The sequence below is a fragment of the Tachypleus tridentatus genome, chromosome 9, assembly GCF_004210375.1.
Source record: "Tachypleus tridentatus isolate NWPU-2018 chromosome 9, ASM421037v1, whole genome shotgun sequence".
Lineage (NCBI taxonomy): Eukaryota > Metazoa > Arthropoda > Merostomata > Xiphosura > Limulidae > Tachypleus > Tachypleus tridentatus.
Genome location: NC_134833.1, coordinates 67,770,868 through 67,915,046, shown reverse-complemented (window position 1 = coordinate 67,915,046; position 144,179 = coordinate 67,770,868). Strand labels below are relative to the sequence as shown.

The following is a 144,179-nucleotide window of genomic DNA, read 5'->3' as shown; positions in this document are numbered from 1 at the left end:
ATATAGATTACCATGAATTCAAATTGTTAACATCAACAGGATACATTGGCATAAACAAAGCTGTTAACATAAACAGAATATATTACCCATAATTCATGTGATAAATTGTGTGGTTATAATGTTAATCTTTGTCACAGCTTTTAAACTAAACTGTCCAACGCTCTTTCTTAATCCAGTTCACACCATAAAACACTTCCAACACTCTTTCTTAATCCATCATAACGCTATTCCCATTCTATTGCTTAATCTCGTTCACACCATAACACTTCTCATACTCATGTTTAATCCAGTTTACAGGGTAACAGCATTTAGACCACTACTACATCTGTCGAATCACAATCGGCCGTTGAGTTCTGGTGTTAACGAAAGACCTCGTTGGCACTAAATACAGTAGGTATAGTTCAGGCTGTAGCTGATATCATAAATTATTATTTACTCTCGTTCATCTCTTTTTATAAGTAAATAATGTTTCTAACCCTAACTTTTGATGACAAGGAAGTTTTATTAACCCTTTCTGCACATTATAATGTATCGCTAAAAAGCTGTCATTTATAAGTACTTCATTTCTGTAGGTGAAAGCTGTTACTTTCAGGTAACGTTTTAAATAAACCATGGGATTGTTTTTGTTGGCTCCTGAACTGAACAATGTTATTCATATTTGTATCTCAGGACGGCCTGTATGGATATTAACACTTTTACTAATCAAGCAGAGAACAACGTTTCGATCTTCCTAGGTCATCTTCAGGTTAACAAAGAGAAAATTTGAAACTTATAATCAACGTACTCACTTATAACTTATCAAATATTTTTCACAAAGCATTTCTGTGGAATATAGACTTACTTATATAAATTTAAAACAATATCTTCCATCGTATTTTAATAATGTGTGCAATACAGGATTCGTAGTTACTCCATCTAAAGTTTTAAACTTTCGTGAGAAAGTAGCCACTAAACCTAAAACAAAATATCTAATAAATTATTAGGACTACCAAAACAACAAAAACAATCTGAATATTTGATATCTTTCAATTTCTTCAGTAGAGGATTTATGAAAAAATTGAATTTTTCTATTTTCGTTGTTCTCACGATTTCGGTTATGTTTTAATTCTCATTTTCCATGACGTATTGTTTGATTTTTGAATTTCGCGCAAAGCTGCACGAGGGCCATCTGCGCTATCCGTCCATAATTTAGCAGTGTAAGACTAAAGGAACGGCAGCTAGTCATCACCACCAACCGCCAACTCTTGGGCCACTCTTTTACAAAAGAATAGTAGGATTGACTGTCACATTATAACGTTCCCACGGCTGAAAGGGCGAGCATGTTTGATGTGATGGGGATTTGAACTCGCAACCCTCAGATGACGAGTCAAGCACCTTATCTACCTGACCATGCTGGACTGTCCATGATGTAAAGAAATATATTTTGCAAACAGTTAATGTTAATTCGTTTTGTTTGTTTGTTATGTACAAAAATTATAATACGCCCGGCATGGCCATGTGGGTTAAGGCGTTCGACTCGTAATCTGAGGGTCTCGGGTTCGAATTCCCGTCACACCAAACATGCTAGACCTTTCAGCTGTGGGGGCGTTATAATATGACGGTCAATCCAACTATTCGTTGATAAAAGAGTAGCTCAAGAGTTGGCGGTGGGTGGTGATGAGTAGTTGCCTTCCCTCTAGTCTTACACTGCTAAATTAGAGACGGCTAGCTCAGATAGCCCTTGTGTAGCTTTGCGCGAAATTCAAAAACAAACAAATTTTAATATTTCAGTGTCTAAAACGCACATTTTTTATGTGTTGGCTGGGAGTGGTCGGCATGCATGGATTAAATTCAAGGGTTTATGGTTCGTGCCCTGTTCCCACAATAACTCTCTTCGACTTTGGGATGAGCTATAAAAGAAATAGTAACTGCTACTATTTGGTTAGACGACAGCTCAAGAGTAGGAGGTGGGTGATATTAATTATAACCTTCCCTCTAGTCCATGAATAGACAATTATTTGTATAACGTATCTTGAAAACAACAAAACTGTTTACACGTAGTGTGTATCAAACTGTAAACATTTTTATTGTTTCCGCAAGCAGTGACTAGCTAGTGTGTCTGTCATTACATACAACTAGCTGGAGTACTCCTTCTGTTGTGGACAGAAGTTATGTAAATTAATTATTAAAGAAGGGTTGTCTTAGGACATAAAAAGTTTCTTCCCTTGTATGTAATTGTGAAAAACTCCCATAAAAAACTGCGAAACTCAAAATATGAAACCGAAAGTTTGCATTTATCTCCGCACGAACCCAATGAACCTTCGTGCCAAATTTGGTGAAGTTCCATAAACAAGAAAGAATTACTCGTAAACAAATGTTTGTTTGTTTTGAATTTCGCACAAAGCTACTCGAGGACTATCTGTGCTAGCCGTCCCTAATTTAGCAGTGTAAGACTAGAGGGAAGGCAGCTAGTCATCACTACCCACCGCCAACTCTTGGGCTACTCTTTTACCAACAAATAATGGGATTGACCGTCACATTATAATGCTCGCATGGCTGAAAGGGCGAGCATGTTTGGCGCAACCGGGATTAGAACCCGCGACCCTCGGATTACGAGTCGAACGCCTTAACACGCTTGGTCATGCCGGGCCCGTAAACAAATGACCGTAAAACCACAAGACTGAGATTTGGACCCAATAGCCTCCATGCCAATATTGATGAAGACCCATCCACAGGAGGTGAGGTAGTGGTAAAAAGTGCAAAAAAATCATATATAAAAACCGCAAACTGCAAAACTGAAAATTTCGTGATGGAAACACGAAATTGACGTAAAAATGAATCTGAAGACGACTGGTATGGGCATCAAAATAAAGTAGATAACTTTGTTTTAATATCAATACCAGCTGTATTGACAAAAAAAACAACATTAAAACTAAAAAATTTGAAACTCCCCTTGAACCAAAAAATCATCTATACCACTTATGGTGAAAATACACTGCAAAGTTGTTACACAGACGTACAATAGCCAGAACTATTATATTTCCCTGAACATGTAAATACATAGACATAAAACAGCCACCACCATTATGTTTATATAGATATGTAGATACATGGATATACAACAAACAGTACTATTGTAATTATGTGAACATGCAGATATATGGACACACAATAGACAGTGATTTTATACTTATATAGTTAAGTAGCTATACGGACATACAACAGACAGTACTGTTGTATTTATATAGATAATTTGTTACACGGACATACAACAGTCAGTACTATTGTATTTATATAGATAATTTGTTACAGTGACATACAACAGACAGTGCTATTATATTAACATAGTTAAGTAGTTACAAAGACATACAACAGACAGTACTATTATATTTATATAGATAAGCTGTTACATGGCCGTAAAACAGACACTACTATTATATCTATATACTCATGTAAATACATGGACATGTAACAGACAGTACTGTTATATTTATATACATGACTAGATATTTGGATATACAACAAATATTGCTATTATATTTGATATAATATAAATATAACAGTACTATTATGCCTACATACTCATATAAATACATGAACATATAACAGACAGTACTGTTATATTTATATAGATGACTAGATACATGGATATTCAACAGACAGTGCTATTATATTTGTATGGATAAGTAGTTACACCGACATACAACAGACTTTAGTATTTTTAGATTTATATAATTAAGTAGGTATATGGATACAGAAGAGACAGTGTTATTATGTTTATATAGATAAGTTGTTACACGGCCGTACAATAGACAGTACTATTATATTTATATAGATAATTTGTTATACGGCCTTAATTAGACAGTATTATTATATTTATATATATATGTAAATACATAGACATATAACAGGCAGTACTGTTATATTCATATAGACATCTAGATACATCTTTTATTGATGTAACAATAAAAGACAGTGCTCTTATATTTATATATTTAAGTAGTTATAGGGACATACAACAGACAGTACTGTTGTATTTATATAGACATGTAGTTAGATGGACATACAACAGACAGTACTATTATATTTATAGAAATAAGTAGTTACATGGACGTATCATAGACAGTACTATTATATTTATCTGGATTAGTAGCTACACGCACATGCAACAAACAATACTATTATATTTATATAGACATGTAGATACATGGACATACAACAGACAGTGCTGTTACATTTATATAGATAAGTAGTTACATTGACCTACAACAGACAGTATTACTATTAGATTTACATAATTAAGTAGCTATATTGACTTAACAGACAATGCTATTATATTTATATAGACATGTAAATACATGGACATACAACAGGCAGTACTATTATATTTATATGGATATACAACAGACAGTAGCATTAAACTTATATAGATAAGTAGTTACACGGACGTACAACATACAGTACTATTAGATTTATATAATTAAATAGCTATATGGACATAGAACAGACAGTATTGTTATATTTATGTAGATGCTACTTAGATGTATGGAGTGTCCCCAAGGCCTTATTTTGGCAAAACGTTATCTTCTGTAGGTTTGCTGTAATCTGGAGTTACAACGCTAAAATCTAGGGTTTGATTTCCCACAATGAATACAGAAGATAATCCAGTACGTCTTTGCGTTAATGCAAACATGGAAACAAAATGTTAAATAAAACGAGGGACAGGTTTCAAACATTAAAACAATGTGTTTCAGTGTTACATTACTTCCGTGTACAACTTCAAAGAGATTCTTCTACATAAATGTTAAAAACTAGAAAAATATACTTGCGTGTAACACACTTCATAAACATTATAAATTTTGATCCTTGAATTCTTAAAATAATTCAGGACAATGAAAAGTTACAAAAAGTAAACTTGATGTTAGATATATTTGTAATTACCTAGTATCCTTGGAAAAGTTTCGCTGTAAAGTTATTGCCCGGTTTTGTCCTTGGTAGTGTAGCATGTACAGACAATCTATGTGCCCTATAAAATCACATCACCTGATGGGTGTCATCTTTTTAACAATGAGAATGAACTAAATACTGAAGTTAAACAACTATGGTTGTGTTTGATGGACTGTTCCCTTGGTTACAAATATTGGTATGTGAGCTTCTGTTTACGCAGACCTACATGTTTGCATATACATATTGATTGTTTGCACATGATGTATTTTAGGGATGAGTTTCCCACTCAAAATAACATGAGATTGCAGTGCCATCTGCTAAACGTAAATAAAAGCTATTAGTGGGCTTGCTGACGCCAGCGCTTTACGTTGTTGGTACGTGTGTAAAAGTTTGAACTTAATTGCCACAGGATAATCGATACAAACATAAGCTGTACTTGTGAGTTTTTACTATTTAATGTATTTCCTAATAATGTTAATAAAACATTTGGAAATTTGATCTAAAAAATTAAAGCTTAGTAAATGCATCTAATAGTATTGGAGTACAAATATTGGTTAGTAAATCGCTACTTCCTTTTTAGTCTGGTTCACTAGTGAGGCGTTCATCACGATAAATTAAAGATTAAATTATTGAGGTGTCTTGGAAACTATGGCTAGCTTCGACTTTAATTTACTTCTGCAGAAAAAACAAATAACTTCCAGAAATAACAATTTAACATCTAAATTTCCACTTTATATGTTCATTATGACCTGTTTCCTGGTGAAATCAGGCCTTAAATTTGTTTTTACTTTCGATGATTGAAAACTCAAATTTCAACCTTTAGAAGCAATAAAACTTTTTATTAAACTCGTAACCGTACAGCCTTTGGTGTTTCTCTAAGAAATCAAAGCATAATGAAAATCTTACTTATATGTGTGATACTTTTTTATTACGCGATGTGCAACCCCCAACTTCGAGAAATTTTTGTGTGCATGTAGATTTGTAATAAGTGTCACTATTTTCCCGTTTTGTTTCCTGTCACGGAAAACTTTATGTTTCTCCGTTCGAATGTACAACTGAATTTGTTGCACATGAGCATAACGAAGATGAAAAGGTCACATGCGAATTCAACGTTTACTGAATATTTGGCTTTTTTGTCTTTGGATAAGGAAAGAATTCCACAAAGATTACCATACAAGGCTGAAAATCGCTCATAGCTACCATTTAATGTCATCCCTCTATTTGCTGGCACTCAAAGTGAGCACTGGTGCCACGGGTAATCGGCTAGTATACATAATCGAAGACTTCAGAGTTAAGCTTACATTACCTAGTTGTTTATGGTTTTTTCGTTTTTCAAAAAATAATTTCATAAAAATTAGGAAAGCATTATTGGTATTATTCTAAAATTCGGTTCAAAATCCTTTTTCGTGTTATTTCACCAGAAAGATTCACTTGATGTACCAATTTCAAAATATAACCGTTTTAATAATAAATCTCATCATTAAGGCCGTGATATATCTTTCAAATTCTGGATAACCTCGAATTTTCTTTACTTTCTAAAAATGAAAAACAACAGAAGAGTTTGAAGAAAGTGGAACGTTAAATCCCATTTTCCAAATCCAAATTTAGAAGTAATATAATATTTTTTCTTTAAAATACTGATTTCAGTCTTACTATTTTCGAATAACTATTCACAACTGTAGATTTCAAAGTTACTTTTACATTAAAATACACATTCTATTTGTTGTTGTTTTTTCATTAAACCTAGCAAGGTTTAACCTTTTGTATCATTATAAGGTTTTGTTCAGTTTTAATCATATTCTTTCACAAGAAAGATCCATTTAATACACATTTTTCAAAGCATAACATTTTCATTTAAAAGAAAATTCCCTCATTAAATCCTGAACGTCATTTTGAAATTTTGAGTAACCTAAATTTTACTTTTGAAGAAATAACGAACAACAGAATAACTTCAAAAAATTAAACGAAAATTACAAACCTAGAATTTCATTACCGTTTGTTACCAGACTGAATTTACCTTCAATTTCGTCTTTATTCTGGATAAAAATAATTTTTTTTGACTTCGGTGACCATATGTTTTACTCTCGTTGGACTCAGAATATTTTTAGTTTACTGTTTTTATATTAAATTTACACAATCGTGCATTTTACTGTTAATTTTACTTTAAAATGTGCATTTTTCTCGTTTCATTTCTAAAAATATTTCTCCGAAAGTAATAAGGCTTAACCCTTAGTATTTTTCAGAAATTTTATTCAAAAATATCATAAATTTTAGTACGTTAATCCCTAAATTAAACTTTGACGTTCCTTGAGACTTACCCTACTTCTGAGAACTTTCAATCTGTTAGCTCGTTAGTTTCTAAGTAAAATTTTCTTATGTTATCTCATGGAAATATAATGGCTTATACGTGTAGTCTTATTAACTGAGTTTGCTTATTTTTATTTAACGTCTATTTTATATTTGTTCTCTACATGATACCTCATGAACTCTCACTGGTGCTTGTAATTTATCCGCCAGATATCAGTGTATGTCAGTACCACATATGTACGATTATTAATAATTTTGAGGAGGGAGGTATGGTTCTAGTTTTAGATATATTAATAAGTTATTGGGGCTTTCGTATAGAGATCTCATTTTTAGGAGACTTAGTGATTGTAGGTAACAATCTACAATGGATGTTCATATACTTGCTTGACCCTGTGTCTTTGTCCTCTATTAAGGCCATTTAAAGAACACTTAACATTATTAAGGTAGGAACCCCCTATATTTAATTTAAAATTACATTTAGTTACACCTGAACAACTTCCATCTTTAAACAAACTTTTATTCTGTTTCTAAGTTTAAAACCTGATACCTGGAAATAGTTTAAACCTATATAATATGCAATCTTAAATAGTACAACAACCGAATGTTGAGTACAACGTATATATGTCATAAAGAGTGAGCCAGCTACTGTTTCTCACTTTTCAAACAGTTCACAGAGTTTGATATTAACATGACAAAACTATAAGCATTAAACTTACTCCATTTTAAACTAGCTCTTTTTGGAATCAAATTTTCTTTTCTGTAGCTACTATCGCTGTTGGAGATACTGTTTACAAGATGCATTCACTAACTTCTGTGCACGTTTAGACGAAACTTTCTTCTCTTCAGGTGAATTTTAACACCTGTATCACTGGTGCTGCTATTTCATAATGCTTCTGTCTGTGGGTTCCAGTAGTCTACTGCTGTACTGTCAGAATATCATCCTCGTCTGATATACTTAATGGCCACTTTCCATTACTTTGAGGTTTACTAGGGATATTACCGACTTCTTTGCACATGTGAGCCTTCAGGAATATTAGTATTGCCGAATCTCTGTTTTAAGAACTAGATGCTTATTGTTTTTTATTATCTTCTATCTTAATCTTTTCGAAAAATCTAAATTTATTTATTTTGTATGGCTTAGAAGCCTCTGTGTCAACATGTAAAACACTTAAATAACTGGAAAATCCATCCGTAGCTAAAAGTGAAGTTCCCTGCTTCTTTTAATATGCGTGTGTCTAGTTGGCTATTTTGAAATGTTTGGCGATTTCCAAGCCCTTTACATCCCGACTGGCCTTCATCTTGCTGGCTACAGTTACAGGGCCTGTAGCCAAAACGTCCAAACTGGCTTCCACAGAACCATATGTGTTGTTTGGTAAGGATGTGTCATCTTCTGAAAGGTAGCCTTAATTAGTATTAAGAGAGTAATCAGTAAACGTTGAGAGTTTCGTCAATGAACAATCTGAATGCGGTGAGCTAGAGCCGAGACTGACGTAAAATGTATCACTACGATCCATCTCGACAGGACCTTCTGAGACAGCAGCATTGTGTCTACTTAAGTCCGACTGTTCCGAAGAATTCTTAAATTTAGAGTTATTGATGGAATCACTGCTATGAACTATAGATGTGTTGAAGTTATCGTACAAATAAGATGCTTCTGTTAGTTCTTCATTGTTTTCTTCTGATGGCTCTGTCATGAAGTTATTAGTTGTAAAGTAATTAGATACTTCTGTTGGTTCTTCACTGTTTTCTTGTAGCACTGTCATGAAGTTAACAGTTGTAAAGAAACCAGATACTTCTGTTGATTCTTCTGTGTTTTCTTCTAGTGGCTCTGTCATGAACTTATCAGTACTAAAGAAACTAGATACTTCTGGTGGTTCTTCAGTGTTTCCTTCTGGTGGCTCTGTTATGAAATTATCAGTTGTAAAGAAACTAGATACTTCTGGTAGTTCTTCAGTGTTTCCTTCTGGTGGCTCTGTTATGAACTTATCAGTACTAAAGAAACTAGATACTTCTGTTGATTTTTCACTGTTTTCTTGTAGCACTGTCACGAAGTTTTCAGTTGTATAGAAACCAGATACTTCTGGTGGTTCTTCAGTATTTTCTTCTGGTGGCTCTGTCATGAACTTATCAGTACTAAAGAAACTAGATACTTCTGGTGGTTCTTCAGTGTTTCCTTCTGGTGGCTCTGTTATGAAGTTATCAGTTGTAAAGAAACTAGATACTTCTGGTGGTTCTTCACTGTTTTCTTTTGGTAGCTCTGCCATGAAGTTATCAGTTGTAAAGAAACCAGATACTTCTGTTGATTCTTCTGTGTTTTCTTCTAGTGGCTCTGTTATGAAATTATCAGTTGTAAAGAAACTAGATACTTCTGGTGGTTCTGTCATGAACTTATCAGTTGTAAAGAAATCAGATACTTCTAGTGGTTCTTCAGTGTTTTCTTCTGGTGGTTCTGTCATTAACTTATCAGTTGTAAAGAAACCAGATACTTCTGGTAGTTCTTCACTATTTTCTTCTGTTGGTTCTGTCATGAAGTTATCAGTTGTAAATAAACGAGGATCTTTATTTTTGTCTTTTAAGTTATCTTTTAGTGTTATGTGTTTAGTTTCGTAGCTCATCACTCCAACTTCGGCACAATGTATGAAAGGACTGGAAGACTGTAACGCACAGTATTGTGTGTTAACGTTTCTAGCTGGATAGAAGAAGGTGGAAATCTTATCATCGTCTGTAGTTTTAGCTCTTCTACCCAGACTATTGAAGCTAGAAATATGTTTGGTGTTGGTTGACTGCCCTTTCTTTGCTTGACGAGATCCATCCTCTCTCTTTAAGGTCCAGTTTTCTGAAACTAAAGGTCCTATATATACTTTTCTCTCGTGTTTCAACTTAAATTGTTTATTTAATTTTTGTATAGAAAATCTGAAATTTTGTATCAACTGTGATAAGGTTGATATGGTCCTATATCGACGTGACCTTTTTAAAAAGTCACAAGATATACCTGGTAACCTTGTTTCTGACAATGTTTTTACTTCTCTCTCAGAAATCTCTATGTAATCCTGTATGGATGGATGGTCACTATTTAGTGCACTTTCTTTTGTACGTTTTGTGTGTTTATTAGAAGTAGAACAAACGTTTTCATTCAAATGTTTTATTCGATGTTTGATTATGAATCTTTGAAAGGAGCAAGATGTCTCTAAGTCACGATCGTTCAACTTGGAAAGTAACAAATCACCTTTCCGTTCATAGACCAGATCCATTCTGGAAAGTGATCTTAATCTTGCTTTATTTGCATCCATATCTTCACTTTCTGTTAAACTTTGTTTACTTGGTAACTTCACGTTAAAGGCAGGTAATGATTCGTTATTCATTTCTCCGTTTTTCAAGAAGTTACTTCGTACATCATCAAACTTGTTACTAGGAGGAAGTGAATCCTCACTACCTTCAATATATAAACTACATACAACAGAGTTTCCTCCCCTTGATGCTGTACTCGTGTTTAGACTTTCATCTTGACGCAACTCCATAGCAGTGACCAACTTCTCGTCTGTCATTTCACTCTTCGTGATATCCTTCTCCAACTCTGAATTTTTGACCATATGGAAATCACTGTTGGCTTTAAGGACTTCAAAATTTACTTCACTTTCTGCTGGGTATTCTTTGGAGGAAAGCCTTTGTGGAAACAGCTGTTTGAATAAGCCCGAGTTAGTACAAGTGGAAGAACATTCTGTGGGACCTGCCTGTTTTGTTACAAAAGTTGTCACCTCATCTTCTACATTTTTTGTAGATTTGATATCATACCTACTTTTAACATCCAAATCTGACATGACACTTTCTCTTCCGCGAATATCTTGAGAGTTCTTGGCCCCTAGTAGTTTACCAAATTTCTCAAGAAGATCAAATCTACACATGTTTAATTTGGAAATGTTTTCCACGCAACCAGAGTTAGTGGGGAGAATAGAATGCAACTCTTTTCGAGATTGTTGAGTTGAATCACTTGGAGTGTGTACGGAAGTGTGTAAGTATTCTCCATTTTGTGTCTCAAGATGGTTGTTATTGAACTTGTTACATCCTGGAGGAGGTTGAGGTAAATGGAGTTCTTTTTCCAGAGAAAGAGCTCCAAGTATGTCATCATGGTAACGTTCTACAATTCCTTTCGGTCTTAACATTATTTCATGCCCTTTCCTTTGTCTCTGAAATCTACCAGAAATGTTTAGCTGTTCGTTGTTTTGTCTGGGGAAAGGTATGAGGTAGTCGTCCTCGGGAATCATCTGTAATGTGGGCTTGTAACCCTGGAGACGTTGTTTGACTGAGTTCATCATCTCTTGATTTCTAGCAAAACATTTTTCTGCAGAACCCGGAGATGACAGGGACAAGTGAGATTCAATTAAACCGGATCTCAATATAGGGAGAGATGAAGTCTTCTCCGTTCCTTGGCACTGTTGTAGAGTGAGACCTTGTGACACTATCACAGATTCTAAAGCTTGTCTTCCAGAGGGAAAGTTTTCTCTGTAAGACACTTGATGGTCTGGAAGAGATGGCCCTAGATGGTTACCAGACTTTGGGGGCAATAAAATCTATAGAACAAAAAGTAAAGAGAAATATTTAATATGTTAATTACACATGTCCAAAATGCGTTTTATAATAAGTGGGTTTTAAAAAGATTGGCTTAATTCCAATTATAAATAACTATTATCAATAGTTAAGTTATTGTAATATTGGTTTTATTCGGGTTAGTTCTTAAAGATTGTTGAACGATTAGTTTTCTGATAACAAAACTACTGTTAAAACTTCTATAACATTTTTATGCGAGTTATGACAAACAATAAGAGTTTCTTCAATAATTACGCTTGTGTCTGGTCACCTGATCTTACATTGTCTTGTTGCAGAAGAAATTGTGACATCTGTACAGAAGTAAATTTTTAAAATAACCAAACATTTAAACATTTTTAACTATCCGATATATATTCTACTGTTACTTTTTAATCATATGCTACTTATTACAAATGAATTATTAGTTGATAACCATTTCATTCTTAACAATGATGTATGTATTATGTAATCAAAAACAAAAATCATTGCAATTTACTAAAAATATTAAACATAACTTAGACATTTTTAACATTTTTATCTTAGGGGTATGGCATCATACTAAAAAATACACGTCCTCTTTATTATGTGATGAAACAGTCTAACTACAGTGAATAAAATCCATTACACATACCTAAACAACGATCTTAGGCTTCTTATCAAAGTGTAAAAGGTGGCGTAAATGTAATGTTATACTTTTAAGATAGATAGACTTCATGGATAAACGTGATCCTTCACGTTCAGTAAGTTTAAATGTGTAGCATTATTCCTTTAAATTGCAAACATTGGACTGATTTTAAAACTATGAGTTCTTTACAGCCACACTCACAGTATTGTTAGAACTGTTAAGTGTAGGAAGTAATAATTATTTTGTGAATTATTATCTTACAATTGTATAGTTTTATTTACAATATTAGAGTTCAAAGCAAAACATTATTGAAATTTCTGTTTGTAAGTTGTCGAGGCTATGGAAATTTCTAGAACGCCTCGGTGAGACTTAAATAACGGCGACCAGACGAGAAACCAGAGAGCCGAGAGTAAAAAAGTAGAGTCACGTAAAAGAGACGTTCGGTCAGAAAAAGTTATAAGACATAAATTAATTAACCATCATGGGAGTGAATAACCCAATGATTGATGCGTGAAAGTGAGATTAACAGTTTCCTGGCATTTTAGGGAAAATTTTATATTGTGTGGAGCATGATGAAGAGCACACAAATATTAGAAGTAGGCCTATATATACCAAAAAAAGAGATGATTATTGGAAATAGGCCTATATAGGAAAAGCAGATGAGTACCGAAAGTTCAGGATACAACTGCGGTAAGTCACGAGGCAGCGTAAGTCAGTTATGCAACGATAGTTGTGTGATAAAAACAGAGAAAAGTAATTTAATTGGCCTAAGTGGACTTTTGACAAAATGAAGAGAACTGTGTAGTATTTAAGATACAACTATGGCACACATAGTGTAATGAAGTTGTGTATATACGTATAATTTGTTTGGAACATATTATTTCAAAACAAGCATAGTGCATACTACTCATTTATCGTCGAATTTACCGCCAATAAGTCAAAAACACCTAACTTGAATAATCCTCAACCCAACAGCACATCCATATATGTAATTTCGTATATACTATTATTTCAAAGGTACGTTTTCTGACACAGTTGATCTAATTTTTTGTCTATTTTTTATATAATTTAGTCTACAAAACTTATCTCTAATCATTCCTTAATACTTATCACAAAGGAACGTTATATTCTACAAATTATAACGTACATTAATTAACCTAACATTGAAGAAAATCCAAAAGATACATCTTGGTGAAGAACCAAAATACGTAAAGTATACTGAAGTAAAGTCCCACAAAACCAAGTCTACAAAGTTACGTATTACATTTGTAAAATGGTTTATGGACCAGAAAAACGTAAGGTTATTTAGTCTAAAATATAACTAACCAATAAACATACACACACACAAAACTAACAGTTGACTTAACCACGAGATTACTGCTCGAGACTTTTTTAAAACTTTTATTTTTTTGTAAAATAATACACAAACCTGAACCCCTTCTTCAACGTTAAGTTCTTTACCTCTTGTGGTTTTACCACAGGAAGTCAATAGTTCCCATTCTTTAAGCTTGTTTTTAAGGGCTTTTATGTAGATTAGGACATAGACTAGGCTAAGAATACCCACACAAACACCGATAATGGCAAATCCGAAGTTGGCTTGAAGTGAAAGGATACTCTCTTTTACCGGAACTTTGAACCCTAATTGGAATATATTTCATAATTATGAACTTGTCTCTCCATTAGTTGAAACTGTAAACACAAAATATTAGGTAAAGTAATTTTTCTAATATTACTTATCAGCGTTAAGAATTTGATTCGTGTATTTTACAAGTGCAAATTTATACAATTTGCTGTGCTCTGCACGGGTATAGAACCATGAATTTTAGTATTGTAAACCCTCAAGAGATAAAAATATTATTTAAATATGCTTATATGCTGCTTTGAAGTGTATTGTAGTGCCTATTTTAAATGCCCTATGTATTTTTAATTAAAACCTTATTTTCACCTCTCGAATTTCCATTATACTTCAAGGTATTACAGCTTCGTATGTTAAATGTATAGTTCAGGGTATTACAACTACTTATGTTAAATGTATACTTCAAGGTATTACAACTACGTATATTAAATGTATACTTCAGGGTATCACAACTATCTGGACGGTAAAATAAAAAGTTGTTTGTAACAAACGACAGTAAATGGTGCTTTCTTCTTTTCTTAACAAAATACACATTAAAAGTGTAATAAAAATATATAAAGGTATCAATACTGAAAAGAAAGACGTACTATTTTCAAGATTTCACTCAGTGTGAAATTAGATGAGGGGTACAACCCTCGCTCATGTCATTCTGTATCATTATCATGTTTAGTACTGATTGATAAAGAAACGTATATAAAACAGTAGTGAGGAACCCACTTGTAAGACAATAAAGGTTTTGAGACAACGTGACTGGTAGTAAAAACTTTATCATAAATGTACTCGACAAGGTTTGGTTATCTTCAGATAGAACAGTTCACAGAAACACGTGACTAATATATACAGTATATAATTAATAGATCTTGTGACCGGATATTGCTTCACAGTCTAATATAAGTATCTTGGTACCTCAGGGTGTTGATTTACAGTAGCTCTGTTTTCTTCAATAAAGATAGCATCTCTTATTTTGCGTTTATTGATGATAGGTTCTTTGTTGTGTATAAATATACTGTGTTTCTAGTTATAGTAATTGTAAATATGGAAGTTTTTTTTATTGTGTTCAATAAATCTGGTCTCTAATTATCTAACTGTTTCTCCAATGTAAAATTCTGGACATTAATAATAAGGAGAAACCAACTTGCGTAAAAATGTATTCTAAAAACAGCTGGTATATATATTAAAACTTAAATTAAAATAAAGTGCAGTTGTTCTCTACGTTTGGACCTTCTTAGGTCATCTTCAGGTTAACAAGGCTGTATTTTATTTTAATTAAAGTTTTAATAACCCTAACAGCTGTCTTAAGAATGCAAAATTCTGGATATTTATTGCATGTTATTTCATAATGACGTTGGACACAGAATCACACAATTCCCACGTTAATAAGACCAACAATGATCAAATTAAGATGACATCAACTAACACTGAAAACTACTGAGTTTATTTTGTTTTGTCCAAATTTATATAATTGAGGATATTCAAATTGAAATCTTCTTTTTTGTTGTCATTCAAGATACCCAAACTGCAATAATTGAGGATATCCAAGCTGGAATCTTCTACACTATGGTGATCGAGGATATCCAAACTGGAATGTTGTACTTTGTAGTTATTAAGGATATCCAAACTGAAATCTCTACACTGTGATCATTTAGGATATTCAAACTGGAATGTTGTATACTGTATTTACTGAGGATATCCAAACTGGAATGTTGTACACTGTGGTCATTGAGGATATCCAAACTGGAATGTTGTATACTGTAGTTACTGAGGATATCCAAACTGGAACGTTGTACACTGTAATCATTGAGGATATCCAAACTGGAATCTTCTACACTGTGGTCATTGAGGATATTCAAACTGGAATCTTCTACATTGTGGTCATTGAGGATATCCAAACTGGAATGTTGTATACTGTATTTACTGAGGATATCCAAACTGGAATGTTGTACACTGTGGTCATTGAGGATATCCAAACTGGAATGTTGTATACTGTAGTTACTGAGGATATCCAAACTGGAACGTTGTACACTGTAATCATTGAGGATATCCAAACTGGAATCTTCTACACTGTGGTCATTGAGGATATTCAAACTGGAATCTTCTACATTGTGGTCATTGAGGATATCCAAACTGGAATGTTGTATACTGCAGTTACTGAGGATATCCAAATTGGAATCTTCTTCACTGTGGTAATTGAGGATATCAAAGCTGGAATCTTCTATACTGTGTTCATTGAGAATATACAAACTGGAATCTTCTACATTGTGGTCATTGAGGATATCCAAACTGGAATGTTGTATACTGTAGTTACTGAGAATATCCAAACTGGAATGTTGTATACTGCAGTTACTGAGGATATCCAAATTGGAATCTTCTTCACTGTGGTAATTGAGGATATCAAAGCTGGAATCTTCTATACTGTGTTCATTGAGAATATACAAACTGGAATCTTCTACATTGTGGTCATTGAGGATATCCAAACTGGAATGTTGTATACTGTAGTTACTGAGAATATCCAAACTGGAATCTTCTACACTGTGAAAATTGAGGATATCCAAAATGGAATCTTCTACACTGTGGTAAATGAGGATATCCAAATTGGAATATTCTTATTGTTGTCATTGAAGATACCCAAACTGTAATAGTTGAGGATATCTAAACTGAATCTCTACACTGTGGTTATTGAGGATATCGAAACTGAAATGTTGTGCACTGTAGTTATTGGCGATATCCAAACTGGAATCTTCTACACTGTGGTCATTGAGTATATCTAAGCTGGAATGTTGTACACTGTGGTCATTGAAGATACCCAAACTGTAATATTCTACACTGTGGTCATTGAGGATATCCAAACTGGAATCTTCTACACTGTGGTGACTGAGGATATCCACAGTGATATAAATTTGAACAAAACAAAATAAACTCAATAGCTTTTAATCTCAGTTGATGACATCTTAATTTGATCACCGTAGGAAGTGGGAACTCTGTTACCCCTGTGGCTGACTTTTTATCAATGTTTAAGACTTGCTACAATCTTTAAAATGGTTCTAATGTTCACGAACAGTAAACTGCTTTCCAAAGAAGAAAAGGCAAGCAACTAAATGGAAAGCTTGCAAAATTTAAAACAACATCGCAAACACGATGGACTTGTCCGTAGCAAGGTCTTATTAAATTTCTGTAACATATTGACATAAGTGACTAAGTGACAACAATCGAGACCATGCATTATATGCCTGATCCATTTTGGCGCAACAGTATACTCTTTCAGCCCATGAAGTAAAAGTCTGATATGCTACAAATTAGATCAGTTGGAAGCGACAGGTGTCATCGGAATTATTCTAGTAGAATTGTAAACCAACAGACACGATAAGAAATGAGCACTTTATTTTTAAAGCTCTTGTAACATCACTACCAAAACTGAACGTCGGCCTCAGTTACAAATCCTCACGTCCTCAAATATGGATACCTTCGTAGTCTTAACCACATTTCGGATGTTGGACGTCATACGAGATTCATCTGATATGAAAGAATACGTTTTGTTCCAACCGTTTATATCTTTTTTAAAGAACTAAACAAACGATTCTGTGGGGAAAAATCTCCTACTGTTTCCCTCCTTCTCAACAATCAACCCCAAATTTGAAAAAACAACAACAAAATTATTTGATTTTGATAAGATTAAATTTCTTGCAGTCCATTAAAGGCTGAATGTTGAAGACATAGAAATGGAAATGACACAAGCTAAGAGAAAGAGTGAACGTTCAGGTGCGACGTCTGGTGCAGTCGAATAATTTGTAGAAGATATCCAACCCTTACTTACTGAACATTAAAAAGGTAGAAGTAACTATCGCAGTTAGCATGGCTAAAACTGATAAAAAAATATCCTTATAACTAACATGGCAGATAAGAGACTAATTAGTATAACAGAAATTAACGAGTACATACAACGTGATATTGTTGACAACTTCGTTACTAAATTTCCAAGTAGAAGGTTAGCGTTGGTTTGAAGTCTAAGAAAAGAATCACCTGGTTCGTGTCTTGGTAAGTTCATGCTTGACCATTATTCATCATTCTACTCTTAAAATTACTAGTTATTCCCTTTAAAGAAATGAGAGATACTTCTGATTCTTTCCAAGGTCAGTGAGTACTGTAAGGTTTCCACACTCAACATAAAGTACTTTTTGAAACCAAAAGATGGATCAGTGTATATTTGAGAGGCTTTTGTTTTGTTATATAATTTTGCGCAAAGCTACACGAAAGCAATATACGCTAGCCATCCCTAATTTAACAGTGTAAGACTGGATGGAAGACAGCTAGTCATCACCACCCACCGCCAACTCTTGAGCTACTCTTTTACCAACGAATAGGAGGATTAACCGTGACTTTACAACGCCCCCATAACTGAAAGGGCTAATATGTTTGGTGTGATAGGGATTTGAACCGTGGCCCTCAGATTACGAGTCAAATGCCTTAACCCACCTGGCCATGACGGGCCTCATATTTGAGAGGAATAACGAGTCCCTTTAAAATTACATGTAAGTATAATATGCATTTTTTGCCCCACAATTTTTTTTTATTTACCCCTTCAAACAAACAAACAATTTCGTGCTGTCACTACTTTACGTCACTAAATACGTTTTCTATAGTTAGCATTTTTCATCTTGAAAATAATTGAAAATTCTAACATTTTAACGACTTTGTAGGATGTAGAAAATATGGTTTATTCATCACTAATATTTATAAATTACAAATAATTGTTGTCAAATACAACGTGAGACAAACAATTCACATTATGTAGATTTCTAAAGTAAGTATAGAATATAGTAAAAGTGACTAATAAATATCTAAGTTTGTTACTTGTATGTGAAACAAACTAACTGGTTATTCTCGACTATTCAAAAAAACTAATTTATTCATCAACATATTTATTATCTTCAAACTTCCATGTGCTATACGATTGATGATACAACTGGTATTCTGGTGGTACAGTTGATATTTTTAAAGATAATGACTGGTGGTACAAATGATACTTCTAAAGATAATTACTGGTGCTACAACTGGTATTTTTAAAAGTTATGTCTGGCTGTACAATTGGCATTTTAAAGGTAATGTCTGGCTGTAAACTTGTATTTTTAAGGTAATGTCTGGCTGTACTGTATCTTACAACACTACTCTTACCTTAAGTATTTTCAATACTTCTCAACAATTTCAGTTTATGTTATTCTATTCTTTTCTAAGAGCAGTATTGTTTTTTTCTTACCCATAATTCCTTTCCACTCTAAGTTATGTCTTTTACTGTCTTAACCAAACAATTAGGAAAGTAACTTCCACTAACCTGGAGTCCAACCAACTCTAAGTGCAACACATGGCTCGAACGCGCCATCTTGTGTGTCATTCTCGCACTTCATTCTAATTAGAACCAAGCATTGCTGAAGGGTTTGTCGATCTTCGTTAGTCCCAAGCCACTGTAAAAAAGAGTATAGGTCAGTAAACTTATTAAGAACAGCTAGAAACACACACACACACATCTGTGATTAATACTGAATGTAACATTTTTTTGTATTTTATTCTCTTAACAAACTTCATTCATGGTACAACCTATTTTTTTTAGTTTCATCACTGTACAAAAACATTTTTAGTGCAGGCTGTTACTATTGTTTTAGACTATAAATGTTGACGGAGATTACCTGGAGAAACGTTTTTGATCTGTCTTGATATACCCCAAACACGTGACCTGTATTACTTCCAAGCACGTGTTTCCACCCATTGTACTTCAGTTTTAACACCTTCATAACTTTGCAAGACAAGACATCACTAGGGATTGCCACAGCAATGCCTACAGAAAAGAAAATATCAAAATAATGTGATAAGCTTTAAAACTAGTTGAAACGAGATAAATGTTTTGTACAGTTAATGTTACACAGTTTTACCTAACACAACCAGAAGTGTCCAGGATACACTAGTTTATACGAGATAACTGTATTGTGTGATTGATATTATATAGTCCTATCTAAAACAAGCAGAAGTGTCCAAGATACACTAATTTATACGAGATCATTCTGTTGCATGGTTGATGTTATACAGTCCTACCTAAAACAACCAGAAGTGTCCAGGATACACTGGTTTATACGAGATAACTGTATTGTATGATTGATGTTATACAGTCCTATCTAAAACAACCAGAAGTGTCCAGGATACACTAGTTTATACAAGATAACTGTATTGTATGGTTGATGTTACGCAGTTCTACCTAAAACAAACAAATGTAACCCCTGGGATACACTAGTTTAAACAAGTTAAGTGTATTGAAAGGTTGATGTTGCTTACCTGAAAGAACCACATGTGCTCCAGGGTACACTAGTTGACCTGTCATCGGCAGTGTCACAACAGGAAACTTCTCCATTGTATATGGACGAAAGAACATTGCCACAGGGCATTCTAAAATACAGATATTCGATATCAGTGAATAATAGTAACACACTACAGAAATACGCTTGAATCATCAAGTCGCTGTCAAGTTGCACATGAAAAACAAAAATGTTACATAAACATCGCGAGGGATAACAGAAGACACATGAGAGTATGTGTTACTACAAGGTTCTATATGAGAAAACAAAGTGTATGGGAGTTAACATAGTAACAAGCTCTATAGAGATATACAGTAACCAAGTTTTACGCACATTATTTATTTGCCCCCCCCCCTAGTGGCACAGCGTTACGTCTGCGGACTCATTCCTCTAAAATTCGGGTTTGACGCCGTGGTGGACAGAACACATATGGTCCATTGTGTAGATTTGTGCTTAATTCAAACCAAATTTTTGCAAACCAAAAATTACTTATTTAAAAACTTACCAAAAAAAACGGCATCAGTTCTTCTCCAAAAAGTAGGAAATGACTAAAGAAATGAAATGTTCAGATATCTTTATCTTATCTTAATTTTGGAAAATAAGCATCCTTCAGAATCATATGGTACCCACCCTCTTATAGGTTTTCTAGTCTTCCTCTTTTTGTGTTTTGCCTTTAGAAAAAGAAACATTTATGTATGATGACATCCCATGAGTTTTCCACAACCCCCACTGTGTGTGTGAAGTTTTCCTTTAGAAAAGAAAACATTTACTACATATAACATAATATCCTTCATGAGTTTTCCATTGTCTCATTCTGCCTGTAAAGTATTTCCTTAGGAATTGAAACTTTTATCACACGACAAACGGTATTCCCAATACACCCACCATTTGTTTTCCACTTTCAGTGAAATATATCCTTGAGTTGTGGAGTGACACATGGATTTAAGCTTTAAAATCTATCGTTCAGTATGGTTGTGTTTGTTGTTATTAACACCCTTTTTATCAAGATCTATGAACAAAGCTAAGTGACTTTAATCCCCTAACCTAGCATGGCCTATAGCACTACCCTAGAAGTAGAAAATAACGGATAATTTGAGCAGATCACAATATCCTTACATTAACTTAGAAGTAGAAACAGCTGATAACTTGAATGGACCACATTATCCTCACATTAACTTAGAAATATAAAACATCAGATAAAATAAATCAATCATAATAACCTCACATTTCCTAGAAGTAGAAAACAATAGATAACTGGAATGGATCACAATATCCTCACATTAACCTAGAAGTAGAAGACAATGGATAATTTGAATGAATCACAATATTCTCACATTAACCTAGAAATGTAAAACAACAGATAATTTGAACGGATCACTATAACCTCACATTAACCTGGAAGTGGAAGACAATGGATAACTTGAATGGATCTCAATATCCCCACATTAACTTAGAAATATAAAACAACAGACAAACTGAATCAATCACAATAATCTCACATTAACCTAGAAATGTAAAACAACAGATAAATTAAATCAATCACAACACCCTCACATTCACCAAGAAGTAGAAAACAACAGATTACAATTTCCTTACTGAAACATACAGAACGTTAACATACAACATATCAGTATCTTCGCTTTTCCTTCAACCATGAAACAAGCAGTTTAATTATTGAGTTCTTTAAACCTATGAACCTAGAATAGAAAACTATAAAGAAAGTGGCAATGTGAGGGTTATGTGTCTATAAACCTGGCACTAAGAGGATTATTTATCTACAAACCAGGTACTAGGAGGGTTATTTATCTAAAACCTAGCTCTAGGAGGGTTATTTATCTAGAAAACTGAAAACTAGCTCTAGCAGGGTTATTTATCAACAAACCTGGCACTAGCAATATTATTTATCTAGAACCCTAACACTAGGAGGGTTGATTATCTATAAATTTTACACAAGGAGGGTTATTTATCTAGAAAACTAGCAAAAGGACGTTACTTATCTTGACACCAGGAGGGTTATTTACCTAGAAACCTAGTTCTAGAAGGATTATTTATCAATAAACCAGACACTAGAACGGTTATTTATCTAGCAACCTGATAATAAGGGGGTTGTTTACATATAAACCCGGCACAAGGAGGGTTATTTATCAAGACATCTGGCACTATTAGGGATATTTATTTAGAAACCTGGCACTAGAAGTTTTAGTTTTCTATAAACCTGGCACTAGGATGGTTATTTATCTACAACCTGAACCTAGGAGAGTTATTTATATACAAACGTGTCACTAGAATGGTTGTTTACCTACAAACCTGACTCTAGAAGAGTTGTTTATCTACAAACCTCTCACTAGGAAGCTTATTTATCGAGAAACCTAGCAAAAGGATGGTTACTTATCTAGACGCCTGACATTAGGAGGGTTGTTTGTCTAAAAACTTAGCTCTATAAGGGTTATTGATCAACAAACCTGACATTAGGAGTGTTATTTATCTAGCAACCTGACACTAGGAAGGTAATTTATCTAAAAAACTAGTTTTAGAAGGGTTATTTATCAACAAACCTGACACTAGGAAGGTTATTTATCTACAAACCTGACACTAAGAGCGTTGTTTACCTACAAACCTGGCACTAGGAAAGTCATTTATATACAAATCTGGCACTAGGAGGGTCATTTACCTGAAAACCTAGCACTAGGAGGATCATTTATCTACAAACTTGGCACTATAAGGGTCATTTATCTACAAACCTGATATTAAGAGAGTTACCTATCTACAAACATGGCACTAGGAAGGTTATTTATGTTGAAAGCTGGCACTAGGAGAGTTATTTATGTAGAAACCTGGCACTAGGAGGATTTTATCCACAAACCTGACACAAGGAGGGTTATTTATCTAAAAACTTGGCAATAGGAAGGTTATTTATCTAGAAGACTGACACTAGGAAGGTTATTTATCTAGAAACCTGATACTAGTGGGGTTATTTATCCTGAAACCTGACAGTAGGAGGGTTATCTACAAATTTGACACTAGGAGGGTTATTTGTCTTTAATCCTGGTACTAGAAATGTCATTTATGTACAAACCTTGCAGTAGGAGGGTTATTTGTCTAGAAAGCTGGCACTAGAAAGGTTATTTAACTCGGATCAAACTTGGCACTAGGAGGAATGTTATCTAGAAACCTGACACTAGGAGGATTATTTATGTACACACTTGACACTAGGAGGGTTATTTATCTACAGACCTGGCACTAGGAGGATTATTTATATAGAAACCAGTCAATGATAGAGTTATGGTTTTTACAACATAGTCTCTCACAAGTCATCATATAAAAATGTCACTCCAAACAAACCTCCTCACTTGATTTACTTAGTTTTTCAAGTAACAAAGTGAAGCGATTTTGTTTCCGCACATTAATATTAATTTTGAAATATTAATTTTTATAATACTCTGTAGCACCTTAGGTGTTGAGTGAACCTTCAATAGGAACGCTATATCAATCACTACCTACACAGTGTAGTTAGAAACTTCGAAGACACTTTTCCAGTTTTATGGGATCGTTTTCTTCTATTTCAATATACAAACAGAAGACTGGTCTGGAGAAAGCTTACAGTCACGTTCTACCCTCGTTACCGAACGAACTCGTGTATTTTTACAGACACTATGTGAGTGGTTTTACCGCCTTTTTTCCTTTTCGTTTTCTTAAGTTACGTGATCTTAGTTTAGGAAGAAGAGACTCACCTGTCAGGTCTTTTACACACTCACGGATATCTTCACGGAAGGTAGGATGGGTGATGGCACACTGACATCTACAGGTATGTCCAACTACGGTTATGGCCTTCCGACTGAGCTGGTCACAGGAAGTGGTGGTACATTCCTTTCTGGACAAAGTAAAGATGTCTCCAGAATAATCTCTAATTACTTGGAAGTTCTCTGTTTCTGGTCTGGCACTTGATAAACTCCGTACCAGGACTGAAAACAAAAACAGACGTTCCATCGTGTTTTTACATGTCTTTTGTAGATGTCAAATGTACTTTATAAGGGCTAGTCTCAAAAACGGCAACAAGAAATACACACACACACAAATTTTGAGGTATTCGAGTATTTATTTCCCACCAACATTCTTTTAATGTCACATTTTTATTTAGTTTACAAAAACCTCGGTGGCTACTTAATGTCAGAATAATACCAAGACCGTAAACTTTCAACAAGGTTTAGGTAAACATCCAGCGCTCACTAGACCAAAGTATGACATCCCATTTTGAAATAAGAACTTTTTTTCAGAAAAGAAGTTAATAAAGTACTAGAGGAAGAAAAGCTCACTTGAGAACATGCCGTCATATTCATGGCTGCTCTTCCACATGGAGGGGTTTGAAACCAATCAAAGCATGAAATATATAATTATCCTGGAACAAGTTTAAAAAATTAAAATCATATTTTTAATGAGAGGTTACGTTTTTCATTTCGGTCACAAAGAGTGAATCATATACATATATCAGGTTTTGAACTTGCCTAACTATCCAACCATTGAACTACTGAAACAAACTCCCGCATTTAACTTAAGGTAAATTTCACCGACCCGTGTTTGTTTTTGTCATAAAGTTCAAACACATCAAAAATCAACACTAATTACAGCTGAAAGAAGCTGATGTGTAACTATCATACATTATTCCATACTTACACATAAGACATACAGCAGCCATAAAATATATATATAAATAAATAAAATACATTTCGTTCTTTGAGGGACTGTCGAAGACGTTTTTATTACACGTTTCTATATATAAACTATCGAAACGTAAAATTACAGATAATAAATAACACAAAACAGAAAATACATAACTCTATCAATTGTATAATCCCCCAGTGGATCAACGGTAATTCTAAACCCTTATAATGTTAAAAACTTGTTTTCGATACCGTAATGGGCAAATAACAAACAGCCCGTGATATAGCTTTGCGCTTAACACCTAAGAAACACACAATAAATGTTTTCTTTTAATTCCTATAAATAGATGAATCGCTAAAATAACGAGTTAATAATTTGAACTGTATAGTCATGCGTAATAATTAACTTGAATGTTCAATAAACATTTCAATAAATATTTCTACAGCTATTAGCAGCTGTTCGATCAGTTATACTAACTTTCTTAGAATTTCTTCTTATCAAAATGATTACCCAAAATATTTTATTAAAATGTTATGTTCATCTGCCTCCATGCTTTTCACAAACCTTGTATATGCTCAACTTCAGTTAATAATTCAAAAAATATTTCTTAAACTGAAAAGAACGATTTTAGGCTTAAACTCAACATATGACATTATTGAATAATAATATGTTGTTCCTTCACACAATAATCCTGTACAATGGTAAATATACAGATTTATAACGCTAAAACCAGGGGTTCGATTCCCCTCGGTGGACGCAGCAGATAGCCCGATGTGGCTTTGTTACAAGAAAACACACACGATTATCCTTTATAATACACAGTAAAATTCACGCCGTGATTATTTCAAGTTTTTGTTTACTTTCTGTTACTCTTAACAATGTCACTTTGATTTACATTCGCTATAAAACAACCCAGATTAAAATTAATTAACAGGTTGAGCAATCGCCAAGGTTTTTATATTTATTTATTCTAAGAAAGATGACGTTTTCTTCGTCATATTGTACAATTTACGACAAAGAAGGTTTTAACTATAATACAACCTATATGTCAGTCAAACAGCAACAATGTGTAAACCAAGTAAATCCTGTTAGTCACATGGTAACAATAAAAATATTGCAACTTAACTTTCCAAAATGCTTTCGCTGCCAGTAATAATTTCATATGCATCATAAGAGTCCCCAGTCAAGGCCTCAAAAAAAAACATAGTAGATAGAAACATCGTTTGAAAAGTAAATTAATAATTGTTGTTTATATTAGCTTAAAATATGTGAAAATAACCAAAGAGAGTATCACAATACTTTTAGAGCTTATGTAAAAATCTAAGTGAAAGATATATTTTGATTTCTTTCTATAATTTACATTGGTATGGTTTAAATTTCGCGCAAAGCTACACGAGGGCTATCTGCACTGGTCGTCCCTAATTTAGTAGTGTAAGAAAAGGCAGCTAGTCATCATCATCCACCGCCGACTCTTGGGCTACTCTTTTACCAACGAATAGTGGTACTGACCGTAACATTATAACGTCCCCACGGCTGAAAGGGCGAGCATGTTTGGTACGATCGGGATTCGAACCCGCGACCCTCGGATTAGGTGTCGAACGCCTTAACACGCTTGGCCATGCCAGGCCTTGAAAATGCTAGGCGAGAAATTTGTCAATAAAATAAAATGCAAGTTTAGTCTGCAAATTAAAAAATAAAGAATAAAATAATCACATTATGTCATTATCACATTTGATTTATTTTATACTAATAAAAAGAAGGGTTAGAAAACCTCAATAGTAAATGTTTTATAAACGCCACTTTAAACTGTTTCTAATAAGTAAGGCGCGGCTTGGCCAGGTGGATAAGGCACTCGACTCGTAATTCGAGAGTCGCGGGATCGAATCCCCGTTACACCAAACATGCTTCCTCTTTCAGTCGTGGTAGCATTATAATAAGACAATCAATCTCACTCTTCGTTGGTAAAAGAGTAGCCCAAGAGTTGACGGTTGGTGGTGATGACTAGCTGCCGTCCCTCTAGTCTTACACTGCTAAATTAAGGACGGCTAAAGCAAATAGCCCTCGAGTAGCTTTGCGTGAAATTCAAAAACAAAAACAAACAAACTAATAAGTAAAGTGGTTCATAGAGAGAGGGTTACTGGACTTGTCGAACATAATACAGTAAAACCTGTCTAAGACGGAATCGCACGGAACTGAATAAAATTTCCAGCTTAGAGATAGTGAACATGCAGTTCCTTAATTATATATAATTTTTGAGCGGAACGTTATACTTGCTTGACTTAAAGGAAGTAAGACGTTTGTGAATTTGGTTATTATACTGTTGTTTATGCTATATTTATTAGAATAAGAACAAAAAATATGCATTCAAAATATACATAAGTACACAAAATCTTAATAACATTTATTTGAAGAAAGTGTCCAATTTCAACTGTTTCATTATTTTTAATGGGCTTTCTCATGAGGTTAAAAAAGAACGCCAATTCTACGGCCTTTTCATGAAATTCATTTTCTCCCTTCATTTCTGCATACAATTTGATAGTGTTAATATAACTTAACACTTGCGATGAAGTATGAATTTCTCTTTCTTCACTATATTTTCCATTTTGTTCATCTTCTGAATCTCTTACACTGTTACCTAGCACAGATAGCCCTCGAGTAGCTTTGTGCGAAACCCAAAAACAAACAAACTTACACTGTTACCATTTTGCGATTCCCTCATAGATTTTAAATCAATTTCATCAGTTTCTGTTAAAACATTCTTGTCAACGTTCCAAAATTTCCGCGTTCACAGAATCATCTGCATTAATCTTCTCAATCAGAGTTTGGATTTCACTAGAATCGCCATAATGAACAACTTTAAAAAAATGTATTTAATAGTTGTTATTTTTTAAATGAGGGTATTAAGTAAATTTTCCCTAAATTTTAAAATTAGGGAACATAGGAATTTATTTTTTTCGTTAAAATTATTTAAAGAGTAGAATTTTGCACTTGAAAGACAAAGATATTTCTACAAATCATGAATCTACTTTAACTGCAAAAATAATGGCGGCAGAAAAAAGAACAGAATATATATAACCAATACTTACTGTAACAAAATGTCCGAGAAATATTAATTTCTTATTTAATTAATAATTTGTTTAAATTATTAGACGTACCGCAGTACCAGCGGGGGAACCTTTTATAAGAGAAATCTTAAAATAATGCTGCAAAAGTTTGATATTTCCGGCTTTTACAGGCTTTACTGTACTATAAAATAATGGAGTAGTCAGTTTTTAAATTTTCTGATCAGTTAAACGTTGGATTATAGAATATCGACGTTTCTTTTAATACAACACGACTCAATGGACTATGTGTTCATAAAGAGACTTAATATCGTATTTAAGCTTGTTAAGTCTGTTTCACAATTTAATGTAGTGTCTAAAGAACATAATAAATATAACCGGTAATGTTTATGTGCAACATGCGAGCTGTACGTTTGAACTATTAACATCCGTACAGAAATACTAACACTCTTAATATCTCACAACTGGTGCTGATAGCCTAGTTGCTTTGCGCCATAAAACACCAAACCAATCTCGCAACTACCGATCAGCACAACAAGTTTCGTTGACCTCGTTGTTAAACTGAAAGAGAATATATATATTTAGTTGAATTGTACTTTCGGGTATATTATCAGATGATTAAGGTTACTTATACCTTATATCACGAAACTTCCAGCGATAGTTTTTGCCTCTAGATTAATTTCCCAGACTAAACTCACACAGATAACTACTTCCTAAAAACTTATTTCTTTGGAGGATTTTAAAACACGTCAAGGTCTTCTAAAGTTGATTTATTATCTCATCCGTGCAGTGAGCTGACAGCAACTATTTCAGCCTAAATGAAATTTGTGAATTATAAAAAAATTGGCAGCATCACCCCTGTGCTATTTTTTTTGCTTTTTGTCTTCCGGATATACAAAAAAGTAATTATTTCACTTGCCTGACCATACAATAAAACATTTATAAATACAACACGTGGCCTTGCAGTGTGAATCTGCTCTATTTAATCTACCAACCACATTAGTTGACGGTAGGTGGCGGTTGTAGTGCGCGTATAAGCAGTTTTTTGTTTCACACTATCCGAAATTAGCACACTTACGTACATGTTCAGTTTGTGGCTCTCGAGATAGGAAGTCAATACCCAATTTCTAATCATATGTTCAACAGTATGTTGCAAATAACACTACGTTAATGTCCACAGACCAGTGGCCTTTGATCCCTGGACACATAACTCCAGAGTCCAGAGGACAAAAATATGAGCGAAGAGTGATGTCAATTGGATCTCTTACATACACTACAATATGGTGCATCTCCTACATACACTACAATATGGTGCATCTCTTACATACACTACAATGTGGTGCATCTCTTACATACACTACAATGTGGTGCATCTCTTACATACACTACAATATGATGCATCTCCTACATACACTACAATATGATGCATCTCCTACATACACTACAATATGGTGCATCTCTTACATACACTACAATATGGTGCATCTCTTACATACACTACAATATGATGCATCTTCTACATACACTACAATATGGTGCATCTTTGTCTCTTACATACACTAAAATATGACGCAACTCTTACATACATTAAAATATGGCGGAGTGTGTGTGTGTTTTTTTCGTATAGCAAAGCCACAAAGGGCTATCCTCTCAGCCCACCGAGGGGAATCGAACCCCTGATTTTAGCGTTGTAAATCCGGACACATACCGCTGTACTAGCGGGGGTCAAAATATGGCGGATCTTTTATATACACTACAGTATGGTGGATATTTTACATACACTCTACGATATGGTGGATGTCTTACATACACTACAATATTGCGGATATCTTACATACACAATATGGTGGATCTCTTACATCACAATAATAGGGTGGATCTCTTTCATACACTACAATATCGTGGATTCCTTACATACACAATAATATTGAGGATATCTTACATACATTACAATACGGTGGACGTCTTACACACACCACAATATGGTGGATATCTTATGCACACTACGATATGGTGGATATCTTATGTACACTACGATATGGTGGATTTCTTACATATACTATAATAATCTGATCTCTTACACACACTACAATATGGCGGATATAGTTACTTGTTAAATAAACAGTCAGATCAGAGAACCATGGATAAGTCATAACATTTTATTTTTAATTAATGACCTTAAGAATCGTAACCAGTCATCAACACCTTCTACAATGCAAACGTCTTTATGAAATGGTAAAAACTGACTATTACGATTATAACTTTAGACATTCCAAGCCACAGAACAGGCACTACTAACTTTAGACATTCCAAGCCACAGAACAGGCACTACTAACTTTAGACATTCCAAGCCACAGAACAGGCACTACTAACTTTAGACATTCCAAACCACAGAACAGGCACTACCAACCAGTAAGCTACGCCTGACCCACAAACCAGTTTAAAATACTTACTTTCACAGTATTATTTTATACATACCTTTAAATTTTCTAAAATATTTTACTTTTTCGATAAATATCGTATTTCAGTAAATATAACATCCATTCTCATGTTTCACTTTCAAACTCACAAAATATTACTTAAAGTAATTATTGTGATCTCAGTGACATTTTGTGTCACGTTTGTTTGTTTCTTTGTCCCCCGCTAGTACAGCGGTATGTCTCTTGATTTACAACGCTAAAATAAGGGGTTCGATTCCCCTCGGTGAGCTCAGCAGATAGCCCGATGTGGCTTTGCTATAAAAAAACACACAAACACACTTTATTTCTTTAGATTAAACACAAAGCTACATAATGGGATATTGGTGCTCTGCCCATCACGGGTATCGAAACCTGGATTCTGGCACTGCTAGAACGCAGACATACCGCTGATCGAGTGATGGATTGTGTTTTCTGTCAAAACTGTTTTTAAAAAAGTATATAAATAATTTAAAATACACGAGTTCTCTGAATCACCTAACCGTGATTGTAAATAAACCACAGGACATCTTTATAACGATGTTCTAACCTAACTTGTTGTAAATAAACTATAGGACATCTTTCTAACGATGTTCTAAGCTAACTTGTAAATAAACAATAGGACATCTTTATAACGATGTTCTAAGCTAACTTGTTGTAAATAAACTAAAGGACACCTTTAAACGACGTTGTAATCTAACTTGTTGCAACTGAACTAAATGACATCTTTATAATTATGTTGTAACCTAACCTGCTGCAAATAAACTAAAGAACATCTTAATAACGATGTTGTAATCTAATTTGTTGCTACTACCTATAAAGATTCATAAAGAAAAATATTTTGAACAGTGTAGAACCAGAGAATAAAAAAGCCTTCAAGGCTTTTCCAGTATCACAGAAACTATTATAACCTAATGTTTAGAACATCAATCCAAACAGGAGTTATGTCCTTTATTGAAAATAATATTTATTGTTAAAGAAATCCATTGAAACTATTGGTATATCCCCTAGACTGTTAGCAACAATAGGAGGTTGTTGTTTGTTATTAAACACAGAGTTACACAAAGTGCTACCTGATCTCACCTCACAAAGAGTATCGAAATCCAGTTTCTAACGGTCGAAATTCGCGGACATATCGCTGTGCCACTGAAAGAGGGAGGGGTATCTCAATAGGGGGTTTAATACTGATAAAATTTCCAAACCTCAAGTCCCAAAGCCAACTGTTGCTTTAATAAGAAAAATGAAATCCCATGGACCACATTCCTTGACCACTCGTTACAATGAAAAACTCTTGCATCGAGCAACATTAAGTGTCATGGCGCCCATTATAACCAGCACTTCCAATGTATAGAAACAGTTCGATGTGCAACAAGGGGTCGTTTTTATTGTTTTCTTTTAAGTGCCAGGTAGCCTCAACAGTCTTTTCGTTATCGCTATAAGAAAAGCAGTATGGTGTCAGTCAGGTACTGATGCAGAACATGGTATGTCAGCAAGTGATTGCCCTTATGTTGGACTCATAAACACGCACCAATGACCACTGACTATCAGAGTTATTGGTTTCTTAATCCCTCTCATCAAAACGTGCTTACAAAGACACAGGTTCGTTGTGAATTTTTCCATCTCAATTTAGGAAATAAAATATGCCAGAGTTAGTCACACTTAAAAAATATTATATTCTACGTTAGGCTTAACTTAATGCATAAAGTGAGAAAAATAATTTTTGAGTTTTAGTCACCGTTTTATACACTGTATAGAAATGATTTGTTTAAAAGTTGGCTCTTCTACAAAGGTCTTCTATTATTTCAAATTTGCCTATCTAATTTACACAAACTGTGTTCGTTTACATGTCTCACTCTAAAAATGATCAATTGTGAGTGTGTGTTAGCATCGGTTACGTTAAATTTGGCTGGCTTGATAACCGTCAGTTTTTATATGATAACTGGAAACTCTACGACGTGTGCAGGGGTTATTTTGTTTTAGGTTTTTGCCCAAAATGGGGGAAAGAAAAGCCTTTCAAATAGTACATATTTCCACTTTTTTTTTATAGACGTGTGGGTATGAATTTAAAGATAAGACTATTTATTGGTTAAGTAAGTCACTGGTTACCTTCTACAGATGGCGCAGATAACTTAGTTGTTTTGCACCATAAAACACCAAACATATCCACCCACCTTCTACAGAGCAGTGAATGTAATTAAGTCTTCAGGGATTTAGTAAGGAAGAAGGGGAATATTACTTAATATTAACTTGTATACAATTGCTATTTTCTCAGACAATATCTCATCTATGACGCTGTTTATGAAATTAAAGTTTCTTACTTACAACTATTATTATATTGTAACTTCTGTATGACTGGTAGCACTTACAACTATTATTATGTCGTAACTTCTGTATGACTTCTAACACTTATAACTATTAGTATATTGTAACTCCAAGCTGTATAACTGGTAGCATTTAACACCTATTACAAGCTATTACAATAATAATTGGATTTGTCCGGCTGGAAAACACCAGAATTTTTTAATTGCTCAAGTGAAATCGATAGCTGTTGTTAATTGTTCTACATTTATATTTTGGTCTTTCTTTACGCTGTTTATTTCGTATATTACACAGTCACATAAGAATTCTTTACTCAAGTTGTCACTAAACTAAAATCAGCTACTCTAATCTTATCATGCATTCATGACCCCGAAATGCAGAGACCTATTATTTATTTATTTATTATTTATTTTTTGCAAGAAGGAGCTGGAGCTTCACAAAGACAACCGTAAATTTTTGCTTTCCGAGTTTGTTTTCTCCATTTTTACCAGGTTTGATTTCTGTAGATTGTAGGCTCACTTGAAAGCATCGTGAAGATGAGTATTGACGCTATCCCACAGATCTTATGATCCTTTTACTGCAGAAGATCGGGTTCATCTTCGAAAATTTGCATTTTATCAAGAAGTCGAGGAAACTAAAAAAAATAGTTAACCAGATTGACAGTTTAGAAACCTGCTTTACAAATATTTGACGTTCACAAGTTTTAAAATAATGTATTTGGGTTTGTGTGGCCTCAGTTATTCCTGACAAGAAATCCTCTGATTAAAACTTGTGGCGCATTACGGTTTTATCTACATGATATATCGATTAACGTAATAGCTTTCTGTTTTTGTATTTGAAGCAACCCCTCCCCTTCGCCAAAGATAACAGGATCAAACTTAGCAGACGGGCTCGTACCACTGTTATCGAGGGGAAGCTAAAACGCCCATTCAGGCATAATAAGGTCTAGGAGGGCGCTATGCCCGAATCTGGCATCGGATTATGTGTTACTGCCTTCTATTTTCCTACCTACAAAGGCAGGTATGGACGACTGTGGAGTATCTGTAAAAACTACTGAAGTCATGGAGACGTTTGATCAGTATGTTATGAATCGTGTGGAGCCGTAAGCCTCCAACGAGATGTTTTATACTAGCATATAGACTAAAAGGTAATTAATAAGGGATGAAATGGTTAAAACAGACGTGGTGGAACTGTACTACGGTAATACAGTGTCAGCTTAAACAGATGAGGTTTTCCGATTTACAACATAAACATTTAATATTGATCGACTAATAACTGTTTGTTTGTTTACTTGAAGTTAAGTACAAAGCCACATAATTAGCTATCTGTGGTCTACCTACCCGGATCCTAGTGTTGTAAGTCCGCAAACATCCGCTGTGCCATAGGGGGAATAATAATAAGTTATTTTTCATAAATATCTCATCGTGCCTTGCTCTAGCACATCTATTAGTAATTTTTAGACTATTAGTTTGAACTATCACACATATTTAAATCACATTATTATGTCATTTAACATAATAAAATGCAATCAAATGCACCTTACATTTGATTGTAAAAACAAATACAAGTCATGTTCTTAAAGATAAAGCCACAGGAAACTAGCTGAAAAACAAACAAACCAGAATATGTTACAAATACATTGATAAAAATCTGACAAGTGTCTACAAATTTAAATCAATATTTCAAAAATCACTGTTTCTCTCACCTCAAACATTGTCAGGTTGCATCATTCAGCATCACTAAGGCAGTAAACGTAACAGTTAAAGTCCATCTTTTATGACTTGAAACTCCAATGGGCAAAAATCTCGAAGGTTCGTATTGTCAATTTAAATATAGTAAAATATAAAAATATTAATCATAATTTGTAGTTAATTCTATGTTTACGTGAAGCGGGTTACTAAATTAATTGAAAATTGTTAACCTAATTTAAACCTTGCTGGAACAAACTCGTTCTTAAAAATGTTCCTTAATGTAGTGCTTGTCCAACCTACCATAACCAGCAAAGAAAGATTGGGGACGACAGGAATTCTGAGAAGGCAAAGATACAGAAAACAAGCCCGTGAATGATTCGGTTAAAGACATGTTTCTTCTTACCCCTGGTGGAGATAATCGAGTGTGAATGGACTTCCATGAACCACAGAATTAATAGTTATTCTGAAAACGTTTACTGTTTAAAGAAATATTATATAAGCTTGGTATGTTTCACAACTATTTGGCTTGGTATCTTTCAAAACTATTCAGCTTAACATGTTTCAGGACTAGTCAGAATGGTATGTTTCAAAATTATTCAGCTTGATATGTTTCAGAAATATTCAGCTTGGTATGTTTCAGAACTACTCAGATTTGGTATGTTTCAGAACTATTCATCTTGGTATGTTTCACAACTATTCAGCTTGGTATGTTTCAAAACTATTCAGCTTGATATGTTTCAGAACTATTTAGCTTGGTGTGTTTCAGAACTATTACCGAAAAAAAAAGCTGGCATATATATGACTTAAATACTACTTAATATATTTATAACCACACGATAATCTGTTGTTTATAAATAAGATAAAATCTACTGTATGAAAATTGGAAGATTTATAAACTTAAAATAAATCAAAGCATTTCCTTACCAGTAACAATACAAATAACACAAAAGAATGTTCATTACTACCTTTGATAATATTCCACATGTAACATTAAGGTTGACAATACAACATATGATAATATAAAATCTACCATTGGAGGTATTCCACATCTAACATTAACGTTGGTAAGATAAGAGATGATAACATAAAATCTACCAGTGAAAATATTCCACAGCTAACATTAATGTTGTTATCATAACAAATGATAACATAAAATCTACCACTGAAGATATTACACAGCTAACGTTAATGTTAATAATAACAGGTGTTAATATAAAACATACCACTGAAATTATTCCACAGCTAGCATTAATGTTGATAGTATAAAAGATGATAACACAAAATCTACGACTGAAAGTATTCCACATGTAACATTAATGTTGATAATATAACAGGTAATAACACAAAATTTACCATTGAAGATATTCCACAGATAATATTAATGTTGATAATATAACAGGTGATAATATAAATTTACCATTGAATGTATTCCAACCTAATATTAATGTTGGTAATATAAAAGATGATAACATAAAATATACCACTGATGGTACTTCACAGATAATGTTAATGTTGGTAATATAAAAGATGATAACATAAAATATACCACTGATGGTACTTCACAGATAATGTTAATGTTGATGATATAATACATCATAACATTGAAGGTGTTCCATAGATAACATTAATGATGATGATATAACAGATCATAACATAAAATTAACCACTGAAGATATTCCACAGATAACATTAATGTTGTTAATATAACAGATGACAAAATAAAATCTACCACTGAAGGTATTCCACATGTAATATAAATGTTTATTATACAGCAGATAATAACATAAAATCTACCACTGAAGGTATTCAACATGTAATAATAACGTTGATAATATAATAGTTGATAGAATGAAATCTACAATTGAAGGTATTCTAAATCTAACATTAAGTTTCATAATATAACAAGTGATAACATAAAAGTTACAATTCATTGTATTCCACAACTAACATTATTATTAATAATATAACAGATAATAACATAAAATTTACCATTGAAGATATTAAATGGATGACATTAATGTTGATGATATAACAGACTAACATAAAACCTACCATTGAAGGCATCCCACATGTAACATTAATGTTGATAATATAACAGATGATAACCTGAAATCTATCACTAAAGGTATTCCATAGCTAACATTAATATTGATAATGTAACATATGTTAACATAAAATCTACCATTAAGGGTATTCCACACATAACACTAATGTACATTATATAACAGAAGATAGCATAAAATCTACCACTAAAGGTATTCCACAGATAACCTCAATATTGGTAATATAACAGATGATAACATAGAATCTACCATTCCAGTTATTCCAGATGTAATATCGATGGTGATAATATAACAGATGATAACTTAAAATCTACCACTGAAGGTATTACACAGTTAACAATAAGATTGTTATAATAATGTATGACGACATAAAATCTACCATTGGAGGTATTCAACAGCTATCATTAATGTCGACAATATGACAGATGATAATGTAAAATCTGCCATTCAAGGTATTATTCCACAGCTAGTATTAATGTTGATAATATAACAGATGATAACATAAAATCTACCACTAAAGGTATTCCACAGCTAACATTAATATTGGTAATATAATAGATGATATCGTACAATCTACCACTGAAGGTATTAAACATGTAACATTAAAGTTGATAATATAGAAGATTATAACATAAAATCTACCATATAAGGTATTCCACAACTTAATGTTGATTATAAAACAGATGATGACATAAAATACACCACTGAAGGTTTTTCACATGTAAAATTACTTTTCATAATAAAACAGATGATATCATAAGATCTACCATTGGATGTATTTTATATGTAACATTAATGTAGATAACATAACAGATGATAACATAAAATTTACCATTCAAGGCATTCCACATGTAACATTAATATTGATTATATAACAGATGATAACATAAAAATTTACCATTGAATGTATTTCACGGATAACATTAATGTTGATAATATAACAGATTATAACAAAAAATCTACCATTGAAGGTATTCCACAGATAACATTAATGTTGATAATATAACAGATGATAACATAAAAATTTACCATTGAATGTATTTCACGGATAACATTAATGTTGATAATATAACAGATTATAACAAAAAATCTACCATTGAAGGTATTCCACAGATAACATTAATGTTGATAATATAACAGATGATAACATAAAATCTACCATTGAAGGTGTTCCACAGCTAACAATTATGTTCATCATATAACAGATGATAACATACAATCTATCATAGAAGGTATTTCATAGCTAACATGAATGTTGGTAATATAATAGATGGTAACATATAATTTACCTATGAAAGTCTTCCTCACGTAACATTAATGTTTGTAATATAACAGATGAAAACATAAAATCTACGACTGAAAGTATTCCATAGCTAACATTAATGTTGTAATGTAACAGATAATATAAAATCTACCATTGGAGGTATTCCACAGCTAACAATAAAGTTGGTAATATAACAGACGATAACATAAAATCTACCATTGAAGGTATTTCTCTGCAAACATTAATACTGATAACACTATGTAACAAAATTTTTACTTTTTCCTGTTCCTGGGCAGAAAGTGTCATTATCCAATTGCTTGCCTAAAGTAAACGGAAAAAGATCGATTTTTCACTTCAAACTTTCTTTTTGTGACCTAGGTAATGAAATTTTCAAATTTACCCATTTTTCAGAACATTCCAAATAGATTCAGTGCTGAGTATCTGACAGAGAATTTTCTCGAGCTTACAAGAATTTCAAAGAACTTTGAAGAATGTTGGACGACTTACGAGGATTTTCAAGAACCTTTTAGAATTTTCTGGAACTTTACATAGTAATATATCTATATATACATGGGCTCACCACTTCAGTTTAATTCCAGCTGCCTAAGTGTACATAAACCTATCTAATTTTATCAGAGATGGTATCAAGAAGCCCCAAGCATTCTTCAGACGCATTCTGCTATGTAAGTGGCCAATTTATCAAGACAAGGGCGAAAAAGTAATATGTTACAGCATCTGCTAAAATGTGTGAAACCTACAAGGCATATTTCAGCATGTCTGTTGGGGATCAAGACAAACCCTGGGCACCTCATTTTATCTGTGAGCACTACAAAAAACTCTAGATGGTAAGACGAACAATTTTTACTTGCTTGAATAGTAAGATTTTATATTATACAAAGTTTAGACCTTTTAAATTTTAAATATCTTTTAATTTTTTTTAAATTTCCAACAGTATAGAAAAAATATCACATAAAATATTTTGCATGAACCTCTTACACATTAGTTGTGGATGAAATACATTTATTTTGCATAATAACCATTTTGCTCTTTTGCAGAATGGTACAGAGAGGAAAAGAGAGCCATGAAGTTCGCTATTCCAAGAAATTGGCGTGAAGCCACTGACCACTCAAGCAATTGCTACTTCTGCATGATGGACCCTTCCAAATGTCGGGCTGGCAAGAATGCATCTTCTGTTATGTATTCGGACCTTCCATCATCCATCGCCACAGTAGCACTCTGCCCTGAGCTTCCTGTACCCACTCCGCCAGAGAAAAAGCAGCCACCCTCAGAAGAGAGCAGCATATCAGAACAGACTACAATTTCAGAAGTGCAGCTGGTGAGAGAAACCCATACTACCCCAACCAAACAGAGCTCAGTGACTTGATTAGAAACTCTTGGTCTAACAACATCGAATGCCGAGATTTTGACATCTTGGCTCGAGAAGTGGGAGTTGTTAGATGAAAGTGTGCAAGTTGCAAGTCAGAGAAAGCGTCACCGACATTTTTCAAGCTTCTTCACTTGTCAAGACGGGCTCTGCTTCTGCTACAATGTATCCGGTCTGTGCCAGGCAACTGGAATTGCCTGTAACCAAAACGCGTTGCTCCTCTTCATTGAGAGCTCATCCAGAAGCCTCAAAGTTATGCTGCTCCATAATGGGAATAACTATCCGTTTCTTCCCCTGGCTCATTCGGTGCACCTAAAAGAGGAATATAACAGCGTGAAGATCTTGCTAGAAACCTTGAAGTATGTTAGTATGGCTGGGAGGTTATCAGAGACTTCAAAATGGTGGCATTTCTTATGGGTCTCCAAGGAGGCTTTACCATGTTTCTTTGTTAGCTTTGCCTTTGGGACAGCAGAGACACCGCAGCACACTACAACAGGAAGCAATAACCACATCGGACCGAGTTCTTTATGGGGAGGCACAATGTCGAGTGTGAGACATTAGTGGACCTCCAGAATGTGTTGTTCCCACCATTGCACATAAAATTGGGTCTTATGAAACAATTTGTCACAGCTCTTGATAAGAAGTCTGCAGCCTTCAAGTACCTTCGAGACTTTTTCCCTAATCTGTCTGAGGCAAAGGTCAAAGCTGGTGTCTTCGTTGGACCACAAATAAAGAAGATCCTGGAGTGCAGAGAATTCCCAAAGAAGCTCAGTAGGAAGGAAAAAATAGCTTGGGGCAGCTTTTTCGCAGTGGTTCGGGGCTTCTTGGGCAATCACAAGGCTGAAAATTATGTGGAACTGGTTGAGGCTCTGGTGAAGAGCTACGGCAAAATGGGCTGCAGGATGTCCCTGAAAGTCCATGTCCTTGACGCTCATCTTGATAAATTCAAGGAGAACACGGGAGCACACTCAGAAGAGCAAGGCGAGCGCTTCCACCAAGATATACTATACTTTGAACGTCGCTACCAAGGAGCGTATAACGAAAACATGATAGGAGACTACATTTGATACGAGAAAGTGATTTACATTACAGTCGCAAATCTCAAAAAACTACTCACTTCTAATCACTTTTGTTCATTTTTTGTATGCCTTTAGTATAAATACATCTAAATCTTGATTCGTATGTTAAATATGTAAATGAGAATGTACAAATTTGTTCGTTTTTATAGAAAATAGGTTAATTTCTAAATTTCATTACCCAGGTCATAAAAGCAAAGTTTGAAGGGAATAATGGCCATTTTCTGTACTTTTACAACATAAGCAATTAAGAAATAACACATACTATCCAGGAACAAAAATTTGTATTGCATAGCATAATATAACAGATGATAACATAAAATCTACCATTGAAGGTACTCCACATTAATGCTCATAAGTCACTCACTTCTGGACATCATGTGCTTTCTCGTGGAAATGATTCCTGTAAAAGTGAGGTTATTGTTTAGAAGTGACAGTCACATAATACATAACCTAACACTGTAATCAGAAATTAATTTTCGATGAGAATGACCAACAGGTATTTGGTTATAGCGTTTTCTCTGAGAATAAAACATTATTGTTTCTTGTATATATACTGCTGTATTTTCTCAGTCTGGAAAAGATATAGTAAGAGATCTACCTTACAAGTTCTAAAGATACATTAACAGTTGTTACACTAAGAACGCTGATAAAGGTGCTACCCTTCATGTACTTTGTATTTGTGCATTGAATATTTTTAATTGTATTATACATAGTTTTCAGTTGCTTTCGGTCATCTAACTAATTTAACATCAGATAATTTAGATGTGTTTCGTAACACATTTTCTGCCGAAACTGTTGTTATTTCGTGGAACTTTCCCACTACTCTTACCAGAATACCACATGTTGAAGAAAAATGTATTTGTTTTGCACAACGCATATTGTCATCTTTCTCTTCACATATACATTATATTAAATATTTTCTGTCAGAGCAGAATATGATTCACCTATGTACCGACTGTATTTTAACAGAATTTCAAACTATTTACAAAATAGGTCCGGATTTAATATTTTAAGGTTGACGATCCAGTCGGCATTTATATCGAGACTGGACCCCAGTGATTAACAGTTTCGTTCAACATTAAAAGTAAGCCTTTCTATACTGTAAGTAACAGATAATAAAAAATTAAAATGTTGACTTTCTGTGTTAGAAGCACGAGCCCAAACTGGATACTTTTACTCTTTTTTAATGCTTAATATCTGCTAAAAAAATGAGGTTGTTTTATACTGAAATAACGATTATACTTTCAGTTGTCTTTTTAGATAAATATAGTTGCTACATAGATGTGTCAGTGTGATCCAAGTTGTCCATTAACCTTGAGCGTGTCAGTTTGATCCAAGTTCTCCATTAATCTTTAGTGTACCAGTTTAATCTAGCTAGCTTTGAGTGTTTCAGTTTGGTACAAGTTGTCTACTAACCATAAGTGTGCCAGTTTGATCCAAGTCCAGTAACCTTAAGTGTGTCAGTTTGATCCAGGTAGCTTTTAGTGTTAAGCTACGACAGGAAATTTTTACTCAAACACTGCTACTTTGTTCTATTCTATTGTTCTTGGAAGCTTGTAGGAAACATCTGTCACTTACAATACTGAATCTATGAATAGTTAAGGCTGTGTTTTCCACAACTTAAAACTGTCTTTCAAATAGATATTTAACACAAAATGTGGTTCTGCCTTAAAAATTAACCAACCCTTCAAAGATCTTGCTATAAAGATGATTCACTGTGTGTGTGATCCATTATCTAGTGTTGGCTGGCTTGATCACTAAATTTTTGATATAAAAGCTAAAAACTCTTCTAAGATTTACAAGGGCTATTTTGTTTTGGGATTTTTAGTGAAAGGTGAAAAAAACAACAACCTAAATTAGCTACATATTTCTATTCTTCTTTTATAAATAGACGTTTGGCTTTCAGTTCAAAGACAAGAGTACTTAATTAGTGAAGTAAGTCAATTGTTAACTTCTACAAAGTATGAATGTAATTAGGTTATGAGGGATTTAGTAAGAAAGAAGGGGACATTATATAATACTAACATACAATATTCCCTTCCTTAACGAGTACCTCAGCTATATCGATAAAACACATGCCTGTTGATAAACGGTTTTCAGATTTTTAAGGCCTCAGACGTATCTATTTACATGTACACTGTTACCTGTAACACGTGTTACTTATCTATTTACAGTTATAGTACAGTCTCAAGTTTATGCAAACAAACATTCCATTTCTGAAGTTTGGATACACCAAAAAAATGTAAATCGTCTTTCCATAAAACGTTTTATGTTTCACAAATTGGCTGTAATATATGAAATATAAGGTTATGCAGTAAAGTATATATATATTTATGACTCCGCTAAGGATATGTTTAACAAATTGTTGTTAAGAAAATTGTCTTTCTTCGTCGCCCAAAAGTAGTTTGCAAACCGCACATTCGTAAAATACTATTCTTCAAATGGAAAAATTAGACCGTTTTCAATAATCCCTGTTAGCTAGTGTTATAAAATATTTATTTTAACAACCAAAATTCATAAAAATTACCACATCATCTTCATGTTCATTGCCTCGTATACAGAATTTTATACTTGAAATTAGCCTATATGTTTGTATCTATACCCGATGAACTTAGTAGAGGGGTGCGTGTAAATATATTATTACTTTAAAGATTAAATTATGCAATAAAGCTGCTCGCAAAAAGTGAGCACTTTATATACTAATAAAAAAACCTAACATACATAATATAGATAACTGTTTTAATTACACTTTCACCTTCTAGTTATCTATTTACATGTACAAAATTACCTATAACATGTGTTACTTATCTATTTACATGTACAAAATTACCTATAACATGTGTTACTTATCTATTTACATGTACAAAATTACCTATAACATGTGTTACTTATCTATTTACATGTACACAATTACCTATAACATGTGTTACTTATCTGTTTACATGGCACAATTACCTATAACATGTGTTACTTATCTATTTACATGTACACAATTACCTATAACATGTGTTACTTATCTATTTACATGTACACAGCATTAAGTATATACTAATTTAACCCTGCCCGGCATGACCAGGTGGGTTAAAGCGTTCGAATCGTAATCTGAGAGTCGCGAGTTCGAATTCCCGTCGCACCAAACTTGCTTGCCCTTTCTGCCGTGGAGACGTTATAATGTTCAATCTCATTATTTGTTGGTAAAAGAGTAGCCCAAGAGTCGGCGGTGGGTGGTGAGGACTAGCTGCCTTCCCTCTAGTCTTACACTGCTACATTAAGGACGGATAGCGCAAATAGCCATCGTGTAGCTTTGTGCGAAATTCAAAAACAAAACAAAAACACACATCATCCGTGACAGAAGAATTCTATTGAAGTTTAGGTTTATGTGTCACTGTGACTGTCATTGTAACTTTACTAGTAAACTGATTAGAGGTGTCTCTAGATTCTTAAAAGATTCGGACCTTAGTCAGGCCTGTAGGTGAAGGGAATTTTTGACATTTCACCATGATACCAAGCACGACTTTTCATACTGAATTTTCAAGACACCATGTAAGAATTCAGAGCACTGTTGAGTAAAATCGGGACACGATCCTTGTGTTTCGGCGTCAAGTGACGGGCGAGCAAAGTTCACTTCTCTTGGTAGTTTGTTATTTATGTGGCAATCAGATAATATAATGGTTTTATTGAACACAGTTGGCATACAATCTAAAAACATACACTTTCTCTTTTTATAAACAACACATAAAACAAAACATTCAGCACTGGAATGGAATAATGTGAGTGTGTTTTTATAGCAAAGCTATATCAGGCTATCTGCTGAGTCCACCGAGGGGAATCGAACACATGATTTTAGCGTTATAAATCCGTAGACTTATCACTGTACCAGCGGGGGACATAATATATTATCATACAATGTAATAAATATAATATACTACAATGCAATATAATATAATATGCCATGATCAGCATTAAATGGAATATAAAAATTAAAAAAAAGCAACCTACAACCCGAGGACTTTGGAAAGATGGACATTTCTTGATCAGGCGTAAACTGATGAATAAATTGTTCAGGTAATATGGTTTTGTATTTTTTAATAAACAGAAATATGTCCCTTGGTGGATTCAACCGCAAAGCATGAAACAAATGGCCAGAAAGAAACCCCCGAAATTCAGATATCCTCAGTTTAAAGCCAATTGCCTATATGGCTACGCTTAACCAAACAGCTGTACTTGCAATAGTATATCGCGATTCAAACCTATGACCTTTACAACTCGGCATCAGGTCACCCATTCTGAGATATAATGAAAAACAGTAATAATTCACTTACTTCTTAGATATTTTCTTGCACAATACTTCCTTTCGGTAATCCAGTGATAAGTCTGAAGGCTTTTTACACGAAAAGTCATATTTTGATACTGCAGTAATTCATTGAATAGCTTGCGGTTAACAACAAACAAACAAAATTACACACGAGAATAAATTCCATGACATAGTAACTTACCGGCAATAAAATTCCCCGATGAATAGTAAAGTTTAATATTTTAAAATACCTTCATTTATTACAGTTTTAAACAGAAAAATACATATTTTAAGCATATTCGTTTATTATGAATTTAAACAGACAAATAAAACATATTCAATTTTACAATGTTAATTTTGTTTGTTTGTTTGTTTGTGGAATTTCGCACAAAGCTACTCGAGGGCTATCTGTGCTAGCCGTCCCTAATTTAGCAGTGTAAGACTAGAGGGAAGGCAGCTAGTCATCACCACCCACCGCCAACTCTTGGGCTACTCTTTTACCAACGAATAGTGGGATTGACCGTCACATTATACGCCCCCACGGCTGGGAGAGCGAGCATGTTTAGCGCGACGCGGGCGCGAACTCGCGACCCTCGGATTACGAGTCGCACGCCTTACGCGCTTGGCCATGCCAGGCCCTCTTTACAATGTTAAACAAACAAATATTTTAAAACGCATCCGTTTATTACAGTTTTCAAAGAAGGTGTATGAATATTTCTTTCTGCCCTATTAATTACGTGAAATTAATGTTGATTACGTCTTGTGACGGATTTATTATATATTCATTTTCATAACTGTATTTGTTTCAGTTATAGATATATATTTAGCAACGCAAGCAACATATATTGCTAAATCTGTATTGCGAAATTCCCACCTATTCATTAAACATATAGAATATTCTATAGTGTAACAATCAACAATGTATAAATGTATGTAATTACTAGCATTGTTATCTTAGCTAAAATGTTTCGAAACTCGCTTCTCAAGCTTATAAAAGGTAATTATTGCAACCTGCGAAGAGACAGCATATATTGTACATTTACTACAGTTCGCATACTATAAACCTCGGAAACTATAACTGTGACAAACGCTTATTACTCGGAAAATTACAGATATTTGATCAGAAACGTTTACAGATTTCGAGCATTACAAACTGTTTAACTTCCGCATATTAACTTCCAATGTTAGTATTTTATTATATTTAATTATATAGCTTCAGTGGCGAAAAACTCACGTGTGATCAGCGAGTGCTAGCTATCTCCCGTTAAGTGAATTGCATCTATATCAACTCAGAATTAATTCGCTCGTCGTGAACCCTCGAAAAGATATCAAGGAAGTTCCGTACTGGACAGAAAACTCAATACTGTTTGTACAACTTTTGTATATAAATCATTATTTGTAATAACAGTTATTATAAATTGTACTTTTATTATTTGTATATTAAAATATATTTGTGTTAAGAAAGAAAATTGTGTTTACCAATCTTGTTGACAAATGGCATTTAATTAACTTCTAAATTAAAGATAAAATGTATAGTAGTTTCATGCCATTTGAAATCGTAATACGTAACATAACAAATCGAAGACTCGTCTGAACATTTGTTACTATTTATTAGGTGTATTTAATGGCAGTGCGTTTTGTAGCGATTTAAAATTTTCTTATTCAACAAATTTTTGTGTTATAATTTAGTAAATAAAAATTGATTTATTTATTATATTATATGCATTTCTTATTATTTTGAGTGTGTAAACATCCACACGCTAACGATGTTTTAAACATAATAAATTGTCGATAAAGAATGGTAGTTGTTGTTGTTTGGAATTTCGCACAAAGCTACTCGAGGGCTATCTCTGCTAGCTGTCCCTAATTTAGCAGTGTAAGACAAGAGGGAAGGCAGCTAGTCATCACCACCCACCGCCAACTCTTGGGCTACTCTTTTACCAACGAATAGTGGGATTGACCGTAACATTATAACGCCCCCACGGCTGGGAGGGCGAGCATGTTTGGCGCGACTCGGGCGTGAACCCGCGACCCTCAGATTACGAAGCGCACGCCTTAACGCGCTAGGCCATGCCAGGCCACTAAAGAATGGTAGAGTGATAATACTATCAAAACAAAAGTTGATAATAAAACCTGTACTACTGACGTTTTGTGACTCTATGTTTTGTGAATAAACAGTGTTAGTCCTGATGGTTGAATGTATTTGTTTTTATATCACATACTTTTTCTAGGGATAAAGTTACACAGTGAAGAAATAAAGAAATAAAACAAAACACCCATTTACAGAAGGAAATCCATTAAATGACATTTTAATAAAGATTAAAACAAAAAACAGTGCAGAATTTTAAAATTGTGTTAGTCAAAGAAAGTTTATGTTTTATGCGGCAATGGCGCTACAAGCGGACATTATATTTTCGCAAGAGTAAAATTGTCGACATCTCGACAATTGGTGGCGAGACACAACATTATCTGTGATCTCACGTGAAAACCAACATGTTCGATCCATCTAGCGTTAGGAAGTTAGCATGTTTACTTAAGCAACATACAATGTATTGTTTGTTTGTTTTGGAATTTCGCACAAAGCTACTCGAGGGCTATCTGTGCTAGCCGTCCCTAATTTAGCAGTGTAAGACTAGAGAGAAGGCAGCTAGTCATCATCACCCACCGCCAACCCTTGGGCTACTCTTTTACCAACGAATAGTGGGATTTACCGTCACATTATACACCCCCACGGCTGGGAGGGCAGGTGGAGAACCATGATATATAAAATTTTATGATTTACGTAAATTTGCAATATTATTTTAGAATTTACAGAACTAATGTATAGAGGATTTATAATATAAAGAGCCAAACTACACGATTTTAGTATTTACATAATTAAATCAATATTTTTGGATTTAAACACCTACGCAACATTATTTCGGGACTTACATCACCATGATACAAGATTCTAGAATGTAGAGAACCAACTATAAGTGTAATAAATTAATCAAGGTACATTAATTCTAACAAAAAAAAAACAATAACTGTAACTCAAAATTATAACAGTCTAATATTTGTAGCTAGTTACCTTTCACTTGAGGTACCGCTGTAAGCTTTTAATTTTTTCTTTGAATAAGTACTATTTTTGATTTATGGTTTGAACTGCGTCTCCTATGTTCCGTTTATAACGTTAAAGTATCAGGAACTGATCGTATTATTTCGTTGTACTTGGCACAAAGGTTCACAATGCCAATCACAGGAATGGGGCGAACTAATCCGAATGTATATACAGGGGCTTAGATCCTGGGGTTGGGGGTATACATCCCCCCTTCATTTTAGGTAGGGGGTATGGTGCATACAGTTTGGTCTGTTGAATTGTTTTATTGCATCACAGGCCTACAAACTGTGTGTTTGTTCTCGTGTTCTTACAAATCGAATTACATAATTAGGCCTAGATGTAGGCTTTCTCAGTAGCCGAAATGTACATCTTTAATATACGCGTGCTTCTAAGCTTTTCGATCTAAGCGACAGTTCGTAAGTATCAGTCAGTAGGCCTAAGTATACATGCAAGGCTTGCAAGCACTATCACAGAATCTACCTGCGTCTTGTACGTAGTGTAAGATTAAGTAAAATTTTTATCATAACAGATTGAACAGGGCATGAAATTCGAAAATATTACTCCCAAGCGTAAACTCCTGTGATCTAGATCTGGCAAGCCATTTGTAGCTTGTAGCTTCATCAATCCTATGTGTATATTATGTGGTTTTCCTACGCCATTTGTTCTTATGCATCTCGGATCCAGACGCGCCCTACATCATCCCCCTCTGTTCCCTTTAGTCTGAGCCTCGATTTTACAACAAGACTCATTAGACCTGTGTTTGTGGCCCTCATTAATCCATGAAATTTCAGATTATCACCGCCCTCTAATAAAGTGCTGGTGCTTTATGGTAAAAGAACAATATATTCTCTTATCATAGATAGTAAATATATTGTATTTTCTTGTATAATTAGAACACAAAAGGAGTTATTTCAACGACCTGAAGCCTCTACTCGAATTGTATTGCTAGTTTTTGTTTAGGTGTTTTTATTTAATATACGTGCTTGTAGACATTATATCACAACATGTTTACCTTTTGATCAGCTTTAACAGGAATATAATATATTTGTGATTGTTTAAGTATTTTTCGAGAAACTTGCAATGACTTGTGTTGTAACTAGCACACATTATTGTCCCAGCGATGCCCAGGCGGTCAGTCGGCTCGGTAGTCACTGTGAGGTTCGCGCGTTCGACTTAAATACATTGTACAGTTCAGTCCTACTTCCATTATGTTCTATTTTCGTTCATTGTACGTTAGAGTTTTCAATAAAGACTGTATTTTAGCCTGTTGAGTCATCTGGGAAACAGATTTTAATTATGACAAGCAAGCGTCTGAAACCTTCCGATATTAGACAGTTCTGCTAGCCGGTTGCTAGTACTACAAGTGACAATGCAGATGTAGATAATCCAACAACCTCAAGCAAAAGAATAGAAACTTGCCATACAGAGGAAATACCATGTTCATCATAGGAGGAGTCTGAAAATGCTTGTGCACCTATTGCACATCATGAAACTCCAGATAGTTGAGAAACAAGTTTGTGCAGTAATAAAAAATCTGACACTCCACAGATACAGTGTGGAAAGCTACATCATCCAGACGCACAACTAATACCATGACAGAAAGCAAAATCTCAAAATATCAACTTCCAGGGCAAGTGGTTTGATGAGTCCCCATGGCTGCACTTCGACAATCAGACTCAAAAAGTCATATGCTTTCATTGTGCTAACGCGGAAAATAGAGGCTTTTTTACAGAGAAATTGGAGTATACCTTCATATCCACCGGTTTTTGCAACTGAAAAAGGCAAAACAGAAACTCAACGAACGCTAATCCTCTTCTCAGCATAGATTCGCTATATCTCCAGAAGGTTCATTTGATGTAACTCCAGTGACTGTCCAGCTACATGATGAAAAAAAAAACAGCAGCAAAAAGAAGGAAAAAGAAGTCTAGCCAAAATATTCAGAAGTTTACATTTCTTACTGCGTTAAGGTTCAGCATTACGTGGACATACTGATACGGAGGGGAACTTCCTGCAGTTAATGAAGTTCCTGGAAGAGGAAGATCCTGAGTTGACGGCCTACTTGTAAAAAACAAAACAAAACACATTCACATCACCCCAGGCTTAGAATGAAATAATGGAGATGTTCAGCCATCAAATACTGAGGAACATAGCACACGAAGTGCAGCAAAGTAAAATCTTTGCATTAATGGTTGATAGCACTCAAGGTGTTACAGGTGCCGAACAGGATGCAATATGCGTACGATACGTAGATGAGAACCTTGACGTCCATGAAACATTTCTTGGTTTGTACAGTGTTTCCAATACAACTGGTGAAACAATATCTTCGACTATACTTGATGTACGAGTATACTGACTAAACTCAGTTTACCACTATCAGGATTAAGAGCACAAACTTATGATGGAGCCGCTAACATGAGTGGTGCGTACAGTGGATGCCAGGCAAAAATAAAATAAAAACAACCGTCAGCTTTGTTTTTCACTGCAGAACACACAAGGCTAATTTAATAACGCAATATGCAGTTGAAGCTTGTGAATGTGTTCGAGATTCTATTCAGTGGATATATGAACTTGGTGTCTTGCTTCAGAGATCAGGCAAATACAAGACAATCTTGTATCGTCAGACAACCACAATGGTCCAGTTAAATACATCCGCCCACTGTGTCCGACACGCTGGTTGTGCCGCCTATGTGCAATTACATGTGCTAATGATTACTGCAGTGACATTGTTGATTATTTGTGTAAATTAGCAAATGAAAAATCAGATGTAGCAGTGAAAGCACGAGGTCTGCTGGACAGATTTGACAAAGGAAAGACAGTTTTAGGATTGTTGATGGCTCAGCATCTATTAGCTGCATTAGAGGAACTTAACCGTGCATTCCAAGCAAAATCAGCGACAGTATCTGGCATGATTGAAGCATCTGCAATGACAGTTGAGCAATTGCGGGTATTGCGAACAGAGGAAAATTATAACAAGATATTTGGTGAAGCTGAGAAAAAGGTTACTTCTTTAGAACATGTCTTTATTCTATTAACATTTTCAAAACTGTTCACAACACCTCACTTATACAAACCTACATGGAAACCTTGAAGTATCGTGGCAACAAGATTACTCTGTGACTGCATGTTTACAGCTTTCAGGTTTACGTAATCAGAGATTACAAATTTGCAAATTGAACAGTCCACATAAGTGGTTGCAAAAATCATCCACCCCCATCGGGTGTAAAAAATCTACGCCCCTGTATATGTGTGTGTGTATGTCTGTAATTTCGTTATTTTCTAGCTCAAACCATATAGCCTGACAAATAAATTTGTTAACTTTATTTCGAAGAAAGAGTACGTCAAAAAGTACACTAGTATTAAATATCCAAGGTGAAACTAACAGTAAAACAATTCGTAATTAAAGTTTTCAGCATACATCTATGGTAGTAACTGAAAAGTCTTGGTTATTTTGTTTCGTCCTTATTTATCTTAATCAGACAGGCGGCAGCACTGCCTATTTAGGGACGTCTCAGTTTATCTACGTGGTATTTCAAATATCTTGTTATTAGAGCAGCAGAACTTCACATAACTACAGTGTCATTTTATAACCATATTTGTGTAATGACGGGGTCACAGGTTCTGGGAATGTCTGTAAATATCATAGTAAAAATATTCATTTTTTGTTTTCTTTTATCATATGAAAACTGAAAAACTAAAGCAATGGTGTCAACCAAGATAAGATGACAAGAGTTTCAAACGATGTTTTTATAAGTAGTATTAATAACTCATCGTAATTTACGAAATTATAATTATAATGTAAACGATGTTATCATTATCTTTTTAAGTTGTTGTTGTTTTTTTTTTACAGAATCGTGGCGTTCCTTTACAAAATTTAAGTACAGGTTGGAACAGGAATGACCAACCATTAATAAATAAAGTATGTTACACTTGGAATCTCACTGATTGTAGAACTTGGTTATAAATACAACCTTCTTATGTCTATTGAAACACAGAATTAAAAACGCAAATAAGAAAAAATTATAAAAAAAGAAGCAAATGCAGGGATAGCTGATATCCATCCTTCAAAAACAATGTAAACAAGATAATAGGGGTGGTATTTGTATCATCCCTACATGACAGCACCGTCAATAATTACATGCATCAAGAAAATTAACTGTTCAATCACCAGTTCGTTTAATTTATCCTAGTTTTGTCTGTTAACAATCTACTACTTTATGTGCCTTGTTATGTATGGATTGCACAAATGCCATCCCTACAATCTTGTTTACATTGTTTTTGAAGAATGGATATTACCCATCCCTACATTTACTTACTTTACTTGTTACTTTGTAATCTAATTATTAAAACGTGCATTTAGCTTTTAACTTGTTACAGATGAATGAATTAAACAAAAATAAATTAGGTATTATCTGGAAATATATTGTAGTCTCTGTTTAACTCGGTAGCAAATTAATCTTATCGTATATATAAGTTTTAAAAAAGAATGTGACAGTTGGTTCTAACAAAGTATGTATATGTAAGGTATACATATTGTTGTATTACATTATAACAATAGTTTTACCAAATGTATATGGAAGTTCAGAAAATAATGTGGCAATTAGTTTTAACAATACAGTGTTTTAACAAAACTTGTATATGTAAGGTTTAGAGAACAATATTACAATATGACAATTGGCTTTAACAAGTGTTTTCTAACAAAGTATGTATATGCAAGGTTTAAAGAAAACATAAACATGTCCAATCTGATACCACAGTTTGTTTTTAAACACAAAGATGAACAAGTAACAGATCTATTACTAGACACAAAATTTTTGGTGGAAGTACCCAAAGCTTTGTACACTTAGTCCCACATTATGTGGCACCCAAATGACACCTTATGAGTATTGACTATACCTCCTACCCCTTGGTGATAGGTTTCTGAATCATAACAGGCTTTTAATTATATTCAGTATAAGTGCACACAAGGCTTTGAATTCCAGAGTACTTACTTTATGACATTTTAACCTGATATTTAAAATAAACTCAATCAATACACTGAACACACAATTCAGTCAGTAACTCTTAATATGTAATTCAGTTGAGGGATTTAAAACTACCTTATTGTTCCTTAAGTTACTAGAGATTGGGTACACTGTACCATCTCCAACTACAAACAGACACCTAATCCTTCTCTGGTATTAAGTGAGGTAGGTTCACTGTACATACCAAAATCAACTAATTGTAAAATAATGCAATGAGGGAAACTATACTGTTCATTTTTATAGAATTTCACTTTGGTAGTTATGATTGACCCAGGGTTGCCAACCTTACAATTTTGTTTTTACTGATGTATGTTCTTACAAGGTGGCAGATATTTAAGAATGGTAACACTATAAAAAAAAAAAAAAAGCATTATTTCAATGTAACTGTACTGTTAGAATCATAAAAATACTTGGCTAACATAACAATTCCCAATAATGTGTTTAAGGTAGTTAAGAATTCACAAGTTAAATCTACAAAACATTCTTCAATTCAATGTACCAAACAGGATGTTGGTGATCATGGTCTTCCTGATCTCTTCTCATTGAGGAACAAAGAATCTCCAATTAATCCATTTAGGTAGACTCTCAACACAAGTCAACCTCTGTCTTCCTTGTTCTTTTCTTCCTTTAGTCTCTCTAGTTATAATCAGACTTTCAATTTCTTCTTAATGCATCTGAGAAACTCCAACCATCTTTTTCTGATGTTGGTTAGCATCTTCCTCCTGCAACATGCTTTGACAAAACATCTTCATGTGAGGTGTGACTTGACTGACATATCTTCACTATGTGCCTTAAAAATCACAACTCAATTTCTTCAGTTTTTTCTCCCACATTTGACAATACTATACAATCCTTAAGCATCCATGATATTTGGTATAACATAACAATAAAAAACTTTTAATGTCTTCCAGTAGAAAAACAAAATGTAAGTAGTGAATATTTTACAGGTGAAGATAAACCAACTTTATATTCCTGTAATATCTGTCAAACCCTCTTACATCAGTCCAAAACTGAATACCACTCAAGAGTGACTTATCTGTTTTGTGTTCTTCCAGAGTGAGCTAATTGTCTCTATGGTCATCAGGAGTAACTTATCTGTCACTATATATAGTCTTCAGGAGTAACTTATCTGTCTCTATATATAGTCTTCTGGAGTAACTTATCTGTCTCTATATATAGTCTTCTGGAGTAACTTATCTGTCTCTGTGGTCTTTAGGAGTGACTTAATTGTCTCTATATACAGTCTTCAGGAGTAGCATAACTGTATATATAGTCTTCAGGAGTGACTTAACTATTTCTGTGGTTTTCAGGAGTGACTTTTCTGTGTCTGTGGTCTTCAAAAGTGACTTAACTGTCTCTCTGGTCTTCAATAGTGACTTAACTGTTTTTGTAGTCATCTAGAGTGACTTAATCATCTCTGTACATAGTCTTCAGGAGTAACTTAACTGTCTCTATATATAGTATTCAGGAGTTACATAACTTTCTGTGGTTTTCATGAGTACATTAACTGTCTCTGTGGTTTTCAAGAGTGAATTATATATGTCAGTGGTCTTTAGGAGTAATTTAACTGTCTCTATATATAGTCTTCAGAAGTGACTTAACTGTCTCTGTGGTTTTCAGGAGTGAATTATCTGTGTCTGTGGTCTTTAGGAGTGACTTAAGTGTCTATGTGGTCTTCAAAAGTGATGTAACTCTCTAGTCTTCAGGGGTGACTTAACTGTCTATATATATAGTCTTCAGGAGTGACTTAAGTGTCTATGTGGTCTTACCTCACGCCGTACCAAGTCGCCATGTTGATCGCCCGAGCCAAGCCCGGGGCAACCATCGAACCGTCCAGGACCCGTATTTTACGCCAGGGAGGAATCCTCATCCAACCAGCCACTACTGCAGACCAAACCTATCTGTGCCAGCCATGGAACACTGAATTTAAAGTAAGTTGTTCCCCTACTAAAAGTCCAGTCAATCTTTATTCTGTATTCCTCAGGGGCGTCGACCCATCAATTCAACCAGAAGAAATTAGACAAACCATAGAACCCCAAATACAAGCCAAGGTATACGCAGTTCATTGAATTTATTCTAAGAACAGTAATCATCCCACACACTTCATGAAGATAGTGACAACATCGAAGAACAGTGCCGACTGTATTTTACGAGATGGCTGTTATTATCATATATTTCATTTTAGAGCCGAACGCCCACATCGACGACCACTCAAGAATGGTTCAAACCAAGCACCCAGATATCGCAAACAACCAACGGAAATCTTCCAACATGAAAATACCAAAATACCGCCGAGTCCAGACCGTATTAGAAGAAACATGAAGACGGATTCAGACAACCCGACTCAGAAAAAGACAACACCCATTGTTGGCAACACGCCAAGTTCCAGTAGTTCAAGAAAGAAAAAGGACAGTTCCTGCCAGACTTCAATCCTAGTTCCACAGAATTCAACAACCAGCCAGACTCAAACCATTACAAAGATAACCATCGACGGACAGCACAAACTGAAAACAATCTACCTCCACACAGAAAACTCAAACCAAAATCTCGAGAAGAAACAAAGCATCACAGACCAGCGAAGAACAACTCACCAAGAACAGCCAGTAGTTCCACCACCAAGACCATTTCTCACTTGCACCAATGGGCTTCAAGTGTGGAAACAAGTTCATGATGAAGTTACCACCCGATCTACAAGACTGCAGCTAACAGTTTCCACGTATACCACCAACATAGTTCATCAGTTTTGTTGTTTTTTGTGTTTTTTTTGTTTTGTGTTTTTTCCCAGCTACTTCCGGGCACGGTCTGGGTAGATTATTCGGCGCCCAGGCCGTGAAAGTGGGTTTTCTCGGGTACTCCGCTTTCCCCACAGCAAAATCTCTGGCATCGGACCTGTAGGTCCCAGCCTCATTCTGAAAAGGGCTGTTTACCCAGTCAAGGGTATCTAATAAATTACAGTAAATTTTAAAAACCAATTCGCCAACCGCCAGGGTACTCCATCCTCGAGCCAAGGTCTGGCTCACTTCACTTTCGCTGCTTTCGTCCAGTTCTCCTGTCCTTCCTCTCACTCACAAACACACAACTCCATTTTTTGAAATGTTAAAAATAAAGTAAAAATCCCACGGATATTTTAAAACATTTCTCACGTAAGGGGACGAAGAGGAACTACAAAGTTCCTGAACACCCCAGTTGGGGAGAGAACTCTTCTGATTTCTCTCTCTCTAAACTGAACCCCTGCCATGTTAGTTTAGTAACTGTCTCTGTGGTTTTCAGGAGTGAATTATCTGTGTCTGTGGTCTTTAGGAGTGACTTAAGTGTCTATGTGGTCTTCAAAAGTGATGTAACTCTAGTCTTCAGGGGTGACTTAACTGTCTATATATATAGTCTTCAGGAGTGACTTAAGTGTCTATGTGGTCTTCAAAAGTGATGTAACTCTCTAGTCTTCAGGAGTAACTTAACTATCTCTATATATAGTCTTCAGGAGTGACTTAACTGTTTCTGTGGTCTTAGGAATGATGTAATTGTCTCTCTGGTCTTCAAGAGTGACTTTATGTCTGTGGTCTTTAGCAGTGACTTAACTGTCTCTGTATTCATCTGGAGTGACTTAACTGTCTCTACATATAGTCTTCAGCAGTGACTTAACTGTTTCTATATATAGTCTTCAGCAGTGAATTAACTGTTTCTATATATAGTCTTCAGCAGTGACTTAACTGTTTCTGTGGTTTTCAGGAGTGACTTATTTGTCTCTGTGGTTTTCAGGAGTGACTTATTTGTCTCTGTGGTTTTCAGGAGTGACTTATCTGTCTCTGTGGTCTTCAGGAGTGACTTATCTGTCTCTGTGGTCTTTAGAAGTGACTTAACTGTCTCTGTGGTCCTCAAAGTGACTTAACTGTCTATATGTGAACTAGTGAATTAATGAAGCTAGTGGCTCATCAGTTATCATGGAATATATACAAATAAATCATTGTGTCTGAAGAAATCCTACTTCCCTTATCATTATGAAAAATATCAATCTTACATTCAAAAATGGATTAAAGAGTGGATCCACTTCATCCAAATTTAAATTAATATCTGGAGAAGTGATGTAAATAGCATAATGTCAGTTACTCTTTAAGCTGTACTAGCTTCTAACAAATCTACATTAAAACTACAGTCTCTATGTTTGAATTTATTTATTTACTGGATGTAAAACACACTTTTATATTTAAACATATACAGCATTGATTTATAAACTGTTTAATTAGATTACTGAAATTTAAAGATAAATGTACGTCTGTTGTAATTGTGTTTAATGAATATTTGAGAAAAGCAGGCAAGTTGGAGGTTGGAATGTCATTAAACCATTTATAAGTTTTAAAAAAACACTTGAAAATGTAAAATAGGTAGGATTACTGTATGAGAAGACAGCCCCCCACATTTTTTCTTCTGTAGAATACACTACACACAATAATTGTATCAAACATATAAAACACGACATTTGCAGTCATGACAGACATGTCATACACATTCACACAAGTCATGACAAACATTTCACACATGTCATACACGACATTCACAATAACCATATAAGACATATAGACAGCAATCACAAGAATCATGTCATTGACAAGAATCATGTTATACACATGACATTCACACTAATCATGTTATACACATGACATTCACACTAATCATGTCAGACAAGTCATACATATGACATTCACACTAATCATGTCAGTCATGTCTTATGCATGACATTCACACTAATCATGTTACACAAGTTATACATATGACATTCACACTAATGTCAGACAAGTCATACATATATCATTCACAATAACTGTATGAGTTATATACAAATGACAGTTACACTAATTATGTCAGTCATGTCATACACATGACATTCACAATAACCATATCAGACATATACACAACAATCACATGAATCATGTCATTGACAATAATCATGTTATACACATGACATTCACACTAATCATGTCAGACAAGTCATACATATGACATTCACACTAATCATGCCAGTCATGTCTTACGCATGACATTCACACTAATCATGTCAGACAAGTCATACATATGACATTCACACTAATCATGTCAGTCATGTCTTATGCATGACATTCACACTAGTCATGTTACACAAGTCATACATATGACATTCACACTAATGTCAGACAAGTCATACATATATCATTCACAATAACTGTATGAGATATATACAAATGACAGTTACACTAATTATGTCAGTCATGTCATACACATGACATTCACAATAACCATATCAGACATATACACAACAATCACATGAATCATGTCATTGACAATAATCATGTTATACACATGACATTCACACTAATCATGTCAGACAAGTCATACATATGACATTCACATTATCATGACAGATAAGTCATACATCATATGACATTCATTCAGACAAGTCATACATATGACATTCACATTATCATGACAGATAAGTCATACATATATTATTCACAATAACTGACAGTTATACTAATCATGTCACACGTCATAAACATGGCATTCACAATAATCATATCAGACATGTCATACACATTACATTCACATTAATCATGTCAGGCATGTCTTACACATGACATTCCCATGAATAATGTGAGACATGTCACCCACATTCACACTAACCATGAGAGACATGTCATACACATAACATTCACAGTAACCTTCAGAGATATATACACGACATTCACACTAAAAATGCCAGATATGATATTCCCACAAATCTTGTCAGGCATACACATAACATTCCCAATAATTATGTCATATGTTTTTCCTCACAACTGTATCTATACAATGATTTGAACTGTGTTGTAATAATCTCGTGTTGATACAACACTAAGGAACTGTGTGGTAAAATTCTGGTGTTCATACAACAATATGGGACTGTGTTGTAGAATTCTGGTGTTAATACAACAATATGAGACTGTGTTGATACAACAGTATGGGACTGTATTGTAGAATTCTGATGTTGATATAACAATATGGAAGTGTTATATAATTCTGGTGTTTATACAACAATATGGGACTGTGTTGTAGAATTCTTGTGTTGATACAACAATATTAGATGGCATTGAAGAATTATTGTGTTCAAATAATAATATGAGACTGTTGTACAATTCTTGTTTTGATACAACAATATGAGACTGTGTTGTACAATTCTCATTTTCATACAATAATATGGGACTGTGTTGATACTACAGTATGGGACAGTGTTGTAGAATTCTTTTGTTGATACAACATGGGACTATGTTATAGAATTCTGGTGTTGATACAACAATATGGGACTGCATTATAGAATTCTGGTATTAATACAACAATATGGGACTGTGTTAAATAATTCTTGTGTTGATACAACAATATGGGACTGTACTGTAGAATTATTGTGTTCATATAATAATATGAGACTGTGTTGTAGAATTCCTGTGTTGATACAACAATATGATACTGTGTTCTAGAATTCTGGTGTTGATACAACAATGTGGGACTGTATTATAGAATTCTTATGCTGATACAACAATATGGGACTGTGTTATACAATTCTGGTATTGATAGAACAATCTGGGGCAGTATTTTAGAATTCTGGTGTTGTTAAACAGTTTGAGACTGTGTTGTAGAATTCTGGTGTTGATACAACAATATGGGACTGTGTTATGGAATTCTAGTGTTGATACACCAATATGGGACTGTGTTATAAAATTGTGTTGATACAACAATATGGGACATTGTTATAGAATTCTGGTGTTGATACAACAATATGGGACTGTGTTATAAAATTGTGTTGATACAACAATATGGGACTGTACTGTAGAATTATTGTGTTCATATAATAATATGAGACTGTGTTGTAGAATTCCTGTGTTGATACAACAATATGATACTGTGTTCTAGAATTCTGGTGTTGATACAACAATGTGGGACTGTATTATAGAATTCTTATGCTGATACAACAATATGGGACTGTGTTATACAATTCTGGTATTGATAGAACAATCTGGGGCAGTATTTTAGAATGCTGGTGTTGTTAAACAGTGTGAGACTGTGTTGTAGAATTCTGGTGTTGATACAACAATATGGGACTGTGTTATGGAATTCTAGTGTTGATACACCAATATGGGACTGTGTTATAAAATTGTGTTGATACAACAATATGGGACATTGTTATAGAATTCTGGTGTTGATACAACAATATGCATCAACAAATTTAAACCAATACACATAAATCCAACAAAGACATACATAATGCAACTAAACAAAATGCTACTAAAAAATGAAAAAGCCAACACAATTTCAAAAACACTATATTCCTACCTACGCAACACTGACTCACGCACACCACAAATATACGACATTCCAAAACCTCATAAACCAGATTGTCCATTACAACCAATAATGTCCACATATGAATTGTTTAATTATCAATCTTGGTATGTACAGTTCCGACAGAAAGTGTTCATACCCCTGCATTGTAAGTAGTTTTTTTCCTCATAACATAAAAAAGTATCACGATTAGGATAATGAAAGTATATTATATTATAAATATTATACTAACACACATCCACATAAAATTTTATGTAAATTGAACAACAAATAAACTGTTTATAAACAAATAACCAAACATAGGAGGGGCAGAAAGTGTTTGTGCATCTACTTTAATGGTCAGTTGTGTAGCCTTTCAGGTGAATTACTTGGCACAATCTCTCCTTATAGCCCTCCATAATCATTTGACAGTACTCGACTGGTATTTTCTTCCATTCTTCTTTACAGAAGGCCTCCAACTCTTGCAAGTTTTTCGGATGACGCTGATGAACCCTAGTCTTCAACTCATGCCAAACGTTTTCAATTGGGTTGAGATCAGGTGACTGTGATGGCCACTCCAGAAAGCTTATATGGTTCCTCTGCAACCAAGATTGCACATATTTCGATGTGTGCTTAGGGTCATTGTTGTGCTGAAAGATCCAACGATGCCCAAGCCGCAAGTTCTGAGCATTATTCTTGATACAAGTGCCTAATATATCAACGTACTCTTCTTTTTTCATGATTCTGTTGATGCGGTGAAGGCTGCCTACACCAGAAGAGCTAAAGGAACCCCATAGTATGATCGAGCCACCTCTGTGTTTAACTGTATGGATGGTGTTCTTTGGAAGATTTTGTTTCCCCTTCTTACGGAAAATATAGCGAACATCATTGTGGATGAAAAGCTCGATTTTAGTCTCGTCTGACCAAAGAATACTCTTCCAATAGGTAAAGGGTTTATCTACATGCTTTCTTCCATACCTCAATCATGCTTCTAAATGAACAGGCTTTAAATATGGAGTTCTACGAGGATGGCATGCTATGAACCCAGAAGAGGGTAACATGTTTGTAACTGTAGAGGTGCTTACTTCAACCCCAGTTTCCCTAACCAGTTTCTGTATGTCATTACATGTTAAACAAGGGTCCCTACTAACTTCTCTGAGAACCTTCCTCTTGGTTCCATCTGGAATTTTGGTGGAGCGTCCAGAACGAGGGAGGTTAGCAGTTGATCCTGTAAGCTTAAACTTGACAATTATGCTTTGAACAGTAGATTTTGACACATTAAGTTTGTAGCAATACCAGTAAGAGACACACAAGACTTGTATTTAACAATAATTCGGTTTTTTAGATCACTGGACCGTTGTTTCCTGTTTGCCATGATGACCAAGCAGATAATGACAAAGATGGCACTAAATTGCCAGAAGTACATTTTTTGCTGGCTAAATTCCAATAATTATGAACCCAGTGTCTAATTCTGGAATGGTATAATGTAGTTTATTCGCCAAACTAAACAAAATTTTACGGGAATATCAGTTTTTTCACACATTCTGAAATGTATGAATACTTTCTGCTCCTCCTATTTTTGATTATTTGTTTATAAACAGTTTATTTGTCGTTTAATTTATATAGAAATTTATGTAGATGTGTGTTAGTGTAATATTTATAATACACCACACTTATATTAGCCTAATTGTGATACTTTTTAAGTTATGAGCAAAAAACCACTCGGGACGCAGGGGTATGAACAGTTACGAGAAATAGAAACCAGATTCAAAGAACATAAAAAGTCACATTCACACATTTTCGAACACTCAAGTCAAATAAACACAAATAACCATAAAAAACACCCAAATACTGAATAAAGAAACAAACATAAACAAACAAAATTAAAGAAGCCTTAATTATACAACAACTCAAGCCCAAAATAAACCATTACAAAGGAACACCTTTATACCCACATTAATAAATATAATTAAACATCTAAGCACACTCTCTACTTTCGCTACACTCAATTACACAACCCCCTTCAAACATGTGGTCAGCTATCAGTCAGTTACCTCTTTCTTTGTGAACCTGACAATGATTGAAGAAGGTTGAAACATTGTTCGCTCCTCTACATAAAAAAGTTTCTCAACCCATACCAGCCATTTTTACATATATATAATATGGGACTGTGTTGCATAATTCCTGTGTTGATACAACAGTACTGGACTGTGTTATAGAATTCCAGTGTTGATATAACAATATGGGACAGTATTATAGAATTCTGATGTTGATACAACAGTATGGGACTATGTTGTAAAATTCTTGTGTTGATACAACAATATGGGACTGTGTTGTACAATTCTGGTTTTCATACAATAATATGGGACTGTATTGTAGAATTCTGGTGTTGATACTACAGTATGGGACGGTGTTGTAGAATTCTTGTGTTGATACAACAACATGGGATTGTGTTGTAGAATAATAGTGTTGACACAACAATATGGGACTGTGTTGTGGTATTTTTGTGCTTATACAACAATATGGGAATGTGTTGTAGAATTCTTGTGTTGATACAACAGTATGAGACTGTGTTGTACAACAGTTTCTATAAGATCTAACACATTCAGTACCATTAGAGCCTGTTCTGATCACACGTGGATATTTTAAGTACTATAACCAACAATTTAATAATGTTTTCACAGTACTGTGCACTGGTTTATGTTATCCATTTATTTATTTGTATCTTAGCTAATCTAAGCACTTTCAACTGGTATGATGTAACAAATTATTTACAAGTTGTACTTGACTCATGAGGACTCTTCTATCAGTACCAGTAGTTGAACTTTGAGGAATGTGTTAAATTTTATTTTGAATGATATGAATTCGATATGCTTATTTGTGTAACATGTACATTCAGTAGCGTCCTCCTGTGATACCTCCTGGTGTTGGTTATAAGAATTATAACTGCTCATGCAATGAATCTAGTTCAGCTAATCCTGGTCATTAATTGTGACAATATAGAATTAAAATAAATCTTTACCTACCAGGTAAGCATTGTCTAATTTTTATTAACCATGAGCTTAGTTACATTTCAAGTGTTGTTTTTCCTGTTGCTACAGTTATGGTTAAATACTCTTACATATCTCCTAATGTACACAAGTTTTATGTGGATATTTAAATTTTAATCATTATGGATATCTAGATATATGTACACAGTATTTAAACTTATATATCTGCATATCTGCTAATATTTTGTTTTCATACTCACATTGCTTGCATACATGAAAAACCAAGAAATTCCATATTATACTGAACTTAATACATTAGTTTTCTGTACAAGTTCTCTACCAAACATCATAACTTTAAAAGGTTTAATAACTTTCATACATCAGGTTATTGAGCATGTTTCCTTTACTTCAACAAAGTTATCTACAGCTTTGTATAATAATGTCTAATACTGTTCACAGAAAGGTATGAGACTGACATAGCAAGTTCAATAACATAGAAAGCACCAAAATATACTAACTTTAACAAAAATACTGGCTCTTGCAACGTCAACAATAAATCGAGATTACACCCATGGAAACTTAATGAACAGAGAAAATGAACTGTTCTACTGCATTATAATGGTAAAAACTATGACAGACCTGTCAAACATTAATCTATCCAGCTAGTAGTTTTCATGTAACAAACTCATGAACACGGTCAGGTTCAAATCGGTGGTACTCCACTAAATGACGCTTTACCCCTGCTTGAGATGAATAAACATTTCTACAAAACTTGCATTTAAAAAGCACTTCCTGAGTAAGAACGTGCGAGTTCTCATATTCCTCTACAAACATAGCTTGATGACTATCATAGCCAAGTACACTTGGTGTAGTCAAGTTCTGAAAGGTGTTAGGATTTACCATATCAGCTGGTCGAGCCATGCGACTTAAACTTTGATCTCTGTTTGGCAACTGCAGGAACTCAGTCTGGTGTCTGTCAGCTTCTATTAATGACACTGGAATAGGTATGTTGTGACCTACAGGAATCTCTAACATAGAGCTGGTAGTTTTATCAAGAGTCAATTGGTGAAATTCACTCACTTGGAGATCCTGTAAACGGTTGCTGTGAACATTTAGAACAGGTATATGGTTTCCTTGCAAACTTCGCTGATCTCCTTGGCTGACCACAAGAATTTGAAGAGAATTTCCAGGTGGAACTTGAATCTCGTGTTGTTCTTCCCGAGTAACTGGCAGGACTGATGTAGATATTCCACTGACTTGGTTTTGTATTGGAATTGGAGGTCTTGATACAGAGTACTGTGGAGGAAGTGAAGGCATGTGCGTATCTGAAACACTAATCACATGATGGTTTTCCATGGTATTAGGACCCAAAGGTGAGGAATGGTTAGAAGTAACAATGTTCACTTGACTCTCAGAACTTGGCCTTGGCAACATAGAAACAAAGTGTGAATCTGTAGTAAACGTATCACTGTGAACAGATGCAGTGCGTTTTTCTAAAAGACCTGAAGATTCATGGCTAGTAGTGTGAAACTGTTGAAGATTTCCTCCATGGTGATTAATTATTTGAGATTCTTGTCCATGGTTTGATGGAAAGTGGCTTTCACCATCTTGAGTCTGAGGAAAATGACTGTGATGGATGGTCACATTAGGTTGGGTTGAAAGAACAACATTAAATGATTCCTGTTGAAAATCTGAAGATATCTTGGGATCTTTTTCATACTGAAAAACATCCATAGACTTGCTGTTTCTACTGGAAGTTACAGAAGGACATCTTTTCCTTGGACGAGATTTTTTTCCATCTGTATGAGTCTTCATGTGGTTTTTCAGTTCCTGTTTTTCAAAAAATGCTTTGCCACATTTATCACAAGAATGAGGTCGCTCTCCACGGTGCCTACGAACATGTTTTCCCATATTTCCTCTTGACAGAAATGACCTACCACATATTTCACATACGTGAGGTTTTATCCCTTTATGAAAGTCCTTGTGCATTTTAAAATTAGTTTTTGATCGAAAAGTCTTCTCACACTGGTCACACTTGTATGGCCGGATATCACTGTGGACAATCATGTGACTGGTTAGCTCATGCTTCATTCGATATTGTTTCCCACAGTAGTTACACCGGAAAGGACGTTCACCAGTGTGGATCCTAATGTGACCAACAAGAGAGTTTTTATAAGCAAATGTTTTCTTACAGAATTCACATTCAAACGGCCTTTCTCCAGTATGTGTACGGTAGTGAACTTCCATACTACCTTTGGAACGAAAAGAGTTTCCACAGAACTCACACATAAATGGTTTATTACTGGTGTGACGGAACAAGTGTTGCTGAAGCTCAGAGTTAGATAAGAACCGCTTTCTGCATTTTTCACATTCAAAGTTTCTGTCCGGATTACTATGAACACGCAAAATATGGTTGTTTAGGGCCCCTTTGCTGGTCACTTTAACACCACAATGTTCACACTGGTAAGGATTATCTTCACTGTGGCTTAACTATAGAAAAAGAACATTTATTTGTCTTGTGGACATTATGTATCATAACTATTACAATTAAGTATTAACTGGTTCACAGTACAGTAGAGAAAAACGTTTTTATTTGTTAAGAATTATTTGCCACAATTATACTTGTACCCTCATCATAAAGATAGCAGTAAAACATGAAATAACAAAGTTTACTTTGTTTCAACCTACACTCAATCTTTTCTGTCTTCTTGTCATATTACTTTCAACAGAACACACAAAAAATATTTTATCTACTGTTTGTTGTTACATGTACAAGTACTAGATATATAATGATCCAATGAGGTTTACTACACACACAATGAGTCAATTAAATTTTAGTACTAGACATACAGTGAGCCAAACAAGTGTAGTACTAGACAAATAATTATGATTTTTTTAAATTTGTATATATTGAATTTATAGATTTAAGAGGATTATTGTATTGATTCACATTATGACAACTGAATACAAGAGCCATATATTATGTTGTCAATACTTTATAACTACACTTACTAAATGGCTTTTCCAAGAATACTCCCATCGGAAAGCTTTTCCACACACTTCACATTTAAATTTCTTCTCACCACTGTGGATTCGAAGGTGATGAGACAACTTAATCGGATTTGAGAGCCACTTTCCACAAATCTGACACTGACATCTATTAAGCATCAAAAGAAATAATCTTATCACCTACCAGTTTTTTTTCTATAAACAAAAAATTAAAAAGAAAAATTATTTCCTTAAATCAGTTGTAATAAACATACATTAGAAAAAACTTGAAGAACATAAATTTTTAGGCCTAAAATGTGTGAGTAAAAATCAGGTTAACAGGCAACAGTTTCCCTGCTTTACCCAACTGTCAATTTTTGGTATTGACTAATGGTTTCTTGGCCAGTGATATATGGAAGACAAAAGATAATTAAAACCTATTTCTATATGCTCTGATGTTAAATGAACAGCATACAAACTGAGACAGATGTGGATAAAACACCTGCAGGTAATTAAATGTGCAACATACAAACTATGTAGGTGTGGGTAAAACACCTGCAGTTAATTTTTCTTACATTTAATTGTTTTAGTTTCCAATCTTACTAGCTTCTGCCACATATAATGTAAAGTATTTTTTGTTTCGAATTAACTGGCAAATATTTTACCTCCAACTGATATATTACTGTAATTATTAACCATATACTAGAGTTAATAATTAAGTAACCCATCAATTCTGTTCTTTTTTTATAACCAATTTAACAGTTTCACTCACTAATTTGTACATAATTATCACTACTCAGGCTCCACTAGAAATATTATTGTGTTCTTCAATGTACCTTTACAATTTGTTGATACTGATCACAGTTCATGTTCTGTTTTCTAGCTGATGTGGCCATTAGCTTACTGACAACAGATTCTAACATTCAGATTTGAAATCTTAAAAAGTTAAAAAAGAAGCAGTTATTTTGTTTTGGAACTCAGTTCTTACATAATAGGTTTACTACTTCTTTCACACTGTCTGCACTGAGCTAACAGTATCTCATCTCGGTCTCACAAACAACCACCTCTTGGCCATACAAAATAATTATTTTTTAATGGATTTAAAATCAATACACTAGAGCTGTAACATGAGAAACTTGTAATGTTAAACAAAGACAGAAACATGACAATGGAAACTTATTTTCTCATCCTAAGAAAAATTCTACTTCTAATTAATTTTTAAATATACTTACATTGTATAGGTACCTTTGTTTAAATAATACAAATAAACCACAGCACAAATAAGAACATTCAAAAAACTTAAAACCTGCACCAACTCAGCATTTGTCTAAGAAACGTCTTTGTCTCCACAATACCATAAATATTCAGGTATATATCTCCCATTTTCCAGTTCTCCACTCTGAGAGACATTTGAACCAAAATTCTAGACTTTTCTTCATAAAATAGTTTAAACCAAGAATGATTCAGCAGCCACTCTGATATGTTGACATCCTTCTTGTAGTAAGAGGTCAAACTCCATGTGGCTAATTCAACAGACTTCACCTGTTTGATTGTTTTTTTTAATGAGGTTATAAAACCTTCTTTCTAACCCTGGCAAAAAAAACAAAAAAACTACAAATCTGTGAGGGACCAACCAGCTTTATAAACTGTTTAAAAGTCATGACATTTTGGTTTCATGGTTCATGATAACCCAGAAGTCATGAAAGAAAATGTAATCATAATACCACCAATAACACAGTTCACACCATTGAATATATGTAAACATATTACCACTAATAACAGAATTAACTGCATTAGGTACATGTAAACATACCACCAATAACACAGGTAACTCAATTTAGACACATGTAAACATACCACCAATAACACAGTTAACTCCATTAGGCACATGTAAACATATTACTGCCAATAACAGTTAAGTCAATTAGATATATGTATAGATAACACTAATAACACAGTTAACTCAATTTAGAGACATGTAAACATATTACCACCAATAACACAGTTTACTCTATTGGATACATGTAAACATATCACCATCAGTAACACAGTTAACTCCATTAGATACATATAAACACATTTCCACCAATAACATTAACTCCATTGGATTCATAAAAACATATTACAACCAATAACAACTTGTGGTAGACAGGGCACGGAGGATGTTCAGTGCTCTTGTTCATTTGACCTGTAGCTACTTTAAGTGTGGTATAAAGGTCAGCTTAGGTCAAAGATAAGCCCCAAGAACTTGGTCTCAGGAACCACTGGCAGCAAAACTTTACCAATACAGAGTTCAGGATCAGGATGAATACCCCGTTGGTGGCAAAAGTTCATGCAAACGGTTTTAGAGAGACAGAAATTAAAGCCGTTCGCCATGGTCCATTTCAGTACACGATCGAGGGCAGTTTGTAGTTGCCGCTCAATATATCTCATGTTCGATGACTGACACGAGATGTGGAAGTCGTCGAAATAGAGTCACTGTTTGCAACAGTGAGATAGAGTTGTTCAGTGATGACATTTATCTTTATACTGAAAAGTGTGACACTCAAAACACAGCCCTGAGGGACTCCAAGTTCCTGTAGGAAAGAACAGGAAAGTGTTGAACCCACATGAACTTGGAATCACCTGCCCATTAAAAAAATTTTAATAAAAATGGGCAAATAGCCATGTAACCCATAAAAGTGAAGGTCTTGCAAAATGCCATACCTCCATATTGTATCATAAGCCTTCTCAATGTCAAAGAATATTGATAAAAGATGTCATTTGAGAAAGGCTTCTCAGATTGATCGTTCAAGTCGAACTAGGTGGTCCGTGGTGGAGTGCTGTTGTCAGAACCCACACTGGGTGGGTGGGAGGAGGTTGTTTGATTCGAGTAACCAAACAAGACGAGCATTAACCATCCTCTCTAAGGTCCTACAGAGACAGCTCGTCAAAGCAATTAGACGGTAGTTTGAAGGAATCTTGGGATCTTTCCCAGGCTTACAGAAAGATAAGAAAATAGCCTGGCACCAGGCATTAGGATAAACATCCTCCTGCCAGATCCGGTTAAAAACAATTAGAAGAATATCAAGAGAAGCAGAAGAGAGATAGCGCAGCATGTCATAGTGTACATCATCAGGTTCAACAGATGTACTGCCTGACCGATGAAGGGCCATTTGTAAGTTCCACCAGTGTAAAGGGATGATAATAGTTGAAGAGAAAGTCAGTTCGAAAGGAAAGAGGTGAATGCTCTGCCCGAGTCTCGATGGCCAAGAAAGTGGAGGAACAAGCAGAAGTGCTAGATACCTCTTGGCCATCAGAGAGTAAGATCGAGAGGGGGACAGAATTGTAGTGCCAACTGGACTTTCGAATCTTGTCCCATAATACCTTGGAACTGGTGGTAGAAGATACGCTAGTTGTGAACTTAATCCAAGATTCCTTCTGGCTTTGACGTCTTACCCACCTAGCATGTGCACGGGCACGTTGGAAAACAATGCAGTTCGAAAGTAAGGGATATCTACAGAAAGTATCCCAGGCCCGATTTTAAGCCTTCTGTGCCATGTGGCAGGCAGGATTCCACCACTGATGAGGATATCGTGGAAAACATGTTGAGGTTTTAGGAATACATTGAGCAGCTGCTTGTATAATACAGTCAGTTACTGCTGCCACACAGTCATCTAATGATGGCTCACTCACGATGGCAGGATCAAGTTCTGCGAGAGCAGTGAAAGTGGACCAGTCTGCCTGATCCAGCTTCCACCGGGGCACACGGCGAGGGTGGCATCGACCACAGTCAGTCTCTCTCAAAAGTATAGGAAAATGATCACTGCCTAGTGGATTATTGTCAACCCTCCATGAAAAAAGGACTGACTAGGTGCATGAAAATAAGTGGAAGAACCAGTATTGAAGAGAAAGATTGTGATCAGAGAGCATACACTCCACAGAGCGACCCCTCCTATCAATAACAGCACTTCCCCGGAGGGGATGATGTACATTAAAGTCCCCCAGGATTAGAAAGGGAGAACAGCAACTGTTCAATGAGAGCATCATGGTCTGATTGATCATATGTCTCTCCAGGGAACAGGTAGAGAGAACAAACAGAGGATAAGACCCAAAGAAACACGGATCGCTATGGCCTCCAAGGGTGTGTTGAGTGACAAGGACAGGGTGGGCACATGCCGATCAACCAACAGTGCCACCCCTCCATGTACTCATCCTGTACAGAGAAAACTGCCGAAGGCTGACTGTATCGGCAGGTTTCAGAAATGTTTCTTGTAAGGAAAGTCATATAGGATGGTAGGAAGCAGTCAGTGTTTTGATATCGAGATTAGAACGTAAACCTCGACAGTTCCATTGTATCAAGATGGCCATTTTTAATGATGGGTAGGTGAAGTGGCTGGAGAACCCTTCTGTTTACGACCATGTCTTTTTTCCATACTGTCTTATAAGGAGGAGGTTTATCGACCTCCAAGGATCCTGCCCTGGGTTGATTGGGCAGGTCTTTGTTGTTGGAAGGAGATTCCAGTGACTGAGGACGTGGACAAGTGATTGCTTTGCATCTGAGGGTGGAAGAAAAAGATGTATCTGAAGAAATGCCTGTATTTGTAACCAAAGGATATGGATCTTGGGGTTTGTTGGAATGTATGGGAGGAACAGAGATGGGCATAGATGTTGATTCATCAACCTTTTTAACCATGGAGGGCAAAAGGCTTTTCATTTGTTTTGAGAATGATTCTCTTGGAGGCACAGAGAGATCTGTCTGCACTCCCACTGTAGTTGTGGAACGAAGTGCAGCAGCATATGTCCGAAATAGAGTGGTGGACAGCAATGTCTGAGCCTCAGGATAATTAATGTTATGAGTCATTTTCAAACACTGCACCTCTTTTTCCTCCAACCATTTTGGGCAAGAAAGAAAGTAGGAAAAGTGAGAACCATTGCACATGTCGGGGAACCACAACATGACGTCTTTGAGTGGCCAAACCTCTGACATTGGAAACATCGGAAAGAGTTTGGATTTGTATGACCGTACTCTGCAATTTAGATAACCTGCCTTGATGGTAGCAGGTACACGTGGTGATGTAATTGTCAAAATGTGGATATTTGTCGACAGTGTAACTCCATCTTTACAAGTGGAGATGAGCCTCACTGCAGAAACTTCTTGAGTGGAGAAACCAGCGAGAATCTCTGACTCTGGGACGTTTTTCAAATCCCTCTCAACAATAACTCCTTGTGATGAATTCAAGGTAGCATGAGGGGTAACCTCAATAGGTATGTCCCAAATTGTCTTTGAATTCAAGAGGAGTTCACTGTGTTGGGATGTGGATGTTTCGACAAATATGTCTCTAGATTGAAGATTCTTTACTGACTTTGGAGAGCCAGCAAGACCCTTTAGTCCCTTCTGAATAAAAAAGGGGGACATTTGCCCTAAAGGTTTTTCTGAAAGAGAATGTAATATAAGAAAATGAGGTACGTGTGTTACAGATGTTGAAGATTGCTGCTCAGTCTTCAAGACGTGGTCGTTTACCTATTGACTTATTTCACTATTTTATTTAACTTTTTCGTCGGATGATACATAGGAGAAAAGGAAAACTTCGGTACCCACTGACCCCACGAGCCCTACGAGGGGATGCACTACAATGTCATGCAAGGACATTGCAGCAATGCCAGGGTTTTGTGAGCACTATACCTAAACGCCAGCATCAGACACAATGTCCACAACACCCAATGAGAACCAGCCGACTGACCCATGAGGGAGGCCACCCAAAGGCTGCCCGTCTACAGGAATCCAGGGCCAAAGTGGTGTGTTAGGGTTGAACTCCTAAACCACCAGGATCCTCTCCTCCCCTTCACAGGTCGCTATACACAGCAAACACGTGGGTGGATGTTTAGATCCCAGACGAGGTAAAGAGAAAGAACAGAACCTTCCCTGGGAGGTCCCCTCACAACGTATAGGAATCCACAACGAGGGTGGATACATGTAAACATACCACCAATAACACAGTTAGCTCCATGATGTACATGTAAACATATTACCAACAATAACATGTTTAACTCCATAAGATACATGTAAACATATAACCACAAATAACAGAATTAACTCTATTAGATACATCATTACACATAACCACCAATAACATGGTTCACTCCATTAGATACACGTAAACATACCACCAATAACAAAGATAACACCTTTGGATATATGTAAACATACCACCAATAATAGTTACCTCAATATGATATATCTAAACATACTACCAATGCCACTTAACTCAATTAGGTATATGTAAACATACCACCAATAACACAGTTACCTCTATTGTATACATGTAAACATATCACCACCAATAACACGGTTAACTCCATAAGATGCATGTAAACATATAACCACTAAGAACAGAATTATCTCCATCAGATAATAATTACACATAACCACCAATAATATAGTTAACTCCATTAGATACATGTAAACATATTACCTGCAATAATACAGTTAATTCCTTTGGATACATGTAAGCATACCACCAATAACACAGTTAACTCCATAAGATGCATGTAAACATATAACCACTAATAACAGAATTAACTCCATTATATACATGATTACACATTACCACCAATAACATAGTTAACACCATTTGATATATGTAAACATACCACCAATAACACAGTTAACTCCATTGGAGATGTGTAAACATATTACCATCATAGTTAACTCCACTGAATACATGTAAACATATTACCACCAATAACACAATTAACTCCTTTAGATACATGTAAACATACCTCCAATAACACAGTTAACTCCATTACATACATCTAAATATACCACCAATAACACAGTTAACTCCATTAGATACATGTAAACGTATTACCACAAATAACAGTTAACTCCATTAGACACATGTAAACATATTACCAACAATAATACAGTTAACTCCATTGGATACATGTAAACATACCACCAATACCAGGTAACTCAATTAGATATATGTAAACATACCACCAATAACACAGTTAACTCCATTGGAGACATGTAAACATATTACCACCAATAACACAATTAACTCCTTTAGATACATGTAAACATACCATCAATAACACAGTCAATTCCATTAGACACATGTAAACATATTACCACCAATAACAGTTAACTCAATTAGATACATATAAACACATTACCACAGGTAAAATAGTTAACTCCTTTGGAAACATGTAAATGCATTACCACCAATAACACAGTTAACTCCATTGGATATATGTAAACATACCACCAATAACACAGTTAATTCCTTTGGATATATGTAAACATACCACCAATACCAGTTAACTCAATTAGATATATGTAAACATACCACCAATAACACAGTTAACTCCACTGGAGACATGTAAACATATTACCATCAATAACACAGTTAACTCCATGAGATATATGTAAACATATTACCACCAATAACACGGTTTACTCCATGAGATACATATGAACATATTACCAACAATAATACAGATAACTCCATTGGATACATGTAACCATATAACCAATAAGTTAGATATATCTAAACACACCACCAATAACAGTTAACTCAATTAGATATATGTAAACATACGATCAATAACACAGTTAACTCCATTGGATACTTGTAAACATATTACCACCAATAACAGAGGTAACTCCATTAGATACAAGAAAACATATTACCACCAATAACACAGTTAACTCCATCAGATACATGTAACCATATAACCAATAACACAGTTAACTCCATTAGATACATGGTTACACATAACCATAATAGCACAGTTAATTCCATTAGATACATGTAAACATATTACCACAAATAACAGTTAACTCAATTAGATATATGTACACATATAACCAATAACACAGTTAACTCCATTGGATACATGTTAACATATTACCATCAGTAACACAGTTAACTCCATTAGATATATGTAAACATATAACCAATAACACAGTTAACTCCATTGGATACATGTTAACATATTACCATCAGTAACACAGTTAACTCCATTGCATACATGTAAAGATATTACCACCAATAACACAGTTAACTTCATTAGACCATGTAAACATATTGCCACAAATAACAGTTACCTCCATTAGATACGTGGTTACACATAACCATAATAGCACAGTTAATTCCATTAGATACATGTAAACATATTACCACAAATAACAGTTAACTCAATTAGATATATGTAAACATATAACCAATAACACAGTTAACTCCATTGGATACATGTTAACATATTACCATCAGTAACACAGTTAACTCCATTAGATATATGTAAACATATAACCAATAACACAGTTAACTCCATTGGATACATGTTAACATATTACCATCAGTAACACAGTTAACTCCATTAGATAGATGTAAACACATTACCACCAATAACATAGTTAATTGCATTGGACATATGTAAACATACCACCAATAACACAGTTAACTCCATTGGATACATGTAAACATACCACCAATAACACAGTTAACTCCATTGGATACATGTAAACATACCACCAATAACACAGTTAACTCCATTAGATACATGTAAACATATTACCACAAATGACATAGTTAACTCCATTGAATACATATAAACATATTACCACAAATGACACAGTTAACTCCATTGAATACATATAAACATATTACCACCAATAACACAATTAACTCCTTTAGATACATGTAAACATACCATCAATAACACAGTCAATTCCATTAGACACATGTAAACATATTACCACCAATAACAGTTAACTCAATTAGATACATATAAACACATTACCACCGGTAAAATAGTTAACTCCTTTGGAAACATGTAAGTGCATTACCACCAATAACACAGTTAACTCCATTGTATATATGTAAACATACCACCAATAACACAGTTAATTCCTTTGGATATATGTAAAAATACCACCAATACCAGTTAACTCAATTAGATATATGTAAACATACCACCAATAACACAGTTAACTCCACTGGAGACATGTAAACATATTACCATCAATAACACAGTTAACTCCATGAGATATATGTAAACATATTACCACCAATAACACGGTTTACTCCATGAGATACATATGAACATATTACCAACAATAATACAGATAACTCCATTGGATACATGTAACCATATAACCATTAGTTAGATATATCTAAACACACCACCAATAACAGTTAACTCAATTAGGTATATGTAAATATATCACCAATAACACAGTTAACTGTATTGCATACATGTAAACATATTACCACCAATAACACAGTTAACTTCATTAGACACATGTAAACATATTGCCACAAATAACAGTTAACTCCATTAGATACATGGTTACACATAACCATAATAGCACAGTTAATTCCATTAGATACATGTAAACATATTACCACAAATAACAGTTAACTCAATTAGATATATGTAAACATATAACCAATAACACAGTTAACTCCATTGGATACATGTTAACATATTACCATCAGTAACACAGTTAACTCCATTAGATAGATGTAAACACATTACCACCAATAACATAGTTAATTCCATTGGATATATGTAAACATACCACCAATAACACAGTTAACTCCATTGGATACATGTAAACATACCACCAATAACACAGTTAACTCCATTGGATACATGTAAACATACCACCAATAACACAGTTAACTCCATTGGATACATGTAAACATACCACCAATAACACAGTTAATTCCTTTGGATATATGTAAACATACCACCAATACCAGTTAACTCAATTAGATATATGTAAACATACCACCAATAACACAGTTAACTCCACTGGAGACATGTAAACATATTACCATCAATAACACAGTTAACTCCATGAGATATATGTAAACATATTACCACCAATAACACGGTTTACTCCATGAGATACATATGAACATATTACCAACAATAATACAGATAACTCCATTGGATACATGTAACCATATAACCATTAGTTAGATATATCTAAACACACCACCAATAACAGTTAACTCAATTAGGTATATGTAAATATATCACCAATAACACAGTTAACTGTATTGCATACATGTAAACATATTACCACCAATAACACAGTTAACTTCATTAGACACATGTAAACATATTGCCACAAATAACAGTTAACTCCATTAGATACATGGTTACACATAACCATAATAGCACAGTTAATTCCATTAGATACATGTAAACATATTACCACAAATAACAGTTAACTCAATTAGATATATGTAAACATATAACCAATAACACAGTTAACTCCATTGGATACATGTTAACATATTACCATCAGTAACACAGTTAACTCCATTAGATAGATGTAAACACATTACCACCAATAACATAGTTAATTCCATTGGATATATGTAAACATACCACCAATAACACAGTTAACTCCATTGGATACATGTAAACATACCACCAATAACACAGTTAACTCCATGAGATACATGTAAACATATTACCACCAATAACATAATAACCCAATTAGATACATGTAAATGTATTATCACCAATAACACAGTGAACTCAATTACTTGCTGTTTGGGTTTTCTGTGTATTTTAGATACAAAATCAATTTAAAAATTCCATTTTTTTGGTTGATTGTTGTTACAGAGAGTGTTGCAACAATGAACAACATAACATAATCAAACATAGTCAGAAGAATTTATAAATTTGTACACTGAACTTGACTCTTAAATAGAACTAAATATTCTGTTTGTTTTTCACTTAGAAAAATAACAGTCCCTACTTTTCTCTTTTCTCACAACATTCTTGTTTCTCCCCACAAGAAGTACAGACTTTCCTTTCCACAACTCCAACAATTCACCCCAGAAAAAAGTTAATTCTTTTCTTTTTTACAACATCAGTGTTTCTCCTCACTACCAGTACATCCTTTCCACAACACTTCACCCCACAAAAAAGTACATCCTTTCTGTAACACCAACACTTCTTTCTATGAAGTGGACATCCTTTCTTTTCCACAACATCATTGTTTCTTCTCACAAGAAGTACATCCTTTCCTCAACATCAGTTTTTCTCCCCACAAATGCATCCTTTCCACAACACCAACATTTCTCCCCACAAAAAGTACATCCTTTCCAAAACACCAGTGCTTCTCACAATAAGAAGTATGTCCTTCCAGTATTGATTTTAAAATTTATCTTCTAGAATTTCATTCATTGTTATGCTTTTCAAGGTTCTTTTGAAATAGACTGTACCCACAAATTGAGAAATAACTTCAATGGAAGAATTACTGCTTATAAGGCATATTTCAATCCACCTCTTGAGTGCCCACATTATCAGCGAATTTTTTTATACATTTTTTACGAACCACCATATCCAAATTTCAAGGTATAAAACACCAAACAAGGATGCCTTCAGTCAAAAATTGTGAAGGCTTTATCAAAATAACAAAACGGTCAATAAAAATAAATAAAAGTTTCCTTATAAAAACATAAATAATAAACACGTTTTAGTTAGCAACAGCAATTCCATTCAAAAAAAAATCGTAAAAAATCCTATTAATTCATACAATTATGAATTAATATTACTACTATGTATGTTAACAGGATTCCTTTCTATGTCTATTGTTTCGATATACATTATAAAGGCTTAAGTCTCGTCAATAAATAGGCTTATAACAACAGTTTTACTGATTTAATTTCATGCTTATTAGTTTCAAACAGACTTGATCTAAATTTAAAGTAATTTTTCGTAAAATTTAATGATGTATTCATTGATCATACATATACTATTTTCATTCTATAGTTCGCTATTATTTGAAATAAACTACGTTAAAACAAAAATACGTAAAACTAAAAGTAACATTATAAAAGCAAACGAAGCAGTGTACCTTCTGTTCTTTTTTGATGATGTCGCTTTTGATTGATCATTTTTGTCTGAATCTCCTTCTGTATATTGTCCATCCTGTAGTTTTGAAAATTTAGTCTTTGTTTTAATTTGACAGGAATTGGCTGGAGTATCTTCACTATCCGAATGATCATTTAGTATCTTCTGTGGGACAGTTAGCTTCCTCTTCTGGCGAGGACGTAGACCCATCCTTGGGCCATCATTAGTTTTTGACACTTTGTTTTTAGAGGTATCACGAAACCTTTTGCTTTCTGTATTTCTTAAAGTTTCATCTTCAAAAACGTTCTTTACAGACACTTCTCCAGTTTTCTCTGTGTCATTCATCTTATCTATCAAACAGTTATTGAAAACGAATACATTATTATATGCGATACAAATAACTTATTATCTGGTTAACGAACAATGTTGTTTTGTTTGGTTTGTTTTGAATTTTACGCAAAGCTACACGAGGGCTATCTGTGCTAGCCATTCCTAATTTAGCAGTGTAAGATTAGTGGGAAGGCAGCTAGTCATCACCATCTACCGCCAACTCTTGGGCTACTCTTTCATCAACGAATAGTGGGATTGACCGTTACATTATAACACCCCCACGGCTGAAAGAGCGAGCAAGTTTGGTGTGACGGGGAATCGAACCCGCGACCCTCGGGTTACGGATCAAGTGCCTTAACCACCTGGCCATGCTGGGCCAAACAATATTGTATTGCATGTCTTTCCCATTTGATAGAATTATATTAAATATTACACATCTCAAACAGCAAGTTCTTTCTACTAAACAAAAGAAGTATGCAAAGTTTGAGGTTCTTAAAAGGTTTGTGAAATATATTCATAATGTGTTTCTTATAAGAAACTGAGTCAAAACTCATTTACATCTTCCCATCCCCTTCAGAGAATTTGTTGCTTTATGGTGTTAAACGAATATAATTTTTCACAAAGGCGGTAAAATCTGTAATATATGTTTTGAAATGCCTGTATAAATTTTAGATCAGTCAACCCTGAATACATAGCAATTTGAGTTGTTAAATAATGCCTCCCTAGAAAATGTTGAGAGAGGGGGATATTGTCTTTCAGATCAGTTGGTAGAGTAAACATTAAACACCATCCGCAGCTGCGCTATAACTATATAACCATAACCTTTCTTTGTGGGCCAGAAATAAGGAAAGCTTATGTTTTGTGCCTCATGGTGAAAGTGGTTTTATTTAGATCACAAATAATAAACGTCTGTATAATCTAAATTAATTCAAATACGTTGTTTCCTATGGTCTTCTAGTTGTATCATCCCCCCTTACGTCACTCAGCTTCAATATATTCTCAAACCTCCTGGTTTATTTGTATCGAATAATCGCGAAGGCTATGCAAAAGCACTCTGTGCTAGCTCACTCTAATTTTGAATTGACAGATTACAGGAGAGGTAAATAGTCAACAGCATCCTCCGCCAACTCTTGGGCTACTCTAATCGTAACTCTTATACATATTATTTTGCATCCACCCATATTTAGCGGCAAGGGGTCGAAACCAGTAGCCCTTGGATTCACTATCTTAAACACTAACAACTTAATCACATCCAACCCCGACAATGTTTCTATAAAATCCAAAAGGAGGCGTTAAGTTGAACTGATGATTTGTTTTCCAGTTTACGTTACTAAAGTTTTTAAAATATTAATACATTTTACAAAATAATATTTTGTACTATTTTACTTATAATTCTCTGTACTTTGAATATATTAGAATTATTTTCAGGAAAGGCAGTAACCCAGTGTTTATAAATATAAATAAATAAATTAAAACTGCGCAAACATATAGTAGCAACGAAAACAGACACGTTTAATTCCGATGAAATATATATCAGTCCCTTAATAAGTTTTTAAATTTATTTTGGATTTTTATTTGACAGTATTTAGTACTAGTTTCTAAAATTAATAATAGGGTTTTAATATTATATTTCGGCTACATTTATTGATGATACTTATGTAATTAAGTTATAAATATAGTATATATAAATTACTTGTATCTTTTTTGAAAAATTATAATTATTAGCCGCCAAGTGCGACCTCCACCAATGTCAAAATTCTGACAATGTGACAACTGATAATTTTACTTATTTCGAGTAATAATTACGAATACACCTTTTCTCAGAAATACCACCTTAAAAATACATCTGATTATATTGTTGCAGATAGCTTAATATATGAAAATTCAATATATTATCCATATATATGTAATTTCACTTTCGAAATACATGTCACACGACCATTTTTGATTAATCGTAGTATACGTAAAGACAGGCCTCGCCCTTAGAAAGAAGTAGGCCTACTCTTTGATTTCGATGTCAAAGGAACACGATAGATGTTCGCTTTAACAAAAAAATCACGCATATAAAAGTAATTAATTTGAGTTATGTAATAAATATAATAATTACAGTAATCTGTACCTTTTTGTTTCGAAATTTAGTAGTTCTGCAAAAGTTTTTTCATCACGCAACCCACGCTCAACCACCATCATACACGAACAATAGTGTAGCTATTAAGTAATGGCCACGCCTTATCCGATTGTCCTGTCACCTGGTGTTCAAAGTACATATGTATTTTAATTTTCTTAACAAGTAGCACAGTGTTATACAATGTTTTGTAGAGCCAAACAATATATTATCTGTGCTCTGTCCACATCGAGAAATCGAGCGCCAAATTTTAACGTTGCAATTGTGTAAATATACCGCTGATCCATCATAGGCGTTTATAGTATTTTGCCTTTGATGTTAAAGCCTGTAAATCTTAATATCGACAGAAAAAGCTAAGTATAGGTTATCATGGCCTATTATTACTATACATACAAGTAAACTGTTGCCATTTTTGCTCTTCGTTTTTTCACATTCTTTATTTGCGTATTAGAGTATAAAACATGCGTGTAAAAAATAGCATTTCAGATCCATTTTTTCTCCCCTCAGTCACAATCCAATTAACTTTTCGATCAATAATAGAACTGAGATGTTATTTCATTCACATTTTTTATTTTGTGCCATAATGGACAAAATTAAGAGGAATGTGAGGAAAAAAAGTGTAGTTAACTTGTTTTTAAACAATTTTTCGGCGTTTTTACCTTATCTTTCAACATTTTAAACTGCTTAAATAAATACCAAAGGCTGACTTGCGCAACAACGATAAGAATATCGTATCACAAAGCTGTATTACGATTATATCGATACAGCGCTCGATTAGATTTATATACATCTACGAAATTTGACAAGCTTTCAAAAAATTCAGTTTTGTAGAGAAAACCAGAATTAACTATATTTACTAAAAATTAATAATTCAGTAATGGAAAATGAGTATTTATTACTACACCTCTTCATTTCTTTTATCAAAAATATTACACCTAAAGTAAATTTAAAAAAATAACAAAATAGATATTAAATTTTACTTTTCTTGCCACCTGACTTTTAATTGATCAAATCCGAGAATGAACATAAAACATTGTAACGAATGGAGTACTTAGTTTTATCTATATTACTAGCATTGTCTTATCTATCAAACTTCTGTACAGATACACACAGTTTTGTAGTTACGGAGTTAATTCTCGTCTCTCATTGTTCTGTGCGTGTGTTTTGTTATAGCAAAGCCACATTGGGCTATCTGCTGAGTCCACCGAGGGGAATCGAACCCCTAATTTTTTCGTTGTAAATCCATAGACTTAACGCTGTACTACCAGGGGATTCTCACTATTCAGCGAAGTTAATTATTCCTGGTATTGAACGAATTGTGTTTATTAATGTCTTATGGGAGACAAAGGAGATCTGAAGTTTTTTGTTTTTTTATACATCTGGACAAATTAACAGGAAAATAAATAAAATTGATTTGCCATTAATTTATTTTTATTACAATTTTTAGGTTTAATGATTTTCCAGTATCTCGCCGATGGTTTTATAATGCTGAAAACTTAAGTTACGTACGTTGTGTAGCGTTCAACGTTTAAGCTTACTTTTGTTGCTGTTTGCAGGAATGATTTAACGCTTGGTTACTTTCCTTTCTTACTAAATTCTTAAAGTTAAATATTTTAGTAATTTTGAAAATGCTAAATTTCAAATGTTGTTTATATGATACATTGTCAAGAAAAAAAATTCAAACGTGTTTGACAGGATTTGAAATATTTTGTTATAATATTTTGTGTTATTAAATTGTGTTGATCAAATTAGTATATTTCCTCGAGTCGGTATAATATTAAATATTTAATTTAAAAAAAGCATCAGATAAATCAAAAACAGTTTTGTAACCAGTTTTATTTCATAAATTTGACTTAAATTTCTAATATTGAAATTAACAATATCTAGTACAAAAATATAAACTTGCTCTCTCCAACACGTAACAAAACGTTTCACAGAACTTTTAAACACGTATTGGCATTTATACAATTCTAAATAACATAACAAAAAAAAAACTTAATTGTATAATTTAGTTTAAGAAAGAAAAAAATGTTTAATTTTATGAAGTTCTAGATAAACTGATCACATCTAAATCTACATCATTTAGTGTATATTTTTATACTAAAGATCCACTAGGTAGCGCATTAATGTATATATATTTTCAATGAAAAAACATTTGAGCGCATTTAAAGACGGGTACGTTCATTTTCAGCTCTATAGAATGGATGTAGGTTTTTGGTCATTTATTGACACTAACTCAGTTCAAAATAAAAATATAAGGCACAACAGCTGAATGTGTATTTCCAGTAAGAGAATTAATGAATTTTTTAAAAATCGGACAAATTATAACTAATCTTTCCACGTGTAGTTTCTTTGTAAGGATTGCAAGTCAAAATACTGAGAAAGGCTTGATCAATGTAATTTAGTTTTGAAGAAGCATTTAGGGTTTGAAAACAGGAGAAAAAACTAGTCTATTATTATGGCTTTGAATATACTATTAAATAAGACGTCTTTATAAATATTTCTAGTCTTAACTTTGGATAAAGGCAGCAGCATTTTAAATTGATTAGTAGGGCAAGAGATATCAAATCAAATCACTTTATTAGCAGATAAGGCTGATATTTTGTTTCGTGCTCAAATAAACAAGGCACACAAATATGGAACTATGAGTAAATATCACAGCTTTTACTCAAACCATAGGGAACAGATATACAAAACTAACTTTCACCAACAGTACTGTTTCTATAACAAATATAAAACAATAAGGACAACGTTTCAGAATGTAGCTAAGCAAAGCCAATAAAAAAAATTATACAAATCCTATGGTTTGAACTTCTCACTTGAAGAATGCAGTATATTTTACTTATAAATTTCTTGGTGGCATTACTTGCCCAAGAACCTTCTGGTTGAGAGATTTATTCTACATTAATTCTTTAGCAAAAAAGTTACAATCTATTACATGCAGGTTACTTGTTACATCTAATATTTCATAAATAAAGAATTTGTAATAATAATCTGTTACATCTAGTATTTCATGAAGAATTTTTGGGCTTTGTTTCAAGTTCTGACCATTAGCTGATGTTTCAAATTGATGGCTAGTGTACAACAGAATATTTTAATGAGCTGAAAGAATACTTAAACAATGCTTGAAAATATGACAATTTAAAAAGACTCATACAAAAATACAAGGAATAAGGTCACATGAAAAGATAATTAATGTTACAAAATAAAGTTAACTGAAACTTAAGAAACATAACCAAAAATAATAAAATCTAGCACTACTAATAACAAACGTTCAACTGACAAATCTTATTAAGGTACAAAAAGTTGATTCAGTACATCGAAGTTCACTGACAGCTCATCTGCCAGTTGTACATATCAAAACAGATAACTTTCTATATTCTTCGTTGCATTGAATACTAAAAGTTTAAGCTACAAGTTCTGTTTTTATTTTGTAAACACCCTAACAAAAAACAAAAAAAAACTTTATGACCACTTTTATACATACATATGTTAATGCCAGCTGAAATGTATTTTGAGCAAGTGTGGCAGATATGAGAGAAGTAACTTAGTAAGATATGTTGTCATTTACAATAGTAATTTTTGTTGTAGATTTTATGATAAAGTATTTCGTATTAATTTCTTTTAAGCTTAATACTAAAATATAGCACAGGCATGATATGAATATATATGCAAAATTAAACTGTTGGTTTAAAAATAAAGATAGTTCCCCCCATATAACAATATCAAAGGAACTACCTGTAAAACAGAAGTTAAAAATTGCACATTATTACATGTTCCAGGTGGACTTAAAATTTATTCCTAAATTTTAGCTTAAGTAAACTAAAAATGTATGAACACATTACCTCATTACACTGTACCACAGTTTAAGTTATTAAATATCATAGAGAATGAAGCAATGAACAAGTAAAGGTGTTTAAAATAAAATTTGTTACAACAAACCATCTATGGAAAACGTTAGTCTTAGATACCTGATATTGCATTCAAAGTTGATAGTATATAGTTTAGTATTAGACAAAATTATGTAACACATTTTCAAAGTATAAGGAATGGTTCTGTTAAGACAATTGTTCTGAAATGTTCACTTCATTTGGTATTTCACTTACTTATATTTGACAAATATTATGAAAAAGATGTTGGTGGTTTTCCAGCTACAAGTACTTCAGATACACTCATTTTGATAACAAACATTGTCCTAGTTTAGTTTTTTCTATTGCTACTAAAACAACTTTAAAATTACCCATAGTGTTTTAAAACAATTTAAAAACTAAATACTGTACATTTTCCAATTATGGCATCAAGATACTATGCTATTCTGATTTTGTGCAATTCTGAAAGTCCCCACCCATTTATCAAACACAAAATAAGCACCAAGTTGGTTGATTTATTAACAGTTATGTTTTCTGTATTTTAAATCAATAAAATAATCACGTGAAGTTCTTAATACAGTTTTTGTAGTAAATTATCTTAAGTGTATTTTTTCAGTGCAACAGTTACTTAAGTGATTAAATACAACAATCAGCATACAAATACTAAGATGAAACATTAGTCACATGTTGAATGCAGTATTCCCACCAAATGCTGTTTTAAGAAGTTAATATATTATATTATCAATAAATAAACGAGCAATTCCCTAAACAGAAATGCTTAAGTTGTTTGCTGTCAACACTTTATGCAATACATTAACTGTAATTCATCATTGATTTCTGAAGTCAGACTGCTTTGTTCTAATTACATTGCAGTCACTCTGTTAATACTTTCTGAATGTGGTATTTGCTACTTTAGTAATCTCACTATATGTTAGGCCCCTCTTTGTTAAATTTAGATATATTTTTATAAAAAGGTCAGATTTCTTAACTTTCAAAATCATCACTGTCTCGTCTTTAACAAATTACATTAATTTAAGCATCTGAAGGTCTTTCATCTGACAAAGACTTGCGCAACTTAGATTTCTGAGTAATTTCTGCTAGTAGCTGACTATGAATGTGAATACTTGTTGGAAAGAAGGGACTAGTGTCTTCACTAGTCGATGCTTGTGGTGTTGTCGGGGGTGTGAAGTAATCTACTGATCCACTAGTACTAAAACTGGCCATTGTTAATGATGACCCTCCACTCTTACTCTTCTGAAATTCTAGTCTTCGAGCTTCTGCCCCTGGTTTGGGTACAACAGGACTTAAAGGAGATGACACTGTTGGCTGCGAGTGTGACATCACAGTTTTAACTGTTGGACCCGATATGTCGTACACTGTTGGTAAAGTCCCAGACACTGGGATCTTAACATGCACCTTAGATCCTCTAGTGTAAGAACAACAAATTATTTTAAACAAGTGTAAAATAGTGTATTTCAAAAACGAATTGTAGGCTAAAACCATTTGTTTCAATACTGCCTTTGTCAAAATGCAAGTTATGACTATATAAATTGTTATTGTATTTACTGAATAAATACATTCACTATACAACCTATAAATAATACCTGTATTTCAACTGAAAACAAATAAGTTGAATAAAATATTCCATTAGAGAGGGTATTACAATGCAGTATGGCTTAAGAGGTGTGTGTGGCTAGGGTATTACAAAGTGAAGTGTCCATCAATTTAGATTGGAACATGGGATCTTTCACAGCATGGCTTAAGGAGGTGTGCATGCATGTGTGGATAGGGCATTACAAAGTGGTGTCCATCAAGATGGATTTGAACATTGGATCTCTCACATAGCAGGCAAGTGCTCTACAAACTAAGCTGAAGAATTTAGCTATGTTTTATGATATAGTTTTATCAGACTTTGATGTTAATTCTGTTAAATCTTATGATGTAATACTGGGAATTCTAAACTACATCAAACATTGTAAGCTTCTTTAGGAACAGCAGAATTTGTACTTTTAACTAACTATATAACCAAGGATTTACAAATTCAAATATTAATATTAAAGAAAAGAATTGCAATGTCCAAGGATACTTTCAATAAAATGAAGTTCATATTCACAAACAGGAACATAACAAATGTCACTAAAATTAACACCTTGAAATCATATGTATGGTCTGTTCTCTTATATGGCTGTGAAAGCTGGACACTGAACAAAGATACAGAGAAGAGATTAGAAGCTGCTGAAATGTGGTTCCTTAAAAGGATGCTAAAAATATCATGGACTGAAAGAAAAACAAATGTGAAAGTCATGGAACTGGCAGGATACAAAAGGTCCCTCATGAAAACTATAAGAAAGAGACAAATGGAATTTCTAGGACATCTGTAGGAAGAATGGGATAGAGAAACAGATGCTATGTGGAAAAATAGAAGGGAGGAAAAGCAGAGGGTGTCAAAGAACTAAATATATCGACAGCCTCAATAACTATGTCACTAAGAACTCAATGAGCAACATCGAGTTGATAAGGAGGACTGACAACAGAGAAGTCTGGTATGCCATGGTCGTCGATGTCTGCCGCAGATTTGACACATGAAGAAGAATATTAATATGGGAAGCCTAACCTATCATTTGATTCACTATATGCCACTAAGTTATCCCAGTCTCTAAACACTAATAGATAATGGTATGAAATACATTAAAGGATATTTAAACACTGTATTGTTATCAGAGAAAAGGAATAGATTAATACCAATTCCATCACCAATAACTCTGTTAAATGTACAGAGAAAATCTGAGATTAAAATAGATTTTAGTAATCTTTACACAAATTTGTTATTAACACGAAGAGTAATCAACAATTAAAATATGTTAACAATTCTGGCAAGTTTTGAGCATCAGTAAATACAGACATTTCTATGACAATCTCACTCACAGAAATTACCATTGTTTTACATTAAATTCTATTAGGCTATATCTTTTCATATAACAACAATTTTGCCAGTTTCTTTCAACAAATTCAAGGGATATCTACACAAGACAATTTCAATCCACAAATTACAATTTATATTTATTCATACTGGAATTTTCACACAAATTTATGAATAAAGACAACAATTATGATATGTACATTAGACCTTCTTGTAGATACGTTAATGGAATTCTTATACCCAAGTTTCAAGGGTTTTGAGATACAAATTTATGCACCAGTATTCACAGTTTAAAAAAAAAACTTTACAAAAAAAAAAAGCAAGCAAATTACCCTGACTTAGACATCAGGATCAATAATTGAACATTCCAGCTCAAAGTTTTCAATAAAATGGACACTAGGAACTTTAGAAGTTACAGTGGAACCCCACTAAGTGGCCACCCCTCAGAATCGGTCACCCCTTGAAAGCAGTCATTCAATTACAATCCCTTTTTTTTTATTTACATAATCCCTAATTATGTACAGTGGAACCCCTCTAATCAGACTAGTTTGTCTCAGTCCCAAAGGTGGCTGCTTTAGAGGGGTTCCACTGTATATAATCAAGGTGTTTTCAAGTACAGGTATTAAAAATATTTTAAATACTCACAGCTTATTAGATACAACAGAAAGTGTTCAACATTTCAAGACTTCATAGACAAATCTTGTATATTAATGCTTTTCACAAACTATGCCTTCAATAGCATTTCAAACATAAACTTGTGGGAAATTCAACACTGTTCTCGCTACCAATTATGGGTTTAAAATTTATGGCAAATCATAATCTATTTCACCTCCACACTCTTAAGTTTTCTTAAATTACTTAAGATAATACACCTTTAGAAATTGAATATTAACTACCATTACTTAATAATAGCTATACAACAGTTAAATCCTCAATAACTCTTAATGTAAACTTTACTTATAACACCACGATTTCTACAAGATGACAGAATCAAACTAGTGGTGTTGCATCAACTTTATACTGAGATAAGCTTCACCTTTTATGACTTGTAAATATTTAAACTTTAAGTAACCAATATTCTAGTTATTCATTGTATGACTGAATTAATTTATTGTAATTAATTATTTTCACAAACATTAATTTTTAGCTGTACTATTGGTACTATCTTTCATTTTTATTGACAACAAGACACTGTTGGAGAGGTTCTTTAAGTTTTGCTTTCAAACAGCTGATATTAAGTTGTTCAGTTGACACTGAATCTATGATTCTACTCAAAGCTGACAACCAGTGTTTGTGTGTTCCCTGTTCTTTCAGAAAATTTGATTAATTTATGCAGTGCTTATGTGCCCTTTAAATATAATTACAGAATCTGACACAATCAAACATGCTTGAGGAATTTTCTGTGTAAAAGTACTTTTATGTTCCCTCCTGGTATAATACCTTCTTATTTTGATAATTAAATACTGATACTCATTGTCATTGGAGTACACAGAACCACTAAAATGTTACAACAGCAGAACCATTCAGATATATTACCATAGTACAAACACAGTATATAAAAATATTGTAATCATTACGTACATACAAAACCTGACAGTATTGAATGGAGTAATGTTTCTCAACTAGTTAGGGTTTTTAAGACTAAATTTTTTTTTGCGAGAATAATTAACTCCAGTTTATTAATTTTCTTATCTGTTCAACAATGCATTTTTAAAACAGGTGAAAGAATCAAAGTAGAATTTTTTATGTTATATTTTTTACTACTGATTACTTGGTAATCTCACTTACTTCCAAAACACAAGAAAAAACCCCAAATTAGGACCAACGTATAATAATTTTACCAGAAATTATTTCAAAACTATAATAAAACATACCTAGACTTTAAACGTTCACCACTGTTTGAAGCAGCCTTCTCTAGTGATGAGGTTGACCTTGACTTTTTAGTATGTCTACATTAAAATAAAACTGCTTTTGTTCATCCACAAATTAAACACTTGAATATTACAACTTAGAAATGGAACAACCAAGGAGAGAGAGGTTTTCTACATTACTTACAATAAGGTAATTAGGTAAATCACCTAACAGTGCTGCTGCACTGATTAGTCACAAATAGTAAACAAGTGCTTAATTATTCCAACTATCCAGTATTTAAAATTAAATTGATTAATGCAAAATGGAGAAAATAAGAAGATAGAATTAATTAAAAAGTTTTCCAAAATATTAACTGGGTCAAATCTTTGAAATTTCAAAAAGTACTGTAAGAATTAGTCCAAGGCAAGTCATACAGACCACAACATAAACAAAGAATGTTTTATGTTCAAAAAACAACTCAACCATCGACAACAAAAGTTTAAGTTTATCAAGAAAATGTTACATTAATTTTCCAAATCTCTTCGTTTCTAGAGCAATAAGTGAATTAAAGAGGAACAGTTACGACACAAAAATATGTGACGTTTGATAAGATAAAATAGAAGTTACACACTGAAATATAGATATTAGTGAAATCACTTATAAAACATACCCGAGTTATCAACAAAACAAAGATTATACAAAAAACTGACAAGTGTTACCTCTTAAAAAGTGAATTTTGATCTTAGTGTTGGGTAACCAACACTGTCACAATTTTACTTAAAAGTGACCTATAAGAAAAGACAACTCTAAATTAGTTGTTTCAAGCTGGCAAAATAGTAATGGATTTTAACATTCAGCAAGTAACCAGATTATAATTTAGATTAATTATGAATATTCAGACCAGATGTAAATAGAATTATTATAAATAAAATCTCTTCAAGCACAACATTTGTTAGAAGAGTAAACTATAACTACAATGATAACCAATCCAGATGATAGAAACCTGTTCTTATTGAGTAGATATATAATATGAAACTTGCTAATGCTTATTAAAATAAAACAGGTTTAAGATGAAAATTTTTATAAAACAGCATTTCACAACAAACTTAAACTTTATAAATCTAAAAAATTATACATATTCTAAATCATTTTATAATTTTTAATTTCATAGAGAAACTAGAAACTATTTTAAATGATTTTCCTCAGCTTTATACAGTTTGACTTGATATGTTTACTGTGGGAATGTGAAAGACCAGCAATGTAGTTCTGGCAACAACAGTTCAGAATGTGTTATAAAAACAAACTGAAAATGCGATATTTCCAGGAAATAATAATTCACATCCTGTGCTTAAGAATTTTGGTTCATAGTTTCTAGACAGAAATCTGCCTTAAATATTTCTCTCTACTTACTTTGTTTATTGAAATATGTACCTTGGATGGTGTGTATCAATTTACCTTTAGTTACCTCTGTTTCTATCTATATCTATATAAAACTCCTTAGAGGTTGTGATGATTGAACTAAAACAATATTGTTTTTATTTATTTTTTTTGGCTTCCAACACACAGACAATGATATGAATGTAATATCTTCCTTTGACACATATGGTAATAAGAGTGACACCTTGTTTGAACATTATAGTACAATGGAACTCTTGCTAATATAATACTGGAAAAACTATGTCACAATGTGCAACCCCCAACTTCTTGAAATGTTTATCCTGTGTACATGTATAATTACAATACGGGTCACAATTTTCCCATTTTGCCTCAGTTTCCCGTCACAGAGAACTATTTTTCTTCATTGTCAGGGTGTAGATCTGACATCATACATACGTCACATTTCAGATATAATGCACTGAAACTATGTATATAAATACAGTAGTATTGTTTGCTGTGTGTCTGTGTAATTTATCAAGGTTCATTGGGTCCATAGACAGACACATTTTCAGTTTTGCACATTTTATGGGTGCTTATGCTTTTTACTATTACCTCAATTTCTTTGGATGGATCTTCACCAAATGTGGTAAGAAGATTCATTGTGTGTATGAAGAGATGCACAGATATTTTTAGATTTGCATCTTGTGTTTTTTAAGGGCAATTTTGCAATTTTTTTAACCACTACATCACCCTCTGTTGGTGGATCTTTACCAAATTTGGCATGAAGATTTCTTTGGTCCATGCAAGATGCATATAAACTTATGGTTTTGCACTTTGCAGATTTTTTTTTTTTTTTCAGTTACATATGAGAGAAGCAACTTTTCGTGTCCCAAAATAACCTTTCATTAATCATGAATTAACATAAAACTTCCATTGAGGGAACAGGTACTCCAACTAGTGTACAGTAACACACAGTAATACCATGGAATGAATCAAACACATTTTAACATTGTGGTACAAGTATCAAGAGCAAGACCAACACTGTCATCTGCACTTTCTCTACTGCAAGATTGGACACTGGTAACTAATATAACAAGTTTACACAGTTAAAACAGTGTATAAAGTACGAAAAGATTAAAAACAGGAATACATTGTAAGACATGTACAAGGATATAATAATTCAGCAAAAATAATTATGCAAAAGAAATGTAAGAAAATAGTGGCACAAAGTTTTTTTTTCACCTTACCTGAGTGACCTGTGACAGCGGCGATTCTCTTTTAGAAGTCTTCTGGCCGTTGGGCTTAGCTTTTTCTGGAAAACATGCTGCATGCATAGAGACAGTCATACCAAACCAAGCTTACGTTTAATACATGAAAGGATGGATGCTTGTTCTGTATTAATTAAACACTGCTAGCCTGCCTTATGTAAAAATTTAGAACACAAGCACTACAAGGTATTACAAATGTATTAATCATAATAAAATAACACTATTTACCAAGGATTTAATAAACAAATAGAGCTATTGATTAGAAAGGTTGTTCTAATAATAAGTATTTGTATGTTTTTACTTATCTTCTAATTGTAGAAAAAATAGTTTGTAGCTCTAGAATTGGTCTAGCTGCACTACGGGAAGGATGATAAAATAATCAGCAATTATAGTAAGTCTGACCACTCAGCTCTGCATCCATTCCACAAATTAAAATACCAGGCTCCTGTTCTTTATTTTCCTTTTACATTTTTGTAAATCTTCTTTTGATGTTTGGTACATTAAATTTATTATGAAATACATTTAGTGCTCTATTCATATGAGCCTTGTTTAATATTTTTAGGTTTTGTTTAAATATATTTCAACTAAATATAAAAACACAAACACCCAAAGAATCATTAAGATCACCAATAACTTTTATACTAATTCTGTGTAAAAAACATTAAAAAGAAATCTTACCAGAACATGTTGAGATTTCAATTCCCTGAGATCAATATTACGAAAGAAATCGAGACAGGATATCTATTCAAAATATAAACTAAATTAGAATGCATAATAACTGTTCAGTCTTAACTCTTTCCCCATACACACATAGAAACAACATAGCTTCTCACAATACAAACCAATCAATTGTGTACCATATAAACTGTGAGATTATGTTCTAAATCCACTCTGATGGACTTCTGCTTATCATAAGTAGATATTTACAGTTTTAAAGAAGCATTATAAAAAAATGAACTACACATTTTTGAGTTGTAAAGCTGATATTTATGTGGAAAGCATCTAATCACATGAGCAGATTTCCAAACCACAAAAGTGAAACAGCTCCACCCTTGCCTCTAATTTTAAAATGCTTATTATAAATTTGAAATTATTTAACTTAAGTTAATTTCAATTTATTGAACTTATCAATAATATTTAAAAATATAGTAACAATGTTGTTTCAGGATAATTTCATCTACTTGTTTTGATGATGACACAAAATAAAATGACGAAAAAGTCAAATTATACATCTAAAAACTCTTTAATAATTCATGTCATCCAATTCACCTTAAAATAGGCTACTTCATATGTAGATCCTGTTGATAGGCAAGTTAACACTCCTACGAAAAGACGTTTCTAGTCCTGATTTTTCCAAGCCCGTTTCCCTGGCTGTGGTTTCGCTAGGTAGTAGATAGGGACAGTGGGAATCTCGTTAATCCATTCATTAATGGATTTAAATGGCAATTTCATTTAAATACAAAATTATTAGCCTAATATTAATAACCTTTCAAGTTGCTCTGGGGCCTATTAGGCCCCACTTTTCGTAGGAGTGTTAACATGGTCAGTCAAACAATATGTAACAAATTATGGTAGCTAAAAATGCAAGGAAAACTACTGCTCAGGGTAGAACATATACAATAAATCATGAATGAAGATTAGCTACTGTTATCAGCAGATGACATCACCATAAGATTTCACTGTAGTTTAATTTAATTACACATTGTTTTCATAAACTGAAAACCCACACAACAGTATTAATTAAAGGTTAATATTCCTCTTTCAAACATTTCCTCCCCAAAATTGTCCAACACTGTTTGTAATAATCAGAATACTTCTACATCATGTAGACTATAAATTAAACCAAGCTGTGTTTAAATCTTGTTGACTACATTACCCAGGTCAGAGAGATCCCAAGGTTTCAGTAAAGACATCTTTAATTTTCGACCAAAAAACACAGAGCTCCTCATACCTATGATGAGAATAATGGGATTGACAGACAATTCTATAAACACCCCCACTGTTGAATATGTAGCAACACATTTTGTACATTAGATCCTTCTACACAAATCATCACATCGCATCTGGCCCAAAGGTTCAAAAAGAATACATCTGTCTTACACAACTACAACTATCTATACAACTATAATATGGCTGGAAAAAGTAAAATAATACTGGCGTTAATTTATTTAAATCTGTATCCTCTTTTTATAAAATGTCTTCCCTACCTGACAAGAGCACTTCACACAAAGAAGGCTGGTATTAAATTACCCAAACAAGTGCAGGAAAGACTCGCAACCACAAGAGAGAGAGAGAGAGAGATGGATATTTTAGTTGCATATAGGAGAGACCTGCCAAACTAAATCTGATATTGCACCAGAAAAAGGTTGACATGAACCCTTTAGAATACATAAAAATTGAGGACTGATAACGTAAAATGTCTGTCTCTCATTCTTTTCCTGTTATAATCATTGTTGAACTGTTAAATCAAATGTAAACATCATATATTGTGGACCAATACAATAGTAATGAATGATAAAGGGAACGAGAACTGGTGTAGTAAGCCTGAAGATGCAGCAACTGAACTAAAACAAGCAACAGTTCACCCCCCGTTTATTTTATCCCGATTAGGTTACAAGTATGTTCATAATTTGAATTTCTTCATCAGGTTCTATACAAACTATTTGTTGTTGTTGTTGTTGAGAGAAACAGATATTTTTAATTGTAAGGTAAATTTAGACATTTAAGAAATAACATTAGACTTTGAAAACAATCCAAAATATCAAATGGGCAAAAATGTATATTACCTCTTGTATACTTGGATATCTATACTGTTCCTGCTCAAATATAAACTTTAAGACCTAAAGAAAAACAAGAACGGGTGTTTGATAAACCACATAGAAAACCTAAACAAAAGCAAGTTCTTGTATATTAAAAATATTCAAGCCATTAGATAATTGAATATAACAAGTATTACAAACAGCATCAGTACATGGTACCAGAAAAGAAAAAAACCTGAAGATACGGAGGAACAAATTTATAGTCATATTGCAAAATTAATGTATTGCATTTAGACAAAAATTAAGGTTTAATTTTAACTATGCACAAATGTAAAGATTTAAAAAAGAACAGGTCACTAACTAACAGTGTTCTGCACTTCATATTATCCATTGTAGTACATACTTTTAAAAAACTAAATTCTAAAACTTTGAATTTAGTGCCTGCTGTATAAATTTAGTCACAATCCATCTATCCAATCTTGTAATATCCCATTTACAATACTGGAATAGACAGACAGGGGTAAACCTGTATGCCCCATTCTATGATACTTCACAGTGCAGGCATAATTATGAGCAAAATCTAAGACAATGTATTTATCTACTTCTATAAATACAATGTAGAAAAAATATTAACAAAATAATTTTATTCCAAAGCAAAATAAAGGTTAAAATATAAAATCTTTCTTACTGTGTGTCATACAAACATTCCAGGATATAAATGATAACGTAAGTAACAGGCAGGATAAAAAATTCAAAATATTCAACTGGGAAATATTACAACAGTTTTCCCAATAAACAGCATATAAAAAGTTTTCCACTTATAGTGGTCTTCATGATTATTTAGACCTCATTTAAATAAACATTAAATAAATACATACCTTTACAACCTCAGGAAAACTGGAAATGTCACTGTAGTGTTTGACTGAAGGATGGGCAGTGGAAAGTGTATACCCAGAGGTCATCTCAAACAACAGGTGGCCTAATGAGATAAATAAAATTCATCATAAGATACTAAACAAACAGTCAAAGCCTGGACCAAAAGAAAGAAATGTTTTTGATCAGTTTACATCACAGTATTTCAGCCATGTAATTATTAGATGACTTCTAAGCTTGTGCTTAGAAAGTATAACTAATAATATGATATACCTACAACATTTAATGTGTTTAAATGTTTTGATTCATAATTATAGTAGTACATTTAAAAATTATTAGAAATGAATTTACATCTGAGATATAATTATATTAAATATATACAACCCTCACAAACCCAAAACTACAAAAACAGAGAAACAATTTTTACACCAACATTTTCATTAAATAAAATATGGTTACATAATACTCTTTAAGCAAAACAATTATGTTCTGAACACTTACCAAATGTTATGGGGATAATACTTTCCCAACTGTGTCGTAGGCATTTTTTTATTACTGGATAAATTTTAGGAGTTACTCCTAGTAATGTACCCTCAAGACCAACGATTCTAAATCATGGAAAAGTTATTAACTTCAGGAGCAACAAAACAAAACATTAACTAACTGAACATTCACAAATACAAGCTTATTAATTAATCAAAATGATATATATTTAATCACTCCCAACCAACATAATTATACATGATAAATCACATGGAAAATGATTTAACAAAATAATAAAAGACATTCTAAAAAAAGATTTTCAGAAAGTCCAGTTTTGTCCAGTTTCACGAACCACATCTAAAGAGCATACACTATTATACTGATGTTTATTATAATAAATTTACCAGATATTACAGTCACTAATGCTCTATTATACTTTCAGCCAAATTTATGTATATTCTCAATTAAGAACTTTAAAAAGAGTTAAACAGAACACAAAAAAATACTACTATTAATTTTTTTAAATGTCTTCCACTCTAAGTTTAAAAAAATGTCTCGGGAATATTACACGATTCATAATTTTTTATGCAGCAGAACTAACTACATAGTTTAAAGAATGTGGTCTGGCACATTAAAATACCCCACTGACCACCTCGGTGCTCACTAATTCCACTGGACATAAACAAAGAGTGTAGATCAAGTCTCAGTCATTTGAAGAACAGTGCCATAAGCATTTAAAAGCATCCAGGTACACTCCAACTAACTTATCCATTATCAAAGTGAGAACTAGAGGTGTCCTAACATAAATAAAGAATTCTGAAATGTCACATCACAGTCAACATAAACCAAAACTTTGACACTTACTAATAATGATGAACTTTAATTGTATAACAATTAATAACTTTTAAAACACAGAAATATGTGAACTATTTTGATGTGAATGATGACAAAAGTTTACACCACAATGTATATACTTACATGTATCTCCACTACCCATACAGCACAATGTATATATTTATGTGCATGTTCACTAACTTTAAGAATGCTTGGACATCACAAGATTTTAAACATGTGTTAGGATGACAAAGTGAGAAAACTCAGCATACTTTAAAAGTAAATCCATGCCTTAAATGTGTTTGGTGTATCTGGATTTACAGACAAGATCTGACAAGGTACTACATAAAAGGCTCCTTAAATTATTTCTAAGTGTAAAGGATAAGTTAAGTTAGATAGAACAGTGGCTGGATGGAAAAAAGCAGAGGGTCGTAATAAATTGAGTTCAGTCAAACTGGATTAATGTTAGAAGTGGGGTACCTCAGGGCTCAGTCTTAGTACCACTGCTCTTTTTGATTTACATCAATGACATAAGTGAAGGAATGGTTTATAAATTAAATTTCCAGATGATATGTTTTGGTGTTGGTGGCTATGAAGAGGATGTTACCGATTTACAAAACAGATTTAGATCATTAAGTGAGTTGGACAGATAAACAATATGTTGCATTAATTACTATGTTTAAGGGAAAAAGTAAATATACATAACAAAGTACAGTAAACATAAGAGTACAATGACACCATCTATGTTAGTAGTACTAGTGTTCTCTAACATTTTAAACATTTCTGATTTATCTTAAGAAGTTCCAGTATATCACACATGATGAGGGGAACCATGGATCTTTGTTTTATTTATCAGTATATGTAGATCATAAATTTCAAACATTACATTAAAATAACTTCTTTTATCTAACATGATGCAACTTGTATATTTCATAGCTCCATAAATTTGCAGAAAATAGAGTTTGAAAGAGTGTGTCTTGAATATTTTGTTAATTCCACAGACCTGTGACCTGTTCCAGTAAAGGTCTGTTTATGTATCTACACGTTACACTTTCCTTCTCATCCATATTGGAACTCAACAAGTGGGTTCTTCTTGTTTGCTGTTTCAATTGTGTTTAAATTAGAATGCATCCATACATTTAACAGGTGGGATATGACAAATCTACTATGTTGTGGCATCAGCATGCTAGTTTGCAAGTTTCTGAAAGTGATTGGTCACTATCTATGTGATGTGCCATTTACTTTAATTTTCTAGACATTCTGCTACCTTGGCATGGTAAAAAACCAGCTCTGCTTAGAATTTGTGCTTTATACATACACACACAAATAAAATAAGCATACATGTTACATTTGTACACATTTAGTAATGTGTGACATAGGTTTTGTTTTAAAATTATAAACTCTACTGAAGTATAGTGTGACATTAGTTTTATTTTCAAACGATGACAAAGTCTACTGACAAAAATGTGACAGGTTTTATTTTTAAATGATGCTGAATTCTCTAAATGTATAAAATGGGTTTGGATAAAAAAAACATTACCATGTACAATCATCACCAGTGTATGTAAAAAACATTACCATGTACAATCATCACCAGTGTATGTAAAAAACATTACCATCAACACCAGTGTATGTAATAAACATTACCATGTACAATCATCACCAGTGTATGTAAAAAACAATACCATGTACAATCATCACCAGTGTATGTAAAAAACAATACCATCATCACCAGTGTATGTAAAAAACATTACCATCATCACCAGTGTATGTAAAAAACAATACCATCATCACCAGTGTATGTAAAAAACATTACCATCATCACCAGTGTATGTAAAAAACATTACCATGTACAATCATCACCAGTGTATGTAATTTCACAAGAAATTGTACGAGTCTTTGTATTGTAGGGGAAAAGACATATAAATTATTGAAAATATTTTCACACGCAAAAATTCTACTGTCAGTTCCATCACATATCATGACTAAGTTAATTTTACTGACTGCAGTATTATGATGAAAATACCTTGCTACTCCATTCTGAATAATTACATTTGCTGAATGCAGATGATCAAATGGTGGAAATCCTTGATCTTCAAGAAACATGATCCCCTCTAAAATTTGACGACCTAGTTGTTTAACTTGTAGTTCATCAAGTCCATGGCCAGAAGTATTATATTTCTCAGACCAATTGTCCTGGCAGTGACTCTGAATGGAATAAGGAAAAAAACATAGGGCCCAACCAGCAATTGAAACATGTTAACTTTAACATTTATGCAATTACTTCTTTTATTTGTGATTTTAAACTATGGATTGCTAATAAACATAACTCTGGCATATAGCTTATATGGCTTAATGATAACTGTGGCATGGATCCCATGGATTAATTATCACCTAGTTTCTATAGCAAAGCCTTCTAAATATGAATTCAAGTTTTTTTTGGTATCAACAATAGGGCCTTTAAACACATTTAAGGTTTTCTGATAACATGCAGGGCTTTGAAGTTGGTGGGGTCCAAAGAGCCAATGATCTTCAAAAGTTCTGGTTAGGTAGATCACGACCCCTTAAAATCAACAGAACCGTTTAAAGATTGACTCTGTATATATGATCAAAGCATTTTGTAATCAAACCTGTAATGGACCTTTCTAAGTTTACAAACACTCAGCCATGTACAGTCCACAAAGAACGTTACTACGAACGCCCATACAATGAACATTCAGTTTGAAGATGTGCGTGCTAGCTGTACTAGTGTGAAATTTATACAGCACATACAGCCTATCATGTGTGTAAGTGATACTCAATGTGTATGTGTATATGTACATAAGCCAAGCAATGTGTGTTCAAGATGTGTTGCAGGCATTTCATAGCTTTTGACAAGGCTGTCACAGTTAATGAACCCTCACCCTACACACACTTGAATGCACTATCCCAAAGGGCCCATGATAATTAACCCATGTTTAAAGTGTAGTGTTTCAAAGTTCATGTCACAAATCTGTTAGTGTACTCATCATTCAGCATCTGTAAACCATTATAAACAGAACTTGTGAATGGAAGAGGAAATATCCCTGTGAAAAAAAAAGGTTACTGCTCCACAGGTTATGCACTAAAATGAGTTAAAAGTACTTTATGCATAGTAGAAGCTCTATGCTTAAAACTTGGAGTCTAATCTTGGGGATGGTGTGGCCTTGTGATAATTAGATCAATAAATTTTCCAGTAGTTTTCTGTGTAAAATTCTAACACTTGCAGTATGCAAACAATCATTAAAAATGGTGATATTATCCAAGAATAACACCTGTTATTTCCGGTAAGTGTTTGTACTTTAGTGACTAAAAATTCTGATACTTTTTGGAAACTTTCTGGTTTATATTTTAAAAAGATATGTTTCATTAAAAAAATTAAAATCTTCAAAGTAGTGGAATTTCCATAAATTTTGTGCTATGGCCTAACTTAAATTATGTTAAGTGTTTGCCCCCATGAATAAGGCTAGTTACTAAGCTATTGCTGGGCAATTATGAGATGGTATCCTGAAAACTACCAGCTGTCAATTTAAGTAACATTTGTTACTCGATTCAGTTAATTTTCTGATAACCTCCACTGTAGACTCCATTTTACAATAAGCTACAGGACTGACCCCTGAAGATGCATGTTTTAGGAGCCTGCCTAAAAAAATATTTAAATACAAGATATGATACAAACAGATTTTTATTTTTTGACATACTTTCTGTCATTAAAAATGCAGTCTCTCAGATACAATTATAAGCTTATAATTCTATAACTTAGGGTGTGATCCCCATGGTGAAGACAATACAGATATCCCACTACAACTTCATGCTAAAAAAACATTAAAAATATAATCATGAAATCCCAAGATCTATACTAAACTTGTTTAAAATAAAGGTATGAGTAAATATTTAAAACAAGTACATTTCAAGAAGGTTTTTGAGTCTTACAAAACAATACCTGAATAGGAAACACTACCAAGTATGGTTTACTTAACTTCAGTATATAACAACTGTTAAACAGATAACACTGAAAAGTGAATGTACAAGGTAAAGAAATAATCTTGATAAGTAATTACAAATCAACAACAGAAGTTATGAAGATGTTAAGGAGAAGAAACACAAGAACAGTAAAGATAAAACAGTGCTAAACATTTAACAATGTGTCCCATGTTAGTGTTACAAAAAATGACATGTAATAAAATATAGACATGTATTACTGACCACATACATCTACTTTTTGATATGTAGAAAATAAACTTCTACGTACGTGATATAAAAGATCTTTAAGAGAACCTTTCTCATTGAAAGGCATCACTGTAACAACGTACTGTTGGTCTGCCAAGGTTATGAAAGTAATATCCAAGATAGGATAAACGTAAGGATGCTGGAAAGCCAAGAAAATTTCTAGAAGTGCCCACTGAGTAGCAGCGTTACAGTTTACGAGACAGTTGGCATTGACAGGAGCCATTGTCAGAAGTCGTTCCGTTTTTGTTGTTGTATCCTGTACCAAAAACCAGTGTTTCTCAAGTCGACTTCCTGAAACAAAAAGTAAACAATCAATGCCTTAAACAATTTCAAAAAATGAAAAAGTACAAATGTGTCTGAAAGTTACCCAATATATAGAAACCTGTTGGAAAAAAACAAACATGAAACAATTATACATGGTTTCATATAAGAGCACCTCAATAAGCAAGCTTATTATTAAATTATCTATCTATGTGATATGTATACATATAACCTATATTATCATTTATCTGTATTATCTTATATCTCTACTGGTGTTCATCCACATTCTATTTAAAAATATTCTTGTTAACAACTACAAGTTTGCAAGTTTTAAAGATATATTACTACCATAAAAACTTTCACATCAAAACTTTAATTCCTTTGGATATTGCTTAGGGTTAACAGCTACTAGTTTAAATCAACTGTTTTTAGTTATTATTCTTTATAGCACTTACCAGTTAAGTTCGAAAATACATTATTAGTTTTTACATTTACTTTCTTTGTTATGATACATCTGTACAAATAATGAATTACATTTATAGAAATTTCATATTTCTAGAGGCTTATTATGTTTCCTTTTCAGCTTTTAGAAAAGAGAAGATACTATTACTTCCTGAAGATGCACATCTTATACAGGGTAGTTAAGTCAGGTGGTGAAAGTTTTTAGAACTATGTCTAGTCTAGCTAGTTGCTTTATTCTTACAATATTAATATTATTATTAATTACATAGTATTTATTTACAATTTTGTTACTTCATAAACAGTTTTTTTGTTTCTTGTGCTGTGACAAAACTGATGCTACCAACCCCACACAGTTTGAAATAAAATAAATTAGGTTAAAATAACTTTACTAGTTTTCTTTAGTAAAGCATGGTTTATAGAAAACAAATATCCAAATAAACATACAATGACTGTGGCTCAGTGTTTATCGTTTCCTTAAGGTATGCTATTTTGTTCCTTTCATTAATAATACTGATTATACTAGTTACTACATAATAATATATTTTTATTTATTAGGTCATCCCATAAATAATGTCCACAATTTAATACAAAAAGTGTATCATTTCTGTCTTTGTACAATGCTTTAATGACTAAAATTTGTAGTAGGGTGTGTATAAAATGTTCAGACAAATAAACTAAAGCAACTGCACTTTTTCAGATCATTAATCAAATAAACCCTTATGAAAATGTATGTATCTGAAAAGCACATTAGGCATATAATGCTTTGAGTTTTAAAAAGGCAATAGTGCAGCAGATACTACAAAAAACATTCAAGGTGTTTATGAATGAAAGAAAATGTCAAAGGTGGTTTCAGAAGTTCAGATCAGGTGTCTACAGCTTAAGTGATGCATCACGTTTGGGTCGTCCTGTTGAGTTTAATGATAACTTGCTGCTGGCTGCACTTGATGAAAATTGTGCTGTAACAGTTGAAGAACTAGCACAGAAGTTTAATTCAGCCCATTCAACAGTTTGCTGTCATCTGCAACAGCTTAGAAAGGTGTCAAAACTTGGGAAATAGGTCCCCCCCCCCATGATTTAACAGAGCAAGAGTGGACATTTGCACTTTTCTGCATTCTCGTGAATGTAACTCACCTTTTGTTTGGACAGGTTAGTGACTGGAGATGAAAAATGGATATATTATAAAAATGTTAAGCACCACAGACAATGGCTTAGTGCAGGTAAACTGGCTAAAGCACAGCCCAAAATGGACCTCCACCCTAGGAAAGTTTTCTTAAGCATTTGGTGGGATCTTTTTGGTGGGATCCATTTGGAGTTGCTGCCACTCAATGTAACAATTACATCAGACCTCTACTGTCAATAGTTATTGTGCTTGAATATTACACTAAAAGAAGAGGCCTCCAAGCCCCAAAAATTTTATGGAAGTGGTATTCAAAGGCTGATGATTCACTGGCAAGAAATAAGTAATAATAATGGAACATACGTTATTGATTAAATAGCATCAAAAACATTTTAAGTCCTTTCTCTTCTTCTGAACCTAAAATTGAACATTACTTATGGGATGGCCTGATATCTTACTTACAACAAAATTACGTTTTATTTTATATACTGGAGCAAATTAATTACATTTTATTGAAATATAATTGTTTTATTTATTTCCTATAACAAATGTAAATATATTTATCTTCATTTCTACTTCATTATTTTACTTATTATAAAAATTGCTTTGCATATTTATCTTAAAACTTGTATATAGGACTAATTTAGATATATTACACTGGTTGAATATTATGAGAAACCACCAAGATTATGGCCAAAAATATTGTTAATAGTGAGGACAGCCAACTGATGAAACAGTGCATACTAATATTTACAAGTATAAATGTAAGAAAGGTATACTTAATTAACTATACTGATGACCAGTGTGATTTTTAGTTTTGTATCAAGTACATAACTCAGTCTGATTGGAAATGACTAATATGTATCTATATAATCATTTACCTATACTATACGTATCCAATATTATATACGTAGCTTTACGAATACTTTTATGGAATTAACCTTCACATAAGGATTTTCAACTTAACTTTACATTTGAAAATAATTCTCATTTTCAAATTATCATTGATGTCTGTTAAACATTCACAATTCATCAACTTGTCATACTAGCTACAGCTATGAAACTGATCAAATTTTCCACTGCAATATAATTAGAACATCAAGAAATTAACAGCAGTATCTCAAGTAATATTTATATCAGCACACAAATTATAAAGGTTTGATTTACATTGGTTTATTCCATATAAAAATTTGCTAAATTTGTTCCTTTTTCATTACGTTAAAATGTGGACATCAAGTTAACATAAGGAAAACAATCTATATTTTGATCTTTAAGAGCAGACTGAGGTATACACTAAAAATTTTTAAAATAATTTACATAAAAAAATTAACGCATCAAGAAAATCGTGTAGGAAAAGTTTTATTCTAAAAGTTACTAATTTAATTTTAACATAATATCACAAACTTACCTATGTCATTCAGGTGATGCTGAAAAACATAACGTGATGACCCACGCAAGTAGTACTCACAATTTATGAGAGCTAAATCTAGAAGACAAAAAAAAAAAAAACATTCACTGGCCAATGAAATCCAACCAATACTTTGTAACTATGATGTGGAAGCTTGAACACAGTATGATATATATAGATGTTAAACAGCAATGGTTGGTTGGTTTGGTGTTTTATGGTACAAAGCAACTAGGCTATCTGCACCAAACAAACAGTAAAAGTAAAAATTAAAGTAAAATTATTAAAATTCATAAAAGGAAATTAAGGTAAAACAAAACAAAGTTTAATTTTTGAATTAAAAACATAAATAGCATAAAATCCAATTTTTTATATCTAGTCTACAGCAGTAAGAGAAAAACTACAGTAATACAAGTTGTAAAGGATCTTCTGTAGCATAATTGTAATTATCATAACTTGCCAGGAAGACTAACAGATAAGTTCAAAAACCACTGTCAGTCACCTGAAGTTGGCCTTTCCAGTCCTGGTTCCGGGTTATGTGTCATTATTGCCGTTTTCAAAAAGTAAAGTAATACAAGTTTTAAAAGACATGTAGTAAAATTGTAATAAGAACTTGCCAAACATCTGGTAAAAATGTAAAAGCAGAGTAAATGTAGTAAAATTCATAAAAGGAAATGAAGGTAAAACAAAACAGCATTTAAAAACACAAATAGTATAAAACTAATGTTGACATCCAGTCTACAACGTTAAGAGAGTAACTACAGTAAGAGAAGTTGTAAAGGCCTTTCTGTAGCATAATGGTAATAACCACAACCTGCCAGGAGGACCAACAGGTAAGTACAAGAACCACCATCAGTCACCTACAGTTTGCCTTCCCAGTCCTGGTTCCAGGTTGTGTCATTATGGCCATTTTCAAAAAGTAAAGAAATAAAAGTTTTAAAAGACATAGAGCAAAATTGTAATAATAACTCGCCAGGATAACTAAAGGGTAGTTCAAACAGCAGCATTAAGTCACCTGAACTTGGCCTTTCCAGTCCTGGTTTCAAGTTAATTGACATTATGGCCATTTTCTAATTTCAAAATCAAATCAGATGTACTTTGATTCTTAAAAGAGAATCACATTAAAAATTTTCTAATGTATAAATTAAAAAACTTAAATAGCATTAAAAAGATTAATGGCCTTTAAAAAACTAAAAACATTTCCAAGGTGGACAGTGTTATCATCACCAATAACACTGTCTAACGTTATGGACAAACCTTGGGACAGAACATGTTTAAAATGGTGCAGTTGTTGAGAGTCATAACAGCAGCAAGACAGTAAAATGTGGCTTATTGTGACCTGAGTGTTGCACAGACAACACAATGGTGCATCAGTCCCAGATAAAAGAACAATGAGTTAAAAAACTGTGACAAATGCATAGTCTAGTTAGAACAACTTCCCCTTTCTGATCCTTATGGAAGCAAGACAGCCAAAGTCCAATAAAGGGTTTTATTTGGAAATGTTTATTTTCATGTTGCTCACTCCAAGTTGATTGCCAACTGGCATGGAGCCAAGTTTTGAATACAGGACCATAGTTCATGTATGGAACAAGCACAGCAGTAATAGTGCCAGAGCAGACAGATTTAGCTGCAGTGTCGGTAAGCCCGTTCCCACGAATACCAACATAGTCTGGTATCCAGAAAAACTGGATAGAAGGAGATGTTAAAGAGAAATGGGCCAATTGGTTTTGAATATTGGCAAGAACAAGGTGAGAACTAACATAAATCAATTCCAAGGTTAGTAGAGAACAAAGCGAGTCAGCATAAATAGTGCAACTTGAGTGCTGACTAGCTTCCATGTGATCCAGGACAAGAGAAATGGCATACAGTTCAGCAGTGAACATAAAAGACAGAGGGGATTTCACAAGCAACCACCAAGCCACAACAAACCACAGCAGAGCCCACAGATTTCAAACCATCTGTGTAAATAGGAATGAAAGGGTGGTTTGAAAGATGTTCAGCAAATAACAGACAATATTTCCCAATCGGGAGTATCTGCTTTTCTCAGATGACTTAAAGATAGGTCACAATTGGGGACTGTAAGAAGCCATGGTGGGATGGGCTGACCAGTGGATACAGCAATGTTATCCAAGAACAGACCCAATTCATCCAACTAAGCCTGGATATGAAGGCCAAAAGAAGCAAGAAGCAATGGCAGACTGTCTGTTCTGAAAAAGAATGACCCACCGAGAAAGAAAAACACAACCCCAGGTGGGATGCTTTGGTAAGGAACAAAGTTTCGAAGCATATAGTAAAGACAGTTGCAAACAGCAGAGGTGCAGAGGAGATTCACGAAACTCTGTGTATAAGCTCTGAATTGGAGAAGTGTGGAAAGTCCCAGTGCAGAGCCAAAGTTCTTGATGATGAATGGGGTCCAGCATCTTTAAAGCCAAGGTCCTGGCACAGCCACAGGTCAGTGATCCATAGTAGAGTTTCGATTGAAAAAGAGCAAGATGAATATTTAGCACAGAACATCAATCCTCTCCCCAACTGCTGGAAGAAAGGATATGGAGGATATTCAGTGCTCCTATACATTTGACTCATAGCTGCTTGATGTTTGGTATAAAGGTCAGCTTACGGTCAAAGATAAGCTACAAAAACTTTGCCTCAGGGACCACAGGTAGCACACTTCACCAATATGGACTTTAGGATCAGGGTGAATACCCTGTTTGCAGCAAAAGTGTGTGTAAACAGTTTTACACAGAGAGAAGTTAAAACTGTTTGCTGTGGCCCACTTCAGTAAACAACTGAGGACACTCTGTAGCTGCCACTCAATATCTTATGTTCGACGACAGACATGAGATGTGAAAGTTGTCAACATAGAGCCCACTGCAACAGTAAGAAAGAGTTGTTCAATGATGGTATCAATATTTATACTGAAAAGTGTGACAAAAGAATGGAAAAGTGTTGAACCCACACGAACTTGGAATCCTGTCTGATAAAAATTTTTAAATAAAAATAGGAAAATGGTCACATAACCCATATATATGAAGGTCTTGCAAAATACCATATCACCAAGTTGTATCATAAGCCTTCTAAATGTCAAAGAATACTGATACAAGATGTCATTCGAGAAAGGCTTCTCCAATTGAAGTTTAAAGTCGAATCAGGTGGTCCATGGTGGGGCGTTGTCATCAAAACCCATGCTGGGTGGGCAAGAGGAGGTTGTTTGATTTGAAGAATCAAATAAAATGAGCATTAACCGTCGTCTCTAATGTCTTACAGAGACAGCTTGTCAAAGCAATTGGATGGTAGTGTGAAGGAATCTTGGGATCCTTCCCAGGCTTAGAGAAAGGTAAGTAGGTAGGTAATTCATGTTTATTGGCACAAAGCTACTAGACTATCTGTCTTAAACAAAATGTAGTACACGATTATGGTATATGGAAATGAAGGTAAAAAATATATAAAATTAAAAGACCTGCCAGGAAGACTGAAGCATTAAGTTCAAACTTTCTGCCAGTTACCTGAAGTTTGCCTTTCCAGTCCTGGGTTCAGGTCAAGGTAAAGTTATAATGTGTAAAAGAAATCATGCTAAAACAGTGTATAGTTCAATAAAAACCTTAAATTAAGTTAAAAAGACCAATGGCTCTTAAAAATGTAAATACATGAGTGAGGCAGCCAGTATCACTTATGACATTGGCTAATGTCAAAAGCAAACCTACTTTAAAAATATGTTTAAAATGGTGTCATCATTCTTGATTGTAACAACAGCATGGTAATAAAATATGTACGATTGTGACCCGAGTGCCACACAAACCACACGTTGGTGCATCAATACCAGATAAAAGGAAGTGACAAGTTAAGAAACTGTGACTAATGCATAGCCTAGCTAAAACAACTTCCTCCCTTCAATCTTCACAGAAACAAGATGGCCAAAGAGCTAAAGAAGGCTTGATTTGAAAAAGCTTATTATTTCGTTACTCACTCCAGTTCGACTGCCAACTGGCATATAGTCAGGTTTTGATAACAGGACCATAGTCCATTTATGGAACAGGGATGATGGTAATAGAGCCAGAGCAGATGGAATTTGCTGCTCTGTCAGCTAGCTCATTCCCACAAATACCAACATGACCTGGTATCCAAAAAAACCTAGACAGAGATAGATGATAGAGAGAGATGGGCCAGTTTGTTTTGGATATTGATTAGAATAGGATAATAACTAGCATGGATTGATGTCAAAGCCAATAGACAGCTGAGTGAATCAGTATAGATCATACATAGTCACCTGATTTTGAACCACCCGTATATATGGAAATGAATGAATTGTTTGAAAGATGTTCAGCAAATAAAGAGCGATATTTCCAATCGGGAGTACTAGTCTTCCTCAGATGACTCAAAGATAAGTCACAGTTGGGGACAGTAATTAGCCATGGTGGAAGAGGCCAAACTGTTGATACTGCTATGTTATTCAAAGATATATCCAATATTTCTGCTTGTGCCCAAATATGAAGGCTAATAGGAACAATGGCAGATTTTCTATTATAAAAAAGTGTGGCCCACTGAGGATGGAAAACACAACCCCAAGTAAGATGCTGTGGTAAAGAGCAAAATTTTGAAGCATACATAAGAGACAGTTGCAAACAGTGAATATACAGAGGGGGTTCATGGGACTCTACATACAAACTTTGAACTGGAGAAGTACAAAAGGCCCCCAGTGCAAAGCCAAAGCCCCTAATGGTGGATAGGATCCAGAATTTTTGTTGCCAAGGTTTTGGCAGAACCATAAACCATAAAACTTTCCCCGTTGATTTCTCCAAGCCCATTCCCTTGGCTGTGGTTTCGCTAGATAGTAGATAGGGACAGTGGGAATCTCGTTAATCTGACGCTGGATCAAATAAGGGCATCAACAAAAAGACCATATGTAATTATAGGGGGTAGCTGTTCACTGATGGCATTAATCTTTATAATGAAAAGTGTAACACTCAAAACACATCCTTGAGGAACTCCAAGTTCCTATGGAGGGTATTATGCCCATTAAGATCTTCCAAAATTAAAATGGGGGTTTGCAGTTGCTCAATGAGGTCATCAAGGTCTGAAGGATAATTTTTTTCCAGGGGTAAGGTACAAAGAGCAAACAGTGATGGTACAACCCAAGGAGAAACGGATGGCTACAACCTCCAAGGACGTATTCAATGACAAGGGATGGGTGGGCACATGTTGATCAACCAGCAGTGCTACTCCCCCATGTCCTTGTCCTACACATGACCTAACATTTCAGTATAAGGAGTATTGTTGAATTTTGACTGTATTAGTAGGTTTTAAAAATGTTTCTTGAAAAGAAAGACAATTGGGATGATAAAAGTCAATCAAATCCTTGATGTCATTCACATTTGATTGAAAACCTTGACAGTTCCATTGGATTAGTGTGGCCATTTTTCTTTAGTTTGGAGGAGAACATGGCACAAAGACCTTCTGCTTGCAACCACACTTTTTTCATTTACCAGACATGAGTCAGTCACTCTCTAGTGATCCTGCTCTAGATCAAGTTGGCAGGTTGGAGTTTGTAGACATACATTCCAGTGATTGAGGACATGAACAAATGGGTTGTTTAATTTTTGGGGTTTCAAGAGAGGAAGACCCCATGGAAACACTTGGGCTTGAACAAGAAGTTGGGCAATGACTGGAAGATATGGTAGGGACAGAGATAGAAGTGGATACTGATTCATTAACTTTGTTGATTTTGGTAGGGTACTAGATTAAGATGCACTGTTAAGGATTCTGTAGGAGGCATGGATAGGTCTGTATGGACTCCTACTGTAGTAGTGGAATGGATTACAGCAGCATAAGTCTGAGGTGGAATTGGGAACAGTAAATTCCAAGCCTCTGGGTAAGTAATATTATGAACTGTCTCAAGACATTGTACTTCTTTCTCTTCCACCCATATAGGGCAAGAAGTAAAATAGGAAGGATGTGGACCACAGTTACCACAATGTGGTTCTAGTTGGCATTAAAAAACACCATGGTCTTTACCAGCAGAACAGGCACATGTTAAGGAACCACGTAAGATGTTTGAGTGACCAAATTGTTGGCAATGAAAATATCTAACAAAGTTAGAAATATAAGGCTGTACCTTATGATTCAGACTTCTTGCCTTAATTGTGGTAGGAAAACTTGATGTTGTAAATGTTAATATTAGAATGTTTGTCAGCGGCATAATCCTGTCTCTATGAGTAAAAATTTGGTGCACAGCTGTAACACCTGTAAGGATCTCCAACTCTGGAATGGTCTTTAAATCCCTCTCTACTATAACTCCTCTGGAAGAATTCAAAGTAGAATGAGGAGTAACCTCAATGGTTATATCCCCAATAGCCTTCGACTTCAAGAGGAGTTTGGAATGTTGTGATGAAGCTGTTTCCACTAAAATGTCTACAAACCATAATTTCTTTTACCTATTTAGGTGAGCCAGCAAGCCCTTCTAAACCCTTCTGAATAAAAAAATGTAGACATCTGTCCTAAGGGTTTTTCAGTTTTCTCTATGCTGTCATGCTTGTTTTGTTTTTTATTTGAGGGGTATCCATAATAAAAATAGAATATTTTGGTGCCCACTGACCCAACCCACCACGAAGCCCTATGAGGGGACACATTACAGTGCCATATAAGGTCACTGCAATGACAACAGGGTTTTGTGAGCACTATACCCGAACACCAGTATCAGATATAATGTCCACTACATTGAGGATGTTCTAAGCTGGCACTCAGTTGACCCTAGCCCAAATGGACTAGCTGATTGATCTTGGGGGACACTCCACGACTGCTAGTCTACAGAAATTCAAGGCCAAAGTGGCGTGTTGGAGTTGGACCTCTCAACCACCAGGATCCTCTCCTCTCCTTCACAGGTCACCACGCACAGCAAACATACAGGTGGATGTTTAGATCCCAGAGGGGTAAACTGGTAGGTCCACTCACAAAGTACAAGAATCCACATCAAGGGGGAAAGAAAGGTAGGACAATAGCCTGGCACCTGGCATCAGGAAGAACATTCTCCTGCCAGATCTGGTTAAAAACAATCAAAAGAATAGCAAGAAAAGCAGGAGATAGAAGCTGCAGCATTTCATAGTGTAATTCATCAGGTCCAACTGATGTACTGCCAGACCAATGAAGGGCCAGTTTGAATTCTACCAGTGTAAAGGAACAATTATAGTCATAAAGAAAAACCAGTTTAAAAGGAAAGAGGTAATCCCTCCGCCCGAGTCTTGGTGGCTAAGAAGGTGGATGATGAAACAGAAGTGTTAGATACATAACAAGAGCTTTCACCTAGAGTATTGGCAATGGTTCTGGGTATCAGCTACTTCCTGGCCATCAGAGAACAAGGTTAAGAGGGTGAGAGTTACACTGTCCACTGATGTTTTGAATCTTGTCCATATGACTTTGGAACTGGTGGTAGAAGATATGCTGATTGTGAACTTAATCCAAGAGTCCTTCTGGCTTTGACATCTTACCCACCAAGCATGTGCACATGGCAGACAGGATTCCACCATGGACGAGGATATTGTGGAAAACGTGTCAAGGTTTTAGAAATACACTGAGCAGCTGCCTGTATAATAGTCAGTTACTGCTACTACACAGTCAATTGATGGCTTACAGAAGATGGCATGATCAAATTCTGCAAAAGCAGTGAAAGATGGCCAGGTTGCTTGATCCAGCTTCCACCGAGGCACACAGGTCATGTGGCATTGACCACAGCCAGTCTCTCTCAAAATTACAGGAGAATGATCACTGCCTTGTGGGTTATTGCCAACCCTCCATGAAAAATGGGAGAACAGTGAAGGGGAGCAAATTGAGAGATCAATAGCAGTAACAGACTGACTAGGTCCATGAAAATAAGTAAAAAAACCATCATTGAAAAGAAAAAGGTTGTGATCAGAGAACATACGCTCTACCGAGCAACCCCTCCCATCAATATCACCATTTCCCCAGAGGGGCATGATGTTCATTAAAGTCTCCCAGAACTAAAAAGGGAGACACAGCAACTGTTCAATGACAGCATCAAGGTCTGATTGATCATAGGTCTCTCCAGGCAACAGGTAGAGAGAACAAACAGTGATGGTGTGACCCAAGGAAACAAGCATGCCTATGGCCTCCAAGGATGTGTTGCGTGGCAAAGACAGGGTGAGCACATGCTGATCAACCAACAGTGTCACCCCTCCATATACTCGTCCACCATACAGCCTGTCATTTCTGTACAAAGAAAACTGCCAAAAGGTGGCTGTATCAGCAGGTTTCAGAAATATTTCCTGTGAGGAAAGACATACAGAATGGTAAGAAGCAGTCAGTGCTTTGATGTCATCCAGATTAGAATGTAAACCTCAACAGTTCCATTGTGTCAAGGTGGCCATTTTCATTTGTGTGTGGGCAAACTGGATGGAGAGCCCTTCTGTTTATGACCACATCTTTTTCGTCTTTATTTGAAAGAGGTCTTTCGACCTCCATGGATCTTGCTCTGGGTTGATTGGACTGGTCTTTGTTGTTGGAACAGGATTTAAGCAACTGAAAAATGAATGAATTATCATTTTGCACCTTCGGGTGGGAGAAGATGTACCCAAGGAAATGCCCATACCCGGAACCAAAGGTTTGCTAGAATGTATATTAGGGACAGATGGGTGTTGATGTTGATTCAATTTTTTTATTTTTTTTAAACCATGGAGGTCAAAAGACTTATTTGATTTGAGAACGATTCTTTTGGAAGCAGAGGGAGATTCATCTGCACTCCCAATGTAGGAGTGAAACAAAGTGCAGTAGCATACAATCGAGATGAAGTGGTGAACAGCAACTTTCAAGCCTCAGGATAAATAATGTTTTGAATAGTTTTAAAACACTGCATCTCCTTTTCTTCCAACCATTTAAGGCAAGAATAAAAGTAGAATTAGTGAGAGCTGTTGCAATTGATGCAATGAGGGTCCATTTCATACTCATAGGCATTGTGGTCCTTGCCACCTCAATGAGCACACATCAAGGAACCACAACGTCTTCGAGTAACCGAACTGCTGAAACTGGTAATATCTGAAATGGTTTGGAATGTATGGCTGTACCTTGCAATTAAGATAACCTGTCTTGATGGTGGCAGCTGAATGCAGTGATGTAAATGTCAGAATGAGGACACTGGTCAGCATCAAAATTCCATCTTTAAAAGTGGAGATATACCTCACTGCAGAAACTCCTTGGATGGAGAAACTAGGAAGAATCTCCAACTCTGGGATGTTCTTCAAAACCCTCTCAACAATAACTCCTCATGACGAATTCAAAAGTAGCATGAGGTTTAACCTCAATAGGTATATCCCCAATCGCCTTTGAATGCAAGAGGAATTTACTGTGTTGATATTTGGATGTTTCCACAAATCACATATCACAGAGCAAAGCTTCTTTACTGACTTTGGAGAGCCAGCAAGTCCCTCTAGTCCTTTCTGAATGAAAAAGGGAGACATCTACCCAAAAATTTGTCCGAAAGAGAATGTAGTACAAGAAAATGAGGTACAGGTGTTACAGATGTTGGAGATTGTTGCTCAGAATCTTCAAGACATGGTTGTTTACCTAAGGACTGCTTTTCACCATTTTATTTAAAATTTTTATTTGGAGAATCCATAATAAAAAACGAATATTTCAGTGCTCACTGATCCCACCCACCATGCAGCCCTACAAGGGGATGCATTACAATGTCAGGGTTTTGTGAGCACTATACCCAAACACCAGCATCAGATACAATGTCCACAACACCTGTTGAGAACATCCAACACTGATACTAGGTTTGCCCTAGCCCAAGTGGACCAGCTGATTGACCCTAAGGGGCCACCCCAAGGCTACCTGTCTACAGTAATTCAAAGCCAAAATGGTGTGTTAGGGTTGAACCCCTCAACCATCAGAATCCTCTCCTCACTTTCAGCAAACACGTGAGTGGATGTTTAAATCCCAGAGGAGGTAAGCTGAAAAAACAGAACCTTCCCTGGGAGGTCCCCCCACCATATACATGAACCTAGACAGAGGGATTAAGCAACAAAACTAACATAACAGAAGAGTAGATGTACTTCAGTATGTTGAACCTCATCTCAGATGCTTGCAACACTCAATATGCACAAAATAATGTTCTGTATTCATGATATTAGCTCATTACCATGAAAACAAATCTTTTTCAAGAGAACTGGTACAGAAGTTTGGAATCTTGTATCACCAAGAAAAGAATTTTGTAAAGGTTATCATTCGTAGCTTCAGATAAGTAATACTAAGATCTGTCTATGTGCTTGAGAGAAGGTTTAAACTTCAAAGACAGCAACTCATGAAGTTAAAAATAAGGAAGAGTATGCTGAAAAAATGTGAATCAATGAGAAGGGTTACCAATTGGTGATCAAGAGAAAGAGAGTGTGAGCCTTGGTGAAGAAGGTAGCTACAAATGATCACAGAGGATGTAAGGATTGGTATTTTGGAAGAATTTCGTCCATGAAAAAAACAGCCAATCCACCACTAAATTCAAAGTTCCACAAATATAGCAGCAATAGAGGAACTCGAGAATAAAGAATCAGAATTATCTAGTTAGCAGTGTAACAGAACGAGATGTCCAGACAGTTATGAGAGAAAAACACTGGAGGTGTCTTTGCAAACTGGAGTAGATAGATGTACGTATACAATTAGTATATTGTACAGTGGCACGAGTTATGAAATATAACTCAAATATTCATTTACACGACAAAATCCTGATTTAACAGCTCTCGAAAGTGTATCTGTGGAATTCTATTTACAAATGATATCGCTGTACATTGTGTTAGATGTAAATTTATTTCTACTCCAGTACGTAAACCTCAGGCATCTTTATGTCTCCTGAAAATGGTGGGCCTTTCTCCACAGAAATATCTATAACATGTTTAACATTATACAAAAAGTTATTGTTCACATGGAAATACTAGTGCACAGCAATAAACATTAGATACTGGTCATTGGGTTTTTCCAAAGTTTTGTGCAACTTGGATAAGTATCACCACTGTGATAAGAATAAAACTGGGGAAACATTAGTTAGATTCCTCCAGTCTGGGCAATGATTATGAAAGTGAAGTCTGATGTCAAGTTGACTTTAAAATTATTATTTATCTCCATCATGGTAGAAATACCATTTGATTTTGATGATTGTAAACAATACAAGAAGCAACAGTAGGACCTGAATAGTCCACTCTAGTGAATACCATGCTTCTGCTACTGGCTCCACCTGGGATAGTTCTGGTGTGCAAATTAAAAGTTAGTTGATGTTTATTTGTTAAAACTCATAACATAGGTAAATTAATGTAGAATTACATACAGATTGTTCTCCATGTTAAAATAATTTTATTTGCAAGTTTTAATACAAGGTACCAGTTATTTTAAAAGTGTTCTATGGCCAAATGAATTGTGATTCCATAGTACATTATTGCCTGATGAAGGCTCCTGTAAAAAGGTCTAAAACTTGAAAATAAAAGTATTTTAATGTAGAGAAAAATGTGTATAATTCTAAAGAAAAACAAAAACACACCTTGACACTTAAATTAGAAAAACCATAACCAGAATGAGAATTGTAGAAAATAGGGTGTTCCTATAATAGGCTGTTCCACTTCTCTTTGCACTGAACTATAAGCTGAAAGTAACCATTTTCACCTGCTCAAGAACTAGCTGTAATGTGTGATTTTTATGTAAACATCTTTCATTTACCTTGTCTGTAACTTCACACTTCTCATATAAAAACTACACAAACTTTGTCTAACTGTAGGATTTTTGTAATCATACTACATGAACCTTTTGTCTGTAACTGAATTTATAACTAAAAAGAAGTAAACCTCCAAAGAATACATGTAGGAAATATAATGGATTAATAATGCACTAGTTTAGAACATAATTTTCAGACACCTTGAAAAACATTATTTTTTGGTAAGAGCTATCTTTGAAGAAACAAAACTTGTAACATAACCAACAAGAAAATAAAGATTTTTGTTGTTATGTACAGTACTGTCCAAATATATGAGGACAAAATGAGAGTTCAGGGCAACTTTTGAAGAACAAGATAAATCACAGGTGGAACATCAAAATTTGATTAATCTAGATATTTAGTAAAACAGAAACTTGGTTGAAGTGCTAAGTTCAGCAAACAGTTAATGTTGTGTGTCACCCCTTTTGTTTTAATAATTGAAGACCGAATATCAGGTTTTTGTCGTAATGTATTTAATCAGTGTCTTTTGGTATTTTACTCCAAATGTCTCATACACTCAAAGATTCTTTGAAAGTTACTTTTAATTTGTTACATTTTTAATCTATCAAATCGCAGATCTACTCCACTGGGTTAAGATCTGGGCTCTATGGGGACCATTGTATCATTTAAATGATTCTAACAGCTTCTTCCTTAGCTAAGTAATTTATACACAAGTTGGATGAGTGTTTGGGGTCATTATTACCAACAATACACAAACCACTGGATGTACCATGATGGATCAGTATCGGATAGTAATTGTGTTGTTCCATTATTCCATCTATTTTACAAATATCTCCTGTCGTCTCAGCAGAAAAATACCTGAAAACCATCACACTTCCCCCCCTCATGCTTCATGATAGGTGATATTTGAAGATACTTAACATCAGTATCATTGAGTTTAGATGTTCTGCCTCTTCCTTTCTTATTTCCAAATTTCCCTGTCTCAGTCTCTTGATCTAGAGTGTACTTCACAGTGTACAAGTAGCATATAAGATCTGCAGCAGTTTGTTAGAGAGTCCAACCATTATCGCAAAGCTTTTGTGCAAACTCTCTGCTCTACTGACAATTCTCTATACTCTTTAGACTGTGGCATGACAACAAAACATAAGAATGTTAAACACTGTTTTTATCAAGGTTTATTTGTGGACTGCTATTGAATTGATTTCTCCTAGCATGTACCAATACCATATGCTAGCTTCTTTCTCTATAGTTAAGACACTTCATGGGGTACCATGACAGTTACCTCAGATCCTAAATTTGATCATTATGTTTATTCAAACAGAACCCTTATGACATGTCCTTAGTACAAGTATATTGGAATTCTACAGAATTATAAGTATTCTCAACTTGATTCATTCAGTTGCCAACAAGAATCAATGAAACATTACCATAGTGTTAAAATTTATATTTTGTAATGGTATGGAAGAATTAGTCACAAAAATGGAAAGAATTATAACATATTCTTTTCTCATTTTGTTTGTTAAAAGATTATATCACACAAAACTACTCTAACCAAAAATCCTCACTTTACTATTATGAATATAGTCTACTACTAATACATGGTTCTCACCAACACACCCTAGTGGCCCACTTGTGAACTTTCCTTCTACAGCTTCCTAAAGGTTTGAATGTGTATTTTGGCAACTAACACATAAAACTAACATGAGCAGATATGCTGCTGTACACAGATTCTAAATTAATAAAGGCAACACTTACTTCTGTTTACTTCTCTCTGTCGTTTCTGGTCCATTTCCAATCTGTCTTCATCTTCCAAAGATGTATATTCATAACGACTTTTCCTTCTGGAATAAAGATATTGATCAAAACTATAGAATAAAAATTTTACAACAATACAGAAACTAGCTCACATTCATTTTAAGCAACTACAAATTCTGTCAGGGGAGTTTAACAAGTTTGACTTTTAATGTGTAAAACCAAATTAAGTTACTAGGTTTTTACTATATTCAATGTAATGAACTGATCATAATCAAACAGATGAGCAATACAATAACATAATATTCTGGACCAGTAAGAGCATTGTTTAATCCAAGTGGTTCAAATACACCCATCTCTAACTATACTGTTTACCTTATGACTTCTTATAGATCGATCAATAACCACACTGTGACCTAATGGGTTCTAATACAAGCATCCCTAACTATACTGTTTAGTTAATGACTTCTTATAGATGGATCAATAACCACACTGTAACCCAATGGGTTCTAATATGGTTATCAATAACTACAATGTTCAAATTAATGACTTCTCATAAATGAACAAGTAACTGCAAGAGAAGAAAGAACCTGTTGTCTCCCTCCATAAGGAAAAATAAAAACCTTCCCACTCGTAAAAGAAAAAGACAAAGCTTGTACCAATAAGAGACAGAGACTGACTGACCCGTTCTTACAAAGTTAAAGTCTGAACCTAAGTAAAATGTTCACAAACCCCCCAAAACAAACAAGGATTTGAGTTGTGATAACCAGAAACATGTTAAGGTTTGCTAACAAACTTTAAAACACACAGCTCCTTGAAGTGTCACATGATAGCTTATTGTGGCACCAAAAAATGAAAAATGATTCAAATATATCTTAATAATAATAATAATAATTATAATAATGTTATGCACCCAATCAGTTAAAGTTTAAAATTTAAATTGGACAAAATTGTAGCTTCTTATATCCAATTGTTGAATTTTCCAACTATGAAAAAAAAATATAGACAAACTTAGTTACTGCATGCATGAATAACACTAACAGAAAAAGTTAAAATATCAAGACCACATTTTTTTAAATAGATAATTGTATCTATCTTATTTCTTTTAGATGTAAGAACTGTATGATATTTGTCTGTATGGTGCTTGTCTTTGGTTTGTTATTTATAAAAAATACTTTCAGTTTTGTCAGGAAAATTATGCAGTGATAAAAACAACAAGAGCTACTGCTACACATAATCCTTTTCAGAAAATTACTACAGTATTTTAATAACACAAATTTCTTTCACAAAACTAGCTTAAATTAGTAAACAAAAAATGGTGATTGTAACTCTTATTAGAAAAACATTAATTTTGAAACATTTCTTCTAAACAAGCAAACCTGTAAATTCTCTTGAAAATCCTGAACATTTTTAATAAGGTGACTAACAAACATTGACTTGTAGAAACTGCAAATTCAACTAAACCCAAAGTTCAAAGTCACTGCTAAATAGTTTATATTTTGAAACAAGATATGCAAATCTCCATTTAGATGATGTAGATATACATCATTTCACATCAGAGCACAGTTTAATTAATTAATACATTCACACTATAACATGTTACCAGGCCTTCATATCATAAAAACAAGCTGAAGAAATGCCCTGCACATTTCCACAATAAGAAAACCTAATAATCTACAATAAAACTGACTGGTTATTTTACCTATATACTACACCATCTGAACAAAAGTAAATCATAACTCAGCTATTCCAGTCACAACTGGTAATCACTCATTCAGGATACATGAAACTAGACACAAGCAAGCAACAGAAATCAATACTTTAGTATATCACTTTATAGCAACAATAAGAGTACATAACCTAACCAGTATGTCTTGTTACACAACAGTATGGGGCCAAGCTCAAGTTTTGTAATCACCAATACTTTCAATAGCACAAAACAAGAACTGCATAACTAGTATTATCATACTACTTATGATAACTATTAATAGATAAGAAGTAGTTATCTATAGACATTAACTTTCATACTTAAACATCAATATAGAAGTAACCTGTAACCTATGTTTACCACATACATTGTGTTATTTTACTTACTTTACTTAAATAGTGCTAAGTGTCTAAAACAAAAGATTCTGCTCTGTGTGCATGCATGCGATTTAATATTGGTTACACCACTGGTTTAGTTGCAACATGATATATAGATACTGTAAATAAATATTATTATACACACAGAATAGTAGAATACTACAATACATATTTAAATTAATAATAATAATAATACTAATATCTAAATCAGTAGTTTATGTAATACATAAATAACTACTGTTGTAGGATTAGCATTTAGCACTGAATACAGTAGACTAACAAACAAATAAAAGTATTACAACACATTACCTACTCTACAGAAGAATAAGTGAATAACATTTAAAAACAATCTAGTTTCAGACAACTGCTGGTATTACAATACATTATGTACTTTACACAAGGAAAAGTGAATAACATTATTTAAAAACAATTAGTTTCAGACAGCTCTGAAAACTTGGTCATATACATAGTCAAGTGAGCTATTAAATGTTATTTAATGCACAAAATTTATCTGATACGTATAGTTTATCACAAATGTAGTAGGACAAGAGCATAATAATTTCATATGCAAAAGGTCATTTCTTAAAACATATATTAACATATTTTGTTATATCTGGTAAGTTTAGTCCAGAAACAAATAACCCAAGACATTTTGTCCATAAGGATTTAATATTGCAGTTTATCACATACATAATATAATGATCAAACATACCGTATTTTCTGCCTAATAAGCCAAATTTCTGGCCCTAAATTTTGGACCTGATTTTTGGGGTCGGCTTATTGGCCGATCACTCCTTTCGAAATTTCTTCTTCTTAGGAAATGTTTTTCTTTTGAAAATTACCATAGGCGTAATTTTGTCCCATCAGCAAAGCACGTTAAGACTACAGTGAAACGTTGTTTCTGGAATTTCATTGGTTACCTAATTACAGTGAGTAGAGCCAATAATGAACGACATATTGATTCCATCTCTGTCTCAATACGACACGTTCTGCTTTACTACAGAACGCTAATGATCACACACAACATGCATGCTGACGCTGAAACGAGACCAAGAAATCATTTTGAAGAAACTTGTCACTTCTTAAAAATGGCTTCGGCTTATTGGGCGGTAATAAGCAAAAACCCTCATTTTCAGAGTTGAAAATTGGCCTCGGCTTATTCAGCGATTCGGCTTATTAACCGGAAAATACGGTAACAGAGTTTATATGAGGGACATTTAATATGCAGACTGTTACTCTTCAGTGTCTTCCTACTTAACTCCACATATAATAAACTATAGTAGAACTACAGACTACATTAACATCCATGTGCTAGTGACATATCCCCCCTATGATGTTACAGGTTGAAAACAATTAATTTACATCTAATGAGTCACATCTAACAGACTGCATTGGAAATTCATAAGGTGTTGTAGGATTGTAACAGTAAGTAGTGACACAGTACTTTTCCATGAACTGAACATACACCTTTAGTAATACTTTTCAATATGAAAAACAATGCAACTCAAGGTGGTACTTAACTTTAAATGTCTATTTAGTATTAATACAAAGGAACACAGGTCCCTTAAACTCTATAACCTATTAATATCACTGGATATTTACCATTCCTTTCAAGTAATAATGAGAGAAGTAATGAGATTTCTAAATACATAATATACTTACTGTGTTAGGTAATATATAAAACCTTAATTTGGTAGGATATAAATATGTTATTTGTCAGTTACTTAACACATATGGCACATTCATATATCATGTAATACATAATGTTACAGAAATGGGTAATTTATTTGTTTATTCAATACATAGATAAAACAAGGTTACAGTACACAAAAGAAAATCCATCAGATTATTCTGTAGATATTATGTTAAAATGTTAGCTAGGTTATTCATTTTCTCCAAGATAATTTAATTCTGGTTAAAATAAGTAAGGTAATTATCTGTTAGGCTATTAACCGACAGCAATATTAAAAGGTCAGTTACATTATTTATTAACCTGCAATATAAGAGGTTATTTAATACATATACACAAACATTCAGGTTTATTCTTCAACAGGTCAAATAATGAATACATTATTAAGATAGAATATGTTAATTTAATATTTTATATTCTCCTATAATTTATTAATACAAAACTTTGCAGACTGTTCAATTCACCATTTTTATCTTGAACATGTTAAGTTCAATATTTGTTATACATAACAGGAACTTACGATTATAAATTATAAACTGAAGATGTCAAAGACACTGAAATAAGCTACACAATGTATCATAAGATTAATGTCAAAAACAAATATGTAAAAGCATATCAGGTTAGACTAGACTCAATGCACAAGTCAGTTATTCAATATTTTTATATTTTCTGTCATCTTCTAACAGTATTGGAAATTAAAAGTTACGATATCAATAAATAAGACAATAAGTATTTAAATATATATCATTTATTACGTTTATGCACCAAACAGAATCCCAACAACACTTAAAAACCTACAGATGTGAAGATAAACAGAACAGAAACATCAACAACATTATATCTAGAAGGATAGAACAGATATGCACATGTGCAAAATACAGTTAAATACAGCAAGGCAGGTGCATTTCCAGTTTCCTGGTAATGAATTTTTTCCTTTGATATACTGAATTCCTAGAAATGTTTTCACGTTACCACAGCATATTGATTATGCTCAATCACTTTGAAATGTTGCTACTAAAAATAGTGCCAGGCATAACAACATGAAGCATGAATTAATAAATATTTCTAAATTACATGAACTGACGTGGAAATTGAAGAGGTAGAAATACACAAATCAACATAATGTAGATAAGCTTCCAGTATATGTACATTATTGTCTTCATAAAAATTACACTGGCTACCTGAAGAGTTTCCCAAAGATTTTATTTTAATTTATTAAAAAAGAAAAGACTGAGTACCAGTTTGTTATTTTTTTATTTAACCCTAATTTTATATTACTAACAAGTGTTCAAGAAAGCACTAAGCAATACTGTTACTTTGAACCTACATAAAAGTTTAAAACAACACAATGGGACAATAGCGTCCTATTATTTGACACTACTTAACAGTTTACATTCTAACAGTTCCATTAATTTTCCTACAGTTTTAATCATGTCACAAACTAATGAATATTTTAATCTTCATATTTACAATTCTAACACTCCTGCACTGATTCACTAATGAAATTAGATTTCCTTCTTGTAATGCACCTTACATCAACCAACTTAAATTACATCAATAAATTACTCAAATTAAAAAAAATAGGGTAGGTGATGAACTAGATTCACGTGTACACTAACAAAAATTGTAAAATAAAATTAAACTACAAAAAAAAGCAATGAAATGCCAGAACATAACTTTCTACAGCATTAATTTTCAGTATTATTTTACCCTCACCTTTGGCCTGCATTTTACCATTTACATAACCTTTAACAAATTGAAAATTTCATAACAGTACTTTATTAACTCCACTGAAATGTTCCCACATTAAATACATACTCAACACAGTTCATAAAGATACAGAATATGCTATAATCTTATTATATCATTGTTATTAAAACCATGGCTTTGACATAGTGCAATATCAGCTCAATACACAGAAGTATTTATCAGAAAGTAACCAAACCAAGTATAATTTTAAACATAATATTGAATGAAAAAAAGAAACAAAGGGACTCTAGATCAATCAATGACATTCCACGAACTTCTAAAAAAACAAAAAAACAAACAAGAATGTACCAAACCCTAATCATTTAATAACAAAGACCTTTCTTAAATTTACTTCATCCATTAAACCTGAAGGTAGCCTTGTTAGAAACATAGAACTGTTTGAGCTGAAGATGTCTCCTACCCTGACAAGGTTTACATTTTTCCACCCTCTTCCTACCATTCTTACCATTAAAGTAAAAAGATAACAAAATAACAATTCCCTCAATTACATCCTCAAACTGTTGTTTCTCAGGAGAAAATGATTTCAGAGATTTAATTTATACTCATATGATGATGTTTTCTTACCAGGTACCACCACAATCGCCATTTGGACAGAACTGATGACTAAAAAGAAAAGGAAAACAATGTTATTATACACAGCAGTAGCTTAACCCTTAAACAGTGGAATGTTGTGAGTAACAACATCAACTGATGATGGCAACCATTTAAGGGTTAAAGATCCTTGTCATATATGAGAGCTAAAAAATTGAAGTAACATGTATATTGTGTGCACTTGTATTAAAGTCACAATTACTACAGTTCAGGTCCTGAACCTGAATAATAAGAACAAAAATAAATTCTGAATACAAACTGAAATAAGCAATAAAATTGCATTAATAACATCTCCAACTGTAATTGCAGTTGCACCATTTGTACCCAAGTCAGATAGTGTACAAAAATGTATTACAGATTCATTGCAGAACAGAACACAATACTGTGTCTGTAAACCCAAACCAAGTATTTCATAGTGTTAGTAGTTGCTTCAACATTTTGCATTTCTATGACTGAGGCATCACTGAAAACCTTTATGGTGTGCAATATAATTCATATAATCATAGGAGTGGTAACTTCCACAATTTGTGGCACTTTAACATAGACCATAATTCAAAAGAAACAACTTTTTCAAATTATTTATAAAAATAAACATGAAAGCATGCAACAATATGAAGTATATAGACATCTTAAACATCACTTAAAAAAAAAAGATCACACATTCTCCTGAATAAAATAATTACATATACACACATACGCATGTAAAATACAATACACAAGAACATTTTTATCATAAGCAGTCCAAAAGAAATATATTCATGCACTATACTCATAGTTCTGAAAAACCGATGCTTCTGAAACAACCACAATAAAAGCAGAATTAAACACTATTCTAGAGTTGTAGGCCATTCTGAATAGTGTTGATTCAAATGCTCAAATTTTCCAAAACTGTACACACTAAATCTTGCTCTTTACATTCTTACCACTTTGTTCATAAATTACTTGCACTGTTTTCTATTTTTTTATATTTTTGGACTAAGATTAAAAATCGTTCTGGAAAATATCACGTTGTTCTAGAATCTGAAATATACAAAACCAGTAAATGAAATATTGGCTTTCAAAATTATCTGCATCTTGCATTGTCAGAAGGTGGACCTTTCTTCATCATAAAATGGCCAAGGAAAGTAAAATGTCAGAAAGGTGAAGTGACGTCACAGTAGTCGATCATAACAAACAACAGTTTCTCTTGTTGTTTTACACAAGAGAAATGAATGACACCTGCAAGTCTTTTGAAAGCTAATCAAAACACTCATGTGTCATGGTAATATACCATGCCATCACTCCACATTTAGTCACACTTAGTTTTAATCAATAATTCCCAGTAACTCGGTGAAAATTCTTAGGTGAATTAGAAACCAATCTGAATGCAAGTTTACGTTGACATCACACAATTAAAAGGATACAATGTGAACAGTGCCAGGATGCTTTATTTTGTATGTTTGTGTGATATAGCCTAATGTTTGAGCTAGAATAGAATTTTGCCTTTTTTTCACTCAATAGATCTGGATGGAGACATAAGTGCAATTAGACATCTGCTCCTCAAGCTTATGTACTAACTGGAAAAATCCAGATAAATGTATAAAGATAACAAAGTATAATAAAGTTCCATATATTACTGGTTGTTAACAATACTTATGATTACATATATTCATGCAAATCCCTCTATATTTATAAAAGATATGTAATAAGAGGTGATATTATAGTTTACCAAGAAATAAGATAAAGGCCCCTAATTCCTCTGTACTATATTTTTTAAGATAAAAAAAGGGCACAAAGACATGTTTAACATTTCAAACAACACAGGCTAGGCTCCAATTACGACAGTATTTTTTATTAACAAGGTTATTGACTTAGGGAACAAGTTACTGTAAGCAATAGCAAAAGTCAGAGCTCTACACCAGTTTAGGAGAAAAATCAGAAAGTTTCTGAAAGGTAACAAGTGGGTTTACATTTTCACTTATCTCTAACCTGGACCTTAATGGACAAAATGATTCCTCAATGTCTATTCTTTGTTATTTTCTATTATTCAGCTTCAATATTAAAAAGATTCTGTCCCAAAACCTAAAATCAGTTTATTTTAATGTACAATTATGCTAAAAATATATTAAATAATATATTTTGTTTCCATAATTTTCTTAAATTATTTACCTACCTGCATCTGTAAATTATCCACACAACTATAACTCCAATAACAACCAAAACTACAAGTAGAATTCCCACCTAAACAAAAATAAATGTTATTAAAACACAGTAGATGCTAATACAAGTACATATATGACAGTAGTTGCTATTATTGCTGAAATAACTGGAAATTCAGCAATATTGCAAATTGTTGTTTCAGAAAATTAAATCTGGTAATTCCCTTGGTCAAATTAAACAGAGTTAAAGTAAATTACTTTAAAATATTTGTTAAAATTTACACATGACTTTGAAACAAATACTTATTACAATAATATGACCAGTTAAAAGTTTTTTGAAATATAGTAAAAGTAAGCCATACTTACCCAGTAATATTCTCTAAAGATTTCTCCAAAACTTGCCATTTGTATTCTTAGCTAAGAGACTCTGAGGACAGAAATTAAAATATAATCTCTAGTTTAATTACATTAAAAAAACAAACTTCTTTTCTATTCATCAACATTTAATAAACTCCAATTTCCATAAGTACCATAGACCTTTCAATGGAAGATAATTTAATACAATTATATTCCATAACAAGTCTTATCACCTAAGTTATCATGATTCACGTTACAAATATACAAGTCTGTATCCTAATCTTTATACAGTATTTCCATAAACTTCTAAAGATATGCTTATCCCCATCATCTAAAGTTCACATCAGTCAACTGACAAACTTGTCTTCACCATCATATAACTACAGTACACTCCAAGTTCTTTCTCATTTCCAGTTCAACTTATAACTACATTCACAATACATTATGAGTGTTATAAAGGTATAATTAGTGGTGACCTACACTAAAGGTCACCAGGTGATACTGGTATTCTATGGTCAATGGTCTTGTTAACCAAGGCATTAGAGCTCAGTTCTGAAGTAAACAACTTCACCCCAACTATAAATGTACAAAATGAAAAAGTTCATTCAACCATAAAGAAGAAACTACTGCAATGGTGCAAGTTCAGTCAAAAAACATAATGCATATATGTATGTTGTGTTTAAATTTAAGACAAACCAAGATTTTAGTGCCAGTAACCATTAAACAAAAGCATACAGACATTTGTTTCAGTTAACAAATATAATAATAATTCATCCTATACCTGCAGAAAGGAACTTCCTTTCCAAAGACAATGAACATATTAGATACCTGCATCACAGACCGTTTTTAAACATAGATATAAAACATTAGTCCTTCTGACATATTTTCAGTCAGTCTACAACACATAATAACATCTATATTATTTTTAAGTATCAATGTGGTATAAAAGTAAAACATACCATTCATCATATTTTGTTGTTTTCTTTGTATGGAAGCATATATAATATAATAGTAAATTCAAAAACAATGATTTATAAGTACAATGAAGTGGTATTATTTTAGGAGACATACCACATGTTTCAGCAGAACATGAAAAAGACAATGGTTTTGAAAATATACAATACAGTTAACAAAATATTAAAAAACTTCATTGTGTATAAAAATAATTATTTATCTGTTTGCTATTCATCATAGATATAGTTTGTTCTTATTGAATACTTGAACAAAAAACGAAGTCAAACAATGCAGAATAGGCATGTAACAAACTACGCACAAAAATTAAACTGACCAATGTCTTTATATATATATATATATATCCTGAAGAAACCATTTGGCTGCTTGAGTCTTTATTTACAAATGCATCAACTAAAGAGCCAATAACGCACAAACATTCGATTTTAAGAACAACAATTTTTTTTCTAAATATGCGACTTTCAAAGTTTTAAATCAAATTTGAACTACTCATGCCAGCATGGTATACTGATTTTAAAGAAATTACAATCAACCAGCCAAAGCTATAGTTGTCAAAATGAGTTACATATAATAAAATATACACATACACAATCCTAATTCACAAAGTTATAAACTTTGTGTTATAAACTGTAGTGTATTTCAAGCCAAAACGTTTTACAACTGAAATCTCTACTGCAATTAAACACACATGCAAGAAGTTTAGTCATCTGACTTCTGGATTGAACCTGGTCTCTCCAGACGAAGAAATCTAACCTGATAAATGGCTAAATCCATAAAGTGTGTTGAAATCCTCTCTTGCTATAAAATAACTTCACTGGACACCGAATTATTAAAGTTAGGTTCATAAATGTAGTTTACGAAATATTAGTTTGTTTGAGTTAGAAAATCGACCGAAATCGTTTCACGAATTTTTAAACTAAATTCCTCGCAGAGAACGTCACATCTAAGCCTTTAGCCTCAGGCGACATTCGAAATCACACGGTTAAACTAAGTACATTTACAGTGACAATCAAACGAGCATCACGTTACGCGATATTTTAACCACATGACAACATACGAAAATACACCTTGTTCATATGAGGGTTGCGAGTGAAAACTAGCACACCTGCGTGATAAAACAAAAAAAAAAAAGTTTAGAAATTTAACACATCATGACTTCTTTCTTTTAAAATAATTTCTTTTTTTTTTAAATACAAAAACGTGAAATATTAAAATGTAATGAACTTGTATTTGCTTTAATTGTTAAATCGCATCTTCCAATAAGTGGTGGAGTAGTACCTCGTAAATAGAGCACTCAGAGGTGGGAAGGGAGCTTTAAGCTCGGTATCTGGGAGGAAGAAATATATATCGTAAAAATATACATTACCGCAGACTTTAAATTTGATGAGAAGGAACCCACTTTTGGTCACTAAAATTTAGAGGTATACTGAATAGGTAATAAAGAAAAAAATGTTATAAATATAATGGGTTTGATATTATTTTAATAGCTACATTAGTGGCCTGGCATGGCCGAGCGCGTAAGGCGTGCGACTCGTAATCCGAGGGTCGCGGATTCGCGCCCGCGTCGCGCTAAACATGCTCGCCCTCCCAACCGTGGGGGTGTATAATGTGACGGTCAATCCCACTATTCGTTGGTAAAAGAGTAGCCCAAGAGTTGGCGGTGGGTGGTGATGACTAGCTGCCTTCCCTCTAGTCTTACACTGCTAAATTAGGTACGGCTAGCACAGATAGCCCTCGAGTAGCTTTGTGCAAAATTCCAAAAAAAACAAAAACAAAAAAGCTACATTAGTTTAGTTTAAAGCATGTAACATATATTGTCAAATGTGTATTGCGCAAGTCCTGCCTGTTTCCTAAGTTTGTAGGTTCTTGAGCGTAAGAATCAATAATGTTATAAATGTGTATGTAATAACTAGTGATTGACAGTATTGTTGATAAGAGAACTTTCGAGAAAGTCTCGTAAAGACTTGAAAGCTATAATTTGACTAACGACTATTAATCGGAATACCACAAAATTCGACCTGGAACGTTTATAGGTTTCGAACATTACAAACTGTTCAACTTCAGTGAATTAACCGCGAACGTTAGTATTTCCACTGTGAAAACTAGCCTAGTAAAGCGCTTTAGGCCAAACAAAAATAGAACTAACTAGCCCCCCCCCGTCAAGTGAACAAGTGAAGTGTATCTATGTGTCGACATAAAATTAATTTGCTCGTCATAGACGTGGATTCTCGATACAATACCTCGACTCATAATCCGAGGTTCGCGGGTTCGAATCCCCGTCAAACCAAACATGCTCGCTCTTTCAGCCGTGGGGGCGTTATAATGTTTCGGTCAATCCTACTATTCATTGGTAAGAGTAGCTCACGAGTTGGTGGTGGGTGATGATGACTAACTGCCCTTCCTCTAATCTTACGCTGCTAAATTAGGGACGGCTAGCGCAGATAGCCCTCGTGTAGTTTTGTTTAAAATTCACAACAAATCGATACAATACTTAGTCCCAGACCAGACAGAAGACTGAATATTGTTTGTGATTTTGTATTTTTTTTACATCAATAATTATTGGAATAACCTTAATGATAATTTGTAATACTTTTTTGTATATTACAATGTATTTGTATTGAGAAAGAAAATAGTGTGTATCAACCTTGTTGGCAAATATAATAAATTTTATATACACTGACATTTACTTAACTTCTAAGTTCAAATTTCGACTATTTGAAATCATAATACATAGTGTATGTAGCATAATAAATCGGAAACTGGTCCGAGATAAATTATAAAACATAACACAAGTTTAGCACAGATACTGAGGAATTCACTCTCAGATTTTAATTATATTGTATTCTCTTGAAACAACTCTCTCAGGATTTCTTTCTGACCCCTATTTATAAGATATCCTCGAATATACCAGAAAGTTTCACGTCAAATCCCCAAAATTTTCTGTTTTAGGTCTATCCAACCCAATGTCATCATTAAGACCTGCAGTTTCCTCTCCATAACAAATTACAGCATTAAAAATCTGGAAGGGAAACCTTAGTTATAAATACCAGTTAAGAAGTGAAGAAGCAATATGTGAAAGTAAAGTATTCAGTTTGTTATTACCGAGTAATTATTAATAAAGCGTTAGGCAATCTTTTAACTATTTCATTTCAGTGAAATATTTCAATTAGTTTTAATTATCGCAAATACTCAATAGCTTATTCGTGAATCTTTATAAAAGAGTTCACACGTATATCAGTCGTGGTATCGCTTAACAATATATTTCCACATAGATTCCATTTTAAAATCTACGAAATAAATTAATTATTTTACCTTTACTTCGATTAGCTTTGGTATTATTTTCACTATATAATTTTGAAAAACCATACCCAATTTAGGAATAATGTTACAGTAATACACTGGTTTAATTACCTCATACAACTGTGGTGAACTGAAACACCTCGTTTATGTGTGTTGTTAATTAAACAAGATGCATTTCTGGCACTCTAGTGGTAAAGAATGTTGTCCCTGGTGAAAAATGTTCCTAATTCAAAATATTGCCGAAAACGCTGTACAGTTTCACTTATATTTATCATGAAGTCTAGCTGCGGCATAAATACATTAGAAACAGATCTTCAGTCAGTGTTATATATTGTTGTTAGCTTAGGTAATAGCCAGTTAAGATCTGGAATAAGTTGTACTCTCAGCTCCAATTTTCCTGTAAAAGTGTCTTTGGTTTTAATTTGCAAAATATGATTATTTTCTCTTATATTCTTCGCCATCGTTTAATTATATAAACCTATTTCAAAATGCTAAGTTGATTGTTAAAGGTAATTGCGTATTTTAAAAGATGTTACGGTAGTAATGACTATTGGGAACTTCATTTTATCACTAAATAGGTGGTTGTACCGTGAGCTTCTCGCTGGCGAGAAATAAATTGCCAATTCAGCATCAAAATAAAAGTGAGTGGTGGGAAAGGAACGTGCATGCAAAAGTTGAACAAGTAACTGGCCTTTCGAGTGAGTTCTGCGACTTGATGTTCACATATATTTGTAGTTTTCATCTCTTAATAGAAATAAGCTGAAAATTGTAATCAGTACCTGTTTCAAACATTCAAAAATGAAAAATCTTTATAAATGAATTGCATGAAAAACGAAGATATCTATAATTATCAGTATACTATGTCAAGCACTTGTTTAGTATTTTCCAACTTGCAGACTTTACTCATACTCGTATTAGTCGGTTAGAGCCTTCTAACTAGAATTTTAAGATATCCGATCTGAAGGTGTATGTTTTACGTTTATTCACAAGTGGAACCTAGTTTGTTGGACTGAAAAACTATAGATAATTTCTTACGTAAAAATCTTTATTGTACACATAGACCAAAACTAAACACCAGAACAAGTGATTATCACTGATGTGTTGAACTGTTTTATTATGTATCATCCACCATGTAGGTAAACTTCTTGTTTTACAAGCAGTGACAGCCCACCTTCTTGATGACGAAAAACCCACTTGAAATAAAAATGTATTTCAAAACGGCTAGTATGGGTATTAACGCTTTTATTGAAAAGGAGAGAACAACAGGAAGGTCGAAACGTTGTTCTCTCCTTATCAGTAAAAGTGTTAATACCCATACCAGCCGTTCTGAAAAACACAGTGGCAACCGTGCTTCACCAATATCACAATCGCAAACAGTTCGTTTCATTACACAGTGTTGGCATTCATGAAGGTAAGCTTATGGCTCATGTATATTATCACTCATGCTGCACAAGTTTGTAATTACTGTAGTACTAATTTCACTATCACTGACAATGAAATCCAAGAGGAACTCATAATCCATAAGGAATGCAAATTCATATATTTTTTCCAAGATTTCCATACCAATCGGCATCCTCACCAAAGTCGATGCACATTTCAAATGCAAAGTTTAAAACAAAACCAAATGTATCCACTGGAGTTCTTGTTACTACTATCTTTCTTCCTTACACATCATTTTTAAAAGTAAACTTAAGGAAGTTTAACATGGTATTTGACGAAAGTCAGAAATCATCGGCATATTTTAAAATATTTGTGGTGTGATAACTGCTGATATTTGTGTTGGAGTATATAAAGTTAGGATAGAGAAAGTACTTCACATTAATATCAACTAAGTGATCTATACTGAGACAAATCACATCAAGGAATTTAATAGAATCATAAAGGTAAAGCTAGAAATTTTCTATGGTATTCTCTGGCACTGGATAAGTCTACTGATCTCTCGAGTACGTCACAACTTCTCGTGTTCATTCGTGGAGTTAATTTGGACTTTCAAATCACGGAAGAGTTGACATCAGTTTGCAGCATGCACGGAAGAACAACTGGAGAAGACATTTTCATGGAAGTGCATAAAACTTTGAAAGACTATAACCTTCAGTGGAATCAGCTTAGAGGTGTAACAGTTGATGGAGGAAAAAACACGGCTGGAGTAAAAAAGGGTCTGGTGGGGCTGATCAGGAAACAGTTGGAAGATTTTCAACTCCCAAGCGCTCTGTTCATACACTGCATCATACATCAGCAAGCACTCTGTGGAAAAGACTGAGGTATTTCTTGCGTACTGAAATCAGTCATTTCTGCAGTGAACTTCATTCGGGGTCATGCACTTAATCGTCGCCAGTTCAAGGCGTTTCTTGAAGAAATTGATTCGGATTTCTGTGACTTGCCTTATCACACGGCGGTGAGGTGGCTCAGCTGCGGTAAAGCCTTGTCTCGTTTTTATATGCTAAGAAAAGAAATAGATATATTTCTCATCGAGAAATATAGAGCCGATCCACTTCTGTCGGATCCAACATGGTTGTCAAAGTTGTCATTTTTGGTTGACACCACATCCCACATAAATGAATTGAACTTGAAACTTCAGGGGAAGAATAACATTGTCTGTGATCTCTATAGAATCATTAAAGGATTTCGGAGAAAGCTATCATTGTTTGAAGCACATTTGGAAGGAGGAAACCTCTCTCATCTTCAGTGTTTCAATAAGTTTCATGCTGGAATCACAGAAGATGTCAACCTGGAGTTTCAGAAAAAAGATTATTGGTGATTTAAATAAGCATTTTTAGAGAGATTTTCGGATCTCGACAGAATCAAAAGTGACATTCTTTTTTTTCAGAATCCTTTTAATTGTGTCATTGATGGGGTCCCAGTAGAACTTCAGCTGGAGGTCATTGATTTGCAAGGAAATGACTTGTTGAAAGAAAAACACAGAGAGAGGCAACTTATTGAATTTTGCAGCTGCATATCTGAAGATGATTTTCCAAAGCTGAAGCAGTTCGCATCTGGTGTGGCATTAATGTTCGGAGCAACTAGGCCTGGCATGACCTAGCGCGTTAAGGCGTGCGCTTCGTAATCTGAGGGTCGCGGGTTCGCGCCCGAGTCGCGCCAAAACATGCTCGCCCTTCCAGCCGTGGGGGCGTTATAATGTGACGGTCAATCCCACTATTCGTTGGTAAAAGAGTAGCCCAAGAGTTGGCGGTGGGTGGTGATGACTAGCTGCCTTCCCTCTGGTCTTACACTGCTAAATTAGGGACGTCTAGCACAGATAGCCCTCGAGTTGCTTTGTGCGAAATTCCAAAACAAACAAACAAACAAATCGGAGCAACTAATGTCTGTGAACAAGCATTTTCAAAAATGAAGTATGTGAAGTCGGTACATCGATCAAGGTTGACTGATGAACATTTGAAAGCAATTCTAATGATTGAATGCAGCAATTCAAAACCGAATGTTGAAGATATTTTGAAGGCCATACGCCAATTTGATAAATCTCACTAACTTTTTTGCGGCTCAGTGAAATTCAGATATGTACTCACTATGTGCAATGTGACAATTGTTTTTTGCTAATGTCACCTTCTTTGATAACCTTTTGGTAAATAAAATGTTGGTTGTATTTCTCTTTGTTTTTTTTATTATATATGTGTATTGCATGCTACTCCCACATGGCTAATATGAGTATTGAATATAATGATCATGCGGCCCACGCTTCTCATTCCCCAAGTAATCTGACCCCCTGTGAAAAAAGTTTGGTGACCCCTGCTTTAGAGTATCGCCTACAGTATGCTTAGTCTCATGTTTTCTTCTGAATGATATGCTATAAGTGTATGGACTTACAAAGCTAAAATACGATGTTGGATTTCCGAAATGGAAAAAGCATAGATAGCCTATTATGTAGTTTTCCACAAAAACTAAAGCAACTGTACACTATGGTCTCTTTTTCAGGGTTTGATTAGGCTCTTTAACGTCTTTTTTTTTTTCACTGATATCACACAATTTAGTTAGGAGAAGAAAAATAACAATTAACCTGATTTTTTTCTTAAGCAAACTCAGCTGCAACTACGTAGTTAAAATCATGTGAACACTTGACACTAACTTTCTCCCTGAAAACATCTCTATATAGCTAGCTCTTATTATATCTCATATTGTTTATAATTTATATAAATCAGATGATAAAACTTTATGGGAATAGCAGCCTCAAAGTTATTTTCCAAATAAACAACCAGGACTAGAAAATTAAAGAGATTTCAACAATAATTTACACGCTAAATGCTACCGTCATACAATTATATTTAACAAGGTTCCCATTTAATTAGGGGCGTAGATTTTTTACACCCGATGGGGGTGGATGATTTTCGCAACCACTTATGTGGACTGTTCAATTTGCAAATTGGTAATCGCTTATTACGTGAACCTGAAAGCTGTAAACATGCATTCACAGAGTAATCTTGTTGCCACGATACTTCAAGGTTTCCACGTAGAATTGTATTTCCATGTAGAGATTTCTGGATAGAAGTTTATAACCGAGTTGTCAATCTTTCCAGATGTGATCATGTTCCCAAGTGCCAGATATTATCTCGAGTCATTGTTGTCTGCATTGAATCTAGTGGTCAGATGTTCTATGACTGTGTCCACAAATTCAAAATATTAGCTTCTGTAGTAATCTCTAGCTGTTGCAGAATGGTGTGCTGATCCATCACCTGTGATCTTTCTGGGGGGTCTGGGAATGCGTGGAAGTTCAATAGGCACCAGTTCTAAAGAAGTAACCTTTTTCTCAGCTTCATCAAATATCTTGTTATAATTTTCCTCTGTTCGCAATACCCGCAATTGCTCAACTGTCATTGCAGATGCTTCAATCATGCCAGATACTGTCGCTGATTTTGCTTGGAATGCACGGTTAAGTTCCTCTAATGCAGCTAATAAATGCTGAGCCATCAACAATCCTAAAACTGTCTTTCCTTTGTCAAATCTGTCCAGCAGACCTCGTGCTTTCACTGCTACATCTGATTTTTCATTTGCTAATTCAGACAAAGAATCAACAATGTCACTGTAGTGATCATTAGCACATGTAATTGCAGATAGGCGGCACAAACAGCGTGTTGGACACAGTGGGCGGATGTATTTAACTGGATCATTGTGGCTGTTTGACGATACAATATTTTCAAAGATTGTCTTGTATTTGTCTGACCTCTGAAGCAAGACACCAATTTCATGTACCCACTGGATAGAATCTCGAACACATTCACAAGCTTCAACTGCATATTGCATTAATAAATTAGCCTTGTGTGCTCTGCAGTGAAAAAAACAAAGCTGACGGTTACTTCTCTTTTACTTTTGCCTGGCATCCGCTGTACGCACCACTCATGTTAGCGGCTCCATCATAAGTTTGTGCTCTTAATCCTGATAGTGGTAAATTAAGTCTCGTCAGTACATCAAGTATAGTTGAGGATATTGTTTCACCAGTTGTATTGGAAACACTGTACAAACCAAGAAATGTCTCATAGACGTCAAGATTCTCATCAACGTATCGTACACATATTGCTTCCTGTTCGGCACCTGTAACATCTTGAGTGCCATCAACCATGCAAAGATTTTACTTTGCTGCACTTCGTGTGCTATGTTCCTCAGTACTTGATGGCTGAACATCTCCATTATTTCATTCTGAGTCTTGGGTGATGTGAATGAGGTTTTCTTTGACAAGTAGGCCGTCAACTCAGAATCTTCCTCTTTCAGGAGCTTCATTAACTGCAGGAAGTTCCCCTCCGTATCAGTATGTCCACGTAATGCTAAACATTGACGCAGTAAGAAACGTAAACTTCTGAATATTTTGGCTAGACTTCTTTTGCATTCTTCCTGCTGCTTCTTTTTTCCATCATGTAGCTGGATAGTCACTGGAGTTACATCAAGTGAACCTTAGTCAACTGAGGGGAAAAAAAATTGGAAAAAAAATAAATATAGCCTTTTATTCTTGTGCAAATATCTAATGGGTATGGAGACATCTAATGCTTTTTTATATCTGAAAGGTTCAAAGCATTTCTAGCTCTTTCATTTTTTCATTCCTACCACACAAAGGAAGATAGATATACAAATAACCTCTAACACTTCTGTTTTCCAAAATGTTAATCAAAATATTTTAAATGTCTTCTGATATTTCAATGAGACTGTGCAGTCTTTGGAACTTCTCACAATAATAAACATCTGCTATGAACATTAAAAAAACACTGTGGTATCACCTAATACTTCTATTATACAACACAGTCTCAGGAGTTATTACATTTCAGTATGTAGAATATACATTCTATACACTGTAGGTAGAAATGTATACATTCTATACACTGTAGGTAGAAATGTATACATTCTATACACTGTAGGTAGAAATGTATACATTCTATACACTGTAGGTAGAAATGTATACATTCTATACACTGTAGGTAGAAATGTATACATTCTATACACTGTAGGTAGAAATGTATACATTCTATACACTGTAGGTAGAAATGTATACATTCTATACACTGTAGGTAGAAATGTATACCTTATATACAGTGTAGGTAGAAATGTATACATTCTATACACTGTAGGTAGAAATGTATACATTCTATACACTGTAGGTAGAAATGTATACATTCTATACACTGTAGGTAGAAATGTATACCTTATATACAGTGTAGGGTAGAGATGTATACATTACATACACTATAAGTAGAGATGCATACATTATGTACACTATAGGTAAAGATGTATACATCATATACACTATAAGTAGAGATGTATACATTATGTACACTATTGGTAGAGATGTATACATTATATAAACTAATGAGTAGAGGTGTATATATTATATACACTGTAGGTAGAGATGTATACATTATATACACTGTAGGTAGAGATGTATACATTATATACACTGTAGGTAGAGATGTATACATTATATACACTGTAGGTAGAGATGTATATATTATATCCACTGTACATACAGTGGAAAACCTATAACATTTTGAGTCTGATTGTTGAAGTGCAGCCATGGGAACTCATCAAACCACTTGCCCTAGAAGTTGATATTTATAGATCTGGATTTCTGTCGTGGTATTAGTTGTGTATCTGGATGATATGACTTTCCACACTGTATCTGTGGAGTGTCAGATTTTTCATTTCGGCACAAACTTGTTTCACAACTATCTGGTGATTCATGATGTGCAATAGTTGCACAAGCATTTTCAGACTCATCCTCTGAAGAACATGGTATTTCCTCTGTATGGCAGGTTTCCATTCTTTTGCTTGAGGTTGTTGGATTATCTACATCTGCATTGTCACTTGTAGTACTATTAACTGGCTAGCAGAACTGTCTAATATTGGAAGGTTTCAGACGCTTGCTTGTCATAATTGGAATCTGTTTCCGAGATAACTCAACAGGCTAAAATACAGTCTTTATTGAAAAACTCTAACGTACAATGAACGAAGATAGAACAAAATGGAAATAGGACAGACATACTTGGTAGGTATTTAGGTTAAATTATTCTTTCGTTCTCCAAATGTCGAACGAAAAATAACAAGGGGCGGTCAGAAACTATTGTTTCTCTTCACCCCACACAAGGCAAGAATAAATTAGTTAACTGATTACGGAGAAAGTTAAGTGGACAGAAGTGGCATGTTAGTTATTTATCCAACGCGATGGTCACGAATGACCTGGAAGTTGATAGTTTGTTGAATTTAATTGAGGGGCGTCGGGAAAAGCTGAGAAGTGGTTCTGATTGCCGGAGAGACAACGAAGAAAGACGAGGAAGGTTCAGCACCACACTCACAAGTGTTCGAAGAATCGTGTCAAGAAAGTGGAGATATGGTCGATGTTGACGTGGAGTGAGCAGAGAGATGCAAGCAGTACGTCAGCTTGGTACTACTTATGATTTTTATATTAACATATTAAAATTTTGAGATGAGTAAGATGTGTTCTGGCTGGCCTCTTTTCAGGGCTGGGATCTATAAATCCTAAGTAAAAAGAATTTTGATGTGGGGGGAAACGGGAGTACCCCTAGAAAACCCACTTTCACTGGTGAGGCGCCGAAAGAAACCAACCCCACCAGTGCCCAATGCTAGAAATAAAGAAGAACATGGATGGTTAATCACTTGAGTTTACATTAAGGGCTTGTATGTAATTATATGGCGAGAGGTATCGCTGCTAAGATCATGGGGTGGCTGCTATTCGTGGAATTTGCCTTGTTAATTGCGTACGGTTGTTTGCCTTTCTGTAATAGTTGGATGCAAGATAGATGAGTCTCTTCTTGAGAGACGGAATGGAGCTTGCTTTATCGATGTATGCTATCGGGGTGTACCTGGGGAATCGAAGTGCAAGGCGAATGGCGAGATTCTAGGCCTGTTGTAATTTTTTAAGATGGGAGGGGGGGTGCGTTTGCCGTGATAATGCTGCCGTATTCAATGATCGGTCGAATGTAAGTTCTATATATGGCGAGAATCGTTTTAGATCTACATCCTCTGACTATATTACTAATTCTTCTGAGGTAGTAGATTCGTTTATAGACTTTAGGGAGAATGGCTTGAAAGTGATTTGTCCAGGTTAGCTGCCTGTTAAACGTAATGCCAAGGAATTTTACAGTCGACGAAAATTTGAGTTCAGTGTCCATCATTTTAAGTTTAACTTTGGGGATAGATTTGTTTTTCCTCGTGATTCTACGTTTGAATACTATAGCCTGTGTTTTAGTGGCATTAAGCGCTACCCGCCAGGTATTACACCAGATGGTAATGCTATTTAGTGTGGATTGGACTTTAGCGGCGGCGAGGAGGTGTTCGCGTGACATACTCCATACAGCGATGTCGTCGGCATATTGCGACACATAAGTATATTTGAACTTAGGAAAGGAGATATCGTTAACATACAGTATATACAACAGAGGGCTAAATAATGAACCTTGGGGAACTCCTGCTGAGAGGCGAACAGTGTGGGATGTAACGTTGTTGATTCTTACTTTAGCTGTTCTATTGTCAAGAAAGCTGGCTATCCATCTTGTTAGAGTGAACGGGAGGTTAAATTGAAGGAGTTTAAATTTAAGCCCCTGGTACCAGACAGAATCAAAGGCTTGTTTAACGTCTAAAAATAAGCCGACAGGGGTGTGATTTCTATTAAAACCTTGAATAACGGATTCAGTTAATCGGACTAAATGATCGGCCGTCTCTCTGTTTCTTCGGGAGGCATTTTGTATTTCAGAAAGTAGCATATTACTTTCCAAATACCAAGTAATGCGAGTGGATAGTATTTTTTCCAGTAATTTATTTGTAGAAAGGAACAACTAACCCCTAATTTTGTAAATGTAAAACTTTCAAAAAAATTTAATACATACACAAACATTATCTAAAATTTACAGAAAAAACTACTTAAAGCCATGTTGAACATAAAATACAAAGAACTACATGACTTACAAAAACAAAAAATGAACCTAGACCATCAATTGGCATGCTGCATTAAACCAGAGATTTACGGACTTATACAATAAAACATAAACCAAATCAATACCAAGAACGACAGAGACAAAAAGATCTGTCACAACAAAAAACTAGAAAAACTAAGATGCAAACAACATAAAAGACACCAAAACGACAAACCGTTGACTAACCTCATAATTAACAGATCCGACCGACAATTAAACACAGACGAGATACATCTACTTAACAAAAGACTCAACTTCGCAATAGCACCTAGGTACATTCCAGCCATAGAAATCAAAATATGTTTAGAAAACTTTGCCAGGAGACTTGTGATACTTTCTACAGAGAACAAAACAAGGAAACAACCAAAAACAACCAACAGAAAGAAGACAACTTAGATAATTTTATTGACATCCAACAGCCAAACTTCCCAGGTAAAATTACAAATTTATATTTTCCAGAAACACCTAAAAACAACATCTTAAACGATTTTCTCAAATAATTTTCTCACAAAACCATCAACATAATTTCACAAAACAGAAAACTAAAAAACAACCTTACAAAAAGAGACATTAATTCCATTAAAAACCTAAAACAAGACAAAAACATAAAAATTCTAAAAGCAGATAAAGGTAACGCTAAAGTCATAATGAACACGAATGAATACATCCTAAAAGTGAATAACATCCTATCAGACACGAACAAATTTAAACCAATACACACAAATCCAACAAAGACACACGAGACGCAACTGAACAAATTACTACTACAAATGAAAAAAGCCAACACAATTTCACAAACACTTTATTCTTACCTACGTAAAACCGACTCACGCACACCGCAAATATACGGCATCCCCAAACCTCATAAACCAGATTGTCCATTACGACCAATAATGTCCACATATGAATCGTTTAATTACAATCTTGGTAAATACACAGCATGGGCATTCTCGAAATATGTAACATCAGCCAGCTCATTCAAAGACTTTTAATTTCAAGTCTAATCTAAATCAACTTAATCATAAAGCCTTAATGGTCAGTTTCGATGTTATATCCCTCTTTACAGAAGTTCCAACCACTGAAGCCTGCAAGATAGCCTTAGAACTCTATATCCGAGACCCTAACCCATCAATTGACATTCCCAGCAACCCTCATAGAATTCACCACGATAAAGACAAACTTCATGTTCAACAACCAAAACTATATACAAACAAATAGCCTAAGCATGGGCAACCCAGTATCACCAGTTCTAGCCAATATTTTTATGACACAAGTTGAAACACAAGCAATTAACACAGCATTACATCCACCACTATACTGCTACAGATATGTAGATGACACGGTTGCGGGATTCAAATCTACAGAACACATACTTAATTTTTTCAATCACATTAACTCCATACATCCCAACATTAACTTCACATGTGAACAGGAAGAAAGCAATCAGATATCATTTCTTAACCTCAACATTACAAGAACCAACACACAATTAAAAACAGAAATCCACCGAAAAATCACCCATACTGGACTATACATTCCTTGGGACTCAGCACATGAAACAAAACAAAAACTCAACATACTAAGAAACCAAATAAACACAGCCATAAGACTATGCTCACCAGATAAAATTAATGATGAATTAGACAAAATAAAACAATACTTCATCAACATCAATAAGTTTCCTCCACAAACCGTGGAAAACATTATACGCACACACCTAGACAGAAAGCAAAATCAACCAACTAAATATATCTCACGAATCAAAAAATCACGAAACCATATACTGCTGTATACCATATATTCCTGACATCAACAAACAAATAACCAAGATTTGGCAAAAATTAGTAACAAAATATGACATTCCAGTTAATACCAAACTTATTCAAAAACCAGGCACAAAACTGAGGTCTATACTATGTAAAAACTACACTGACAAACACCACACCAACATTATTTACAAAATACAATGTGATAACTGCCACGACTTCTATATTGGAGAAACAAGTAGAAAAATGGAAACCAGATTCAAAGAACATAAAAAGTCACCTTCACACGTTTTCGAACACTGCAAGTCAAATAAGCACAACATAACCATAGAAAACACTCAAATACTAAATAAAAAAACAAACATAAACAAACGCAAAATTAAAGAAGTCTTACTTATACAACAACTTAAACCCAAAATAAACCAATATAAAGGAACGCCTTTATATTTATATTAATATAATAAAATAAATAAATTATATATTCAAACATCTAATACCGCCCTCTACATTCCGACACTCAGTTACACAACCCCTTTCAAACATGTGGTCAGCTTCCGGTCAATTACCTCTTTCTTTGTGAACCTGACGATGACCGAAGAAGGTCGAAACGTTGTTCGCTCTTCCATGTAAAATATTTTCTCAACCCAAACGAGCCGTTTTTGCATATAAATTTCTCAACAAGTGGGTTTCTCGACATCACTGATTGAACTGAATAATGTTATATTATCTTTAATAAAATTTTAAACTGTGCACAGATGATTGTGATTAAAGTGCGGCGAGTTGGGAGTGGTGAAAACCTGTTTATAGTAATCGACTAATAAGTTGGCTTTCTCGAGGTCATTAGTTGCTAAACTATCATTGTGTTTTAAATTGGGAATTCTGTTGGTTGAGTTGTCATTACATACGCTTTTGAACTTTTTCCAGAATGTAGAAAAACATTCTACCCGATCTTTATATCAATTGTCTAATGATGCACAAAACTCGGACCAATTTTGATCTTTTTGTTCGTTGATGCGGCGTCTTATGAGATTGGTTACTCGGTTTATTTGGGTTTTAATCGCGGGGTCTCGGGAGGTTATAAATTGTCGTCTGAGTTTACGTCTTTTGGTAATCAGTGAATGCACTGCTCTAGTGAGTTTCCATGAATTTGGTTGATTGTTGATACGGCGCTTGGGAATTATTGTGTTCATTGCATCCGTTGTCGTGTTGGTGATGAGTAGTAGATAATCATCAATAGATTTGGGGTTATATGCCTGAGTAATAACTTGTGGTAAAGTTCTATGAATATATTCCCAGAAAGAGTTCCAATTAGTGGCAGAGTAATCACAAATGCTAGGTTGGGTATTTGAGGTTTGAGGATAGACATTATTTAAAGTTACAAATATGGGGTAATGGTCGCTTCCGATATCATGGTGCACTATGAAGTCTTGTATGTAGGGGGATATGCTTGTCGTGTATAGTGCAAGGTCAAGGATGTCTTGGGTCCCATCATGGTGAGTATGGGTTGGGGTATTGTTGTTACCTAATATAAGGTTATGCTGGGAAATAAAGTTATTGAGAATGAGGCCATTTCGGTTGTTTGTTCTACAGTTGAAATTTCGGTGTTTGGAATTGAGGTCGCCAAGGATAATTGTATTCGGGAAGCTATTAACTACTTGAAAGAGTAAGTTCGTGTCCGGAGTGGTAGAAGGAGAAGTATAAATTGCTAGGATTGTACAATGTAGTTAAGTCGAACGCGCGAACCTCACAGTGACTACCGAGCCGACTGACCGCCTGGGCATCGCTGGGACAATAATGTGTGCTAGTTACAACACAAGTCATTGCAAGTTTCTCGAAAAATACTTAAACAATCACAAATATATTATATTCCTGTTAAAGCTCATCAAAAGGTAAACACGTTGTGATATAATGTCTATAAGCACGTCTATTAAATAAAAACACCTGAACAAAAACTAGCAATACAATTCGAGTAGAGGTTTCAGGCCGTTGAAATCGCTCCTTTTGTGTTCCAATTATACAAGAAAATACAATATTTTTACTATCTATGATAAGAGAATATATTATTCTTTTATCATAAAGCACCAGCACTTTCTTAGAGGGCGGTGATAATCTGAAATTTCATGGATTAATGAGGGCCACAAACACAGGTCTTATGAGCCCTGTTGTAAAATCGAGGCTCAGACTAAAAGGAGCGGAGGGGGTGATGTAGGGCACGTCTGGATCTGAGCAGCCCGAACCTGTCGTTAACTGTACACTAAACGTACACTATGGTCAGCGATTCGGTAGCTAAGGAGAGTAAAGCGTTCGACAATGAAGCCGGCTAGACATGCATAAGAACAAATGGCGTAGGAAAACCACATAATATACACATAAGATTGATGCAGCTATAAGCTACAAATGGCCTGCCAGTTTTAGATCACAGGAGTTTACGCTTGGGAGTAATATTTTCGAATTTCATGCTCTGTTCAATCTGTTATGA

General features: G+C 34.1%; 4 protein-coding genes across 7 annotated transcripts in view; all 4 read right to left on the bottom strand.

Annotated features, from left to right (window-relative positions):
* The window catches only part of LOC143225402 (uncharacterized), a 14,460-nt gene extending 9,324 nt beyond the window's left edge, over nt 1-5,136 (bottom strand). The window contains exon 1 of the mRNA XM_076454747.1: nt 4,921-5,136. The gene's annotated coding sequence lies outside the window, so the exon portion shown is untranslated. The remainder of the gene's footprint in view (nt 1-4,920) is intronic.
* Nucleotides 5,137-7,000: 1,864 nt separating this feature from the next.
* On the bottom strand, nt 7,001-34,937 carry LOC143225401 (uncharacterized). Of its 2 annotated transcripts, none has more exons than XM_076454745.1 (7): nt 34,618-34,937; nt 24,148-24,378; nt 20,397-20,507; nt 19,757-19,905; nt 19,405-19,534; nt 13,872-14,080; nt 7,001-11,801 (listed from the first exon to the last, which is right to left on the bottom strand). In XM_076454745.1, exons 3-7 carry the CDS (start codon nt 20,491-20,493, stop codon nt 8,637-8,639), a joined length of 3,750 nt encoding a protein of 1,249 aa, XP_076310860.1. In that variant the 5' UTR covers nt 20,494-20,507; nt 24,148-24,378; nt 34,618-34,937; the 3' UTR covers nt 7,001-8,636. The 2 variants fall into 2 exon arrangements, with proteins under 2 accessions (XP_076310860.1, XP_076310861.1); XM_076454746.1 differs by lacking the exon at nt 34,618-34,937 and adding an exon at nt 33,401-33,690.
* Nucleotides 34,938-63,163: 28,226 nt separating this feature from the next.
* Nucleotides 63,164-80,555, bottom strand: LOC143225399 (uncharacterized). Its single transcript, XM_076454740.1, has 4 exons — nt 80,424-80,555; nt 77,979-78,324; nt 66,134-66,278; nt 63,164-65,611 (listed from the first exon to the last, which is right to left on the bottom strand). Exons 2-4 carry the CDS (start codon nt 78,317-78,319, stop codon nt 63,794-63,796), a joined length of 2,304 nt encoding a protein of 767 aa, XP_076310855.1. The 5' UTR covers nt 78,320-78,324; nt 80,424-80,555; the 3' UTR covers nt 63,164-63,793.
* Nucleotides 80,556-82,246: 1,691 nt separating this feature from the next.
* Nucleotides 82,247-130,594, bottom strand: Slob (Slowpoke binding protein). Of its 3 annotated transcripts, none has more exons than XM_076454743.1 (14): nt 130,522-130,594; nt 126,247-126,307; nt 125,895-125,962; nt 117,610-117,695; nt 104,160-104,237; nt 100,934-101,202; nt 98,690-98,871; nt 95,848-95,954; nt 95,352-95,452; nt 94,501-94,554; nt 92,393-92,455; nt 91,694-91,770; nt 89,093-89,167; nt 82,247-85,724 (listed from the first exon to the last, which is right to left on the bottom strand). In XM_076454743.1, the coding sequence occupies exons 2-14, from the start codon at nt 126,283-126,285 to the stop codon at nt 85,331-85,333; spliced, it is 1,593 nt and encodes a 530-aa protein (XP_076310858.1). In that variant the 5' UTR covers nt 126,286-126,307; nt 130,522-130,594; the 3' UTR covers nt 82,247-85,330. The 3 variants fall into 3 exon arrangements, with proteins under 3 accessions (XP_076310858.1, XP_076310857.1, XP_076310859.1); XM_076454742.1 differs by lacking the exon at nt 130,522-130,594 and adding an exon at nt 127,963-128,189; XM_076454744.1 differs by lacking the exon at nt 130,522-130,594 and adding an exon at nt 127,963-128,189 and having other exon boundaries at nt 91,694-91,758.
* Between the last annotated feature and the right edge of the window lie 13,585 nt (nt 130,595-144,179).

Coding starts and splice junctions, on each gene's coding strand:
- LOC143225401 (XM_076454745.1), bottom strand. CDS start 20,493: ATGTTCTTTCGTCCATATACAATGGAGAAGTTTCCTGTTGTGACACTG. Junction 19,906..20,396: donor AGCACATGTGGTTCTTTCAG/GTAAGCAACATC, acceptor TCTTTTCTGTAG/GCATTGCTGTGGCAATCCCT. Junction 14,081..19,404: donor TAGAGTTGGTTGGACTCCAG/GTTAGTGGAAGT, acceptor TATTCCAATTAG/GGTTCAAAGTTCCGGTAAAA.
- Slob (XM_076454743.1), bottom strand. CDS start 126,285: ATGGCAAGTTTTGGAGAAATCTTTAGAGAATATTACTGG. Junction 95,453..95,847: donor TATTATCCCCATAACATTTG/GTAAGTGTTCAG, acceptor TTATCTCATTAG/GCCACCTGTTGTTTGAGATG. Junction 85,725..89,092: donor GGTGAACGTTTAAAGTCTAG/GTATGTTTTATT, acceptor TTCTTACACTAG/AGGATCTAAGGTGCATGTTA.
- LOC143225399 (XM_076454740.1), bottom strand. CDS start 78,319: ATGAATGACACAGAGAAAACTGGAGAAGTGTCTGTAAAGAACGTTTTT. Junction 66,279..77,978: donor TCATCAAAAAAGAACAGAAG/GTACACTGCTTC, acceptor GATGCTTAATAG/ATGTCAGTGTCAGATTTGTG. Junction 65,612..66,133: donor ATTCTTGGAAAAGCCATTTA/GTAAGTGTAGTT, acceptor CTTTTTCTATAG/TTAAGCCACAGTGAAGATAA.